Source organism: Muscardinus avellanarius (assembly GCF_963383645.1).
Source record: "Muscardinus avellanarius genome assembly, chromosome: 3".
Lineage (NCBI taxonomy): Eukaryota > Metazoa > Chordata > Mammalia > Rodentia > Gliridae > Muscardinus > Muscardinus avellanarius.
Genome location: NC_137788.1, coordinates 135,808,693 through 135,952,871, shown reverse-complemented (window position 1 = coordinate 135,952,871; position 144,179 = coordinate 135,808,693). Strand labels below are relative to the sequence as shown.

The 144,179-nt window shown below is 39.2% G+C and overlaps 1 protein-coding gene across 2 annotated transcripts; it reads left to right on the top strand.

Moving 5' to 3' along the window:
- Nucleotides 1-27,722: 27,722 nt before the first annotated feature.
- Nucleotides 27,723-126,384, top strand: UACA (uveal autoantigen with coiled-coil domains and ankyrin repeats; the record flags this gene model as incomplete). Of its 2 annotated transcripts, none has more annotated exons than XM_080690419.1 (19): nt 27,723-27,797; nt 78,926-79,059; nt 82,919-83,007; nt 86,499-86,563; nt 87,333-87,390; nt 92,149-92,219; nt 92,333-92,439; nt 94,417-94,598; nt 96,910-96,947; nt 100,105-100,173; nt 101,947-102,054; nt 106,381-106,413; nt 107,777-107,875; nt 113,190-113,226; nt 114,051-114,103; nt 115,894-118,632; nt 120,764-120,916; nt 123,357-123,422; nt 126,313-126,384. In XM_080690419.1, 19 exons carry the CDS (start codon nt 27,723-27,725, stop codon nt 126,382-126,384), a joined length of 4,248 nt encoding a protein of 1,415 aa, XP_080546545.1. The 2 variants fall into 2 exon arrangements, with proteins under 2 accessions (XP_080546545.1, XP_080546544.1); XM_080690418.1 differs by lacking the exon at nt 27,723-27,797 and adding an exon at nt 76,567-76,620.
- Nucleotides 126,385-144,179: the final 17,795 nt, after the last annotated feature.

Below are 144,179 nucleotides of genomic sequence, written 5' to 3'. Positions count from 1 at the left end.
TCAGCGTTCGGTTGGCTGGCCCCTGGGAAATGGCTTGATGTGCTGTTATTTTTGCTTTTATGTGAAGGTCTCCTGGGGCCCCCTTGACCCTTGTGGATGGTTATAGTTGGCTCAAGCCTGGACTCCACTACGTGTGACCAGAGGCGGTAGAGCAGGGTAGGGTGGTGGGAACTGCGGGGGAAGGGGCTCTTTCACATTTTTAAAGATAATATAATAATATGGTTGAGGCTAAGATAGAAACATGTCAGAGGAAACAAGCTTGTGAGACTGATGGAGACACACGGTTCCCACCAACCACTGTGTGTGTGTGTGTGTGTGTGTGTGTGTGTGTGTGTGTGTTCCACTGCCCCCACCTCTAGGCACTACCACCCAAGACCAAGTAACTGTGGACTGGCTTGTGGGCTTGTGCCTGCCCACCCAGAGGAAAGCAAGGGCAAAGGGATTCCCTTACAGTTCAGTGGGTGTGGTGGGGGGCAGCAGGCACAGCAGACTTCATCCCTTCCCAAGGGGAGGAGCCCCTGCTCACCTTCCCCAGGGCCCTCCTGGATGAGGTCCACCCTACTCTACTCATTGTCATTATCGCAGACACACTCAGCACACATCCACATAGGCCAGATCCCACACACAGTGTTAACGGGGGAACCGAGGCACAGATGAACCGGCTTGTCCAAGGTCTCCCCCGCTAATTAGTGGAAGACCTGGAAGACAAATGTGACTTCCACTCCTGGCTCCTCACGCTTCAGCTGGATGCCAGATGTTTGAGACGACAGGGTGATCTTCCAGATGTTTCTTGGGCGTGGTCCAGCTCCCCTGCAACATCAGCCTGTGAGGTCTTATTCCCCCGCAGCTGGGGAGAGTTGCATTTGGAGCAAGCAGAGGACGCCCCAAACTCTCTAGTAAAGGGTCGCCTGCCCAGCTGGCTCCTGGTCTCAGCTGACTTCACTGGTGTTGCTGGGGCTGGGCGTCTGCAGCTGGCAAACGAGGCTTCACCTCCCTTATCGGGGCAAACAACGCAACAACAGCTGGCCAAGATGTTTGGAAATGATGTTTCCACTCAACAGCACGACTCAGATTTAGGTTCCTGAGACTTCCCCCAGCAGCCGCCTCCTTGAATCTTTAATCCTTCCCCCTGTGTCCTTCCTGCCACCTGTAGTCTAAATTTAGTGACAAGCCTTCCGCCAGGGCTGCTTTGGCAGGTCATCGAGCTGCTAATGAGCATGCACGCTCTGTCTCTCGTCTCACCAGGGCCACTGTGGGGCCCAGAGTTGAGGAGGGAGCCCCAGTAATCTTCCTGTAGGTTTTCTTAATTTTGTATTTTATTACATAAATATAAATAATATACAATTATATAAATAATATATAGTAATATTTTTCTGCATATCCCAAACAAAGAAAAATATAAAGATAAATAACACTTATGTTCCACTTACTAGGAGGCTTCATTGCTAATGTTTTTGGTCCTACATTGTTTCATTATATTTTAAAGAGTCTTTTTTTCTGATAACAATAAAAGCTTATTATAAAAATTAGATTAATAAGAACAAGAGACAATCCCAATATCTAAAAACATCACTGTTATTATTTTGATGTGTTTCTTTGCAATATATTTTTCCTATCCACTTTTTTTGTGTTTGTCTGCAGAGTTGAAATCACACCCTACAATCACTCTCCCGTTCCCCACTTCTCATTTTGCAAAACAAGCAATCTCTAAGTTCTTATTTCAAACTCCTTAACACCATTTGTTAACACGCTATTTCATCATTCCAACAGCAGCAGCTTAAACATTGCTCTTTCCTAGACATTTAGGTTGCTTCCAAGTTTTTGCAGTTACATAACCGAATGATGAACATATCTAACTACATTTAGAATTACTTCTTTAGGACTGATTTCTGGAAGCAGGATGGGGTGATAGAAGGTGATGGGTATTTTTAAGCATTGTGATCTTTTATGGTAAAATATTTCCCAAAAGAACTGGGCCATTGTACATGACAGCTCCTCCCAGCAGTGCAGGGAATGAACAGGCAGCGGTTTTGATGTGAGTGAAGCCAAGTTCAAAGACAGAAAGACAGGAATTGGGTTCACTTGCAAAGTATAGCATAAAGGGAAAGGTCAGAAAGAAAGAGAGAGATGCCTCACCTCTTGCAGAGAGAGCAGTTTTAGGGAAGAATCAGAGGAATGACAGCCGAATTCAACGGGGGAAGTTGTCCCTTCCTTTACTCGCCTTCCTGGACAACGCCCTCTGCCCCCCTCTCCTAGGACAGGGGGCTGGAGCAGCGGCACCAGCCAGCCCCCTGGGGGCAGATGGCTCCATCACCACAGTTACCATCGAAAAGGCTATGGCATGCAGGCAGGAAGGGCCCCTCGTGATTCTTTGGCTCAGCTCTTCCACTTGTCATATCATTTTGTCCAGGTTCAGCCTGGAAAATGAAGTGCCTTGCCCAAGAAGTGATTCACAGCTAGTTTACGGAAGATCCGAGAGTAGTATCCATACCTTCTTTCATGCTTGATTGAAAAAAATGGTTGAACTTGATTTGAAGGCACAACCTTTTTTTTGGCACAACCTTTTTTGAGGAAACTCTCCCCAGTACTGGGGATGGAACCCAGGGGCATTCTACCTCCATGCGACACCTCCATCCCTATTTTTTTTTTATTCTTTATTTTGAAACAGGGTCTCACTAAGTTGCAGAGGGCCTCACTAAGTAGCTGAGGCTGTCCACAAACTGTGATCCTCCGGTCTCAGCCTCCCGAATGCTGGGATTACAAGCACAAGCGTGTACCACCGTGCCTTTTCTTCTTCATGTCTTTTCTTCTTTCTTATACAATGAAATGTCAGAAAGAAATTGAACCTTACCGTTCAAAATTTAATCAGCATTAAGCTGGGTGTGGTGGCGCACGCTTTTAATCCCAGCATTTGGGAGGCTGAGACCAGAGGATCGCGGTTTGCGAACAGACTCAGCTACTTAGTGAGGCCCTTTGCAACTCAGTGCGACCCTGTTTCAAAATAAAGAATAAAAAATAGGGCAGGGGGCGTAGCTCAGAGGTCAAATGCCTCTGGGTTCCATCCTCAGACCCTCAAAACAACAACAACAACAAAAAATTGATCAGCATTAAAAGCTGAGTTTAAATCCTGTATCTTGCCGGGCGTGGTGGCACACGCTTGTAATCCCCACACTTGGGAGGCAGGGACAGGAGGATGGCGCAGGTTTGAAGCCAGCCGCGCACGCTGGCTTAGGAGACCCTGTTTCCAAAATAAAAATGTAAAAATGGGTCTGGGAGTGTAGCCCGGAGGTAGAAGGGCTTCCAGGAACCCCAGTACCACCAAAAAATAAAAAAATAAAAAAATAAATCCTGTATCTTTCAGAGAAAAGGCAAATGCAACCAGGCACGGTGTCACGTTTCGGTATTCCTAGTTCTTGTGAGACTGAGACAGGAAGATTGCTGGTTTGAGGTCAGCCTCAGTAACATGGAAAGACTCTCAACAACTTAGACCCTGTTTCAAAATTAAAAATTAAAAATAAAAAGAGCTGGGAGATGTATCTCAGAGGTAAAATGCCCCTGAGTTTAGTACCAGCACCACACACACACACACAGAAGTAAAATAAAAATTAAAAAACCGAAACCCTTTGATCCATCTGGCTAAAGTGTTCACTTTCTTTTCTAAATTCTGGTTGTTTATGCCAGTGGTTTGAACAACCTATGTGAGTAAAGTACTTTTTCAGCTTCAAAATATGTTTGCAGAACCTACATAGTAATTGTTCATTTAGCAGCAGCTGTAAAAAGTTCACAATGAGTAAAGGACTGTGAAATCCTGGTGTTAAAGAGGCTATATATTTTGCCAATCACAATATACACTCGGAAATAAGCATATGCACGTTGTGAGATATATCTGAGTCACCTTACACTGTAAAGACTTGTGATACTTAGTATAATCCATAGATTACAAGAGGTCCAGGGTCCAAAGGTTGGGAACCACTGATTTATTTCATTTATTGACAGTGAATCACTGTCTAGGGATATCACATGTGTTATCCCTTAACTCTCTAGGTTGGACTATCTCCCTCAATCCTTCCTGAGGATAGCAACTTCCGCTACCAGGCCCTTGTACATCCACAATGCCAATGGACCAGTCAATTAAGGGGCATTGATTGAGCACCACCCATACATAGGATTCTGAACTAAACCCCATGGAAATTGCAAAGTGTTAAGTAAGTCTCTACCCCGCAGACTTCACAGTTTGGCACAGAGAAATGGTGAATGCCTTTGAGAAATAAAATTATGAAGTTTAATTAAACTTAATGGCTAATTTAGTGGAAGAGAGATTACAAGATTAATTCCAAAATGAGTAACTGCTGTGAGTTCAGAAATGAAGACGTGGGAATGTGCTGCTGAGCTGGAAACCTTTGTAGAGCAGAGGTTTGAGGAAGCCTGAAAAATTGTCAGGACTTGGCCACCTTTTCAGTCACTGGAAAAGGCTCAGATAATGATTGACTGACTGACTGACTGAATGATTGAATGAATGAGGTAAGTATTCCATAGGCACAGAGTAAAACCCTCACTGTTAAAAGAGTAACATTTTTGGGAGACTGACATAGGACGGCCACAGGTTTGAGGGAAATTTCACCAACTTGGTGAGAAACTCAGTAACTTAGCAAGGTCCTGCTTCAAAATAAAAATAGAAATAGGGCTGGGGGCGTGGCTCAGAGAGAGAATGCCCCTGGGGTCAACCCCAAGAAGAAGAAGGAGAAGAAGAAGTAGGAGAAGGAGAAGGAGAAGGAGAAAAAGGAGGAGGAGGAGGAAGAGAAGGAGAAGGAGGAGGAGGAGGAGGAGGAAGAAGACGACAAAGATGATGATGATGACAACGGTGGCAGCAGAGGAGAAGGAGGAGGAGAATACGCTCACTGTGAAACACATAGTCGTCTTCTGTGTGTGTGTGTGTGTGTGTGTGTGTGTGTGTGTGTGTATTACTGGGGATGGAGCCCAGGGGCATTCTACCTCCGAGCTACAACCCCAGCCCTATTTTTTTTATTTTGAAACAGGGTCTCACTGAGTTGTAGAGGGCCTCACTAAGTAGCTGAGGCTGGCTTCGAACCACGATCCTCCTGTCTCAGCCTCCCAAGTGCTGGGATACAAGCATGTGCCACCATGTCTGGCTCCATAGTCAATTTCTTGAAGGTGGCAGAGGATGAAGAAGATAGGTGAAGAAGAGGAGCCCCCAAGTCCCCACAATCTCTTAGAACATTACTTCTGGGATCTAGAAATTGAGAGGTTCCAATAGTGAAGCAACTTGCCTAGAATAATACAACTAGTCAGCCACAAAACTGAGACTTTACAACCAGTTAGCCACAGTGGGATTTTACCTCTGGGAACTCGAACTTCAAGATTAGGTCTTTCCGCTGTACCTTCCTTTTTTTGTGTGCGTGGGTCTGGGGATGGAACCCAGGGGTATTTGACCTCTGAGCTAAACCCCTTCCCTGCTGGCTTTTTTAAAAATTCTGTATTTTGAAACAAGATCTCACTAAGTTCTGGAGGGCCTCACTAAGTAGCTGAGGCTGTCCACAAACTGTGATCCTCTAGTCTCAGCCTCCCGAATGCTGGGATTGCAAGCTTGCGCCACCATGCCCGGCTCTGCTGTACCTTCTTAAACCTAGAACCTGCTGTCTTTTGCTGAACTTGTCAAAACAACAGAGCTAAATTTGCTGGAGCCGAATCCATCCCACTGGTTTATCCTAAAAAACATACTAGAATGGTCTTTCTTCTCTTTTTATTTGGGCCCCAGCCAAAGCTTCAAAGAGACTGTGTATATGGCAGACATAATGTTAAGACCACCCTTGTCAGAGACTAACTGCTAATTACAAAATCCAAACCGTTGCTTCGTGGGCTTGGGGTACATCGAGAGTGTGGGTGGGAGACGGAGCCAATTCCAAAGGGGGCTTCTCCACTACCACTAGTTTTCGGCCACAGCAGAGAGCTGTCTCCTCTTGGATACATAAGCCAATTAGGTTGGGAATCTTTCCAGGGAAGCTGCCACCATCTGTTGATCATTTGGGCAGCCTTGGTGATCTGAAAAAAAATGAGTGGTAGGCACAGGGATACACAGAGATATGTCTTCTAGCTAAGCATGCTGGGGACCAAAATCCTAGAGGCCAGATGTCTTCAAGAAACCAACGTTAAATCCCCTAGCCATCTGTGGGCCAAAGTCATATTATGGGGCTAGGCTGCTCCACGGCAAAGCACTGGCAAATTGTGTGCTGAGAGACCTTATGTACTTTTCTTATCTCCTCGACAACTTTCTATATGACTATCAAACGCCTTAGGCCTTTGTTAGGAATGTTTCCTCTTTCCCAAACTTCCTCAACAAAGACTTTAAGAGCCTTACTTCATTAATTCGTCCACTTGGCATGAGCCTACGGAACGCCTCGTGTGTTCTAGACATTGTGCCAGCTTAGTATAGTATAATCACTATTTACATTGACCACTAGGTGATGTGGCTCCCACCTGGTTCTCCTGCTCACTGTCTGTGACTTGGACAAAGCATTTGCTTTTCTGGCCCTTCTCCTGGTCCCGGTTCAATCTCCTCACCTATAAAGCAACAAATTATAGAAAATGATCCCCTCTGAGTTTCTCTATGTCATCATTCAGGGTCCAGTTAGTAGAAACAAAGTACTTGAAACAGAGAACGTTTAATAGAATGGATTATTAACGAATAATAGGAAACTAGCTATTAAGATGCAAAGTAAGCTATGAAGAGCACAGGGATACCAGATAGTGGTATGAGTTTAGGTCCCACCATGGGGCTGAAACAGCACCCAAGGAAGGACAGTCCCCACTCCAGGGGTAAGAAAAAGAGCTTATGGGAGAAGGTAGAGCTGTAACTCAGAGAGGGCAGAGGTGTTATGGACTGGGGCCTGCCGCAAGAAGAAATCCTCTGCAGTGCTAGAGAAATCTGTTGAGAAGTCGCACCTGGGATTGCTGCTGGCTCACGGGGAAGCTAGCCAGGCACTTGTGGAGTCCCTAGCTGGAGTGCTTTCCTCTCCTCTACTACAGGAGAGCCACAGGGGTAACAAGAAAAGAAAGCACACGAGGGCCAGGAATAGAGGCCCATTTTCCTGCAGTGTCCCTGTGGAACCTTCCAATGAAAAAACTTAGCATTGTGCTGTCGGCTGAGGAGAAGTGTTCCTAGGGTTCAGCTCCAGCACCACGCACAGGCCAACAGAGGGTAGATTTGGACAGGAGAAGCAACAGATCAGATGCCGCACACTATAATTCTGTGACTGATCATTCTTTGATTAAATTTTAACATTACTATATGAAAGAAGCGACTCAGTTGTGCCTAGCCTGGACACAATCTTAGCCTGTTCTGTATCTTCCTCACTCTAATCTTTAGCAATGAATGAATTACTTCAGAATTAAACCAGTCCTGACTATGATGACCTTTCACCTTAAAGCTTCAAACATGCCGTAATCATGGTTATGTAAGATTATGATATATATCTATATTTTATATTTAATTATACGATTAGCAGTTAGTTATACAATAACCAAACGTATTGAGAGCAGAGCTGAATCTAAGCTTCCAAGGGAGTGAATAAAAGTTATCAAGGCCTTCCAAATACTTCCTGCTGATAGCAAATAACTTGAAGGATGTCTTAGCTTTGTGTTGTTATAACAGAACACCCGATGCTGGGAATTGCATAAAGAAAAGAGGCTTATTGGGTTCATGATGTTTGCAGCTTAACAGCATGGCTTCAGGACCCCCTTGATGTGCTACAACGTGGCAGAGAAGCAGAAAGCTGTGTGAAAGCAAGAGAAATTCTGGGGTGGTGCCAAATTTTCTTATAACAATGCACTCTCTTGGGACTTACTGAAAGGTTAAAAAAGCACTCCTGTGGTAAAAGAATTAATCTCTTTAAGACCCAATCGCCTGCTACCAGGTGTGGTGGCGCACGCTTGTAATCCCTGCGCTTGGGAGGTGGAGACAGGAGGATTGCGCTGGTTAAGAGACCCTATTCCAAAAAAAAAAAAAAAAAAAGGTATAAAGTAGGTCTGGGAGTGTAGCCCAGAGGTAGAAGGGCTTCCAGCAACTCCAGTACCACCAAAAAAAAAAAAAAAAGACCCAATCGCCTGCCACTAGGCCCCACCTCTTAAAGATTCTACCACCTCAGTAATGCCACGTGAGGGACCACGCTTCCAGCACTCAAGCTTTTGGGGGACACACCTCATGCAAACCATAGAAGAAGACAAATAAGATCAAGAGCAAAGTTAACCTCACACCAAGAATTATTAAGAACCAGGTGACTACCGGGTGTGGCAGCAGATGCTTGTAATCCCAGTACTTGGGAGGCTGAGACAGGAGGATCGCGAAGGAGTCAGAGCCAGCCTCAGATACTTAGTGAGGCTCTCAGCAACTTAGTGAGATCCTGTTTACACAAAATAGGTCTAGGAGTACAGCCTGGAGGTAGAAGACCCCTGCGTTCCATCCCCAGTACCATAATAAAGAAAGAAAGATGGAAAGAAAGAAAGAAAGAAAGAAAGAAAGAAAGAAAGAAAGAAAGCAGGCAAGCACCAGGTGAATGAAAGAGAAAATGTGATAAAAGTTTATAAGAAGAAAAAAGACCCACAGGCAGAGAGAGACAAGGAAAGATTGGTGATGGCTGCAAGGTTTGAAAAGAATGTTGAACAATGGGCAGAAGCTGTGCACCAAGTGTGGGTGACAGCCAAGATGTGCTGCAGAATGAGCGGCACAGGCCAACTGGTCCCTGGACCCCAAATTCAGAGGCCTTATATTTGAACCGAGCTGGTCAGCGGACAACTGTTGTATAAGGCACACAGGTCAGATGTAAAATGCACAGCCGTGCTGAGGTCAGGGAGATCAGCATGGGTGCTCTATGAATTCCCAGGTCCCCGGAGGCCTCACTGGAGAGTAGACCACCCTGCAGAGCTCTCCATCATTTAGGTATGCCTGTGCTTCTCCTATCAGGGGGTTGGCCCTTTACTAGGTTAGAGGATTTGTGGCTATAATATTCAACTTCGGCTCTGCACATTGTTTAATTGAAATATGGAAAGACCAAGAAAGAGAGGAAATAGATATCTCCCTCCAAATGGTGATCCTGTCTGCAGACACAGCCTTGCTGTCCGGGGTGACACAGGTTTATCTGCTCTCTCATGAATGAGAGTGGGCAGAGGTGTGGCTCAGAAGGGCCCTCCATGGTGCTGGAGGAGACGGGGTGTGCAAGGGTGAGAGTTTTTTCCAAGGAAAACAGTGGCTGTTGACCTCTGTAACTGTCACTCACGCATGCACACAGTTTTAGATTCCTAGCAAAATTTAAAGGAAGATACAGAAAATTTATCTGGCAAAAAATAAAATGAAATAAAAGGAAGATACAGAACTTTCCTATATAACCCCTGCTCCCTCACACACAGCCTCCCCCATTATCAACACCCGGTGGTCCACTTATCACAAGTGATGAACCTATATCAACAGGCAGAATCACCCCCTCTCCTCTTTTCCCTAGCAACTGCTGGTTTTTTTTTTTTTTAATGTGTGTGTGTGGTACTGGAGATGGAACCCAAGGGCATTTCTACCTCTGAGCGACACCCCCCCAATGCTGTTTTTTATTCTTAGTTATTTATTTTGTTTTGTTTTGTTTGTGGCACTGGGAATAGAACCCAGGACCATTCTACCTTTGAGCTACACCCCCAGCCCTACTTTTATTCTTTATTGTTGAAACAGGGTCTCACTGAGTTGCAAAGGGCCTCACTAAGTAGTTGAGACTGTCCGTGAACCGTGATCCTCTGGTCTCAGCCTCCCGAATGCTGGGATTACAAGAGCGCACCACTGATCTTTTCACTATTTCCATATTTTTGCCTTTTCCGATTGGCTTCTTTCACTTAGTAAGATGTATTCCGGCCTCTTCCATCTTTCCACGGAGGATTCTTCTTGATACAGTTTTTGAATTGGTAAAATATCTCTATGGCTAAACACCATTTCAAAGGCTGTAGTCATCCAGGTTAGGGGTTATGGCTCAGAGAGGAGATAGAAATGAAGAAATGGATTGAAGAGATTTTGAAAGCATAAGCTTCTTGGCTTCAGTGGCTGATTTAGATGCAATGGGAAAAGAGTGGAAGTTAAGGATGATATCCCACTTTTTAACTTGAATATCTGGGATGAGACCCAGGGCCTTGCACATGCTAGGCAAGTGCTCTGACACCAAGCTACACCCCCAAAAATAGTGTTGCTTTTTACTAAGAGGGCACACAGGTAGAGCACCAGGTTTATAGGGTAAGAGAGGTTGTTAAGCTTCAGCTTTATAAAAGCCTACCAAGCCTGATGTGGTAGTGCACACCTACAGTCCCAGCCTCAGGAGGCAATAGCATCTTAGCATGACCCTGTTTCCAAAAAAAGGCTGGGGTGTAGCTAGTAGGTAGAATCCCCCTGGGTTCAATTTTAGTACAGAATGAAAAAGAAGAAGGAGGAGGAGGACAAGGAGGAGGAGAAGAAAGAGAGATCTTACTAGACCTAATTTGAGGAAATTACTCTGGATTGATTTTAGTTTGCTTTTGCCAAGGGTATACATGACTTAAAAAGGTTTTTTTTTTTTTTTTTCGCGGTACTGGGAATAGAACCCAGGGGCATTCTACCTCCAAGATACACCCCCCAGCCTTATTTTTTTATTGTTTATTTTGAAACAGGGTCTCACTGAGTTGCAAAGGGCCTCACTAAGTAGCTGAGGCTGTCCGCGAACCACCATCCTCCTGTCTCAGCCTCCCAAATGCTGGGATTACAAGCGTGCGCCACCGCACCTGGCTTTTAAAAATAGTTTTAACACTAATTTCTTAGCTTTGAGGTATTTACTTCATGATTATCTTTTCTACTCCCCAAAATAATGTGAGGCCAGGCCAAGGTTAAAAACCTTAAGTGGGGCTTGTCCTTTTCCCCCACCCGAAGACCAGGCAGACCCTGACACGCTTCCTAAGGTGTCTTTGCTGATGGGTGGATATTTTCGAGGCCGCCCTGTCACGAAGGACGCAGGTCCAGGATGGTCACAGTCCACCCCCACCCTGTGTGGCTCAAAGTGGTGCCTTGGGTCCTCCCCTCCTGCTAAGACTGCAGGTACCGCACATTTAGCTCTGGGCTTTATTTCCTTGTTTGTTTATGGTTGCTGGGAATGCCCTGACTGTCTCAAGAACCACATTATGCATTAGCAATAGTCATTCTTTTTAACATCTCTGTGTGTTTTGTAGCAGGATGGAGTTCAGGACATTTCATCCTCCGTATTGCCAGAAATGGAAGGCTGTGTCTTTAGAAGAGATAGGGTTATTTTCTTCCATGACAGAAATATTTCCAAAGGCCCATTTTTAAAGCACTCTCTCTCCCTCCCCATACCAAGAGTACCTTCTGGAAAAATGTGCACTTCTTATTAATCGGGAAAATACCACATTTATCTTTCAAGGATAGACTCCGAGTTTCTATGCCTTCCAAAATTATTTGCGAAGTAGTGTACTTACTATTATTTGCGATCATAGAAAAGACTAGCGAAATTGGAAAATTTGCGATTTTTGTAAAAAAATAAAGTGCGACCCCACGGTTTGGCTGAATTTTAGAGTGTTTTCTTGGACACATTCCCTCTGAGTGACTACTACTTAAAAGTTGTGTTCATAAAAGTGGCCGCATTGATGATATCCTGAAGCAAATAACAGTATGTGGCAGTACGCTGAACCAAACAAGAAGCCAGGGCAACTCTACCAACCTCTCTGCACTAAAGAAAATCTTCTATTCCTTCAGGGTCCACTCCTCATAGAGCACGACAGAGGGCCCAGACAAGCAGAACACAAGAGAGGTTACCAGTATTGATCTTCATATTAAATATTAGTGAAGCTCAATTTCTTCCTTATTTTTAGAAGAAAATTAACTAGACAAGGATATCTTAATATTTTCTTCCCTTTGCTCAAAGGATTGTCTTGTATTCTCTGAGAAGAACCTTACCCCATTTTGTAGAACACTGTTTGAGGAGGGTGTTAGGGTTTTAATTGTGTCTCTTAAAGATATGTTCATGTTCTAATCCTCAGGAACCTGTGAATGATCTCTTATTTAGAAATAGGGTAATTGCAGATGTAATTAATTAAGATGAAATCACACTGGAGAAGTCACACGTAACCAACGTGACCGGTTTCTTTCCTAATAAAAGGAGAATATGTGTTCACAATAAAGAACATGTAGCCAGGCGGACACCTGTAATCCCAATTCTTGGGAGACTAAGACAGAAGGATTGCAGGTTCAGGGACAGCCTGAGCAATTTAGTGAGACTCTCAGCAACCTAGCAAGACCCTGTTCCCAAACAAACAAGCAAAAAATATTTTAAAAAGGGCTGGGGGTGTAGCCTAGAAGTAGAACACCTCTGGATTCAATTCCCAATACTAGGAGAAAAAAAAAAAAAAAACAGAGAGAGTGTGGAGGTCTGCCAATACTTCCGTTTTAGATGTCTGGACTTCAGAACAGTGAGACAATACATTTTTACTATTTAAAGTCTGGTTGTTTGTGATACTTTGTTATAGGGGCCCAAGCAGACTGCCACAGAGGGATCCAGAGACTGACAGAAGAAAGTTCCTAGAGGCAGCAGGAGGAGCAGTAGGCGAGCCCGACCCACACACCTTAGCAGGCGAGAGCTTCGGGAGGAGGGTGTGGGCAACGGCTTTGAGAGCTTCCTGGAGGCCCAAGGATGTGATACAGGTGCTGGGATGTGCAGGCTCTGCGGAGGCATGGAGGCTGATACAGGAATTACGCAGCCCAGAGGGATGGAGGTGCACCCGGAGTTAGAGCTAGATGCTCTGGGCAGTTCAGTGGGCACAGTCGGGAAGGACCCAAAATTCCCATTCCTGCCTTCTTGGGCTTCCCTTCGTTGGCATTTGAATTTCTTCCATTGTCTTCTAGATGCTTCTATGTGTTCCTGTGACACAGACAAGCCTTCCAGGTGCCCCATCTATGCGGCTTCCTTCCCTTTGCTCTCCTACACTGAGGCCAGTATGGTCCCCTCTGCTCAGATACAGGACATTCTGCCACACTCCAGTTACCACTTTAGGGGCCCACTTCTAACCCATTAGTAAAGTATTACATACTAACAATGGTTGGAAAAACTGATATTATGAAATTTAAAAAAAAAAAACAGTTGTAGAAAAGCTCTATTTAAAATGTTTCCATTTTTATGATGCCCCCCCCCCCGTCCCGGCCCCCAGTCAAACAAATAAACTAGTAGAAGATGTGGCCTCTGGCCGGAGCCTGGGCTGCTGGAGCAGGAGGGAAAGACAACTTTTCACTTCTGCTATTATACTTAAAACTTTTGTACCAAAGATAAATACATTACATTTTTAAAATTATTTTTAAAATGAAACGTCAGTCTTTGTATTGGGAACGTCTTTGACAACTTAATAAAAGACATGACATGAACTCTGGGCACTGGCACAAAGAGATGTGCTCAACATAGAATCAGATATCAGAGAAAGGTCATGAAGATGAACTGACCTTGTCTCCCAGAGGGGGGCCCTCTCCTTTGAAGAGGGTCAGTATCTTCCTCTGAGCCCAAAAAAGAGAGCTCTGCTATGGCAGCTCCCACGAAAGGATAGGTCTACTCATTTATTCATTCAATTACCCAAAAACTGTTTATGGCGTGCCTACAACGTCATGCCCTGTGCTGTTTTGGGAATAAAGTGAGTGAAGAAGTGAACCAGCTTCTGATTTTGTTTCCACAAAAGTGGAACAGAAAGCCAGGCATGGTGGCACATGGTTGTAATCCCAGCATTTGGGAGGCTGAGACCGGATGATTGCAGTTTGTGTACTGCCTCAGCTACTTAGTGAGGCCCTTCAAAGCTCAGTGAGACCCTTGTGTGTGTGTGTGTGTGTGTGTGTGTGTGTGTGTGTGTGGCACTGGGGGTGGAACCCAAGGACTTTTCTACCTCCGGACTATACTCCCAGACCTATTTTATGTTTTATATGGAAACAGGGTCTCACTAAGTTGCTGAAAGCCTCACTAAGTGGCTGAGGCTGGCTTCGAACCTGTGCGATCCTCCTATCTCCTGTCTCAACCTCCTAAGCACTGGGATTACAAGAGTGCACCACCATGGCCAGTAGTGAGACCTTTTTTCAAAATAAAGAATTAAAAAATAGGGCTGGGGGTGTAGCTTGGAGGTAGAATGCCCCCGGGTTCTGTCCCCAGTACTGAAAAAAAAAAAAAAAAAAGTGAAACAGCTTCTGTTCTCATAGAGATTAGTTTCTAAAGGAATTCAGCCCTTCAGAATACAGGCTGGTAAATGTCATATGGAAAAAGTACAAAGGGGCTATGTCTATTAAATTTATTCTGTTTATATCTTCCATCTTAGAAAAACTTCTCTCTACTTGCCCATTTTCTCATTCCCCTTTGCAGAAAAGTTCCTTGGAGGAACTGCTTCTTATTGTGGTCTCCAATACTTGTTCTCTATTTGCTCTTAAGGCAAAGTTAACCACCCCCTTAGCACCACCTGCCTGTGGCCCAGAAGGCCAGTGACCCCGTGTTGCCAATGCAATGGTGATCTCCAGGCCTCACCCGCACACTGATGGCAGCACCAGCACAGCTGGCCGTGTTCTTTTCCTCCATGTACTTCCTTTACTTGAGTCCCCAGGACACATGCTCTTTTCCTCCTTCTCCCCTGAATGCCACTTCTCCCTCTCCTTTACAGGTTCCTTATCTTCTCCCAACTTGTTAACATTGGCATGCCCCCAGAGCTCAGACCTTGGTCTCTTTGTATTCCCTCCTTTGGTGATCTCATGCAATCTCATACCACCAACATGCTAATGACCCCTCAGTTGATTTCTCCATCTCAGACCTCACTCTTGGCCTCCACATTAATACATCTAACCTGCTACTTGGATATGTAGTTAATATCTCCTGCTACACATGCCTGATACTAAGCTCTCAGTCTTCCTAACTCCCGCCCTACAACCTGTTCCACCCACAGCCTCCCCTCTTAGTTGATGACAATTGTGTCATTTTTGGTGCTCATATTCAGAACTGAGGAACAGCAAGCCGGGCACAGTGGCACATGCTTGTAATCCCAGCACTTGGGAGGCTGAGACTGGAGGATCACAGTTCGCAGACAGCTCAGCTACTTAGTGAGGCCTACTTAGTGACTCTCACATTTCACATGAATCAGTCAGGAATTCCTACTTTCTCAATCTTCAAGTTATATCCAGAACCCAATCACTTCTCCACTGCTATTACCCAAGGTGGGTTCACCCTTGCCTCCTACCTGGATTACTGTAAAGCCCTAATATGATTTCCATGTCCCTCAGAAAAAAGTTCCAAGCACTTATAATATCTAGGTAGGCAATGCATGTTCTCTGTCTCCTGCCGCATCTTATATCTCAGGTCATCTCCTCCCTTTCTTGCCCTTTCTCCTTCTCTTCCAAACACACTGGCACCTATCACTTCCTGATATGCGGAATAATCTATTTATGCAGGATGTCAAAAGAGGATATGTGTGTCAGTGCTATGAAAAAGAAATAGGGGGTTCAGAAGTGGCAGAGATGGAAAAAAGTAGAATCGGCCAAGGCAGGAGTCAACAGAAAGATAACTGAAGGAGACGAGGGCATTAATCATGTGGACACAGGGAGAGAGATCTGGGTTCTTTCTCCTTTGGAGACCATGAGGAGTTGTAGGGATTCTCAAAAGCTTCTGGCACTTACAAGGTACCCAGTAGATAGTTAATGAATGTGGGACTAAATTTTCTCACTCACAAACTCCTCGTGTTGCTTAATTCTCCGTTTTTAGTAATGTTCTTTGCTACTTCACTTGATTTTTGAGGCATATATCTAGAATCTCAGTTTTGAGCACCATTGACTAGATTTTTACTTTAAGTAAGATTTTTACTTTAATCTAATCATTAAAAAAATAAAAAGACTATAGTGTGCTTACAACACCAGAAGCACTGACAGGAAAAAAAAAAAAAAAAAAGGACAAGCCTGAAAGAGAGATTGATTTCAACCCTGTAGGTTTGCTTCAACCCTGGAATCTAAACCATACCTGTTCTGACATGAATCATGAATGAAACTGGAAAGATATAATTCTGAGAGTTCACATGGCAATCACCCATGACTCTATGAATGGTATTACCATTCCTAAACTTGAAACCAGAAGGTTAACGAATTCTTTGTTTAGGATGGCGTTAAGCCATCTCTACACATGAGTTACTTTCATATAGAAAGCTTAGTGACTTGCACGATCCATTAAATCAACATCAGCTTCTCAGGTACTTAGTTGGCAAAGCTATGTGACTACTGTTTAAGAACAGAGGCCTGGAATCACACAAACACGCTGAAAAACAGGAAGCAAACACTCTGGGAATCGCTATTGAATTTGTGATTAATATCATATCTGATTAGGTATCATTCATGTAATCTTTTCAATACTGTGGAAAAAAGAGAATGCTCTATAGAATACAAGGATTGAAATTAGATTGTCTATCACACCTATTCCTAATGCTAACATCAACAGTACATTAGAATGAATATGACCCATGTCTGACATTCCCTTTTTATTTCATTCACTTGGTTCCGAAGAGAGGGGCTATGATTTCAGACCACCCGAGGTTCCACAGTGCAAAGTTATCTTTGCTAGACATACCCCAGAAAACATGAGACCTGGGAGTGCCAGCAGGATTCACCCTAGCTCCTCACAGTGGTGTGCTGGAGCCTATGTTTAAGAACTGAGGGGTAAATTCTCAAGAACTTTGATGAGCTGTTTGACATGACACTGATAGCTTGAACTCCACAGTGGAAGTATTTTCACCATGGAAATTGGCAGTCACTACAAATGAGCCCCTCTCCTCCCTGCCACCAATTGCAAAAAGCCAGATGTTAATAACTGTTTACCAAAGCCAGATGTGGTGGCACATGCTTTCAATCCCACTACTTGGGAGGCTGAGACAGGAGGATGGCAGGTTTGTGGCCAGCCTCAGCAACTTATTTACCAGGATGCCACTGGTCCTATGGTTGTGTCAAGTGGTTTTTTGTTTTTTTTTACAGACCACGCCTACCTCAAGTGGGCTTTCAAACTCACATTTTTCAACTGTCTGGATATTTTAACTTTCTATAGTAGATCATTTATATGTGTAAAATATTTTTTATGTTTTGGATTTATAGTTTATGGATGAACTATTTACAAGCATGACTACTTCATTGGGTGAGGGTTTTGAAAGATTTTTTTTTTTTTTTTGAACCCAGGGGCATTCTACCTCCAAGCAAAGCGATACCCTCAGCTTTATTTTTTATTCTTTGTTTGGAAACAGGGGTTCACTAAGTATCTGAGGCTGTCCACAAACCCGGATCCTTCTGTCTCAGCCTCCCAAATGCTGGGATTACAAGGGTGTGCCACCATGCCCGGCGGGTTAGGGTTTTAAATCTATTTTCACAACTCCGTTCATAACTACATGGACTGGCTGGTAATTGCTAACTCTGTCCCCATCTCATGGATATTTTCATAGCCTCTAATATTAATATAATTTAGTTGTGTAAGCTTCAGCTTCCTCACTTATGAAACTAGGATAATAGTACAAATGGCTCATTTAGTTGCTGAGAATATTATAAGAATAACATGTTAATAATATAGCACAGTGCTTGGCGCATAGCAATATTTCAGTAAGTTTCTGTTGTAATGTGTTGACAGTAATAGTGTGTAAGCTATACAGTCATCAAGTGTGAAATGTGGTACTTTGGTGAACAAATATTTTGACAAATTCCTGTGTAGCTTTGGAACACAACTGAACTGTTTGGTACTTAGTGGCTTGGATATTAGAGGTGGGGGAGTCTCTGTTTGAGTTTATATGTTTGCTGGTAGAAGAATGTCAGTTGAGAAATTACCTTCATACTCTCCAAGTAACATTGGGTATTTCTTAGATCAGGCATACCAAGCCCAATATTTGAGGGCTGTAAGACTGAAACATTGACTCTTTCATATCTTCTCATCTCTCTTCAAACTTCCCAAAGCACCATTTCCTCCCTGCTTCCTGTCCTTTTTTTTAACTGAGGATTATGGCTCATGAGAAAATAGAAGCGATCCAGTTTGGACTTTCTCTTTTGCCTTCCACTAAGTATGCCAACCTATACAACCTGTACCAGTGTTTTTAACCTTTGTCTTGTTACTACAAATGACGTGTCCAAACGCCTCAGAGATCATATCCAGCCTCTGTCCTCACCTTCTCAAGGACTTAACTCTTAGACATGTCTCTCTTCTCTGTTTCATCAGCCGTTCTTTCTCTATTGGACAATTCTTCTCCCAGCTGTAAAAAATGTCTTAGTAGTTCCCACCTTAAAAAACAAAAGGCCGTCTACTGGTGTCTGTCCACTCTCCAACTGCTCTCTCATTTCTCAGTTCCTCTAGTACCATGTTGACCATATCTACCACTTTCCATTCCCTCTCAAAACTACTTTAGTCAGCTCTCTCTCCTCCAAACTGGTGGAAACTGTCTTGCCAAGGCTATTGATAGCATCCATGATGCGAAACCCAATGGTTACCCATCTGTCTGTGCTTCTCCATCTTTCAGTGGTACCTGGCAGCCTTCACCTTTGAAAAGCCATCCTCTCTTGGCTGCTGGTTGCCACATTCTTTGGTTTTCTGCCTATTCTCTAGCCATTCCATTTTGTTCTTTGCTGGCAGCTTCTCTGCTTGATTTCTAATGGTTGCAGTACTTAAGTCTTGGCCCTTTGTCTTCTTCTCCAATATGTCACATCTGGTTCCATGGCTTTAAGTTCCATTTATTTGCTCCTAATTCCCAAACTGGTGTTTCCAGCCCCACTTTTCAGTGAGTTTCAGTTCTGTAATGTAGACTTCCTGCCTACATCCTCAATTGAATGCCCAACGGGAAGCTCTAACTGATATGACCAAACACAACTCCTGACCCTGCTTCAAAACATAGCTCCTCTAGTCACTCCCACTCAGTAAATGGCACCATATGCCTCCTCGCTTAATGCCCACTCCATGTTTCCAATCAGCAAGTTGGCTCTTTGCCTAGACTATACACAATCCTGTTCAGCACCTCCTGCTTTCTTTCTTGATCATTTATAATCATTTCTTCCCCTGGCACCAGAACGACCTTTCTGGTATATAAATAAGACCACATCATCCTCTGCATAATAAGGTTTCTATTGGACTATAATCCCAAGTCCTTACTTTGGCCCTGCTGGCTCTCCTGCGCCAGTCTCAGCCTTCCTCTCCAACCTGGTCTTGTTCGTATTATTATCCTATGTGCCTCAGCTGCCCTGGCCTTCAGTACGATTCAAGCCAAGCTGGACTTCCCCTAGGTCCTTTGCATTCACAGTGTTCTGCTCCACACCTACACATGGCAGGCTCCTTCCTGTCATTCAGATCTTAGTTCAAGTCACTTCTCCAGAAAGGCCTACTTTGACCATCCTATCGACAGCAGCCCTCTCCTCCCTGTTCTCTAACACACACTCTTCTGATTTTCCTCACACACCATTGTCTGAATTTCCCTAGGTCACTCATTTGAAAACTTTGTCTCCTCCTTCCCAGAAAGAACTCTTGCTGAATGAAATTAAGCTCCATGAGAGCAAGCTCTTTGTCCATCCTGGTTTGTGCTGTTTCCCCAGCACTGTCTCACACATCACTGTGACTAACCAATAATTGCTGTAGGGATGAATGAACATTGTAGACACTCAACAAAGACATTCCATGTAGTTGAGGAGACTGTCTATTACAATGCTCACTGTCCTTCATGTGTGGCCACACCCATATGAGATATAGATTTCAGAATGCTGTGTCAGGAGAACTTCTGACTTTTGCTTCCAACATTAAAGCTGTCAGTGATCATTTCCATGTGTTTATTAAGAAACCGAAAGCCAAACTTTCAAACTCAAGGGCAGCAGTCACAGTTTCTCCAACAGCAAATATGTATTCTCCCTTCCTCTCAGGTCTCTTACTTTTGTCAGAACTATGGTAACACGATTTGTTACAAGACACCTCCATTTCTTTTTGGACAGAAGTGTGATTTGGAAGGGAAGGAAAGATGGGGAAAAGTTGATTAATGGCTACTATACTATAGTTAGAAAGGAGAAGGACGCTCTAGATTCTATTTACACGGTGACTATAGATAATGATAATGTATTGCATATTTTTATTTATTTTTTTTTGTGGTGGCACTGGGAGTGGAACCCAGAGGCTTTCTACCTCTGGGCTATACTCCCACACCTATATTATACTTTATTTGGAAACAGGGTCTCACTAAGTTGCTGAGAGCTTCACTAAGTAGCTGAGGCTGGCTTCAAACCTGTGCAATCCTTCTGTCTCAGCCTCCCAAGCATTGGGATTACAAGCGTGTGCCACCACGCCTGGCATATTGTATATCTTTTAAAAAGCTAGAATAAAGGATTTTGAATTTCACCATAATAAAGTGCTAAGTGTTTGAGGAGATAGATATATGCTTACCCTGATTTGAACATACATGATGTGTACATGTATAGAAACATCACCTATCACTCTATAACTGTGTACAATTTCATGTACCTGCTTAAAAGTTTTAAAAATGATGTGAGATTTAAATAAAAACATCCTAGGTGTGAACAATGAGACTTGACAGTTGCCTGCTGGGATGTTGACATGGAGCAGCGTGAGGCTGGACGGAAGCTTCCTGGTTGGAAGATTGTATGTGGAAGTCTGAGTGATCTTTATTGTGTTGCGTTATTCACTGTGATTCATATTTGGGGATTCCCCAAGGTTGCTTTAGTTCAGGATGGACTTAGCTGCTAAGAACACAACCATCTGGGTGTGAGGGGGTTTCGGTTGATTTGCATTTATTGACTTGATGAGTGTCACTTTAGAGTCAGTGGATCCTGAGAGTTAATTATTCTCTCGGTGCTCCATGCCTAAGAAGTGGGAGATGTACACCTTTTAGTTCAGCCTTAAAATGCTATGCCTTGATCTCAAGTAAGTACACAGACTACACCCTTCTGAGGTTCAAAGGAATTATTCTTAATTACTGTTTAGGTCGAGGGGTGTTTTGAAGTTTATAGAGCATAATACATACATGCTTTTCCTCAGCATGACAAAATTAAAATGTAGCTCTTTCCAAGTCCAGAGTGCAGAGTGTGTTGGTATTTTAATATTTTAATTTGTTGAAGATATATATATATATATATATATATATATATACATATATCTTGTTGCAACATCATTCATAAAACAGCAACAGGAAACCCATTCATGACTCATTATTACTGAAAATTTGTTGATAGTTGTACTAGATAAATATACATGATATAAAGAATATCTACATGATAATCTATAAGGGCATAATCTCTTTGAAAGGAGTAGCCCCTATCTTCTAAAAATAATGTCATTGCATTCATTTAAAATTGCATACATTTAAAAATTTCCCCTAGTTAAGCACTGAAATTAATTAAAATTTAACATTTAAAATCATGTTTTAGTTTTAATGAAAATTTAAACATTAGATAGGTTTTGAAAAAGTGACATGAAGAAAAAAATTTGTAAAACTATTCTTTTCCAAAAAACAAAAATCCAAGTCCTCTGGTAATCAAATTAAAAACAACAACCAATCAGTCAATGAATTCTGTATTATTATGTCATGCAAGTAACTAATGTTTAAGATTAACTTGTGTGTAGTGTGTGTGTGTATGTGTGTGTGTGTGTGTGTGAGCATATGTGTGTGTGTGAGAGAGAGAGCATATGTGTGTGTGTGTGTTACAAGGAATTAAACCCAGGGGCATTCTACCTCCAAGATACACTCCAACCCTTTTTTGTTTTTTTATTTATGTACTTTTGAAACACAGTCTCTCTAGGTTGCTCAGTGTCTCACTATGTTGTTAAGGTTGTTATTAAACTTGTGATCCTCCTGTCTAAGCCTCCTAAATACTGGGATCATAGGCGTGTGTAACCACACCCAGCTAAGATTAACTTTTTAAAATACACATTTTATTTGCATTATGTGGGTTTAACTTAATATAAGAATCAGGGTTTATATAAAGATGTATGAATTTGACTGGCTATTTTATGAAAGGATTCAAAATAGTATGTCAGAAGCTGGATGTGGTGGCGATATAACTTTTTTATTGTGGTACTGGGGATTGAACCCAGGGCACTCTACCACTGAGTTATACATCTAAACTACTTTATTTTTAAATTTTGAAATAGAAGCTTTTTAATTTAATGCCATCATGTTTATTGATCTTCCTTTTTACTATGGAACCAGATGAGGTGTCCATCAAAGATGAATGGTTTATAAAACTGTGGTATGTACACACAGTGGAATTTTACTTGGCCAGAAGGAAGAATAAGGTTATGTCATTTGCAGGAATGTAGATGACTATTGTGCTGAAATTAGCCAGTTTTAGAAGTAAGATTTGGACATTCTACGGAGCACCCATCATAAAGGTTAGGGTATTTTCCAAGTGCATTTGAAAGTGAGATTTGGCAGAAGTTATTTTGTCTGCAATGTTCTTTTGTTAGGACAAGTAGCAACTATCGACATTGAGTAATCAGTAACATTGAACCAGCCACATAATTTACTAGTAATTTAATAATTTAGTCAAGAATGTTTACTCAATATCTTGCCAGAACTTTAAAAAGTCTCTTGGAGATCTGGAAGGGCTATATACAGGGCAAGTAAAACCATCATTTAAAATCTATACAGATTTATTTGCTATGTTTTCAACTCAAAAGCAAAAAGCTTTTTTTTTTCAATCTATTTTACAGTGCTGAAGTTTTGAAAGTCTTTTGCCTCATTGTTTGTGCATATCCTGGTTTTCTGGCTAAGATAAGGAAATTCAAAGGTTCAGGAAAGCTTCCTACGGAATCAGATGGTTTTACTGATGCCTAAACCAAATTCCTGGTTTTTATCTAGCCTCCAGGCCTTAAAAGAGGTCATCAAGAGCTTCTGAAAATGCACTAAGAATTTTTTTTTAAAGAGTCTGTCTTGTATCACGAGCATACAGGGCCATCAATCTTCTCATTAAAGAGAAGGCAATAGAGAGCTTTGCATAAGGCTCAGTAACAAAGGTTAACTTTCTTCACCAGGTGAAACCCATTGGTCTTTCTTGATGTTGATCAAGCTCATTAGCATCCTCTGAGTTATCACGGAGTATCTCCCAACAGTGTTCTCTTCCCTGTTCTGGGAGATCCCCTGAGAATCAGGTCTGAGGTCAGCATCCTGGGGAAGTCTTGTTTTGTTCCTGACCATGACCCTCCCTGCTTTTTGCCCTCTCTTTCCATATGGAAACTAAGGGCACACTCCATATGTCATAGATAAGTGACAGCCCGTAAATGCCAAGGAAGTCAGAGAGAGAGAGAGAGAGAGAGAGAGAGAGAGAGAGAGAGAGAGAGAGAGAGAGAGAGAGAGAGAGACTGACTGACTCAGTTCAAGAGATACTGGTAAACTCAAGATTGCTATAAACAAACACAAAACAACCTTCAGCAGGGAAGATTAAAATTGTTTCTGTAAGAGGAAAGTGACATTCCTAGAAGTTTAAATTACCAATAACTAGAACAATTTACATAAGGGTCTGTGGTTATTTGTAACAGAAGCTATCTCTTCTTCCCACTTGTCTTCTTCTTACTCTAGTTTTCCAGGATGGAGTCATTAGACAGATTACTAAAAATGCAGATGGTTTTAAAATGAGTGCCAAAGATGACCTATTTATTTTTTAAATGCTCTTATGCAATGTGTTTTAGTTTTGAATGTGGATAGAGAAGAGGGTGTGAGAACTGCCTGGGGTCTTTTCTTCCTAGGGCTGTGTATGAGCTCCGGGTGGTGAGCCCTTCCTCGTGACCCTGTGGCCACACATGTCTTGGCCAGCTATCTGCCTTGGAATCTGAACAAGGGGAGAATGGATGATGTCCTGAGTCTCTCCATGGAACTATTGACTGGCTTTGTTGGCTAGGCTCCCCAGGAAGTCATTGGACATGGAATTCGTAACCAGAGCTTCCTTGGAAGGAAGGAGTGTCCAAAAGGATTGTTTTCTGTGTAAATTTTAGATTTCATGTGCTCATTCTTATTCTTATCTTCCTGAAAGATCATCTTCATCATTAGCATCATCTAAGTTATCAGTGAACATCTTCCATCTGTGGTTCCTTTCCTGTTCTGGCAGGTCCCCTGGGTATCCTTTGCCTCCCTGGTATTACATCTCACCTGAATGCAGCCCAGGAATGGATACCCAATCTTGGGATTATCCCTTCATGTAAAGTTATCTTTTGACCTTTTGCTTTCTCGAATACCACCCATACCTGCAATACTACTACACAGTCTAGTAAGTAGCTGTCCAATTGAGCTATATAAGCTAGCTTCCCCGCCTTACCCAGAACACAAGTTCCTTGGAAGCAGGGGCCAAAGGCAGAGAGGTGATAGCCTTTTGTGTTATTTGACATTTCTTTATCATGTGTGTGTATAGCCTAATAAAACAAATTTATAAGAAGCACATAATCACTTCTGGTTGCCTATATTGTAAAAAATAAGAAGCAAAACAAAACAAAGTATTTTACATAGATTCAGTATAGTAGCAAAGGAAAGTCCATTTAGGGTTGATAAGTACCCTTTGCTCTACAGAGAAGATAAAAATAGAAAAGTGATAATCATTAATAAAAACAAACCAAATCTGTCCGGCTAAATGCTAATAATAGTGATTTTACTTTCTATAGGGGCCTTCCAGATCAAAAGCTCTGCTGTGTACTCAAATTAGTGCTATTTACTTAGTTGCTCTCAAATGGGAATCAGCAGACATCATCAAGTTTCTAGCCTGGAAAAATCCATAAAGGCCACTGGACACAGACACCATGGGACCATCATTCAGACAGTTCATAAAAATAACTTGCCCAACATTTTTGGAACCTGATGCAAGCTATACTTGTGGCTCTGTCTGTTTCCTTTGCTTTATCCAGTAACAACTGAAAGTCACCAGGGCTATGATAATTTGGATGCTAGGAGACATCAGAACAGCAGAAGGCTGCAGTTAACTCAACAGCCAATTACGTGGGGGAGACAGTGCCATTGAAGGAAAGTCACATTTAAGATTTAGTCAGGGAGCTAGGTAGTGAGGGGGGATTTAAAGAGATATTTAAGCCCAGAATAAAGTTGATTGAGGTACAAGTGTTTGAACAGCAACATAATCCCAAGACCATTTTACCTGTGTTCATAATGGGGTGGAGGTTGTACCAATTTTGTATCACAGGGAAACACAGAACAAACAATCATAATTAATTCACTCTAATAACCAAACAGAATGTATCCATCTATTCAAAAATATTTCTTGAACACCTATAACATGCTAGCATTCTATGGAATTCAAATACACATCAATGATTCCCTGATTTTTATCAGTTTGAAGTCCAGTACTGAGTTCAGATCATACGTGTTAGTACTATATGAGAGGTATAATTTCCTCTGACTTTTCAAAGGATGGAGAGAGATCACTTCCAGTTGGAGTGATTATGTAAGTTTCTGTTATAGAGGAAGGCACTTGGAAAGGAGGTATGCTTTATTTATTTATTTATTTATTTATTTATTTTTTCAGGTCTGGGGATGGAACCCAGGGGCATTCGACCTCTGAGCTACACCCCCTGCCCTATTTTTTATTCTTTATTTTGAAACCAGGTCTCACTGAGTTGCAAACGGCCTCACTTAGTAGATGTGGCTGTCCGCGAACCATGATCCTCTGGTTTCAGTCTCCCAAATGTTGGGATTACAAGTGTGCGCCACCACGCCCAGCCGCTTTATTTTTTAAAAAAATCCATTTTTAAATTAAAGTATAGCACCCACATAAGGGCGTATGCTGCACGAAGCATATAGACTCACTGAATTTTTACAAACTGAATACACTAGTTGTGTAACCAGCACCCATATAGAGTAGCACAGTACTTTGGAAGACCTCTTGGGCCCCTCAAGCCCCATTTCAACCACGCTTGGGAGAGCAGGATTTTATTACATGAATATAGAGAAAGAAAAAAATGATTAACATGTTTAAAGAGGTGGACATGGAAAGCCAGGACCCATGTTTGAGGAATGGGGCTGGCCAGTATTTTGCTTGGATTGCCAGCTGGAAAATTAATTGGGTTGGGTCCATGTTGCATAGTTTAATGCCAAGTAAAGAAGTTAGATTTTATTCACACGCTGCAAAGGTGTTTGAGCAAAGGAGTAGTATTTTGCAAGACTTTTTGATGATGGCTAGTGATTTATTGGTGATGGAAGAGGTGAGCAACTGGAGGTTGGGATACTGGTTGGGAAACTTTTATAATAGTCCAAGCATGAGATAATTTTGGCTCTGCAGTAGCAGTGGGGCTGGAGAGTTACTGGCCATCCGCAGACTCTAAAGAGCCAATATAAACCGGATGACTGTGGATCTTGAGGAAAAGGGGGGGTTGAAGAAAGTTTCCTCCTGTAGGTCTAATAAAAAAAATTCAATAATTTTCTCTGGTACTTGTTATTTACTTTTTGTTAAGTATTGACACAGTCATTGGGTACTGTGTAAGAGAGTTCTGCAAACTTTCTTACACTATTTGGATAAAACCTCGAGTGATTCTAAGGAAATTGTAAAGAAAGGAACTGCCCTTCCAGACAAAAAGAGTCCTTTGTTAAAATCGTGAACTGTTTGTCTTTTCAAATGGGTGAATGCTAGAATAAACATTTTGCAGGGAAAAACTGACTCCAAGGAAGATTTTTCTGAACTATCACATTAGTATAAAATTATTGGGTGCTGCTCACCAGATTGTTCCTTTATCCTTTCCTTAAGCGGTTTTCACTAATATCCAGATTTCTGAGTAGGATAAATTAATTTCATTGTATACTTTCATCTGCAATGTTCCTATAGGAAAAGAGCATAGATTTTTTGACATTTTTTTTTATCACTTAGGCCATGTGAGCAAATTTTATTTATTCGTGGCACGCCCCCGTTCCATTTCTCTCCTTCCAAAGCAATGGGTTCTTCACTCAACACATGCTTTAACCCCTAACATGTGTTTGTGGTTTGCTTTACTGTAATGCCTGTCGAAGAAGTCTGTTCTTAACTGTATGTCCTTTTTAATTACCATCTTATTTCTTAGAAGCTGTTTCTAGCTTTTTTTTTTTTTTTAATGAGTGTAGCTGTGGTACTGGGATTTGTATTTTAAAACATCAGAAGGCGGAAGGGAAACTGATCTTAAAAGCTGGTCTGCGTGCAGGTAATTCAGAGTCTTTTCGGGGTCCCAATGTAAGAAGAGAAGTTTACCAGGGAACAAGCACGTGGATAGGAAGAGGAGCGGAGTGCGGGAAGATGAGCTCTGGCCTTGAAAGGACCCCGCGCTCTCTCTAGACCTCTCGGGTGGGCAGGGCTAGAGCCTCGAAGCCGGGCCCTCGCGCCTCTCCCGGCGGCTGGCAACACACCTTCGATGCTCTCCTAGCCAAAGTCCCTCAACTCTTCCTCCGGCCAGGAGAGGAAGGGTGTTATTAAGTTTAAAAGGGAAGTCCCGCCCCCTTCCCGGATTTCGATTGGTCGGGGCCGGCCCCACCCCCTCCAGGCGGCGGGCTGATTGGCTGCGGGAGCGGACCGCCGCGGGCTGGAGCGGTGGGCCGCCGGGCCCCAGGTGGCAGGTGGGGCGGGCCGGTCCTCCCCGCCCGGCGGGCTCGCGTCCACACGCTGGAAGGTCCGCGCGCGGGCCAGGCGCCGCGTCCTCCCGGAGCCGGGCTGCGGAGAAGTGACCATGAAGAACCTCAGATCCTTCCTGTGGAAGCAGGACGCGCCCGGCCCCGCGTCCTCCGCCGCCGCCGCCAGCGCGGTGAGTCCCTCGGCCGCGCCCCGGGGCCCCCGCCGCGCCCCCAGCTCCCCGCGCGGACCCCGGACCCGCCTCGGGTCGGCGGCCGGAGCGCGGCGCCCCGCCGGCTGCGTGGACGGCGGGACTCTCCGCTGTGCTGTCACTGGGGAGATGGGGCTGTGAGCCGGGCCAGGGCTGGGGCGACGGTGCGAAGAGCCCGCCGAGCTTGGGTTTTGGCCCCGGAGGGAGCGGAGCCGGGAGGGGGCCCTGGACGTCCACCTGCGGGCAGCGCGGGCTGGACACTCCTCGGCTGCTGCGTGCAGCCCCGAGTGGAAGTCAGGGCCTCGCTTTAGTTGGCAGGAGAACAGGAATCTCGGGGAACAGCCTGACCACAGATGTTAGGATTTAGATAATTTGGCAGGTTAGAAGAATGGCAGTATCATCGAAATTCTGTGTTACTAAAATCAGTGTTATTTTGAAAAGTCTTGAGGAACCCGGGCGTGGTGGCGCACGCTTGTAATCCTAATATTTGGGAGGCAGAGATAGGAGGATCGCGGTTCTCAGACAGCCTCAGCTACTTAGTGAGGTCCTTTGCAACTCAGTGAGACCCTGTTTCAAAATAAAGAAGAAAAAAATTGAGCTGGGGGTGTAGCTCGGAGGTAAAATGTCCCTGGGTTCCATCCTCAGTCACACACACACACACACACACACACACACACACACACACACACACACACACACACACACAGTCTTGAGTCAAACAGAGGAAAGATAATGCTTAGACTGCCCAGTTACGTAGTGGTGGTCATTAAAAACGGACCTTTGTGATTTTACATAGATTTTACCAAAAGGCTATATGCTTTTTATGAGATTATGACTTAATCTGCATGTGCTGTTGAAGTAATTGAGATCTGTGCCTTTCCACTCCGCTATTTCTAGGATCATTTTACCTGCAAATAAAGGAAATTGTGGGAAGCTAGACTTTTAGATTCCCATTGCAAAAGATAAAAAGAAGGAATTCAGATGATATGATATTTGATATGTAATAAAACAAGAACGTGCTTTATAAGCTCATGGAAAAGAGATTCCTTTTTTGCTTTTTAAAAACCTGATAATTGGCAGAAATATGTAATAATATTGGAGGTCACCATAGTTGAGTTTAAAATTCAACCTTTTTGTAATAATTAACTGTTTTGTAAAATAGGTTGTGTTTTCAACTTTATAGAAGATACACTTTTCTCGATTTGTTAGCTATATTTCCCCCAGTATTGCTTGGTATTTACTAAAGATTTATATACCACTTGGAGATTGTATACCTTAATTTTATCCTGCTTTCTTTTCTAGAAATGGAGAGTATTTAGTTGTTACTGGTATTTTCATATGCCAGTTTGCATTTTATACATTTGGAACATGCTGTCTCTGAACTTAAACCTTTAGCACTCACTAAAACGAGCATTCTTTTGTTTTTCTCAAGTAATCTATAAAAGCTAAATACATGGTATAAAAAAAAACCTGTTGGCTTCAGAAAAAGCAAACATCCCTCAGTTGGATAAATATTAGAATGAATTATGTAAGATTTTAAAGTAAATGAGTGTGATAACTAATAAAAAAAAGCATTGAGAATAAAATGAATGCGTAAAAGTAGATTCCTTCTGCTTTTCAATCTGTATACACCATAATCTCTAATTTGGTCACATGTGTGTGTATTGTTTATTGTTATGTCTGGGTCTCTTTTTGCCTAAACATTTTTGAATAGATAACATAGCATATGGTATAATATTTGAAAGGAACAAAAATATTTACAGCAGAATATCCTTGTCTCTCATCCCTGGACTTCAGCCACCTTGCCCTATCCTCCTCAGAGGCCACTGGTGTTATTAGTTTCCTGTATGTTCCTTCAGAGAGAGATTAGTATATATAAACAAATACGAATGTAAATATTCATCCTCATAAGTGGGAGCGCACTGTATGTGGTGGTCCATATCCTGATTTTTAAAAGTTAATTGTAAATTAGGTCCATTCAGAGCTTCCCGTTCAAGTCTTCGACCGTAACATACAATGCTGTATATTTTAGGTATATACAATACAATGCTGTATATTTTAGGTGTGACTGTATGCATATGTGTGATCAATTTCTAAGTGGAATTGCTGGGTTAAAGGATAACCCAGCATTTGTAATTTTCAAGGATGTCAAATTCCCTTTCATTCATCATGCATCCAATGTATGAGAAAAATATTTTGAACTTTTGTTAAATGTTTTCAATTTTTTTTTTCTTTTGGGTACCAGGGAGAGAACCCAGGATCATTTTACCAGTGAGCTACACTTCTACCTCGTAATTTTTCTTTTTTGAACAAAGATCTTGCTAAATTGCCCAGGCTGGCCTTGAACTGTCTCAGCCTTCCAAGTAACTGGGATTAAAGTTGTGAGCCCCTGTACCTGACCTTTTCAAATTTTTTGATCTTTGCTAGACAAGATTATATCTCTGAATATTTGAGATTTGTATTTCCCTTATTATGAATTTAATTGAGCATCTTTTCATATACTTTTATTTACTTTCTGGTACTTGGGATTAATCCGAGGGCATTCTACCTCTGAGCCACACCCCCAGCTCTTAAAAAAAAAATTTTTTTAATGTTAAAACAGGGTTTTGCTAAGTTCCTGAGGGTCTTGCTAAGTTGCTGAGGCTGGCCTGGGACAGACCGTCCTCCTGTCTCAACCTTTCAAGTACTAGGATTACAGGAGTGTGCCACTGCACCCAGCAACTTCTCATACTTTTATAATCCTTTGCATCTTTTTTTTCTTGTGAACAGTTTATCCTTTATATTTTCCTATCGCATTACTTATTTTTATTAGTTTATATGTGCATCATATCAGGGAGATTTGCCCTTTTAGTATGAATAACATTAATTATTGGTAATTTGTTATGACTCTTTTAGGGTGACATTTGCTGTGCAAAAAATAAAATATATAGCATTTTATTTTGTGACTTAAATTTGTGTGATGTTTGGCCTTTTTACTCTGCAATATTGAAGGATAATAACAAAAGTTCTTTAATTTCTTGTTTTTGTTCATTTTTTTTACATTTCAATTGATACATAAAAAATTAGTTCTAGTATAAGGCAAGAGGGTATATCTTGCTTTCTTTCTCCTTCTCCCCTCTATGAATCTGTTCATTTGAATTTAAGGCATTCATGTGATTATTATGGGAGTAGACACAATTTGCTTTATACAACTTTGATTTGAGAAAAAATTTTAATGTTTATGCTATAGTTTTCTTTGTGTATGTAAACATTAGCTGAAGGAAACACATGAACAATAGATTGAGGTATGTTAGGCATATAAATATTTTATGATTTATATAGTATGTGAAATATGACATTTTAGCTTAACATGTTGAATTGTGTGCAGAAAATAAGGTCTTCAGATGGTCTGAAGATTATCATTGTTCTAAGCATGCCAGTGAGTTTTAGTTTTCAGTGAGTTCACTAAATGGGGACATGTTTATATACATATAAATAAACAGTTCACAATTATAAATGGAGAGTAAAATGCATTTGAGGTTAGTGCTTTACTAGTCGAATCTGGAGAGAGCTGCATCTATTAATCATAGATTAGAATATTTTTGTTAAATTTATTTTTAATTACTAAGTTGGAGCTTTGGAATTCCTAAAGGAATAATTAAATGACCATAAATATTATATTGGATCTATGTCAATTATATGTATATTCAATTATATATACAATTACACATGCAGTGAGATTAGGCTTGTTTCATTTTCACCTAGTTCTGTGTAGGTAAATTGAGTAATAAAATTAAGGGACTGTAAACTGGGCACCGTGGCATGCATCTGTAATCCCAGTTTTTGGGGAGGCAGAGGGAGGAGGATTGCAGGTTTGAGACCGGCCTCAGCAATTTAGCAAGACCTAAGCAATTTAGTAATAGCCTGTTTAAAAATAAAAGTAAAAAGGAGCTGGGGGTATATCTTGGAGGTAGAAAGTCTCTGGGTTTAATCCCCAGTAACACAATAATTAATTAATTGAGGGACTATATTTGCCCAGGTTCTGCAGACTAAGCAGTCATTTTGGAAGAGAGGATTTCCATTTTATTTTGTAACTGTCTTTAACATTTGTAGCAAAGTAAATTCTTGACTGTAAAAGTTGTTGCCCTTTCTGTACATTCTGTAAATGAATGGAGCAATGGATTTTATAAATCACTATGTAAATATGTTCTAAAGGGTCTTGCTAATGTTTTAGCACCCTGAAGAAATACTGCTATCTCTAAAAGAATTACAGATATAGCAACTGAAAAAAAAAATCTTCTGAAAACTTATTTTGGTTCCCATTAAGGACATTAGTTTGATGTTCAGAAAGCATAAAGGATTTAAACAGTGTTTAGTTGGGATTTTGAAATTGAATGTTTTGTGTTCTCTACTCAGGGACTTGGGTGTGTTTGGAAAGATGTTAACATTATTATCACAATGACTTTGGGGTAATGTGAATAATTAAGATCACAAATTGTTACATTCATTCTAACTCATGATACTTAATTGAGCACTGTTCACTCATTATCATTCAAGATTCCAACCTTTAATTTAAAATGCCTATCTTAATTAAAGCCTTATCTAGACAGCGTCCTATTGTTCTTCCTGAATTCTATTTCTGGTGATTCTTGAAGGAGGATTACAGTAGAGAAGCCCTCTTTGCAATTTCAACCCAACACGGCAAGTTTTCTCATATCATCATGCAGATTTGAATTGCTGGATTTTATTGTGATACCAAAATAGAGTTGCTTTGTTAGGTCTTTTGGTACATAATGAGTCTAAAAACATAAGCGATAAGTAGTTTAGGATTTTAATTACTTCTTTAATAAGGAAGAAGTAATATTGTATGTCTTTATTGCGCCTCATACACATTGTTCCAATTTAAAATTATTAGCTGAGGAATTGGACTTTGCTCAACAGTCACCTTGTTTGGTTTGGAAAACATTTGTGAAGTACATAATTTAGTCTCAAGAATGGATCAATAATTACATCCTCTTTGAAAAAAAACAGGTAATTCCAAGTTGGAAGCAAAAAAAAGTACATGAGCCTGGACTCCCTATCATGCTAGAGTACAAGGAGGCTTTCAAAGATTAGAGCTTGAAGCCAACTTGAAGAGGCCTCCACTTGGCCAAGGATGGAGCCTTTTGGTCATCGATAAGGATAACTGCAGTGGATGGAAATCTTTAATCCATGAGTTCATACTGATGATTAAAACATAAACACAATGAGTTACCTTTGGACGATGCTAGGAAGCTGATGCATTCTTTTAAGCTCTGGAAAATGAAGGGACGTAATGAAGCATTTGTCTTGCTTTCCTATGTGAGTTGTACCTCAGGGGAACAGATAGTTGCTATACAAGTTTCTCTTGTATAAAAGGCATTTGGTCCTAGCTGATAGATAAAGAAAGGATGATGATTCGTATATTACACATCCTATTCCGGTTAATAAATAGGGGGCAATAGAATTTGTATATTATGATTTTACAGCTTCTCGTAAATTAGTGGATTTAAAGTCTAGACAGTGATCGTCAGAGGCTGCTAAAGTCTCAAGAAAGATAGCAGACATCATTTATATCCTGGTAGATATATTTATTAATACTTATTAGTAGGCTTGCCAAAAGAATGATGCCTGAATAGGACAACTCTTTTCATATAACCACCATTTTATATAAAATATAGAGGACAGAGGAATGCAGGAATATAGCCAGCAAAATTTCGATGTGGCAGAGTCTAAGGAAAAGATAACCTGGATTTCTTCAAAAATGTAAGAAAATAAAAAAAATATGGAGGAGAAATTTAGAGATGATAAGAGATTGAAAGATATTAATCAATTGCAATGATAGACTTTATTTAGACCCCATAAAATAGTTGTAAAAAATGAAAGTTTATGCGACAGTTAAAGAAATGGAATACTTGATTATATGGAATTATTTATGTTATATTTATAAAGATTCTTCATCTTTCAGAGAAATATTTAAAGTGCATTTACAGATGAAATAATAGGAATTCTTGGATTTGTTTCAAAATATTCTGATGGTGGGTGGATGGGGATGGTGAAGAGGGTTATAGTTAAAATAGGATTGGTAAGCCAGGCGTGGTGGCGCACGCTTGTAATCACAGCATTCGGGAGGCTGAGACAGGAGGATCTGGGTTTGCAGCCAATCTCAGCTACTTAGTGAGGACCTTTGCAACTCAGTGAGACCCTGTTTCAAAATAAAGAATAAGAACAGGACTGGAGGTGTTGGTGTCCTTTGGAGGTAGAATGCTCCTGGGTTCAGTCCCCAGGACCCCCCCCCCCACACACACACAGGATTGGTCATGAGTTAATTGTAATTGGGTGGCTCATTATACTATTTATTTATATGTTGCTATTTAATTTAGCTTATGTCCTAAAATTGTTGTAATAAGAAAGATGTAGTCACAGCCTTCAAGAATTTCAAGAGAGCTAGACATAAAACAACGATAGAAGCCAAAACAGAGGTCTGTATAAAGTGTTATGGGAGCATAGATGTTTAGGGTACAGACAGGGGAAAGGTTTCAGCCTGGGCCAGAAAGACAACTGTGAAACCACATAGCCCACTAAAGGAGCACAAGATCTGGGAAGTAACTCTGATTCTGTGGTAGGGGATGGTATTGAACGTAAAATGAATTGTCACCTAAGAATCTCCATGGAAGTAAGGAGACTGTAGCTTGGGGATTATAATCAGGGAAGGTTTTCAGTTTATTGATTTTTTTCATTTTGAGTTAAAATTTTGAATTACTTGACAAATTTAAACTATCGTTTAGTGAGATTCTGGAGTCACTAGTTTCATCTTTAGAAGTTACAGTAAAAGCAAATTAGCTTCACCCTTTCTGTTCTCCCTTCTCCCTTCTCCCTAGACTTAGAAAAATTTTGTTATTAGCAGCTATGTTTAACTTACTTTTGGGACCTCAGTGGCAAAATATAGATACAGGAATACTAAATTTCAACATTATAATGCATGTATTCTGTTTCTGTTTCATTTCTGTCATATGGAATTCTTTACTATCCTATTATAGTTATGCAAACATTTGCCCTGCCATCTAAGGGGTGTACCAAATTGTTGAAATTTCTACCTGCGTGAGCTTTTTCTCTTCTTTCCTTTCCTTTTCTTTTCTTTTCTTTTTTAAACAAGAGCAAAGACTGATTCCTATAGGGAATCTGTCTAAAAATGTATGGCTGAAATGCACTTTCTGAAATTATAAACAGAGTAATAGGATAGTATACTCAGATTGCCTTATTTCCCTAAATTAGAAAACAAAAATTTCCTATGGTTTTTACGTATTTAGACGATGTATTCATCTCTTCCAAATTTAAAATTATAGCACAGAAAGCACAAGTAAATTGGATTGTTGGTAATAACAAAACCAGTTTTGTCTGTTGGCCTTGTTTTATTCTCAGAAATCCTAAATATTAACATTGATTAATTTATTTGCAAATGGTAACATCTCCAAATGTGTGCACAAGATGAACGGATGTTTGAGTGATTAAAGGCTCCAGCAAAGGGTGGGCTGTGATGAGTGGTAATTATATAATCAAAGCTGGCCTGGCAAGTGCTCTTAAGAAAGAACAGGAGGATGACTTGACCAGTTAAAATAAAAGGCTGTCTATTGTTTAAAAAAACTTTTTGGGGCTGGGATTGTAGCTCAGTGGTAAAGTGCTTGCCTTGAATATGTAAAACCCTGGTTTCTATCTCCAGCACTGCTAACAAGCAACCTCTGTCCTATATAAATCTTACATGCTCATTGTAGAAAACAATATATTCAAAAACAAAACAAGTCACCCGTAGTGTCATTCACTTTACCATAACCCACTGGTTATGCTTGATTTAAAGATGTCACAGCAGGGTGTGGTGGTGCATGCCTGCAATCCCAGTACTTGGGAGGCTGAGACAGGAGGATCTTAAGTTACTGGTCAGGCTCAGCTACTTAGTGAGACCCTGTTTTTTTTTTTTTTTTTTTTTTTTTTTAAAGGCTTGGAAGTGCAGCACAGAGGTAGAATGTCCCTGGGTTGAACCCCCAGTACTACACAGTAAATAAACAAATGAATAGATGAATAAATATAGATTTTTATACTGCTTCTTTGTTATTCAATTAGCATCTATTTACCTTACACCACAGTAAGGATATATGTTCAAATTTTGAATCATATTTTATTCTTTTTTTTTTAGGTACTGGGGATTGAATCAGGGGCATTCTACCTCTGAGCTAGACCCTCAGCCCTATTTTTTATTTATTGTGAAACAGGGTCCCACTAAGTAGCTGAGGCTGGCGGCAAATCTGTGATCCTCCTGTCTCAGCCTCCCAAGTACTGGGAGTACAAATGTGCACCACCATGCCCGGAAAATCATATTTTATTCTAATAAGCATTCTTAAAAGTTATAGTAATAGGAAATGACTTGAGCAGACACAGATGTCCCACCAGGAGTACTCAGTAAATACTAGTGAACTATTTAAGAAATTGTTCATAAGAAATCTAAGTGCCACTAGCCAATACCCACTGAGCATGTATGTCCCAGGCTTTGCTCCCAGTGATTTATGGTAACTCAGACCTCACAGCCACCCTAGGGAGTGGGTATTACTGCCATCATTTCAGATGCTATTTAAATAATTTACCTGCCCAAGATGCCATAGCTGTTTCTTTAGTGGGAAGCTAGGCAGCTTGGCTCTGGAACCTATGTCCTTACCCTTCTGAACTGATACAGTCTCAAATTTAAAGCTAGGGGATTTGTACCTCAAACCGTAGTAAAAATAGGGTGCGAGGTGTTAAATGGGAAAGATGTCTTTTTATGGGAAGCCTCAAAACCAATTTGTATTCCCAATGTGTATTATGAAATTGCTGCGTTCCACACAGCCTTTCAGTAAGCAATAGAGTTTAAGCATATTTGTCAACTTGAAAGGAAATAAATGCATTACTGTTTTTATCTGTGTTTTTTATTTCTAAGACGTGTGAATATATTTTCATGATTGTTAGCTACTTAGGAATTTTTTGTTCATGTTCTTTGATCATTTTTTCTACTGATGATTCATTTACATTCATCAGTACGAGCCATACATCTTCATTTGTGTTGCTCGGCTGGTCATAACTTTGAGAACGGTATGTACCTTTCCCTATAGAGTGTTTCTGTCATCTTCCGCTATATTTCAGTCACTTTGTGTTCTATGTACTTAATTTTGTGATAATTGTTACATTAAGGTTTTTGGTTATTTTATGTTCATTGTAAAAGTCTCTAGTTTGTCCCATTACAACTTTTGTCTTGAATTTTTCCTTGTTCAATATCAATTCTTTCACATTGTCCCTTCTGCCTTTTATTTGTGTATACCCAGTATACTTGTGCTTACCTAGTATATTATCCTACCATCCTTGGTTTTAGCATTAGCTATCAGAAAGATGTATGAATGAAGTAGATAAAGTCGTCCTGAAGAACCAAAAAAACTAAAAATTGTCTGGATTACTCTTTGGAGGGGTGTGTGTGTGTGTGTGTGTGTGTGTGTGTGTGTGTGTGTCCAGGGTCACAAAAGATATGCATTTTTTAGATGATATTACTAGTCACTTTTATAAGTTGTCAAGATTTGACATTACCTCTGTAGTAAGGCTTTCCCTTTTTAATCTTGGTGACGTTGTTAATTTTCTTCTTACCAGATTGTGACCTATTCACTCCCACCACCCAGAACCACGAGAGTGAGCATATGTAGACACATACATTCATGCGTCATGCCTTTTTTTGGTGAGGGTGGGTATCAAGCCTTCCCATGCTAGACAAACAAGTATTCTACCTCTCATCTCTCTCCCTAGCCTCTACTTTATGCTTTCCAAATTAAAGAAGTAAAAAAGTGTCCTTTCGGCTTGTTTTTGTTATTTCGTCTGCAGGGTACCTACTCTGTGCAGAGGCTGGGGTACTTGGCAGTGGGTCTCCAGCAGGGAAGCCTTGCGGGTGTGGTCCTGAAGGGGGCGTACTCTGATCTTCTACTGTGTACAAGAGGAGCAGCCACAAGCACTTTCTGGTTGACATGTGTGAGGTCTTTTAATTGAGAAATTGTTTTTCTTAGGATTCATTCATCATTTTTAATGGGTAGATTTTATTTAAAGAAATAACATACTTTCAAAAAGCTGTATGAAATAAAAGCTACCTACAACCTTGGCGGTAGATAAGTAGGTAAATGAAGCAAATAAAATGCCTTCTTCTCAGTTTAGAAAAAGCAAACTAAGCCAAAGGATGGGCACCCACAGCTCTTGAAGCCATAATTTGAGCAGTATAAAGGGCGGGGTAGCATGCCCACGCGGTGGGTCAAACTCTGCAGCCAGTGACTTGGGCTTGAGTCTTGCCAGTCCTGGTGACCATTTTGATGACCTCGGGCAAGTGCTTAAATCTGTTTGTTTTTTCATTTGGAAAATGAGATGAGTAGTTGTACTTTGTGGAGTAGTTATAAGCATTATATGATTTAAGACATAATTAGGGCAAGTTATTTGTTAGCATTGTGCCTTTCCTATGTTAACTCAGTAAGGTTTAGTTCTTAATTACTAGCTGAAACAACTCACCGGAGGTCACCATTGCTGACTGCTGTCATCCTGATTTTTTCCTTCCCAATGAATATAAGCTCCTACAGACTTTAATGTAACTTAGATCTTCCAGAGGTAATCTGCTCCAGCCTCTTGCCCTGAGGGAGGTAACTGGTGCCTCTGTTTTTCAATTGTGAAAAATATTTCTTGAGGACTCTTTTAGGCCGAGCACTGCAAGATGAAGACAGTAGGCTCGCAGTCTGATGGTGGGGCGCCACGAGTAGATAACGTAAAGTTGTAAGTGCTGTGATCGAGTAATGTGCAAGGTACCGATCCAGTGCAGAGCTGAGTGGCGAGTCAGCGATAGAGGTACCTCGAAAAGGAAGTCTCACTGACTGCTTCGTCTTTTATGACTTGCGGTGAGATTCATATAACAAAATTAATCATTTTAAAGTGAAAGTCTGGTGGTGTTTAGTATATAGTTACAGTGAAGTATATAGTTACCGTGAAGTATAAATACACCTGTTTCTACTTCCCAAACCTTCCCATCACCACAGAGGGAAACTGTGTACTTATTAAACAGCTGCTTTCCTCCTACCTTTTCCCCTCTCCCCTGGCAACCACAGTCTGCAGAGTAAGCACCCCAAGGTTAATGAGAAGCTGTGGGAATAATCCAGGAAAGAAATCGCTATCAGAGAGAAAAGCAAATGCATAGACAAGAGAAATACAGAGTTGGAGAAAGAGACAGTTGGATTGCCAGCTTAGCTTGAGTAGCTCCTAGAAATAGGCAAGGGTTGAAGAATCTTAAAATATGCCATCTGTCTGTCTGTCTGTCTGTCTCTCTATCTCTATGTGTATGTGTGTGTGTTACTAGGAATTGAACCAGGGGGTTAAACATCTGAGCTACACCCTTGCTGAGTTGCTGAGGCTTTCCTTGAACCTGTGATGCTCCTGTCTCAGCCTTCCAAGTCCCGAGATTACCAGTGTGCGCCATCACACCCAACTAAAATATACCATTTTAAAAGGTTGGATTTTGTCTATGGATACAGAGGTGGGGAAACATGTGATCAGATGTATTTCTGATGGATTACTGTGGGAGCTCTGCCTAGACTTGAAGGGATCAAGCTTGAAACAGGTGGATCTGTTATGACGCTACTACAGTGGAGTATAGGCAAAAATTAGTGGCGGCCTGAGTCACAGAGTGCTGAACTGATGGGGAGAAGGGCACCTGGCACCCAGAGAAGGTGTAACTTGCCAGTCACCCAGTGAACAGACAGATGGTCAGAGCCCTTGCTCAGTGGCCCTTTATGATCCCCACAAAGTACCCAGGTAGTTACGTTTTAAGAGAGAATGCTACGTCTGTCTTCCTCTACATTAGCACCTTGCTTTTAAAATGCACTTATTTATATTCAGTTTGGGTGAACAGCTCAGTGTCCTGATAATATATAAAAAATATTTTGCAGTTTAACACTATGCTAATTATCATTATAGGTATAGGTTTTTAGCAGATATATAATTCAGTTTCTTTAACACCATCCTCAGTAGCGTGCGCACACACACATACACATAGTCAGCATATATTCTTTAAGTATTTATTTTATGCTAGGCACTGTGTAGCCTGTGGAATATAAACAAAATGTACATGAATTTTTTTCTTTTCTGTGGTACTGGTAATCACTGGAGCATTCTACTTCTGAGCTGTATTCTTGACCTTTTAAAATTTTTTTTGTTTTGAAACAAGTTGCTGAGTTTTTATTTTTTGTTTTGAAATAAATCTCTTTACATTGCTGAGGCTACCCTCAAACCTGCAATCCTCCTGTGTCAGCTTCATAAGTACTGGGATTACAGGTGTGTGCTAAATGCCCAGCCTGTGCATCTATCGGTTTCCAAGACTTTTTTTTTTTTTTTTTGGTCTTAACACTTTTAATGCATGCCCCCATTTTCTTCTGTCATTCTTGGGAATTGTTATCCAGCCTCTTGCAGACTGCTCATCTTGGATCTAGTGTCCTTCCTGCTTTCCTTTTATTCTTCCCCTCACCTCCCTCCTTTCTCCCCTCTCCTTTCCCCTCCCCTCCTCTCCTTTCCCCTCCCTTCCCCTCCCTTCCTTCCTTCCTTCCTTCCTTCCTTCCTTCCTTCCTTCCTTCCTTCCTTCCGAATGGAGACTTTTATACCCAAGCCAGCCAGCTGAATCTCCATACTTTAAGACCGACCAGCCTAATCCCAAGGTTGTATCTTAGTCCTAGTTTTCCTTTATGATTGGTAGGTAGAGTAGCCTGGATATGACCTTTGACCCCTTTAATTCCTCTAATTTTGATACCTAGAATTAGATGGATTTGTTCTATAAAATTGTCACTGATTCAAAGATTTGTTTTTGTTTTTTGCTTCTGGCTTTCCCAGGCATTATAATTTAGCACTAAAGTGGCATTCACCTTTATTTCGTGTGTGTGTGTGTGTGTGTGTGTGTGTGTGTGTGTGTGTGTTACTTGGCTTGAACCCAGGGGCATTCCACCTCTGAGCTATTAACCTCCCAGCCCTTTTGATTTTTTGTTTTGAAATAGGGTCTTATTAGGTTGCTGAGTCTCCTTATGTTGCTGAGGCTGTCCTTGAACTTGCGATCCTCCTGTCTCGCCCTCTCAAGTGCTGGGGTTATTAGTGTGTGCTACCATGCCCAGCTATTTCTACTTCCATGCTTCATTCTTCCCCAAATGTTCAACCTTTTGTTATGACTAGAAAAATTGGCAAATAAGTAAGTAAATAAGTCAAGTGATTGCAAAAATCTCTTTTTTTTTTTAACAAGGAAAAGCTTCAGTACCCTTTTTGTTTTAAATGACATTAAAATTTATATAATTTTACTTCCCTTACACTTTTTAAAATAAAATTTTATTTTTACATTTTATTTTTTAATGTGTTTGTATGTTAGATTTTAGAGCTTTAGGATGGGAAAAAACTTAAGTTTTCTAATCCATTGGCTAGATGGCCTTGAAGCTTACAGGATGAGAGATACATTTACTTTTGTGAGCCAGAGTTGTAGTAGGTAGACTTCTAGAAATGACCTGTTGTGATTTTTTTTTTATCTTGATCCCCAGGATTTTGAATATGATGAGAAAATAAGCTCTTGGTTATGCTAATTAGTGGCAACCAAGATTTTGCAAATGAAATGGAGGTTCCTAATCACTTGACTTTGAGTTAGCCAAAAGGGAGATTATCCAGGTATGTCTACTCTGATCACAGTGGTCCTTTAAAAAGCAGAGATTTTTTTTTTTTTTTTTTTGACTGGAAGCAGACCTGCCAGTTGGAGAGATTTGAAGGACTTGTTGGATTGTTGCTGACTGAAATGGATGGGTGGCCTTCTGCAGCTAAGAGAACCCCCTGGCTCACAATCAGCAAGAAAGCAGGGACCTTAGTTTTACAACTGCAGGGATTTGCCTTTTGCTGAGCACCTGAATGACCTGGAAGCAGATTCTCCTCTGTATCAGAGCCCGGCCTGGCTGGCACCTTGACTTTGGCCTTGAGAATCTAGATCCTAAGAGTAAGGCTGTGATGCAGGGAATGAGGCAGGCAGGCCAAGTAAAAAGCGAGAGGCACTTTATTCTGCACTCCCAGGCGAGGTTCCCTGGCTCTGCAATGGCAGTGTAAGTCCCTACTCCTGATTGTCCTCAGCGGCAGTTCCCGGCTTCTCTGCCGCAAACCACAGCTGTGGCAGAGATGGTCTCTGCTGCAAGGCTCCGGACCTAGGCTGGTTGGGGAGATGTCCCCTCCACCCTCAGGTTCTCTGTCCATTCATAGGCCTGACCAAATGACTGGGACGCTGGTCCTTTGCTCTTGCCTATTGGCCCCAAGGATTAGACATGGGAAATCTAAATTCTAAGCCAGATCCATGGGTTTATGAGGGATGCTAGGTAGCAGGGGAGTTGCCTGGGAGTTAATGGGTAGGTGAATTTGCTGTCAATACCCATAACCAAGACCGTGGAGGGAAAAAAAAGGCCCTGAAAAGGAGGGCAGGACAGACTAGGTAGCATCTCTGTTAATCAAGAAGGAAATTGGCTTACCCGCTACCTTGAGCATTACCCTGGGCTCTTGAGGGTGATGGGGGTTGTCGAGTCTTGGCTCCATCAATCTTCAGCTAATCAACAGTGGGCCTGATGGAAGGGTGGTCCCCCCATGCTGAGATGCAGGAGGCCCACCGCTTTTCCAGGGGCGGTCACTCTTCCAGGGTCTACTCCAGCTGCACGCCGGGCAAGGTGCCGTTGGGGCTCGGGGTCCAGGGCACTCTTTCCCAATGCTGTTCTTCAGTGGAGTTAAAGCCGCTACCGGGTGGTGTACATTTGATTGTTGCGACCTCGCCGTGCACAGGCTCTCTGGAGTCTCACTTGGCTGTCACCAGCTGCAGGGCTGAACCAAGGCTCAAGCTTGCAGATTTACCTTCTGACAGAGATGGGCCTCTTCTTCATATTCTGCTTGCTTCTCTCGGTGTTAAAACCTTAAATGCCATATTCACCAGGTCTCAGATTAGGGTCTGAGGGCCATTCTCAGAATTTTAATTTTTTCCGGATGTCTGGGACGGATTGTATAGGACAGGAGCTCTGGCCAGAGACGCAGGATGTGGTGAGGACCTCCATTAAGGAAGACTGTGGGGTTTTCATCTGGGCTCTGAATGATTTCCCTCAATTTGTCAAAGTTAGCAGCTTTTTGGGAGACCGCCTACATGCCTGAGAAAGAGAGTGGAATTCCTTAATGAAATGGCTGGGGTTAGAGGAGAAGGAACCAAGTCGGTTTTCAATCTGAGAGAGGTCTAGCAGAGAAAAAGGAGCATGAACCTGGACCACCCGTTTGTGCCAGCGATCTCAGGAAGGGGGCAGAGAGGGGAGGGGTCCTGAGTTACAAGGAAGGAGAGAGGGGAGGGCACCGAGGCCTTCCCGGAAGACAAGGCGGGGTACTCCTCCCAGGTTTTGGAACCAAATGTAAAGTTGCTAGCAGGGCCAAGTAAAAAGCAAGTGGCACTTTATTCTGCACTCCTGGGCGCCCTTCACTGGCCCCATCTTTGGACTGGTGAACCTCTACCGGTAGTGCAGAATAAAGCACCCTTTGCTTTTTACCTCATTCCCTGCATAGCAACTTTACACTAAGTAGGGAATACAGCCTGTACTTCTGAACTTACTACAAATAGTAAGCCGGGTGTGGTGGCGCACGCTTGTAATCCCAGCATTTGGGAGGCTGAGACCTGGAGGATCGCGGTTTGAGGACAGCCTCAGCTACTTAGTGAGGCCCTCTGCAACTCAGTGAGACCCGGTTTCAAAATAAAGAATAAAAAATAGGGCAGGGGGTGTAGCTCGGAGGTTAAATGCCCCTGGGTTCCATCCCCAGACCCGCAAAAAAACAAAACAAAACAAAACAAAACAAAACAAAAAAAACAAATAGTTGCTTTGCTTTAAACCTCTAAATTTGTAACTATTTGTTATATAGCAACAGAAAACTAATATGCAAGACCATTTTGAAACTATATGAAGAAATTCTATTAAGGAATGGAAATCTTATATGTGAAAGAAATCACAATAAAAAATACAGGTGCAACCTGGTAACAGTCAAACAAAACATTCTGATATAAAAAGACTTGCAGGGAATATACAAAATGATTATAGTAAAAAGGTGTGGTAGAATTACAGAGTTTAGGATTTTCCATTTCTTTGTTATGATATTACTTTTAAACATTTAAATAGATTTGTATTGTATAATATAATAAACATGTTTGTGTAAAAATATGAGCTTAATTTTTTTGAGAATTTATTAATGGGAACATAAGTGAAGTAAAGGTAATAAACTGAAAACACTGCACATCTTAACATTGGAATTCACCGAGGAAATAGCATTTGGGTTTGCTGTCCTTTGTTGATGAGTGAATGTGCAGGCTTGCACATTATTTTTGAAAAGAGAACATGTGGACAGGTAAAAGGTGGCAGTTGGAGAGGTAGATTTCAAGTTGGTGTATGGCCTTTAAAGTAAAGATATGAAAGGACGTGTGAGTGTTATTACTTATAGGCCCTTTAGGTAATTTAGCCTTGAGAGAGCTTGCAATAGTAAGGGGTCCTATAAGTGAAGCTTTATTGATCAGAACCTTTTTTGTATATACATTGAAAAAATAGAACAGCAGGTTTCCTAATTGTTTAGATCTAATTGCATTCCTGCTGTTGAACTGTTTTGATATAATGGGACAGGGTGAGTCAAGAGAGAGGAAGGAACTACATTTAGGACCTATTATAAACACTCTTGGGCGTGGTGGTGTGTTTGTGTGTACGCCTGTGAAAATACAGTGTCTCATTTAATGTGATGAGGCCATGATGTAGCTTTTGTTGTTGTTTCTAACTTGAAAGATCAACTTTGCTGTGACTGATCCTGACTTGTTAGAATTAAAGATACTTTTTATAGAAGACAATTAGGAAAGGAGTACTGTCGCAATGTGAAGATGAAGTCAGTCCTAGTATAGTTCTTTTTCCCATGGGACTGACTTACTAGTTCTCATATTCCTAACTACATAGTATATACTATTGATTTTCAGTGTTCCTGGGTGCTAACACTGATTTAATTAAATAGCAAGGATGGGAAATATGATTGAAATGGCAACATTTCCATTGACAGTCTGAATACATGTGATTACAAATTTATAAACCATTTTGAAACACAAGGCCAATAACTTTATAAAGGACAGAGTTTTGTAAACTCCCTGAAATGCCAGACTTCTACCTTTACAATTCCAAAACCTCAGCAAGTCTCCCGGCCGGACGCTCTAGGTGACCCTTGCTGCCAGACTCCCTGTTCTCTGATACCATGGCTTCAGCGCACAGATGGGCAGGCCCTGTGGTCCTCTGAAGGAATGCAGAGATGATGGTGAGTAAGGTGTAAGTGCTGAGGCTGAGTATACGACAGATCTTGGCTGCAGACGTCGGGTCGCTGTGTTACTTGCCTGCTTGTTAAGTGCAGTTGGGCTGCTTTGGCATGAGATATAAGCTCCAGGCTTTTGCCTCATTGTCTGGTCCTGAGAGTGAGCTCTTCCTTATATTTTCCATCCTGTGCTCCTTACCCCCCTCACCGGAGTCTCAGACTGTTCACTGGTGCATCACTGGTTGGCGAGTCTTTTCTATAAAGTAGAAACTATTTTTTTTCTTGCTGAGAGACATTGGTTCATATGACTTTACTTGGCCAGTGCTGTCATAGATTTGTATATGATCCTTAGAGCATATTTGGTTTACGAAGATGCACAGTATTTCTTACACGTTTTTATTTCTACATAATGTTGCAAGAACATAAGTATTGTGAAAATAGTTTATATTAATAAATCTAAACCTATGCTAGTCTTGGCAGCTTGCTGGCTACTGGTTGTTCCTGCTAACCTCAACTGATAGTCAACCATCAGATTTGGAAAGAGGCCGTCCTAGACCGGCCAGCCAGAAGCCAGCTTACCAGTCGATTGTAGGGCTGTAGACACGTGTGTCAATGCATAGGCCTAGTGGAGATTTGAGTCTGGCCCAGCTCGGCACAACTGCCCAGTAGTCTCATGAGCAATAATAGATGATAGCTCTTTTAATCACTGTTTGGGCTTTACAATATTAGATAATTGATTAATTGTGACATAGTAATGATTTTTAAATGAATGTTTCTGTTCCTTCCTATAGTAATAATATCAAATAGCACAAAAGGCATGTTAAAGGACCTTGAGATGAGGTTTCATTTTTGTCTTCATATTTCAGAGGTCAGTGAGATTGAAATGAGCAAAGGGAGAACATGGAATGACCATATCAGTGATCGCCTGGGGGGCCCAGGTCATGTATGGGTAAGGGCTTTGGTTAATGTTTGGATTCCAACCTAATGAATCCAGGTCAACTTAAAAAGACCATACAATTTGAGTATTTGAGTCTGATTGCTTCCTAATTATTAGATTTAGGCTACACATTTATGGCAAGAATACTAACTACTAGAGGCTTTTAAACAAAGGAGTGACAAGATCTGACTTAGGTTTAAAAGAAATATTCTGAGCCAGGCATGGTGGAGCACACTTGTAATCCCAATACTTGGGGGGATGAGATGGCGGATCACAGGTTTGTGACCAGCCTCAGCAACTTAGGCCCTCTGCAACTTAGTGAGACTCTATTTCAAAAATATAAAATAATAGGGCTGGGGGGAGGTGTAGCTCGGAGGTGGAATACTCCTGAGTTCAATCCCCAGTACCACCAAAAAACAAAAACAAAGAAATATATATATTCTTAATATGTGGAGAATAAAACTTTAGGAGGATGCAAGGGTGGAAACAGAAGCAACTAGGCCAATTAATAGATAAATAATCCACAATGTAAAAATTAGAAAAAAGGTAACAATTTTATTGCCACTAATTAATATAAGTTAATTTTATCCTAGGCTATTTAAGTTTTATTTAAGTTTTCATATACTCTAATATGAGAAATAATGAAAATTTAAAGGAATACACTCATGAGTCTCTTTAAAAACTCATTTTTTCCTCAAAACATTAGTGAGAAGTCTGGGAGAGATGTAGGAAAGAAAGGAATAACAAATTACAAAATTTATAAGGCTGTGCTATCTCTGTATTATTGGAGAAGTCTAAGCAAATTATTATTTGTAAATTGAGCCTCTAAATTGGTTTCTATGTAAGTACCATGGCTGGAACTCTATTTGCTCTGTGCTCTTCTTTTTAAAACAACAACAACAACAACAACAACAAAATATATATAAACATATACAAATATATAAATATATACAAATATGTATAAGATATATATTTGTATATATGCATGTACATATATATAAATATACATATTTGTATATATGTACAAATATAAAATATAAAAAAGTAAATATATATTTTTAAAGTACTTAATTTAAAGTAAAAGGCTGGTTTGGTCAGGTGTGGTGGCGCACGCTTGTAATCTCAGCATTTGGGAGGCTGAGACAGGAGGATTGCAGTTTGAGGACAGCCTCAGCTACTACTTAGTGAGGCCCTTTGCAACTCAGTGAGACCCTGTTTCCAAATAAAGAATAAAAAATAGGATTGGAGGTGTAGCTCCGAGGCAGAATGCCCCTGGGTTTCATCCCCAGTACCACAGAAAATAAATAAATAAATAAATAAATAAATAAATAAATAAATGGCTGTGGTTGAAGTATAAAAACATTAAAATATACAGGTATCTTATATATGACATATGACAATATTGTGTAAATATATCTAAACCAATAGAATACCAAGTGGATTTTTTCTTTTGTGGGGGTTACTGGGGATTGAACTCGAGGATTCTGTCTCTAAGCTACACTCCCACACTTGCAGTCTGATTTTAGTTTTTATTTTGAAACAGAGTCTCACTACCTTGCCAAGAGTCTCACTAGGTTGCTGAAGCCAGTCTCAAACCTGCAATCCTCCTGGCTTAGCCTCGGAAATACTGGGATAACAAGCATGTGCCACTATGCCCAGTGCAAATGTTCTGAAATATAAACTAGTGTGCAAGTATAAAATGAAATGAGTTATTAGAAAGTATTAACATAAAAGTTAAGATTTTGACGTCAAGAAAAGTACCTCTTCCCCCTCTAATGTATGCGGTGATGGAATATCCCATTCCTTTTAATGTATTCATAATATAGGAATGATTCCCAAATAGAGTATTGCTTCACTCAAAAGGGACTGGAAATCTTCCAAGACATTCAGCCCCAAAGAGTCTGAACCCTAGGGAAATGGATGGACCCGGAGAACATCATGTTACGTGAGATTAGCCAGTCAGGGAAAGAGAAGGGTCATATGTCTATCATAGGCAGAAGCCATGGAGTAAGTGGGATACAAGAGGGACTTTAGATAGTGGAGGAGAAGCCCAGTGGAGGGATGGAATTTAGGGAAGGGTGCATGGGGGAGGGAGAATTAATGAAGTAAACACGTTCACTCATGTTATACATGTGTGAAATTACCAACGCCGGTCTCAATATCACGTATGGGGAAGGGGAGAAGGTGGGGAGGAGTTAAGGGACAGGTAGCTCACCAAGTGCTGTATGCACGTATGTCCCTGTGAACTACAGCATCATGTGAAACTATGAAGCTCCAATAAAAGTCTATATGTGTGTATGTAATTATTACCCTCTCAAAGTTTGTGCATGTGTGTGATTATGACCAGCTTAGAACAATAATGATTTAAAAGTACCCAACTCTTCTGGATCTCGGAGATGCTTATTATTAAACATTGTCCATATCCTTGAAATTAAAAAATGATATGACGAATATAAGTCATTCCCATACCTCTTACAGTAAGTACCAGAATGTCACAAGTTAACACTTGAGAACCAGTGAGCTGGAATGCCTGTTCCAGACAATACCTCCTAGTCCTGCACAAGCAAAGATCATGAGCCTTGCCACGAGCAACCAAGAGTTTATCAGTATGAGTGTTTGAGACAGGAGGTTCAGGGTTCAAGGACAGCCTCAGCTACTTAGTGAGGCCCTTTGCAACTCAGGGAGACCCTGTTTCAAAATAAAGAATAAAAAATGGGCTTGGGGTGTAGCTTGGAGGTAGAATGCCCCAGAGTTCCATCCCCAGTACCACCACCACCAAAAAAAATAAAAGTATGAGTGTTTATTTACTATAACTAGGAGAATCAAGTCAATATAAGTAGCTATAACCTTATATTAACATGAAAAAGATGTTAAGAATATTTGAAAGCATGTAGAATTCTTTAGCATACTCTTCTGTTCTACTCAGCACAAAATATTTTATCCTAATTGCAAATGTACAGTACAGTTTAGGGTAGTTTGATATGAAACATTAAAAATTGCTTTTAAATTGGGTGTGGTGGCGCACACTTGTAATCCCAGTGTTTGGGAGGCTGAGGCAGGAGGATCACACAGGTTCGAAGCAGCCTCAGCTACTTAGTGAGGCTCTCAGCAACTTAGCGAGACCCTGTTTCCAAATAAAATATAAAATAGGTCTGGAAGTATAGCCCGGAGGTAGAAAGCCCCTGGGTTCCACCTCCAGCACCACCAAAAATAAATAAAAATAAATAAATAAAATAAAATTGCTTTTTAGAGTAGTAGATATTTCTAAAACAGGAAAATCAAACTGAGACCCTGTTTCAAAATAAAGAATAAAAAATAGGGCTAGGAGTATAGCTCAATAGTTCGGAGATAGAAAGACCCTGGATTCCATCCCCAGTATAGAAAAAAAAAAAAAGGTAAAACATAATGTTTCCCTTTTAAGAATTTTTGTATTCTATAATTATAGAAAATTATAAATCTTTAGAAATTATCATTTGGAATGCAGCGTGTCTAAGATAAAATTATGTGAAAAAAAGCAAGTTGGAGGATGGTCTATTAGTTTAATCCCATTTTGGTAAGTAGAGCTTTTTTTTTTAATTGGGAAAACATACAACAAATTCTTCAACAAATTCCTAAACATAGTTTAAGCAAACCCCTATGTTTAAGGGGTTCGGGAATGTGAGGCTCTCAAACCTAATCCTAGACCACCCTTTAAAAGTTGGGCTTGGACCCAACTTTACAAACTCTTTCTTTTCTCAATATGTTGCCTAGGCTGGGCTCAAACTCCTGGGCTCAAGCTCTGTTTCTGTCTTATTTGCACACTGCCCTGCCCATCTTAGAAATGGGTTTGGAAGATTTAGGGTGGTGTCTATGAGTCTGCCTTTTCCAAAAATACCTGTACCAGGATTTTGATGCAAATGATTTGCCTACTGCCCTGTCAAGCTGCTCTATGAAATCTTAGGTGGTACCAGGCTGAAGAAGGCAGTGAGCCCAGAAGCAGCCTTGCCTTTAAACAGAGTAGTTCCTCTTTTTTTTTGTTCATTTCAGGGCTATTTGAAGACAATTTGGGAAATTAGACAGCTTTGAAGAGCACCATTTGAAATGACTGACCCTATCAGAAGTTCTAGTAGAGATTGAGGGTATTCAATAATTCGTATCTCAAATATCACTAATATGCTTATTTGGTGATTTTTATTTTTGAGAACACTTTCACAATTTTTTCACTTTAGCCACTTAAATCTGAGTAGATGGATTAAAAACGTAAGAAGAATTATTTCTGCAGTGATGAAGTATTTCATATATATAATTTATAAACAATTTATTATAAATTGATCTCCTCTGTGGGAAGTAGAGGCCAGGAAATTATCTATTTAAAATAAAATAAGTTTTAAAGTGCTTCATACTATTTCTATGTAATAATTATATCCAGTAATTTTAAAGTGACCCATTGGGTGTATTCAGTCAAGTCACCCCTCCATGCCAGTCTGGTATAGAGTTGTACCTATCCTCTGTATTTCTATCTTTGTAATAAACTTCTTTAAATCTTCAAAAAAAAAAAAGTGACCTATTTTTCCTTTTGATTATATTTTCTAATCATTTTACAACAGTTGTTTATGTAATAAAATGAGGAAAATATTTATAGGCTCTTTATTTATTTTTAATTTATTTTTTTTATTGGTGCACTGTATTTATACATCATATTAGGATAAAAAAAAAACATTTGTAGACATACATGCACACATCGCCCAATTAGCCCCTACCCGATCCCCACCCCGTTCCCGCCCCATCCCTCCTTACCATGCTTGGTTTAGTGGTTGACATCTAGTATAATAGCAATTTATCCAAAATTAACAATGATAATCTCACAGAACAGTTTCATTTGTCTGATACCAAGCTTTTGATGACTTAAAGATAACATTTCAATATTTCTTTTTGCTTTATTTCTTACCAGAGAATATTTCTTTCTTTCTTTCTTTTTTTTTTGGTGAAACTATCATACATTTATTTATTTATTTTTCAGAAAAAATCTATCCTAATGTGGAATGTGGACTCTAGATACCCAAAACGATCTCGAAAAAGAACAAAGCTACAAGATGTATATTTTCTGATTTCAAACCTTATAAAGCTACAATAATTGAAACAGTGTAGTACTGTTATAGAGGCAGATATATAAACCATTGGAGTTAAATAAAAGACTAGAGATAAATTCTTCCATATATTGTCAAGTTATTTTTGACAAGGTTTCCACGAACATTTGGTGGAGGAAATAATAATCTTTTAACTAAATATTGTTGAAAAATAATAATTACATGAAAAAGAATAAAATTGGACCCTTACCTAACACCATATACAAATATTAACTCAAAATAGATAAAAGACCTAAATATAAATCTTAAGACTATAAACTTTTAGAAGAAAATCTGGGTCATTAAACCTCACAACATTGAAATTGGCAGTGATTTCTTGGATATGATTTCAATGGCACAGGCAACAGAAGGGTAAATAAACTCCCTAAAAATTAAAAAAATATTGTATATCCAAAGACAATGTAAACAGAGTTAAAAGTTACTGATAGAATAGGATGAAATATTTCCAAATGCTATATCTGAAGGTATATTAATATTCTAACTAGAAATCCTAAAAATTAGCAAAAATAAAAGCAAACAATACCATTTAGAGATAGGTAAAAGACTAACATAAATAATGAATCTCCACAGATAACCAATCTTAGTTGTCTGTTGGATGGAAAATCTTGTTTCTCTGGCTCTGGTGTGTGTTACCTAATTCTTCTTTGTAGTTAATCTCTTTGAGTATTTTCTCTAGCGCTGGTTTTGAAGACATAAATTCCTTCAGTTTCTGTTTGTCATGGAAGCTTCTTATTTCCCCATCTAATTTGATAGAAAGTTTTGCCGGGTAGGAAATTTTTGGCTGGAAGTTGTTTTCTTTCAGAGTTTGGAATATGTTACTCCAAGCCCTTCTGGCTCTCATGACTTGGTTTGGGAAGTCTGGAGTGATTCTAATTGGTTTGCCTCTGAATGTCACTTGGCCCTTTGTTTTTGTTGCCTTTAAGATTCTCTGCTTGGTTTCCACATTGGTCATTTTGACAATTATGTGGCGTGGGGATCCTCTTCTCCGATCCTGTCTAAAGGGAGTTCTATAAGTTTCCTGGACCTGTGTATCAACCTCTTGCTCTATGTTTGGAAAATTTTCTGCTATTACTTCCTTGAAGAGATTGTTGGTCCCTTTGGTTTCACCTTCTTTTCCCTCCTGTATTCCAATTATTCTTAGGTTAGCTCTCTTAAAATGGGCCCATATTTCTTCAATGTCAGATTCCTGCTGTCAGATTTTTTTTTTCTAATTTAGAAATTATGCATTCATTTTTGGAGTGATCATCTTCTAAGAGCGAGATTCTATTCTCCATGTGGTCTAATCAGTTGTTTGTACTTTGAATTGAGGCCTTTACTTCATTAATTGCATCCTTTATCTCTTTTTGGCTTTCTGAATTCTTTTTGAAACACCTCTATTATTTCTACAGTTATATTCCTGATTTGATCTTCTAGAGATCTCTGAATTTCTGTGTTATCAGGTTCTGATGTTGTGGGGTTGTGGGCATTCATTGCTCCATTGTTATTCCTCTTTCCCATGATTTCAGAAGTTTGTGTCTTCTCTGGGTTCTTCCCTTGGGTCACTACGACTTCACTTAAGGTGCTCTGGATATCGAGTCTGTGGTATCTCAGCCGCCACTACTCCTTTACTGGTTTGTATCTCAGAGTCTCAGACCCAGGGAGTCAATCGAGGCTGCTTTAGACCATGGGGGATGCCAGGTTGGGCGTTCTCTTCTGGTGTGATATCTCTACCACCGCCACTCACTGGGTCAAGTCCCTGGGAGTGCTGTACTGGGATTTCTTCTCTAGGGGTTGCAATTTGACTCACTGTTGTTGAGTGCGCTTATGGAGCTGTAGTGGACTCAGTGAATTCGCTGCTGCCGCCGCTGGTGGCAATATGGCGCCACTGCCACGCCCTCGGTCGTGAGGCTGGCATATTTCTTCTCTGGTTTTGTGCTCCACTCTTGAGTCCTTGCAGGGTGTGCTGAGCCCAGCCACTGGGATCTTTAGATGCTCCCTGCGCCGAAAAATCTGCCGAATCCCGCCCGGCTGTTCCGCAGCTGCCCACCTCGGCTCGCTGTCCGCTGCTCCTCTCTGGAGCCTGGTGGGCTGTTGAGTGCATTGGGCTAGAGATGTCCGGTGAATTCGCCGCTGCTGCTGGCAGTAAGGCGCTGCTGCCACGTCCTCAGCCATGAGGCCGGCGTATCTCCTCTGTGGCTCTGAGCTCTGTTCTGAGTTCCCCTCCTCTCTGGGGCCTGGTGCTGCAAGGGAAGATGGCACCCGCCGCTTCGCGTCTCAGTTCCGGCCGCAGCACTGCGATCTGGTTTCTTTCTGTGTCTCGTTTTTCCAGCCCTCTTTTTCTCTGTCCCTTGTAATTACATTTTTTGTTTCTCTGCTGATGGTGTTTTCTGACTATGAAAGGCGCTGATTTTGTAGTAATAGAGACTGGTTGTTAGCGGGGCTCGTAAGCCCCGCTTTTCTCCATCACCATCTTCCCAGAAGACCTTATAGGCTCTTTATTAAATAATATTTTATGATTTATTATTATTTTTTTTTTTTTGCGGTACTGGGGATAGAACCCAGGGGCATTCTACCTCCGAGCTATACCTCCAGCCCTATTTTTTTTTTTATTCTTTAATTTTGAAACAGGGTCTCACTAAGTCGCTGAGGCTGTCTGTGAACCGCAATCCTCCGGTCTCAGCTTCCTGAATACTGGGATTATAAGTGTGCGCTACCATGCCCGGCAATATTTTATGATATTTTCAAACAAATATATATTTTTCTTCTGTAGATTATTTCCCTCTTTCTCTGAAAAAAATGATAAAGTGAAGACTTTTCCTTTTATATTCACTTCTGTACACTGCTGCATCTTTTGAAAGTCATGTATAAATATTACTCCATTTATAATAACAATTTTAACTTATAAGAAAAAGCTACATATACGTGTGTGTGTGTATGTGTGTGTGTGTGTGTGTGTGTGTGTGTGTGTTACTAGGGATGGAACCCAGGTGCATTCTACCTCCGAGCAACACCTTCAGCCCTAGTTTTTATTCTTTATTTGGAAACAGGGTCTCACTGAGTTGCGAAGGGCCTCACTAAGTAGCTGAGGCTGGCTTCCGACCTGCACAATCCTCCTGTCTCAGCCTCCCAAATGCTGGGATTACAAGCATGCGCCATCATACCCGGCTCATATTTAATATTTTAATCACAGCCTTATACATAGTCACAAAATATCAAAGTCAATCCCTAAGCCAAACATGAGAAGGAGGGAGGGGGAGGGAATGGGGTGGGAATTGGGGAAAGGCTAAATGAGTGATGTGTGCATGTATGCCTCCACCATCTTTTACCCCATGAAGATGTATGCTTACAATGCACCAATTAAAAATAAATAAAATAAATAAAATGAAAGAAGTTTAGGATTTGAGATGGAAGTAAAGGGCTAATATTCACAGCTGATGGTGAGAGCAGAGAAGTACACGTGGAGCAGAGGTGAGCATTGCGCAGAGGAGCTGAGTCTCCTGAGGCTCCCAGGCCACTGTCAAGCTCCAGACTCAGGGCTCCCGTCATTTGCTTTCTGAGAGATTTCTCTTGTGACTTTTATATCTTTATGATAATAACTTTTATATCTTTATGATAAACCCTGTTTTTTCTAAGGCAACTGGATGGTTATTTTTTTCTTGAAAACAAAGAAGACTACACAGATCAATATCCACTGGAGAAAATATAGAAAATAGCAGCCGGCTGTGGTGGTTGCACACTTGTAATCTCAGTACTTGGGAGGCTGCAACAGGAGGATCACAGGTTTGAGACCAGCCTCAGACACTTAGGGAGGCTTTCAGCAATTTAGAGACTCAATATTTCAAAATAAAAAATAAAATAGGTCTGGGTATGTAGCTCTGAGGTAGAATGCCCTTGGGTCCAATCCCCTGGGCAGGAATAAAATTCGAATTCCACATTGCACAGCTGTTAACTCAACGTTTTTCCATTATTTTTCAGAATTTATATCTTAAAATTGTGATCTTACAACCTTTTTGGTGTGCTGAGCTCTGAAGTCTTATTTCTAGTCCAGAGGACAATAAAAGCAAAGCCAAGTAAAATGAAAATAATTGGAGAAAGCTACTTAGTGAATATGTATTTTTGAGATTGGAATTTGAGGGAGATTTAGTTTTATTATAAAAAGAACAGTGAAGAATATGCTTCTAAGGCAGTAAGAAAATCAGTGTCGTTTATAGTTTTTACAATTTCCTCTGTGCAGCTCAGATACATGTTTGTAAAAGTTTGGGTTAAATGCTAGGGAAGATCCCATCCCCTGCTGCCAGGGGAAGCCTTTTGTCACCTTTGGCTTGTTTAAGCAGAAACTTGATTTGGTTTAGGGGTGCCGAGTTACACTGCAAGCTGATGCACTTAATGTCATACTAGTGTATAATGACAGTGCCTGGCTGTAGAGGTCCAGCACTTCCACCCAGTGTCTCCCAGAAGGGAAGAAGGCTTATCCAAAGCTCGGCGTGAAGGTTATCCAAAGCTCGGCGTGAAGGTAGGCTGGGAACAGTGAGGACGAACGGGAAGATTCCATGTATGAAGTGACCGTAACTTGAAGACTTGGTGAATCCTTCATCTTGGCGTCGTCTTTCCTAAAAACCAGCCTTCTCCATGTGCCTCTGCGCTCGGTCACCTCCTTCATGGACACTTCAGTTGTGCTCTCACATTTTGTTTCTATTTCTTGGTTGAAATGAAAACGTAGGATGTTTCTTGAGTCAATTCTTTTTTTTTTTGGTGGTGCTGAGGCTTGAACCCAGGGGCATTCTATCTCTGAACTAACTGAACTACATACCCAGCCCTATTTCATGTTTTAATTTTGCAACAGAGCCTCACTAAGTAGCGGAGGCTGGCCAGAAACCTTCAGTCCTCCTGTCTCAGCCTCCCAAGTACTGGGATTACAAACCTGCTCCACCATGCCCAGCTTGAATCAATTCTTAATCCATTGCCTCTGTGGAAACTAGAGAATTAAGAGATCTATTATGTGAGTTCCTCTTCAGGTTGAAAGGATGTTGTGAAAGTTGGAATTAGGTTTCCTTTTCAAACAAGGTGGTTTCCCTGAAGTTGTTGGCTACCTCCTTTCACAGCCATTGGTCACAGGTGCTCTCTCCACCAATTAAAATGAACAGGCTTTTCTTCTGTTCCTAACTACTGTCCAGTCCTCAGGAACCAGGGAGGGTCAGAGGAAAGAGTGCTGGGACTGACTCATCCATGTTCTCCACGGAGAGGCCACATATATTACCAAATACGGTTGGACAAGATGATCCCTAAGGTTGGCCCTGATTCTGCTATAAATATCAACTATATTTTAAAGTCGAATTTTCTTTATAATAAACTAAAATTACTTTAAAATTTACATCTGACATGTTAAAGGACTGTTATTACACGTGAAGGTTTATGTAATCCTTTGCTGCCATTTAGAAAACTGTTGTACGCCGGGCGTGGTGGCGCACGCCTGTAATCCCCGCGCTTGGGAGGCGGAGACAGGAGGATCGCGCAGGTTCGAAGTCAGCCGCGCTGGCTTAAGAGACCCTGTTTCCAAATAAAAATATAAAAAATAGGTCTGGGAGTGTAGCCCAGAGGTAGAAGGGCTTCCAGGAACCCCAGTACCACCAAAAAAAAAAAAAAAAGAAAACTGTTGTAGAAAAACTGATGTTTAAAATTGAGATAGAGGGGCCTGTTGTTTTTTAGTTGTTGCTGGGGCTTTTTCTTTTCTTTTCTTTTTTTTTTTTTAACCTCATTTGAATTTAAGATGTCTATTACCCTGAAATGTAAAAAAAAAAAAAAGTGGCTCTCAATGTTTTCCCTCATAGAATGTGATTGTTGAAGAGCATGCGCCTGAAAGTTGCTTTCAAAAGTACAAAGCTTTGTTGAATCTTAATAAATTAAAATTTTTTTCCTTGGGTGTTCAAAAAAAAAAAAAAGAAAAGGAAAGGCACTACTTTTTTTTGTGAGTGATGTGTTAAGCACCTCTCTGTTTGAATATTATTTTCTATCAGCCTTAATGAACACTGGCTAGCCTGAGAAGAAATGCAAAGCATAATATTTAGAATATTATTTACATTTATATGATCATGTCTGATCTGAAGCAGCTTTAGAAAGAATTCTTTAAGTTCAGTATTTCAGTTTATTCATTGATTCAATAGATATTTAAGTTCCTACTATATGCAAATAATTGGCTCTGTTCTAGGGATAGAGAGGTAAACAGAACGTGTACTCCTTGTTCTTGAGGAATATATAGACAGGTAAGCAGAGAAGAGGATTACAATGTGAACATATTTAGATATAAAGCTACAGTTGTATGAAATAAGGTGTACAGAGGGGATATATACCTGAATATATCATAGGGCCTGACTTAGTCTGGGAAATCAGAGTCAGTTTCTCTGAATTTGAGCTGAGATCTGAAAAAGTTAGAATTAAGTAGCATGGAGGGAGAGGACACTTCTCAGGTGTCCTGCGAGGAAAGCGGTACCTTTGAAAACTTCACTATAAAGAGAGATTGGAGGGCTAGAGGGAGAGTGTCCAACTTTAAGATTATTATTTAGAGGCCAGTAGGCCCAGACCATAAAAAGCTTTGAGGTCATGTCAAGGATTTTGGTCTTGGGAGCCATAAGAAGTTATTAAAAGAGTCTGAGTACAGTAAACATTCATGTAAGAAAGTAACATCTATTTAACTTGAGAACTGTATAGTAATTCTTTATGTTATCTAATTATAAGTCTGAGTCTCGGTGGTAGTGGTAATACTTAACAGCCATTTATTTTGTATTTTTCTATGTCAGTACTTTGGAGCATAGTTAAAGTACAAATATATTAACTCTAATTCTTATAACTAATGAGGTAGTTGATAGGAGCTTTATTCTAGAGATGCTGAAACTGATGGAATTAAGTCAGGAACTCAGGTCAGGTGTTTGTGATACCAGATTTCTGTATCATGTTTCTGTATCATATCCAATCATTTCTGTTGCATAATAGGAACCCACTAAACATTGTCCACTGTACACTCTTGGCTCAGTCGTGCGTTCAGGTGGTTCTTAAAGATGTTTTCAATAATGACAAACTAGTGCTTCTCTCAGATGGGTCATTTGATTTTCAAGCTGAATTGAAGAAAAAAAAGTAGCTTCTCTTAAGTTGCCACCAGAGGGAGACAGAAGGGTTGATTTTGAAGAAGCTTTGAAATTCTCGGTTAGGAATATTCATCTGTAGACAATTCTGATAAGTTCACTTTAAGACTAATCCTTTAAGTGAAATATGTATATGATATATTTTCATTTTGACTTAAAAGTTTAGTGTGTAGAAAGGCAGTCTAGAAAGATAGGTAGCCAAATACAAAATGAATGCTACCTTTTAGTAGTGACTTTCTTGTTTTTTTCCTCCCTCCTTTTGGCCTTCCTCCTGTTTTTTAATACATATTAGAGTTTTATTATTTTTCTACTATAAATATATTTTATATGATAAAATAAGACTTATATGTAATTTACAAGGGGAGCTTAAAGGCTATTAAGTTGTTTATAAAATATTTAAAATGTCTGAAATGCGTCACCTGCAATTTTCATTCTTTATTAATTTGGGAAATATTTTTCATTTCAAAAAGTTAAATTTAGGCCATGACTTCTCTGAATCTTAAGAATTCCGAACTACTGAAGTCTAAATTTAAGATTTATTGAGTAGAGATAAAAGATGTATTATTTTAAATTCTTGGTTGTCACATGAATAAAACTTTAGGGTACAAAAGAAATTCATTATGAATAATATTTTTGTTGAATTGAGTGTACGGTATTATTGTTTTCTTATTAGAACTGATAAATATATAAAATCAAATAGCCACTTGAAATGATTAGTAAGTAATCTGGGCCCTCTCCCCTGATTTGTAGTACTGAGGATTGAACTTCTACATCCTCAGCTCTTTTATCTTTTTGTTTTGAGATGGTCTAAATTGTCCCTGCTGACCTGGAACTTAATCTTCCTGCATCAGTCTCCCAAGATGCTATGTGCTTTGTTTTTTAATAGCATGATATAAAAAGAAGTAAGAATTTAGATTTAGCCTTTGGGTTTGAATTTTTAACTGTTAATAGCTAGTACTTGTTGACAAGTCACCACATTTCTCTTAGTTTCTTTGTCTTTATATCCCAAATGAGAATGGTAACACGATGTCTGTCTTAATTATCGTTGAGTGCTTTGTGAAGTACATGCTCAATAAATGTTAGTTTATCAGGTGTGAAAACTTAGTTTTATTTTTCACCACAGCCTCAGTTCCAACAACCAAAATGGAATTATCATTTAAAGCGTAGGTTCCCAACGCGGATGATACCGCCCCCACCGGTTCTGGAATGCAACACAGATATATAAGCCGATGCATATTTGTCATTGTATCTTTCTGTTTATCTGCCTAAAGAAGGTAGATTTGCAGGGTGGGGGGGGTTGAGTTTTTTTGCTTTTGTTTTCTGAAAAGGGGACGGTAAGCCAAGTAAGCGTGGCGACCTCTGCTTGGAATATTAACCCATATGCATAGTGTAGAAGCATCCTTCACTAACTGCTGAGACCCACAACTCCAGGCGTCTCCCTCTGTGGTCCCCTGCTGGAGCAGCGCATTTGATGTATCCCATCGTTGTTCCTCTTTTTAGTTTTTGTTTCATTTGATTTCTGTATCAATCAACTTTGCTCTAGGAACACTGTCCAGATCCTGGTGGCTTATAACAGCATTACAGTCCATGTAGGCCCTGGGCTGCCTCAACAGCGGCGCTCAACAAGTTTTGATTCCAAGACCCCAGGCTAAAGGAACGTCCCTCTCCCCACCGTCATGTGCACAGTAGTGAGTTGAGCTCAGAGCTGGCTAAAACTCGTGATACCACCTAGAGCTTCTTTGGGGTGTGGAGTGCTTCCTGCGAGCCAGTGCCCGCCAGTTCAAAGCCAGTTCAAAGTCAATCCGACAGAAGGGTGAGTATCTGCCCACAGGAGATATTAGGCAGGTTATAAATCCGTGGACCATGTATCTAAGCCCTTCCCAAGGATGTGTGTGGTAACTTGTGAGTAGTAACATAATCTGGAATCTGTGTGTGTGTGTGTGTGTGTGTGTGTGTGTGTGTGTGTGTGTGTGTAGTACTGGGGATTGAACCCAGGGTCTCGTACATATTGGGCAAGTGCTCTCACATAGCATCTTCAGCCCTTTTTAATTTTTTTCTGATTTTGAGGCACATTTTCACTAAGTTGCCAAGGTTGACCTCAAATTTGTGATCCTCCTGCCTCAGTCTCCCAAGTAACTGGGATTATAGGTGTACATCACTGCACATGACCAATCTATATCCTCTAGGTCACACATATCAATTTCCTTCCCTCTGTCTTCAAGATAGATTTATTTTTGCCTCTTGGAAATGAAATACATCAAGAATTTCATTTAATCACAATAGTCTTGAGATCTAAACCTCATTAATATTTTTACACCTTTATGTATAGAGATTTTCTTGGCCAGAGATCATTGAACTAACAGACCGTCTTCCATGATATGCTGGCACAATGATAGGACACCACAGTAAACGGGGCTACCCTCTTTTGGCAGCCCTTCTGCTTGTCTGGGGAATTATCCTGTCTCTCTATTCCTTATTTTTTCCTTGGCTTGAAATGAACTTTACCAAAGAAGGAAGGGAGGGGAAGAAAGGAAGCACATGGGTCCCTAGCAATTCTGAAAATGTTGTTTGGGTAAATGTAATGGGGACTTTTCTAGAGATGTTCCTTGATTAGTTACCCACGAGGTGCTTCCTTTAATAGGTCATACTTGTCCACATTTCAACAGAGTAAAAGGGGATATCTTTCTTTCTTTCTTTCTTTCTTTCTTTCTTTCTTTCTTTCTTTCTTTTTTTTTTTTTTTTTGGGTACTGGGGTTAGAACCCAGGGGCATTCTACCTCTGAGCTATATCCTGAGCCCTATTTTTTTTTTTTTTTTGGTGGTATTGATGTTCCTGGAAACCCTTCTATCTCCAGGCTACACTCCCAGACCTATTTTATATTTTTATTTGGAAACAGGGCTTCGAACCAGGGTGATCCTCCTGTCTCTGCCTCCCAAGCATGGGGATTACAAGCGTGCGCCACCACGCTTGGCTTTTTTTTTTTTTTTTTTATCCTTTATTTTGAAACAGGGTCTAGCTGAGTTGCAAAGGGCCTCACTAAGTAGCTGAGGCTGTCCATGAACCGTGATCCTCCTGTCTCAGCCTCCCAAATGCTGGGTTTACAAGCGCGCGCCACCACACCTGGCTTGGATATACCTTTCTTAAATGGGAAGGAATTGAGGATGGAGCAGCCTTCTCAGCCTACCTGGAAAGTCAGAGGCCCAAAGCTGATCTAGAAGATGAGTCGTTCCTTCATTAACTCAGGCTGGGGATTATTTGGTGTTTGCCTGCTGTCTTTTTATCTGTTTGGTGTCAGTCAGATCTGTGTGTCAGTAGCTATGTCCTCAAATCCTTGAGATGTGCATCTCCCTGCAGCTTCACTGCAGGTGTCTGGAGCATATAGGGCTTTTGTGGGACCACATTCTTAGTCTCTTTCCCTGTGTGTGAGCCATTTTGTGTTGTGGAACTGGGTTCCTGGGGGCTACAGCGATTCGGAGAACTTAAAGCCACACTTCTGATTTGGCCTTGGCCCTGAGTCTCTTGACTTACTTGGCTTTTAAAAAAAGCACCTCTCTGCTTGATGAGAGGGGACATCACTGCACGTTTCTACCCTGCATCTCCAGGATTTTCAGTGTTCTCTTTTTTCCCTTTTTGTCCTTGCTTGCAAGTGGCCCTGTTTTCTAATAGAACATTATCAAAATCAGGTAATGGCAGTGGAAGTACAGTGTTTTTTTTTTTTTTTTATAGTCTTCCAGGTTACCCAAGATTTTATACATTGCAGTTTTATTTGCCCTCACACTCTGTGGTTCCTCATTTCCCCAGTCTCTGCTAACAGTTTTCTTGCTACTTGCCACCTGACTCCAAAGCCTGTGCCATATATTTTTATCATTTTTGCTGGTAGTTTTTGTTAAGGTAGCAGGCCACTTCTGATAACAATTTCTGCAGTGTTCAGCTCTTTTTTGGTAATTACCTCCAAATTGCAGTGGTTTTTAAAAATGAAGAGCACATATTTCTGAGTGACTTTACACACACAGGTTGAGCCAGCTCTGGTTCTGCCCCAGGCTGACTGTGGTTGTGCTCTAGACCCTTTCTCACTTGGAGCCATGGCTGCAGGAACAGGCCTTACAGGAGATAGTACTGTCAAGAGATGCTTAGAGGTGGTGTGCATTATATCTATCCACATTTGACTAATAAGCCAAATATGTTGCTTGGATCATCCCCCAACCAATAACCTAGGGACATCTCTTCCTTCCAGATGACAAAACATCGGATTATATAACTCTTTTTAAATTTTAAGGGTGAATTACCGTAATAAGCTGTATGTCTACTAGAGTTCTCCAGAGAAAGAAAACTAATAGGATCATATATAGATGTGCAAAAAGATGTATTTTAAGGAATTGGGTTATATGATTGTGAGAGATTGGGTTATATGATTGTGTGTGTGGTACTGGGAATGGAACCCAGGGGCCTTCTACCTCTGGGCTATAATCCCAGACCTACTTTATATTTTATTTGGAAATAGGGTCTCTTAAACCAGTTGAGGCTGGCTTTGAACCTGCACGATCCTCCTGTCTCAGCCTCTCAAGCACGGGGATTCGTGCGCCACCACGCCCAGCCTCAGATCTGGAATTTGTAGAGCAAACTGGGGACTAGAGGAGGATTTCCATGTTATAGTCATGAGGCAGAGTTGCTTCTTCTCTGGGAATCCTGGGTTTGCTCTTAAGGCCTTCGAGTGATTGAATGAGGCCTACCTACATTATAGAGAGTAAGCTCCATTACTTCAGGACAACTGCTTTTACATGCCAGTCATCTTTAAAATATCTCCCCGGCATCCATAGGCTTTTGTTCAGCCTAACAACTGGGCACCATAGCCGAGCCATGCTGTCACAAAATTAAACCATCACAGGCACATAGAGCTACTTAGCAGATAGAACATGAAAATAGAGAGTACTTTCTAATAGTTCTCGCGACGCGTCAGCACACAGATTGGCTCGATCAGAGCTAGTAAAGTAGGTGTATTTGGGGGAAGAGAATGCATTGGGTATCTACAACGGATTGGCAACCTACGGCCTACAACCTGTTTTACATAGAAAGTGTTACTGGAGCTTAGCCATGCTTATTCATTACACGTTGTTTGTGGCTGTTTTCACTCCTCAGTGGCAGAGTTGAGCAGTTACAACAGAGGCCATATGGTTTGCAGAGCCTGAAGCACCTAGTCCCCGCCTTTCACAGATAGCTTTTCAGCCTCTGAAGGACACACATAGAAAAGGTTCTTATGGTTCTTGCTCTGTTTGGGTTCACTCCTAGCTCAGTGTCTCCACTCACATTAGACTTTAGAGTAATAATGTTTCATTGTTTGAAGCCACACATTTTATTAGACTAAATAATTAACAATTCCTTAATTCTTATTGCATGGCCATTCGGATGTCTTTTAGATCACATACTGAATTTAGTTTTCACAGATAAAATACAGATGAATTCTCTTTAGATTTTATTTTTGTTTATATTTTTCTTCTCTGGCTTCAGCATATGAGAGAAAACATATGACCTTTGACTCTCTGAGTTTGGCTTATTTCACATATGTAGTGCTTTCTAGTTCTAGCTGGTTTTCTGCAAATGGCATAATTTTGTTCTTTACGTATAAATAAAATTGCATTCTGTGTGTGTGTGTGTGTGTGTGTGTGTGTGTGTGTAATTTTTTTTTGGCAGGGAGTGGGTACTGGGAACTGAACCCGGGGGCATTGTAACTCAGAGCTATACCCCCTTAGGCCTGTAATCCCAGTACTGGGGAGGCTGAGACAAGAGGGTTGCAGCATTAAGGACAGCCTCAGCAAGTGGTAAGATTCTCATCAACTCAGGAAGACCTTGTTTCAAAATAGAAGTAAGCTAGGGATGGGGGTGTTGCTTGGAGGTAGCATGCCCCTGGGTTCAATCCTCAGTACACAAAACAAACAAATAAAAACAAAACAAAACAAAAAAAATGCGGTCTTACTAAGTTGCTGAGGCTTGCCTTGAATCTGCAAGACTCTTGTCTTAGCCTCCCCAAAACTGGGATTGCAGGTTTGTATCACCATTTCTGGCTCTTTTAAGTTTTAAAAGACTACTTGAGTATATCTGGGAAAAAAAGGAAAAGTATTTTTTCTATAAAGATTTATTAGCTTAATATAATTATAGATTTCAATGTACTTTCTTATATGACATGCAATATAGTTTGTTTTATTTAAGATCTATGCACATATTTATATTGTATTTGGAATTTAATTCATCTTCTTTTGAGGAAGGGTAAAAATAGGTAATATTGAAAACAAGTGAAGTTGGCCATGGTGGCACATGCCTGTGACCCCAGTACTTGGGAGGCTGAGACAGGAGGCTCTTAAGTTTGAGGCCAACATTGGCAACCAAAACCCTGTTTCAAAATAAAAAATAAAATAGGGCTGGCGTTGTGGCTCAGAGGTAAAACACCTGTAGGTTCAATCCACAGTACTACCAACCAAACAAACAAAAACCCAACCAACCAACCAAACAAACAAAACCCCCAAAAAACAAATGAGACAGGTGTGGTGGTACACATATCTCTCTATAATCCCAGTATTGGGAGACTGACACAGGAGGATCGCAGTTTGGAGAATAGTCTCAGTAGTGTAGCGAAACTATAGAAACAGTGAGACTCTGTTTCAAATTAAAAAAATAAAATTGGACTGGGAGTGTAGCTTGGAGATAGAATGGCCCTGGGTTCAATCCCCAGCTCTACGAGAGAGAGAGAGAGAGAGAGAGAGAGAGAGAGAGAGAGAGAGAGAGAGGCAGGCTGACTGACTGACTAAAGTTAGAGAAGCAACTTCCAGTCTATATTTTTAATAAACTATTTTGAGTGCCTAGACAGCCCTTTATTAAAGGGACAAATACCTGAACTAGGGAGGGGTAGACAGTCTGGTATTTAACAACAGACTGGAATAGCATCACACTGGGTGGTTAGGACATCTTGGCAGAGCATAATCCGCTCAGTTTTTCTGATTCTGGATATTTTTTCTTCTCTCAGACCTCATAGCCACCTGAGATACTGAAGGGGTTAGATCTATTATTTAGGTCATCGTTATCATCATCTTTTTAGTCTTTGATTTTTATGTGGAGAAATTCAGTAAAGCAGGATTAAGCATGCTACTGCCTTGATCAGAGAAATCATTGATAGAATATAATTTTCCTCTGAATCCTAGTATGGATTTTCTGCATACTTTCACATCATAACAGTAGAATAAGGCATTATTAAATGAGGATAAAAAAATCATAAGGAGAAGAGGAATCAGGGAGAAAGAAATTGGTTGTACAGCTTTTGTTTTCCTGGTTTAACATTCTTCTTTTCCTTTTCTATTACGTAAGCTCTAATTTGCTGTTATATAAGAGGGGGAAATAAATAACCTTTGGGCTAAATAGAAGGGGGGAAGTATTTCTAACCAGTCCAGTGAACTGTAGAACAGTTCTTAATTGTGCAGCCTAATCTTTAAGGAATGTTCATGCTCTGTGAGCTTTGCTCTCTACTGTTGGCTCAGTTTTGAATTGTGTTAGAGATTGTCTTTGGTTTAGTAACGGGGAATGTTGGTAATGGTAATTATAGGGTACTGTAGGAGAATACTTCATTTCAATTAAACATTTTAGAGGAATTTGCCTAAACATATATCTATTTTTTAGTTTTTATTTAGGATTTACATATATTTTTCTCATTAGAGATTTTATTTAGTTGTCTCTATTTTTTCAAAGACTCTTATCTTTATGATTGTTTTTTCAGGTGCTGTTTTTATAGTGGATTTTTTTTTTTTTTTTTAGTGTAGTCTGAAAGTTTATTCAGGTTTCTAGGTCTGAGGTGGGTAAGGTAGGTTACGATATTTGGCATGTTTTAAATTAATTGTTTAGTCTTATAAATATTTAAAGGCAAATTAAGATTTCACTGGTTATTGCTTAAGATAAATTCTTGGAAGTGAAAAAAACAGTAGGTCAGGATCAATTTTTGTTTTATACTTGATTCTAAAGTGGCTAAAAGAACCTCAGGAAAAGGTAGTTCCCCTAATCCCTTAAGTTCCTTTTAAAAAGTGTTTACAATAAGACCAAGTGCCCCACATTTTACATCTGGTGGTGCCTGCCTTCTTGCTGGTCTTATCTCCTCTGGGAGTCTCTCACTGATGATGGATCAGCTACCCTGGCCTCCTCTCTCATAGGTTATGTTCTCTGGAATGTGACACCTCATAGGCTGGTTCTTCCTTATCATTCTGAGCTCACCATCATGATCAGCCTCACAGCAGCCTTTCCTGACTAGCCAGCCTAACACTGTTCCCCAGTATGTCCAGCACATCTTCCCCGGGCCTACCTGATCACTTGTTTTCCTTCCATGTCTATTCTTTTTTTTTTTTTTTTTTTTGGTGGTACTGGGGTTCCTGGAAGCCCTTCTTCCTTCGGGCTACACTCCCAGACCTATTTTATATTTTTGAAACAGGGTCTCTTACGCCAGCGCGGCTGGCTTCGAACCTGAGTGATCCTCCTGTCTCCGCCTCCCAAGCGCAGGGATTACAAGCGTGTGCCACCACGCCCGGCTACTTTCTGTCTTTTCTCTTTAGAGCATCATGTTCCATTAGGAGAAAGACTTTGGGTGCCTTACTGCTGTATCTCCTGTGCCATGCCACATATGCAGAAGGTGCTTCATAAAAGTTTACATGTGTAAATGTAGGTGTTTTCATTGTTGATTTTTTGGTATAAAGGACATTTGAGTTTATTGTATCTGAAATTTTGTGTGTGTGTGTGTGTGTGTGGGTCTGGAGATGGAACCCAGAGGCATTTGACCTCCGAGCTATACCTCCTGCCCTACTTTTTATTCTTTGTTTTGAAACAGGGTCTCACTAAGTTGCGAAGGGCCTCACTAAGTAGCTGAGGCTGTCCGCGAACTGTGATCCTCTGGTCTCAGCCTCCTGATTGTGTCTAAAATTTTAAGAGGAGTTTGCAAAGCTGAGTGTGGTGGTCCACACCTATAATCACAGTACTTGAGAGGCTGAACTGGAGGATTGCAGGTTCACAGCCAGCCTCAGCAACTTAGTGAGGCTCTCTACAATTTATTGAGACCCTGTTTCAAAAAAAAAAAAATTAAGCCAGTTGTGGTGGTACACACTTGTAAGCTTGGTATTTGAGAGACTGAGACAGGAGGATTGCAGGTTTGTGGCTAGCCTCAGCTACTTAGTGAGGCTCCCTGCAACTTAGTGAGACCCTGTTTTTAAATTAAGAATAAAAAATAGGACTAGGGTTGTAGCTCTGCGGCAGAATGCCCTGGGTTTAATCCCCAGTACTGCAATAAATAAATAAATAAATAAATAAATAAATAAATAAATAAATAAATCTATCTGGGTGTAGAGGTACCTCAGAGGTAGAACACCCCTAGGTTAAATCTCCAGGACTGCAATAAGTAAATAAAAATAAAATAGGGCTGGGGGTATAGCTCGGAGGTAGGATGCCCCTGGATTGAATCCTCAGGAGGGGGGGGGGTGGATTCGCATGGAAATAGATTAATTAGAAGGAAGAGCAAAACAATAGGATTCTTCATTTATTCTCATTCATTCTGCAACTACTTAGAGTTGCACTGTAGCAGACAAAATCCTCTATAGAACATCTGGAGGGGAGAGGGGCTGAAGGATGAGCTGGTCACCAGGGCACAGCGATATAATCAGTCATACCTGCATAGTGAAGTCTACATAAAACCCCCACAGGACAGGGTTCCAAGAGCTTCCTGGTTGCTAAACACGGGGAGGAACCTGGAGGGCAGCACTCCAGGAGGTGGTAAGGAAGCTCTGTGCCCCTTCTCACAGTCTTTACTCTGCACATCTCTTCTATCCGGCTATTCATTTGTATCTTTGGTAATTACACTTTATAATAAATGAAATAAATGTAAGTAAGGTGTTCCCCGGAGTCCTGTGGGCCATTCCGGCAAGTTAATCCAACCAAAGAAGGAGTTTTGGAAGCCGTAGTTTGTGTCCACTCAGCCACAAGTACTGCCAGGTGGGCTTGCACTTGGCTTCTGTTGCAGCCTGTTTTCTGTTGCTGTAGCGATGCCTGGGATGTGGCCCAGGGTCCTGGGGGATGGAGGTTCAAGAGCATGGTGAGGGTGTCTGCTCCACCTCGGTGACGGCGCATTAACTTGGTGAGAGGTGAAAGAGCAAGTGAGCATGTGCAAAGGAGACAAAGCACAAGGGCGGCCTCACCAGTCCAGGCTTGCAAAAGGCTCCCCACCTCTGAACACTGTTAAATTGAGGACCAAATTTTAGTATGAGTTTTGGAGGGGACAAACCTGTTCAGACTATGGCAGCATCTGAGGTGGGGAGGGCAGTAGCCTTCTAGAGCTGAGCCCTTAACTTGGCTATCTCCAGGTAAGGAGTGTCCGAGTTTATTCAGTTGTAGGACTTTTAGTTTGCATTTCCAGGAGAATGACTTGGTGTGTGGGTAAAACTCGTACGCATCTGGTCATAAACATATTAAGAATTAAACTCTTAGGAATTTGATTCAAAAAATTTTTTTTAAAATTCTAACATGGGGAGGCCGCCAGCCTACTATCTCTACTGGCTGACCCCGGCTCCTGGGTCAATATCTCTACTGGTTGACCCTTACTCCTGGGTCAGTATTCTCTATTGGGCCGACCTACTGGCCGATGCCTACTTCTGGGTCAATATCATCTCTCTGTATTCATTTTTTAGAAGTAACTGCAATTTGACTTTTACCATAGATATTTTGGCACACTGCATTTTGAGGGGACTGATTGTTTCCCTCTCAAACTAATGTAGTAACTAACTATAGATATGTTTGCTATAAAAATATTAAACATTAATATTCCTGAAAAACCTTACTACTTATTTTCAGTTTTATTTAATATTTCACTTAATATTATCGGGCTTGACTTGTAGGTATATGACTGTGTACTCATCAAGACATGTTGAGAAGTTAATTGTTCCTTTCTTAAAGTGGAGAAGTGCGTTTCGTTAAAGGATTAAAGTGGGAAGGATGTGCTGCCTTTCTTGCCATGTTAATAATTCACTGAAGGACCTTTGTAATAGTGTGTAATGTTGTTAAAAATTTATACATCACCCAGATTTATTGGACTGTTTATATGCATGAAATATACAGAGATTGAAGATAGTTTACTACAGTGAACCAGAGATTCCCAATCTTATTTGGCTTACTGCTTCCTTTTCAGAAAAGTATTCAGGATCCTTGGAAATCTCCCTTTTTTAAGTAAACAAACAAAAAGATGCAAAGACAAATTTGAGTTCTAGTTCTATATATCTATATTTCATTCCAGCATCCCCAGGGTGGTATTGCCCATTTTGGGAACCTATGACTGGTCCCTCAGTCTTCTGATTTAAAAAAATATTATATTAGTATTATATATTATATTAAAAATATAATATTATAATATTAATCATGTTAGTGGTATTGTGAGAGACTGTATTTTTCCCCTTTTTTGTGGTATTGGGAATTGAACCCAGAGGCATTTTACCTCTGAAATATGCCCCCAACCCTATTTTATTTTTTGTTTTGAAACAGGGTCTCAGTAAGTTGAAGAGGTCCTCAGTAAGTTGCTGAGACTGGCCATAAACCTATGATCCCTCTCTTTCAGCCTCCCAAGTACAGGCATGCACCGCCATGCCTTGCTTGTATTTCTTCTTTTATTTTTGAGTGTGCAGTTCAGAGTATTATATCTATATTTTCATGCAACCTATCTATAGAATTTCACCTGGCAAAACTGAAATTAAAACCCTATACCTGTGGAAAAATAACTCATAACCTCTCCTTCAGCCCAATATACCACCATTCTATTTTCTGTTTCCATGAATTCAACTCCTTTAGAGACCTTATATAAGTGGAATCCCACAGTAGTGTGTGTGTGCTTTTGTGTGTGTGTTTTATTTCACTTAGCGTGATGTTTTCAAGGTCCATCCAGTTTGTAACAGGAAACAGGATTTCCTTGATTTTTAAGACTATAATATTCCATTGTATATTCATATATAATATTCCATATATATATATATATATTTCATTTATCCATTCATCCATCAGTGAATATTTGGATTGTTTCCACCTTTTGGCTATTGTGAATAATGCGGCCTTGAACATGGGTGTGTGAATATCTCTTTGAACTTTGTTCTCAGTTCTTTTGGATATATGCCCAGAAGTGGGATCGTTGGGTCACATGGTAATTCTGTTTTTAATTTTTTGAGGAACCATCATAAGTGTTTCATAGTGGTTGCACTATTTGATATTCGCAACAGGTATAGCATTCTCCACATACTCTCGTAATACCTTTTCTTTAAAAATTTTTTTCTTTTTTTTTTTGGTTTTTGATAGTTATTTCAAAGAATGTCAGTGTGTTTCTAATTAGGGTTTTGATTTACATTTCTTTATTTGATTAGAGACATTTAGCATCTTTTCGTATGCTTGTTTGGACATTGTATCTGTTATCTTTGGAGAAATGTGTATTCATGTCCTCTGTCCATTTCTTTAAAAATTGTTTTCTTGATAGATTATAAGATTTTAAACTGCATTTTCTATATACTTGCCCCTTATCAGATACACGATTTGCAAATATTTTCTCAGATTCTGTAGGTTGACTTTTACTCTGTTGATGGTTTCCTTTGTTGTATAGAAGTTTTTAAGTTTGATGTTCTCTCATTGGTCTATTTTTGCTTTTGTAACCGTGGTTTTTGGTGTCATATCTAAGAACTCATTGCCAAATCTAATGTCATAAAGCTTTTCTTCTGTGTTTCCTTCTAAAATTTTTGCATTTATGGGCCTTACATTTAGATAATTAATCCATTCTGAGTCAGTTTTTGTATCTGATAAAGTATAGGTCCAGCTTCATTCCTTTGCAGGTGGTTATCCTATTTCCTTCCCCAGTCGTATTTGTTGAAGAGGCTGTCCTTTCTCCCAGAGTGGTGATCTTGCAACCTAGTAAAAAATCATTGACCATATACATAAGAGTTTATCTGTTTATTTTTGTCTATTCTAGTTTAGGCTCTCTCTCTATACATACATACATATATATATATATATATATATATATATATATATATATATATATATATACACACACACACACACACACACACATACATACATATACATATATGCATATATATACATATATATGTGCGTGCTGTTTTTATGCCAGAACCACATCATTGTGATTACTGTAGCTTTGTAGTACATTTTGCAGCCAGAAGTGTATGATCTCCAACTTTGGTCTTTTTTCAAGATTTTCTCAAGTTCAGAGACCTTGAGATTCCATTTGAGCTTTAGGATGGATTTTTCAATTTCTACAAAAAAATGCCTTTGATATTTTGATGGAGATCGTGTTAATCTATAGATCACCTTGGGTGGTGATGTCTTAACAATATGTAGTTTTCAAAACTATGAACACATGCTGTCTTTGCACTTATTTGTGGTTTTAAATTCTTTCAGTAATGTTTTGTAGTTTTCAATGTATTAGTCTTTCAGCTTCTTGTTTGATTTTATTACTAAGCATTTTATTCTTTTGATGCTATTATAAATGGAATTGTTTTCTTAAGTTTATTTTTAGCTTATTCATTGTTAATGGATAGGAACAAATTGTATAGTGATATTGTATCCCAAAACTTTGATGAATTTACCAATTTTAACAGGTTTATTTAATGTGGAATCTTTGGGGTTTCTACGTGTAATATTATGTCATCAGCGAAAAAAGAGAATTTAACTTCTTCCTTTCTAATTTGGATATATTTAATTTCTTTTTCTGCCTAATTGCTCTAACCAGGTCTTTCTATACTATGTTACATAGAAGTGCTAGAATGGGCATACTTGTCTTGTATCTGACCTTAGGACAAAAGGCTTCAGTCTCTTACAGTTGCGTATGCTCTAACAGTGGGCTTTTCATATCTTTTCTTTACTTTGTCAAGGTAGTTCCCTTCTATTCCTAGTTTGTCAAGTATCTGAACTATAGAAGGATGTCAAATCTTACCCAATGCTCTTTTGCATCAACTGAAATGACGCCCTTCATCCTGTTAATCAGCATATTACACTGTTTACTTTTCATACCTTGTACCACTTTTGCATTCCTTGGTTAGGGTGTATAACCCTTCAAAAGGGCTATTCAATAATTCCTGGTTATTTTAAGGAAAATACCAGACATTTATCTAAAACTGTTCTTTAAAACAGGGATTAATAACTTATACCATTATTATACTAAAATCCTCAATTTATTGTAATTCTTTGAAATCATCAAATATCCAGCCAGTAGTCACATTTTCTAAAATAGCTTATTTACTTGGGGTACTATGTTTTATGCCGTGTGATTGGTTGATATGTTTCCAAGGTAAATTTTAACCTATTGGTCCTTTTCTCTTGCCATAGTATTTTAAGAAACTACAATTTCTTCTATACTGAATCTTTCTGATTGTATCCCTATGATGTTCCTCTGTCCTCTGAATTTCTATTAGATGAATTTTTACTTTAATTTTTTTTTTTTTTTTTGTGTGTGTGTATGTGTGTGTGTGGGTCTGAGGATGGAACCCAGGGACATTCGACCTCCAAGCTACACCCCCGGCTCTATTTTTTTATTCTTTATTTTGAAACAGGGTCTCACTAAGTTACAGAGGGCCTCACTAAGTACCTGAGGCTGTCTGCGAACCTTGGTCCTCTGGTCTCAGCCTCCTGAATGCTGGGATTACAAGTGTGTGCCACCACGCCCAGCTTTACATTTTAAGTTTTTGCATAAGCTATTAGGTCTAGTTATTTTTGTGATGTTGACAGCTGTTGAGGCCATTGCCTAGATTCATTGACTAAGGACGGATTATGAAATGGTGAAATTCAAATTCTTTTCTATTGACCATGATACCCTTATAAACATAAACTTCAAATATTAGACAGAATAAGTGATTGACAATTTTTTACTGCTTTTTTAATATTTGAAAAAAAAACTCTTCTGTTTAGTATCTCTGGCCAGGCACACTTGTAACTATCACTGGTGCCTTTCATTTTTGAGCATTAATATCTGCCAATCACAGTGCTGAGATCTTTCAAATGTATTGACTGTTAATTTTATACAGATAGATTTTCTGTTATCCATGCCTAGCAGTTGAGGGAACTGGGGCTTAGAAAGTATAAATAAACTATCCTTTAAGTCATAGCAGGTAGGTAGCTAAACTGGAATCTGAGTCCAGATTTGTCTGATTCCAGAACATTTTCTTTTCTTTTCTCCTCCCTCTCGTCTCTCCTTTCCTTCCTTCCTATACTGGAGGTTGAACCCAGAGGCTCTCTACATTTGAGCTACACCCAGCCCTATTTTTTTTTTTTTAATTTTTAAATAGGGTCTCACTGAGTTGCTGAGGGTTTTGCTAAGTTGCTGAGGCTGGCCTCAAACCCATGATATGCTTTTCTCAGCCTCCAAAGTACTGGAATTGAAGGTATGGGCAACCACACCTGGTACAAAACATCTTCTTTAACCACTATTTACAATGCTTCCTGAGGAGGGGGCTGCGAGATTCGTAGAGCAGTGAAGAAAGGTCGGAGGTATAGGTGCATAGGAGGTAAGGTTCAGGAAGTCTCTTATTGACTGGAAGGAGCAGACTCTGTTTACCCAGTTGCAATCATTAGAACTACCCATGGGCTTCTTACTAAGTCTCTGGTTAAAATAAACAGTTTTCTTAATGTGGTCCGTTTACTAGTAAACAGCATTGCTAGTAAATGTATATTCCAGTTCTGACCTAATTAATAATGTAGTCCAAGAGAAGGATTCATGAATTTTATTTGGATTCTGCTTCTTAACACAGATCAGCATCTCCTGACTGACAAATTACTTCAAATCAGTTTATAGTTTCAAAACAAACATAGAGCCGGGTGTGGCGGCGCACGCTTATAATCCCTGCGCTTGGGAGGCGGAGACAGGAGGATCGCACAGGTTTGAAGCCAGCCGCGCTGGCTTAAGAGACCATGTTTCCAAATAAAAAGTATAAAAAGAAAATAAGTCTGGGAGTGTAGCCCGGAGGTAGAAGGGCTTCCAGGAACCCCAGTACCACCAAAACAAACAAACAAACAAACAACACACCAAACAAACAAACATAGAAAAGACCTGGGCATCTAGTCAAATAGAGAGATACTGGAGAGACAGGGAGTAATTAATAAACAGGTAAAGGATGATACAGTGGCAGATGCTATTAAGCATTTTGAAGTGGCACAGGAAAAAGAGGGAATGGAGACAGCTTAGACATAGAGGTGTGAGGAGCCTTCTTTGAGGAAGTGGCATTTGAGAAGAACCCAGTAGCATAAGGGACAGCGAAGGCAGGAATCTGCTCCGGGCTCTTGGGGAACAGATGTGAAGGAGGGCGTGAGAGTAGGAGCAGGAGATGAAGCCAGTCTGGGGAGGCAGCAGCTCAGGACATCCTCTGTGCCCTAGGACACTCATATCCCATCTTCTGAGCACGGACAGCTCCTTATATGGCTTTTGTTACTTGCCACAGGTTTTTCCTTCTTTTTATTGCCCTTGCTGTCCTATTTCTAGAAAGAATGTGCTTGCTTTGTTAACCAAAGGACAGGGCCAGAGTTCCATCCCAGATTTCTTCTGAAGAAGACTGAATAGACTGGGCAGAGTCTCTGGGTCTAGCCAAAAGAATCTCATGTAGTTTGGCCAAAAAAAAAAAAAAAAAAAAAAAAGAAATGTTATGGTGTATGGCTGTATATAGTTTATAATTAGAATAAAGACCTAATGTTTTGAATTTAAATAGTAGAGAATGGATTTCCTACTGCAATTTGAAACAGTTTTTAACTGGAAGCATGACCTGTGGGATAGCAGTTACCTCCTTTCTGTTGCATTCCTGTGAAATATTTTTCTTGAATGTGCCTTTTCAGAGGAGGTATAAATTATTTTCACACTATTGTGGTTAAGTAGAACATGGTTAACAACAACAACATTCTGAGCCTATAGATGTATCAGCCTTGATAATGTGAGGAATGTGGGTACCAGTATGGATATCTTAGTGGATATGGAGAAGTTCTCTGCTTTGTGCCCAAATAGAATTTTATTTATAGTCTAACTCAATATTTAATGTGTATTTGCCTTCTTTAGTGTTTAATCAGTTTATTTGTTTTTTATTCACTGAATCCAGATAATTTGACTTTCCACTGATAAAATATTTACTTGTTATACCAGGCAGGGCGCTAAACTTGGAAATTAAGAGTACTGAGTTAAATTTAAAATTTGTTGAAAAGTATTCATCATGATGCAGTCTATTTAATGTCTTGGCAGTGCCTCCGTCTCTTCTCATTTAACATGTGAGGAGACAGACTGGCAGCAGTTGTAAGCTGAAACTTGGTTGTATGCAGAGCGAAACTGGTTAGGGTACTAAAATGGAGAAAATTTGAAAGTGTTACTGTGTGTGTGCATTTCCTTAAATTAAAGTGTGACACATTTGCTTTAAATAGAATTTTATATTCTGTTTTTCAAGGCTATTATAACTTCACGATAGATGATCCTAAGGCTGAAACTGGTTTTGAATGTTGTTTTGTAGAATAACCAAATTTGTCTCTTAACAGTGTTGGCATTATGTCACACAAGTTGTTTTGATATAATAAGCATGTTTTACAACATGTTTGAGTCATTTTTCCCTAGTAGACCTGAAATTTATTACTCAGAGGAAAAGCATGCATTTACAATATATTCTTAGCTGCTCCTTTCTACCAGTCAGCTGTCAAGTCCTATGGAATCTAAAATAGAACCCCACCAACCGGAGACAGCTCCAGGCTGCTCACTGGACCGTGGGGACGTGGACGGTTTTATTGTGCGCCGCAGCATCTGTGTGGTGGTGTTGAGGCAGCAGGATGTGCAGGGCAGCTCAGGATTTCCAGCGGGGTCCCTGAGAGGGACTACTTTGAAAGACAGTGTCTAAAGAATAAGAAATAGGAGGAGTTACAGTACCTGATTGGGGCTGCTCTTAATCAAGTGCTGCGCAGCAAGGAAGATAATTTTCAAGCGTTATGAAGGCGGAGAAGGATCCCGAAGACGAAGAAAATTTCGTTAGAGATCCAAGCTAAGTGTAGCACAGGATGTGAGGGACGGAGTCACTCGTTAGGAGTTTGTCTGAGGGCTTGCTTTGTGAGCTGCAGAGATTTGTAACTTAATGCCGAGTAGTTTGCCTTTAGCAACAAGAAACTAAATCCTGTCTATGATGAACTGTTGGCTGTCTTGTGCGCCTAAGAACAGAGTAGGTATCCCAGCAGTCCAGTGTAACAAAAGATTGTCGGTTAGGCTTCCTGAACTGTGTTCTTTTAAAATGCGCTGTTTTATTAATTTTGGTTTCTTTGTATTACTGTTTTATTTCTGACTTGTGGTTGGGGTTACTGATCGAAAACAAAAGTTCTTGTTTTTTTCTGGATTTAGAAAGCACAGGACAGAATCTTAATAACTGAGCAGTGTTACTGTTAACTGACACTGGATCAGAACTGAAGATGGTGTTTGATGAAGTCAACTGAAAATTTCAGGCTAGTGGGAGTATTCTCATCTCATTTTATTATCTTTAAAGGAAAGAAAAGGCCTTTCTTAGGGATCTTTACAACTTTCTAGTGAGTTAAATACCCTCTTTCTCCACCAGCAAATTGGGTTGGACTTAGAGACCATTTTAGTTGTACAGATAAACTTATCATTTACAGCAACTATTTGTGTGCTAAACATGACTTAATCCCGCAGGCATCTGAAAGCAGCGCGTCTCAGGTCTGCATCCACTGGCTCCCCTCAGTCCAAACTCAGCACACTGTTTCTTTAGCACAAAGCTGAAGAAAGTTGACGCATTAAATGTAGTTTAGATTTTGAGCCAATAAGTCCTGTTTTCCTCTACTCATAACTGGCCGTTTGAAATTTTGAAGTCTGTAGGAAGAAGACGAATCCACAAATTCTACTCATTTTAGGACGATTCTGAAGTCTGTATAGATTTTTGAGCCAGGTTCCTCTTATTTTGTGAATTTCGAGAGTGAGTTAAAATTTTAATGTATTCATCTTTCTCGTTTTTAGTTTTTATATTTTTTATCTCAAATATTTAATGAGTATACCAATATTTAGCTAGAAAATCAGTATTTTCTCTCTTTTGGTTCAGAGAGGATCGTAGATGGAAATAATCGTATTGAAGTGATTTCACTTTTGCCCCCAGAGGCTTGTTATAATATTTATGGGCACAGAATTTGCTTTGTAAGTTACATGAAAAAATATGTAGTTTTTTGTTTTAGAAATAATAGTATATTTAGCACAGAATTTAACAGGAAATTGGTATAATATTTAAAAGGCTAAAATCTTAAGTGTTTAAATACTGTGTATTTTATTTCTGTGTTCTGACATTTCTGCTTACTGATAATATCTTAGATATATTTTCTCCAATCAAAGCTAAAGGTAACCTTGATACAATTAAAATATGTATTGTGTGACACAGCCTTCTATTTAAAAAAAAACAAAACTACCCTTTAGCTGGGCATGGTGGCACACACTTGTAATCCCGGCCCTTGGGAGGCTGTCTCAGGAGGATCACAAGAGTTGAATCCAGCCTCAGCTACTGAGTGAGGCTCTAAGCAATTTAGTGAAACCCTGTTTCCAAATAAAATATAAAATAGGTTTGGGAGTATAGCCCAGAGGTAGAAAAGCCCCTGGGTTCCATTCCCAGTACTACACAATACACAAACAAACTACCTTTGATCTTCCCTTTAAATATATATGTACTGAATTTTTGTTAAATTACAATTTTTTATAAAAGCAGAATGTAAAGAGGAAGAAAGAAAACGAAAGTCATCTGTAATCTTATTTTAGGATTTTAAGTAGTTAATACTTCAGAGACTCTTTTTATTTTTTTCTTCATAGAAGTTTTTTTATCCTCACATATATGCATAATGAGTTGCTTTCTGTATTGAATATGTCTGTGTGTATGTATAATTTGCCTCTATAAATATATTTCTAATAGTATCTCTTAAATAAGTAGAGATAGGGAGGTGGTTCTTAAATGTATATAGAATTCAAGGGTCCTGGGAGATACCATAAGCAGAGCCAAGTCTGAAAGTATGAACAGGAAAGCACACGGGCTTAAGAGCCATAGAAGTCAAGGTTGGGCTTGGCCTCTTAAATCATCTACTACTCCCAAAGCCTTGACTTTTTCCATCTGTTAAGTAAAGATGATAATTTTAGTTTACTGGAGTTGTTTGAGTTACTTATGCCTGGCAGAGAGTGGGTGTTCAGCAATTATTAATTTATTTTCTTTGCTCTAAGGGTAAAAAAAAAAAACAGGACAAAGAATCTGAGAAATATTTTTTTCTCAAAAGTACAGGAAGTGCTTCTTGTATGTTATATATTCTGGGAAGGTGTTATAATCGGCTATTATAGTAAAGCTAAGCATAGCAAGGAGAAGGAAATTTGGGATGCAGTTGGAAAAGGAATGATGTATTATTCAGTACTGGTTCTCTTTCTCTTTTCCCTCCTTCTTTAGAAAATCTCACTGATATAGTATGCCACGTTTCTTGTTTTTCTTTTTGTAGCATGTAGCAGATTGGAATAAATATGATGACCGGCTGATGAAAGCTGCCGAAAGGGGGGATGTAGAAAAAGTATCCTCAATCCTTGCTAAAAAGGGCGTCAATCCAGGCAAACTAGACGTGGAAGGCAGATCTGCGTAAGTACGACCCATGACAAAGTGCGTCTGAAGGAAATGCAGGTAGAATCTCGGAATAGAAATGAAATTTGTGGATTGTGCCAATTAACTTTTTAAATAAGAAGCCTTTACCCCAACTCACACTATTAAGCCTTCTGAGCAAATCAGTAGTTGCTTTTAATTTAAAAGATTCTAAGTTAGAGGTAGTACATGAGAATACCGTTCATGGTCTGTTTTTTAGGACCGATTGTAAACCACAACCTGTGGTTATTTGATGCGTTTCCATTTATAAACGTCTTCATATTATCACGTTTGGTCTTCGAAGCAGCCCTATAAAAGAAGTAGGGAAAAGTTTGCAGAAGTTAAATAACTTGTTCTCATCTCATGGAAACTCGGAGTGCTGAGATATGTTCATCCAAGTTTCTGTCATTGAAGAGTTCTGAAAATTATACTGTTTCCCCTTACTCTGCAGTCTTATTTTTTTTAACTTGGATGATTAGTTTAAATGGGAATGTTCAGAGTAGAAAGGAGTCAGGATGCTCGTGTGGCTTAGGGAGACACAGGTAGTAATCCCACTCTTTTGTTTTTGTTACTGAGGGTGGCTCCTGACTTGTTTATATGCTTAAGAACCATGTCTTTTCCCTCACCCATCCCAGATCTGCATCGCTTCCCTTCCTGTCGAGGGTGGGAACAGTTGGGTTAAAGGGTAGATCTAGACACTGTCAAGACCCTCTATAATTATAGCCGTTAAAGCCATATCTGGGAATCTGTCCAAAGTCAGAGGTGAAAAGTCCCATTTCCTCAAATTCCTCAGTCTGATCCTTACAGGAGTTCATTCAGAATATTGTAAGTGGAAAACAGAGGCTAAGTATAGAAATGAATATTAGGAAGTAAATAATTAATGTTTCATATAGGTCACTATCTTGGAATGCTCAGATATTTAAATATAGCAAAGATAGCAAAGCATGTCTATAAATTATGTAGTTTTTAAGAGCAATAAAAGTTGGAAGGTTTTAAATTTATAGCTTCAGGGGTTTTTTTTGGTATTTTTTTTTTTGGGGGGGTTGGTGGTACTGGGGTTCCTGGAAGCCCTTCTACCTCTGGGCTATACTCCGAGACCTATTTGTTTTTATATATTTTTATTTTGAAACAGGGTCTCTTAAGCCAGCACAGCTGGCTTCGAACCTGCGCGATCCTCCTGTTTCTGCCTCCCAAGCATGGGAATTACAAGCGTGCGCCACCACGCCCGGCTATAGCTTCAGTTTTATCAAGTTAGGAATTTGATAACTTAGAGACATTGGTTATTTTGATTCCTGCTCTTATTTTTGCTAAGTTTTTAAGGTTATCTATAGAGCTCACAGTAAAAAAAAAAAAAAAAAAAAAAAATAGTGAAAATTTAACTGGGTAAGTGATTTTGCTTTTTCTGATGTTTTTTTACCCAGTTGTTAAGGTGTTAAAAGATGAGAAGAATCTTTTTTTAGATGAAACTTTCAGTGAAACCTTATTTCTTCAATTTAGCCCATCCTACTTTCAATGTTTGGAATGAATGTTTGCTTGAGTTTTTGTTTGAATTTTTTTAATCTAAGTTCAGTTTCGAGTGATGAGATTATTTGGTATCATTTGATGAACTTTGAAATCCAATCTGAATTGAGTAGAATTAGTTTTTGAGATTTTCACTATAGGATATAGAATTCTCCCTGGGATTCATAGGATAAAAATATTTCTCTTTTTTATTCACACACAGAAATAATATTCTTTAACTAAAGCATTTTTGTATAAGGCACATTAAATAGGTATCTTCTGTGTTATCTATAATTATAATTAAAACAATTTTTTAACTTTGAAACTTAAGGCAAAAATAATCAGTGTGTCTCGACCTCAATGTGGTTTAAAAATGAAGTATTTCAAGGCTATCTTTCATCACTGCAAGGATCTGTTTTCTTTTACCTGTCTCCTGGGGCATGGCCCTAGGAGCTCCCAACCCAAAGATAGGTCAGGTTCATCAAGGATCCCTGCTGCCCATTGCAGAGCTGCGGCTTCCAGTCCCTTCGTGGCCAGCAGAGTGGTATTCAGCCTCCTGTCTGCTTTCTCTGAAATCAGCAAATGCTTGTAGGGAAAAAGTGGCCTCAGATACTAAGCTCACCTGTCCGAGCCTCTGAACTGTCCTTTCATCCTAACTTAATAATCTTTTTACTGTCTTGTTAGCTCACTGATACCCTCAAGAAGGTCTTTATATTTTGTACAACTCTTCTAGTCCTATTCAGAGGTGGCATTTCAGTTAGATTTCCCATCACTGTGACCAAAAGCCTGACAGGCACAACCTACAGGAAGAAGGTTTGTTTGGGGCTCCTGGTTTCAGGAGTCAGTCCATGACTGGCTGGTTCCAAGTCAGAAATAGCTCAGAGGCAAAATAATAAAGGAAGGGATGGGGGAAACCAGAGGTAGTAAGGTTTCAGGGTCTGGAGGGACATAACATTTTCATCGATACGGCCCAGGAACCTCCTCTCTCCTGGGTTCAGAGTATGATTAAAGTATATCTGTATCCATGTGTCCTGCTGAGCACTTTTCTATCCTTTATGTTGAGAGTGGTTAATGTGCTTGTTTAGTGCCTAAGTTTGGTTTCAACCTGAATTAAATGCCCTTTGCCAATAGTTTCTACCATATTTACCAATTTGGATTTGGAAAAGGACTAGTCAGGGTCAGGTCTTATCACACACAAAAAGTTTCTGTTAATGTTTGTTGATTAATAAAATATTAAATGATCAAAAAAATAACATAATATTTTGTTGACTGGAATCTTGAATACTTGATCAGGCTTAAGTTTGGTTTCTTAAGCAGATTTGATTTGCCTTGTTCAGTTATGCCTGTTTATTTGAATCTTCAACCAGTCATGCAGATCTTGAAGCATTGTTTTGTGTCTTTTAAAGGTAGTTTTGCTTATTTTGAAGGTTTTTCTATGTCAAGTTTAGTTTGATAATTCTAAAAAGACAGGATAAATGGGTTTTGTTTGTTTGTTTGCAGGTCTGGGGATGGAACCCAGAGGCATTTGACCTCTGAGCTATACCCCTTGCCCTATTTTTTATTCTTTATTTTGAAACAGGGTCTCACTAGGGTGTGGAGGGCCTCACTAAGTCGCTGAGGCTGTCCACGAACCGCGATCCTCCAGTCTCAGCCTCCAGAATGCTGAGATTATAAGCGTGCGCCACCACGCCTGGTTGGGATAAATGTTTTGATCTATCTTTTGTGTGTCTGTATGGTACTGAGAATTGAACCCAGGGGCATTGTACCTCTGATCTACACCCCCAGCCCTATTTTGTTTTTATTTTTAAACAGGGTCTTGCTAGGTTGATGAGAGTCTCACTACTTTCTGAGGCTGTCCTACAACCTGCAATCCTCTTGTTTCAGCCTCCAAAGTACTGGGACTATAGGCGTGTGCCACCACGCTCAAATTGATCTATTTTTTTTTATCTCAGGATTCTGTTGTAACTTTTACTAGTTTTAGTATATTTGAAATAAAAAAAATAATTTGGAAAATTTTCAGTATGCATTTATTAAGCTTTAAGTGTCAATGCTTTTGCTATTAAAACAGTAAATTATGGACTTAATGGCATTATAGTATATATTTTCTCTTCTTAAGGCTATTGAATATTAGAGTACTATTGTTTTTAAGGAGGTATTTCTACAACATATTGGACTGTTGCATAAATATAATTTGGGGATTCTAAATTATAGATGCTCAATCTGTATTGATGTTCTAAGGTAGCCTTTAAAGTTGTGTGTGTGTGTGTGTGTGTTGTGTTAAAAATGGATGACTTTAATGTAACATTTAATTTACCTTTGGTAGTTTGTTTGACATAACAAATATTCTCTTTTTGTTTAGATTCCATGTTGTGGCCTCAAAGGGGAATCTTGAGTGTTTGAATGCCATCCTTATACATGGCATTGATATTACAACCAGTGACTCTGCAGGTACGTTTAACTCCATAGTTAGTGACAAAACTTCATAGCTAATGGGTTTTATTTTTATTTTTTGATGGTGTTGGGGATTCGCCCAAGGCCTTGTATGTGCAATGGTCTACCACTGAGCTACTTCCCCAGCCACTGGCAACATTGAAAATATACAGACATGAATGAGATTTAAAAAGAGAAGCCCTGCCGGGCGTGGTTGCAGACGCTTGTAATTCTAGTACTTAGGAAGCCGAGACTGGAGGATCAGGGTTCTACAGCCAGCCTCAGCTACTTAGAGAAGCCCTCCACAACTTAGTGAGACCCTGTTTCAAAATAAAGAATAAAATCAGTCTGGGGATATAGCTCAGAGGTAATATATCCCTGGGTTCAATCCTCAATACTGCTAAATAAAGAAATAAACAAACAAATAAATAAATAAATAAGAAGTCCTTATTTTTCTGTCTTTTAATAATTGAGAAAAGGTATATGTCCAATATAACACTGTGTGTGTGTGGTAGGGAGCTCAAGCAAAGGGAAATTAGAAGACAGGATTACTGGACTGATGACCTGTAGTCTAGTGCTGGTCTTAGAAGTGTTACAGGATCTTAAGATTGCAGAGTTTGAAGACAATTTTGGTCCAGTTAGTTAATATTCATGTGCTGTTTTATATGAATTTTCTCTCTTATGAGGTCATTGGGCATTCAGTTAGACATTTTTTAGTAATGGAGAACTAATCACTCTAAACAACAACGACCTCAACAATAATGATAGTAAGAGGGATGACTGACATTTATTTAACAGTTACACAGCTGCTCTGCTAAGCTGCTAAGCACTTTACACACTTTACGTGTATTAACTTATTTCATCCTCATGTTAACCCAATGAGGTGTAAGGTACTGAGCTGTTAAATAACTTGCCCAAGGCCCTTTAGTATGTGAGTAGCAGTAGGAGTTTGTTTTAAACCACTGTGCTTCATAAGGAGCTCCGTCTGTTTGCTTGCTTATATTTAAGAAAACACAATTTTATAGACAGTTGAAATCTGTTTTTTTTTTTAAATCTCGGTTTTCTGTTTATACTTAGTAATACCCATATCTGCCCTTTAAAAATGTATAGCATAAGTTTGCACGTCAAAGGTACAATTGCAAATACAGCTGTTGTTTTTCTTCAATGAGAGCGTTAGTTTTCTTTTTGTCAGGGTAACCATTCTCAGTTCTCTGGCATGTGTGTAAGTGTGTGTGTGTGTGTGTGTGTGTGTGTGTGTGTGTGGTGTGTGTGTGTACGTGTGTGTGTGTGTTACTAAGGATCGAACCCAGAGGCTTTGACCTCTGACCCAGTCCTATTTTTGTTTTTATTAACAGGGTTTCACTAAGTTACTGAGGCTGGCCTCAAACCCATGGTTTTACTGTCTAGCCTCCCAAGTACTGGAATTACAGGTGTATGCCACTACACCCAGTTCTGTCATTCTTAACAGCCTAGTTCTCTGTAGTTCTACTTTGTTATTCAGTTAAATACAGGAATTGACCCATAACAGAATTTCTTAACATCCTTAAAATTTTATCCTATGACTCTCCATGTATGGGAAAATAATATTACTGTTAACCAGCATTATATTTAGAAATAGAAAAAAAAGAGAAAAGGAGACAGAGATATCACAATTGGCAAGTGAGGAAAATCTACCTAAACATACCTCAAATTCTAAATTAAAGACCAAGCTCAGCTTGCCACATTTAAACAAAAAGAAATGTGTTTATTGCTTAAATATTCCTCTAGATATATGGGAAACATATATCTTTTTAGAAATTTTAAACTTAATATATTTCTTCAGAAGCTTGAGACTATTTACTTATTGTGCTGATTCCAATTCAAACACATATTTTTTTTTTCTTTGTCTGTGTTCTTTCTTTTCTGCACATTTCCACCTTGTGGTTGATTTAGTGACTTTTGCCTTCCCTCCTCCAGGGCAGGTCAAGCTCAAGCACTCAGCAGACATTGCTTCATAAATTGCATCCCATCTAACTCCTCCTGTCTTTTGTTTATGCTGCCCTTCAGCTGCATTTGGATTTGTTTTCTTATGTTTGTGGCTGGAGTTGTCCTCTCTTGAGGAAGGACAAGGGCTTTCTCAATTGCTGTAGTATCTATTATAATCCAGATATTTGATTAAAAATATTCATGTACCCTTTGGGGCCTTTCCCTAAAATCACACATTTTAGAGCTGATGTTTCCTTGATTTTTTTTTTCCTATCATAGCTCAAGTCACTAGATTGGTATTCCATTAGCCCTGACCAGGTTTCTGTAGGTTCTTGCGGAACACCAGAGATCATCACTACTGTGCATAACCACCATCCTCAGTCATGCTATCTGCCAGTTATTTTAGTTGCTTTTCACAATGGAAAAAGTCCTTTGGAAATTTGTCTATTAACAGTGGCAACCTGAAATTTGAAACGATCACATCTGATCTGACAGCTTTGGAGCTAGAGAGTGTTTGTATATATTTGAATATGTTGTATCTGAGCCTGTTTTAAAGACCTGGTCTACCTGGTCTCCCCATGTCTTATTCTGAAACCTGGCCAGATAGACAAAAGTGATTAGATCCAGGAAAACTTACTCACCCACCTAAGATCATATAAAGCTGAATGGGAGTTAAAAACCAATTTATTTATCTATCCAGGATGACCAAAATATAAATTACCCATATTCTAGCAAAAGAGTGTATTGTGAAGTCAAATTATATTTTAAGAAACTCATGAGGTTAAAGGGAAATTAAAAGCATTATAGATTGGAAGCTAGAAAAGGCTCATGAAATCCATGGATTTTCACCATTCAAGAGGGATGAATGTGTAAAGAAGTAAATTAGGAGAGAGTGTTTGGAGGTGAGATTTTCTCAGCACCTGTACTTTTCCCAGACGCCAGAGTCAGTGTTTCAGACTTTCTCATAACATTCCCCCACCCCAGAACTTTTAGCATTTCCTTTAAAGTTTGGAATTTTAACACATATTATATTTGAACAAGACTGATTTTCAAAGACACAGTCTCTTAATGAACTTTACATTTTAGCTGAAGCATAAAGATTAGGGAAAATTCTTTGTGACGTATACTTTTGAATTATCCAACTTCAGTGCCCACACTGCCCACTTGGAATGTATGTTATGTGAATTCTAAGTGTTTCTTTGTCGCTCTTCTCTCCCCATTCTCTTTTGACCTCCTTTCCCTCCCTCTGCTCTGTGCTAGTATTTAACTACCTACTCAGACACCGCCCTGCGTACTGGGATGCGGTGGTGATGAAGACAAGGTTCCTACTCTTTATGGATTTTTATGATTCATTTTTCCACTTTGATTGTTTTTGGGTGTAATTTATCTCTTAGTAGAGTACCACACCAAGTGAAACATCATAGAAACTGAAAGTCTGCTAACAAATTAAATGGCCTGTCAACTCATTTTGGGAAAAAGTTATATTTCTATAAAAAATTAATGTATGAAGAAAATTATCCTCATTATTTTCTGTTTTTTAATAGGGAGAAATGCTCTTCACCTGGCTGCGAAGTATGGACATGCATTGTGCCTACAAAAACTTCTCCAGGTAGTGGAAGAATTTTGGGTTATGATTTTCACTGCAAATAATAAATGTGTTTTTAACGTGTTTTAGAACTTAAGAAAACGGCCGGCTAACATCAACTGCTAACTTGTACGATGGGGTTTCTTCCATCATTTGTGAAGGAATGTGAACAATAAAGAACAAAGAGCCTAGGGAAGTGAATTGCATAACTCAGTGTATTAAAAATAAATAACAAAGGCTTGACCTTCCTGTTGACATTAGCTGGAGACTGGAATTTTCTGTTGTCTAGAATGTGGCATAAGATAAAGCGATAAAACATATGATTTATATATTTCTATATAAGCATGAGGAACTTAGACTACATAATATGAACTTTATTAGTTAGACTTTTAATTGGGCAACCACAAAATTCTACGAACTAGTCAGTCAAAGGGTTATACTCAGACATTTGCCACTAAGTTTCACAGCAGAACTGATTAGTTTTTTCATTCAGTAGTTTGTTTTAACTCTTGCTGGATGGAAAAAAAAATCCAAACAGTAACATATTTCCAATATTCCATGCTATTGTAATGTACCGTATGTTTCCTGTTTGGTGAAATGCTATAAATTTACAGTCATATCACATTATTATATTTGTTTCATGTCAAAATATTTGCTAGATTGTCTAAAAGTCTTTAGTTTCTTTGATAAGTGGAATATTTTAAGATTAAATAACAGCTGTTCATTTGAGGCTGGATACTGAATTTTAAAATTAAGCTACTAGATCACCAGCTTTCTATGTTTTTTTTAACAGTACAATTGTCCCACTGAACACGCAGACATGCAGGGAAGAACTGCACTTCATGATGCAGGTAAGCAAGGGATTCACGTGGACACACATGCTAGTTAAAAGGTCTGGTCACTTAGAGTAATGCCAGGCGTTAACGTGTATATATTTGTATAATTCATGGGAAAACAAAGAATATTAAAAGTTTTGTATACTTGAATTTGAAATTTTTCAAATTGTGTAGCTTAAAAAGATTTATTCAGCCAATATTTATAGGCATTTCAGTTTACTAAATGCTAAAGGCACAAAGGTGAGCATATTCCTACTGTCAAGGAGCTTTAGGAAAGAGAGAAAGAGAAGGGTGGAGGGAGGGAAGGAGAGAGAGAGAGAGAGAGAGAGAGAGAGAGAGAGAGAGAGAGAGAAGGTAACTGGTAGGAGAAATAGGAAGGAGGAAAGACTTTTTCTAAAACTGTCTGCCTAATTAACATGTTTGAACCTCATTTTTCTCATTTACAAAATGAAGCTAATAATATCACGGCCATAAGTGGCTATAATTAAATGATAAATAATAATAGTGCCTGGCATATGTTAATTTCTTAATGAGGGCGGTTGTTTTGATTTAGAGGTGTCAATGTGGAATTTCATATCACTATAAGGTGCTATATTTTAAACCTAATTTTTACTGGTAATCTCACAGACTTTATTAATCATACTTATTTGCATTATTCTTATCTGTATTTTTCTTTAGGTATCTTAAAAAAGTACATTGAAAAAATCGAAAGTACATTGAAAAAGAAAGTACATTGAAAAATTTAGATGCTTTTATATTTTAATTTCTCACTCAATGCATTTTTTCTCTTTGATTTTTTATATAGAATGATTAATTTGTAAAACATTTTTACATACATTATTAATTTGTAAAACATTTTTGCATACATTATTACATACATTTTACATACATTATTACAATAAACTATTACCATATTTTTACATACATTATTACATTTTTACATACATTATTATTTGTAAAACATTTTTACATACATTCTTATTTGAGACTCACAATTACCTCTTTGAGTTAGTATTAATTTCATTATACCTGTGTTTAAAACTAGTATGGTTTGACCAAATGAAATCTTGATAATTTAGTACATTTATGCATACAATAAGGGCCTTTTCATTGCTGGATCAGAAGAATCCCAGTATCAGCTTCTTTTTGTGTATGTGTGGTACTGGGATTGAACCAAGGGACATTCTATCTTCAAGCTACACCCCCATCCCGACTTTTTATTCTTTATTTTGTAACAGGGTCTCACTAAGTTGTGGAGGGCCTAAGTAGCTGAGGCTGGGTGCAAACCTATGATCCTCCTGTCTCAGCCTCCCAAGTACTGGGATTACAAGTGTGGGCCATCACACCCAGCTCAGTAAAAAAAACAAAACAAAACAAAAAAATCTTGAATTGGTTAGAAGATTATTCATGGTCATTCATCTCCTAAATTATTTCCATCTTGCTGTTCTCTTTTCTCTCGGTATCTTCCTCTGCTCTGTGGTTGAAGCAGATTTGTAGTCACGTCCATGATTCATCTAGCAGGGAGGGGCAGGGGAACATGGAGACCACATGCCCAAAGTCTAAGGCCTTTAATAGATAGCCCTCTGTTCATATTCTCCTGATTAAAGCAAAGTCAGTTGTCTATTTTTAATCTATAAGAGAGGCTGAGAGATGGAGTTTCTTGGTGACTAAGTCATGTTATTGCACAGTAGGAGAACAGATTTTGGTAAAAATTACATTATCTTCTGCAATCCAATCCTCTGGCCCACAGTTGTTTTTCTGCAGCCCTACTTCCCACATATGGAACCCTTCATTTCCTTCCCAAAGGAGAGGATATATAAACCACTTCAATGTCCGCATCTACCTGAAAGTCCAGGTTTCTGAATGTTGTACACTGTCTTCTTTTTTAGCTCTGAGCAGTCTGTAAATGCAAAGAGAAGACATCTGCTTCTCACGGTGTGTAGTAAGGGGAAGGAACAGGACAAGTAATGTAAAGACTCTTTCAGAAATGGAGAACAGGGCTACAGAGCAGTCACTAATACAGGTTTCAGGCCCTGCGAGCAAAACTGGTAAAAGACTTTCTACTAAGGTGCTGAAGGAAATCTCTTGCTTACTTCTGGCTGCTGCCACCTTCCTCTTCTGTTTTCTGGTAGAAAAACCTTATCCACTATTCTCTCTGCCTTCTGGGAGAGTCTTATTTATCCACTATACTTAAGATTTTGGAGAAAGATGCCCCATGTGGAGGTCAGCTAAGTCTGGAACAATGATGAGTTTCAGCCATCTAACCAGAACAATTCCCTCAAAACCTTGATAAGTTTCTGGTCTATTTATTGCTAACCACTTCTGTACCAAAAACTGTTTCCAAAGTTATTTTCAGGACATATAGCTCTTAACCCTTTTTGTTTCTTGTCTTTATTTCTAGACTCATAGTTTCCTATCTTATTTTCATGGCTGCTTACTTTAAAACTTTCTAAAGCTGGAGTGGTGGAACATGCCTGTAGTAATCACAGGAGGGGATTACTAGGGAGGCTGAGACAGGAGGATCAGGCTCAAGGCCAGCCTCAGCAACTTAGAAGTTGTTTCAAAATAAAAAATAAAATAGGGCTGGGGATGTAGCCCAAAGGTATAACTCCCTTGGGTTCAATCTCCAAACTACTAAATAAATAAATAAATAAATGATTTAAAATAATAGTCTTGCATGTGAATATAGCATTCTCAATCTAATCTTTATTCTAGGATTTGATTTTTTGTTGTTGTTGTTCATTTCCTTTTTTCTTATTTTACCTAGAGGGAACAAAGGATGCTGACTTTGTACTTTTTGTGCTAATCATTTTTATCAACTCATAGACTTTGAAAAAAATGTATAGGGAATACAAATAATAGTGTTCTATGAATTTTTTTAAGAAATATATTTCTGTTGGTCAAAATGAAGCAGTTTGTGATTTCATAATGTAGTTTTAAGCAGAATGACCCACTTTGTATCTATCAGTAAAGGACCTTTGAGAAACAACACTTTGATAGTTCACTATTTAGTTTAGAGAAGAGTTGCTTCAGCAACCTGTGAGGTCTCCAGTGTCTGGGCACTGTCTGCTCTCTGCCCTCTCATTTCACAAGTGCCTAATTCTTACCTGAACTCATCTCTTTCCCATGATAACTTGCTAAAAACTAAACTGTCACTAATGTGCAGTAATGTGCATCACCTCAAAAGACTCTTTAATCACATTGTACACCTTCTAAATTGTTACAGGTCATAGCTCTACAAAATATTTGAACCCGTATAAGAAGTTGATCAGACTTCTTGCCTGAAATATGTTTACTCCCCTACCTGTGTCATATATTTTAGGATCTGTTAGAGTAGGACCTCCCTTGATAGCAATTTTTGCCTTAGGGCTAGCCCTAAGCTACATAAACCATAAAGTAACTTTTTTAAAAGTACAGAATTCATTTCTTTCATGGCCCTTGCCATCCTGGTTTTCAGATTGGCTGATGTCTCTGCTTCTCTATGGGGCCGTTCAGAGACCCAGTATTTTTTTATTTTTTTATTTTGCTGTTCTGCCATTTTCTAGAGTTGTTCTCAAGTTTAAGGCTGAAAGCAGGTTCCTCTGTTCTAGCTCGCAGGAGGAGAAAGGACTGTAAAGGCAAGCATGACCAGTCTTTTAAGGTCCAGGCTTAGAAGCAGCACATGTCAGTCATGTCACATTTCCTTGGCAAGATCTGATCACACGGCCGCACTTGGCTGTGGGGAGATTGGTAAATGTAATCTTTAAGTAAGTCCCAATGTGTCCAGCACAATTGTGTTATCATGGAAGAAAGGGCAGTCTGAGTTTTGTGAACGGCTAACGCTCTCCACCACAGGACCTTTAATCTTAATTTACATGTTTGCTATATTATAACTCTGGAACTTATCATGCTTTTCATTTTTTTTATTCTCATTTACAGATGGGCCTGGAAAGTTGTACATTTTACATTTTAAATCAATGTGTAATAATCGTTAATAATCTATCATCTTTTTACTAAGGTTAATTGTGCACTTTAAATAAAGGATTTGCTGGATCAGAGACATAAGAAATAAGAATTTACCTTTTTTTTTTTAATGTATGTTCACTTTCATTCTATTGGACTTTACCGAGGGGGAGCAAAGGACTCTACTTTTTTTTTGCTAATCATTTGTATCAAGTCATAGGCTTTGAAGAAAATTATAGGGAATGTAAAATAATCCTGTTTTCTAAATTTATTAATAATTTTTTCCTCATATAAACTATAGTGTTGCTCAAAAGGAAGCATTGTGTGATTACATAATGTAGTTTTAAACAAAATTATTCACTTTGTAGCTATCAGTAAAGGGCAATATTACAATCTATGCTTTTTAAAGAAAATGTGAATTGTATATCTATCCTTTATTCACTATATCTGTGCTATAAAATGAATATGATTATAAAAAGCTGAGCTAACTTCAAGGATCAAGGCAGTGATAGCCATTTAAAAATACACTATATATAGAAATTTTAAGTTTTATTTTTACCATCTCTGTTTACTCTTAGATTAGTAGTATATTCTTATCGTTTACAAGGATGGCAGTATTCTTTGACTCTAATATGTTTTTAAATTATAAAAATCTAATCCAACTCCTTTTAAGATAGGAAATTACTCATAATGCCTAGCTGAAGGTGAAGGATATGAGTCTTTGTAGTGCAGAAATCAAAGAACTCACATTGCTGTAGATGGACCTGGAAAGCTGCCATGTGTGTGACCAGCAGATGTTCACCGTTGATCATTTTCTTTTGTTTCTCAAAGCGATGGCAGACTGTCCTTCTAGCATACAGCTGCTTTGTGACCACGGGGCTTCTGTGAATGCCAAAGATACAGTAAGTCCGTTTATGCCTGTTCTCATCTCACCTCCAGTACTCTATTTTTGCCTTTTGGAGCTCTGTTATCTTAATGTTGGTTGTTTTTTTTTTTTTTTTTTCCTATTGCTTAGGATGGGCGGACACCACTTGTTCTTGCTACGCAGATGTGCAGGCCAACAATATGTCAACTGCTGATAGACAGAGGAGCAGATATTAATTCCAGAGACAAACAAAACAGGTAATTCTTTTATCTTGGCTCCTAGGTAGCAGCTAGATGCATAGCAGTTCTGAAACGTTGCTGTTGTAGCTGGGCTTTCCGTCTCCTTCTCCTCTCTACTTCCTTGGTTTGTTCATCCTTGGAATTAATGCCTACTTCTCATTTTTTCTTCCAAGTCTGCTGAAGAAGGAAGAAGGAAATAGGGGAAGATGAAAGGATAAATGTTGAATAAAAACAATGATTAGGGCCTACACTTAGGTCAGAGAACTGAAGGAAAGAGGAATTAAATCCCACTTTCTTAGACTTAAAAATGAGAGCCTTTAGTGAAATGGCACAAATGAGAAAAACAAGGGAAATTCAGCTACAGCTCATTTCTTCGCTTGTGAATTTTTTGAGATTGAAGTGGTTCTTGGGTGTCAGTTTAGATTTTGAGGTGTTTCTCCTTAGTAGCCTGCCAGGATGCAGTGTTGTCCTCTTTTGAATCGGAGTCCATTTCTGTCCACTAAGCTTCCCTTAGTTTGCTTTTCCTCCTCTATCTGAACATTAAATATTTTAGTTGGCTTGCTCTAATAATTTCTGTCCATAGTTCTCCCTTTCTTCTCTAGGTCTGGTGTATCCTGGTGCTTGATATATTATAATTCTGGTGTTTATAGTTGCAAAGTTTCTGATGACAACTAAAATATATCCCCCCCAGTGAGTTGAATTTTAACAATTTGTAACCAAATTTTGTGGGTTTTTATAGTTACTAATAAAAATTATTCTTTTTTACTTAATTTTGTCCTTCTAAACATGCATCCTATTGTTTGTAGTTTATTGGACTTGTAGTATTATTGGACAAATGTAATAAAGTAACAGCCTTTAGATCTCAGATTTATAGTTCTGTTGTTTTTTATTATTCAGACATCTCAAAGGAGAAAAATTCTCAAGAAATTAAATCATTAATGTGATTAAGAAAGTGGAATTTTTGAATCACTTTGTTTTTATAAATATGGTTCTCCAAGCATGACTAAGAGAATTTGATTCTAAAATTGAAGTTTAAGTTCACTAAAGGATGATCTGGTTGATTCATATATAATGCCTTGTATTTTTTATAGTTCATTATATTATATTTTTCAAAGCACCCTTCCTCTCCTTGGAAGCTCACAAAAAGACAGTGAGGTGCAGCAGTACAAGCTGCATATACTAGGTAGCAGATGGTCTTAAAAATAGTTCTGTCACTCTATATTCAAGTTTTTATCTGTTTTATCTTTAACAATTTTTTTACCTAATAACAAAATTTTTCTAATGCTTATTTTGTATAGTTTTATACCGGCAACTATATATAAGAAAGAGAACATACATAGAAGAGTAAAGGCAAGAATAAAGTTTCTTACGAAATCCAGTATTTACAATTGGAGATAGAATTAGAGATAAGTGAAGTCACTTTATTTTATTAGGTGTTCGCTGCTTCAGCAGTAAAAATAGAGGATTTGACAAAATAATTTCTAGAGTCCTTCTAGGTTTCCACTAAAATGTAATTGTTTTATAATTGAATTAAAATTTAATATAATATTATGTCATACTGTTTGCAAGAACAAAATTCGATTCTTTTCTGGGAAGGGAAGAGATTTATAGTTTGTATGTTATGGTTCAGTTCATGAAAGGATTTTGAAGAGTTGGGTTTTGAGCAGATGGTCTGACAGTATTATTTGTGGAAGATTTTTGAGGTGATTATTTATTTATAGCACACTGAAGAACTGGAACCAACAAGGTTAGCTTGGTAGGAGTAGTTAAAATATATATTAAAAATATTTTAGTTCTGGAAACGAAAGACACAAAGCAAATGTTTTTTATAAGTGTGATGAAATCAAAATACAAGATAAAAATATGAAGTAAAATCTGTATTTGTAACAAATGATAACCTCTGAAAGTAGTACCTGTGTTCTAAGAAGGAGAGCTCTGGCAGAATCCTTCCGGATGATTTCCTCAAGTTCTTGTGTTCTTCCATTCTCCCTTTAGAACTGCTCTCATGCTGGGTTGTGAGTATGGTTGCAATGACGCAGTAGAAATCTTGATTAGAAATGGTGCCGACGTAAGCTTGCTGGATGCTCTTGGCCATGATAGCTCTTATTATGCAAGAATTGGTGACAATCTGGACATTCTAACCTTACTGAAGACTGCATCAGAAAATACCAACAAAGGTACCGGCAGTTTCCTATGACTAGAAAAGTCCAGGTTTTTATAAACACCAGTTGTTCAAAGACAACTGTAAAGACATAGTAAGCAGCAATAAACAGCGTTGATTCCTCTCCCTCTCTGCCCTGGATTCTCTTGCTCACACCGTAGACTTTTGTTCTGAGGCGGTGTACATTGGCTCCGTTATCTAATTTATCAAGTCACTTCTCATGTGTAGGATCAACTCACGTGCCTTGCTAATATTTTTAATTGAAAGAAAAATTATACATACTAATATTTGTGATAAGGAGTGAAGCTTTTAAATTTTATGCTTTTTTTTTTTTGGTGGTACTGGGGTTCCTGGAAGCCCTTCTACCTCCGGGCTACACTCCCAGACCTATTTTTACATTTTCATTTTTGGAAACAGGGTCTCCTAAGCCAGCGCACGCGGCTGGCTTCGAACCTGCGCGATCCTCCTGTCTCCGCCTCCCAAGCGCAGGGATTACAAGCGTGTGCCACCACGCCTGGCTAAATTTTATGCTTTTATACTCCTTTTTAGAGAGTTTTAAAGAGAGAATCATTGTTTAGCTGTGTATATAAAATATTCAACTGACATGTATTCAATGCCTGTGCCAAGTATTTTTTGTTACTGTTTATGAAAGAAAAACTTGAAAATACAGAAAAGCACAATGAATAAAGTTAGTCACATATCCTACCAATCAAGGACCCTTTATTAATATTTTGAACCATATCTGTCCAGTTTTTTCCTTATTTGTAAAACTGGGATGACCTTTAATACTGAGTTGTCACTTTTTTATACATATACATACATATATAATACATATGTTATATATGTGTGTGTTTGTGTGTGTATGTGGTGTGTGTGAGAATCCACAGACCAACCAGCCAATTTGCCCAGCAAACTTATATTTTGAAGGCTTTTACTTATAAGTATTTTTTCTATAGTATAATTTTTGTTAATCCGTGAAATTCTATTTATTTTTACTTTTTTTACTTTCTATGGAACTGAAGATAGAACCCAGGGACTTTACTTCTGAGCTATACCCTCAGCCCTATTTTATTTATTATCGTTGTTGTTGTTGTTGTTGTTGTTGTTGTTATTATTATTATTATTATTGTACTGGGGTTCCTGGAAATCCTTCTACCTTTGGGCTATGCTCCCAGACCTATTTTTTTATATTTTTATTTGGAAACAGGGTCTCTTAAGCCAGTGAGACTGGCTTTGAACCTGCGCACTCCTACTGTCTCCACTTCCCAAGCGCGGGGATTACAAGTGTGTGCCACCATGCACGGCTTATTTTTAATTTTGAAACACGGCCTCACTAAGTTGCTGAGGGCCTAAGTTACTGAGGCTAGTCATAAACCCATGATCCTCCTGTCACAGTCTCCCAAATCACCAGTGTGCACCACCATGCTTGGCTGTAAGATTTTATTTAAATTTCACTTAATAAAGTGTGTGTGTGTGTGTGTGTGTGTGTGTGTGTGTGTGTGTGTGTGTGTTACTGAAGATTGAACCCAGGAGCATTCTGTCTCTGAGCTATACCCTCCCAGCCCTGTTTTATTTTGCATTTTAAAACAGTATCTCTCCGGGCGTGGTGGTGCATGCTTGTAATCCCTGCGCTTGGGAGGCAGAGACAGGAGGATCATGCTGGTTCGGAGCCAGCCATGCTGGCTTAAAAGACCCTGTTTCCACATAAAAAAGTTAAAAAATAGGTCTGGGAGTGTAGCCCGTGGGAGTGTATCCCAGAGGTAGAAGGGCTTCCAGGAACCCCAGTACCACCAAAAAAACAAAAAACAAAAAAAACCAAACCAAAACAAAACAAAAAAACAGTATCTCACTAAGTTGCTGAAGCTAGCCATAAACCTGTCTCTGCCTCCTAAGTACTGCAATTACAGGAATGTGCCACCCTGCCTGGCTAGTAAAGCAATTTTCTACAGGTAGTATTTAAGTTATATACAGTTTTTTACTATATGTCCTTACACGTGATGATTTTGGTATATTCTCTTAGGATCAGTTCCTAGAAATTGAATCTCTTTGGTTGTAGGACATATACATTTTAAGCTTAGGTATATTTTAACAAGTTGCATTTTACTTTACCTGAATATTCTCATACTTTAAAAAAATATGCTAATCTGGTTGTCAAACATGTTATTTCACTATTGTTTCAAGCATGAGTTTTGGAAATAAAACTAAGAAGTAGTAAGCTTTAGAGGAAATTTATTTTTTTTTTAATATTGAATCAATAATGTAGTTAGGGAATGCCTGTCTACCCAAAATACATTGTTGTTCCACTGTTTTTCTCTTTAAATCTTTAGGGAGAGAACTTTGGAAAAAAGGACCACCTTTGCAACAGGTAGATCTTAATTTTAGTTTCTAAAAACTATATTTTGTGCGGTTTAAGGAAAGTGCTTAGTAAAGCTGGTTAATGATTGTACATAACTGTTCTTAATTTATGTGCATGCCGTCTCTCTACTCAGTTAATCATGCCCATGAAGAATCTAGTATTAAAGTCATGAAGTTCTACTAAGATACTATCACTCAGCTTGAGACAGTGGATTTTAATCACAATGGATGTGCCAGTGAGAAATCAGTAGCCTCTGACTGGCACCTTGAATACCCAGCCTTTTTACTATGAAGTAATCAGACCTTACTGAGATTATTAAATGATACATTTCAGCCTGGCAGATCAGAAATAGTTTTTCCCGCCGGGCGTGGTGGCACACGCTTGTCATCCCCGCGCTTGGGAGGCAGAGACAGGAGGATTGCGCAGGTTCGAAGCCAGCCGCGCGCGCTGGCTTAGGAGACCCTGTTTCCAAATAAAAATGTAAAAATAGGTCTGGGAGTGTAGCCCGGAGGTAGAAGGGCTTCCAGGAACCCCAGTACCACCAAAAAAAAAAAAAATTAGAAATAGTTTTTCCCTATTCTCCCTTAACAACAGAGCCCAAATGGGACAATTCTTCCAGTGCAATAAGAAATGAAGAACACAGAGTTTGAACTGATTATTCATTGTGATTTCAATACCACTGTTAACATTTTTATTTCTAAACAAGTCTTTTTCTGTGTGTATTTAATTAAAGGCTTTAAAACAATGCAATATATGAAACGTTTTATATGAAAAGTTATATGAATTATATGAAAATAGCAATATATGCTATTTTATTAACAAATCACAGTTTAACTCTCATTTTGTATCCTGGTCTGAGTAAATGTTTTATGTTTTCCTCTCATCTCTGCATTAAAGTGGGGTTGGTTTACAGCTCTCTTGCTCAAAAGCTAGCGTAGGCAGCTCTCCTCTTCTGCTGGCTGTTCCCTTCCAGGCTTTCCACTTTTCTCTAGTGCGAGGAACCTGGGCACTTCCAAACCCTGAAGAGAAAGTAATCAGGTACTTTCTGAGCAATTTTAATCATCATTCTGCACCATACCTCTGCTCTCACCTGGATCTCGAAGCTACATTAAACTTTATTTTCCATTTCTATCATCAGAATTAAGTCACATGTTCATGCATGGATCATGTCTGTTGATACTTTCTTTTCCATCTGGGGCAACTTTTTTCAACCTTCCTGCTTCTCAGATAACCTAAATACGAAATAAAATGTACACTGCTGTGTCTTTACCAGCCATCTCACATAGAATCAGAAAAATTAGTTCTGGGATGTACACATTCTAAAAATGAAAAATTATTGAACATTTGTATGGGAATGGTACTCTGCTTGGCACTCCAGGAATTATCAAATGAATACAAGGAATAATATTCTAGGAACAGCAATAGTAATGGCTCCTAATTGTGTTTCCATCAGTTATTGAATATAGTTATAGGATATCTACTGAAATAGTGTCTGTTCCTGTACTAAGGGGTATATAAGCCCTATTATTATGAAGCCTATAATATGGTTGTAAAAGGTAGAAGATTTAATGAATAAATAGCATCATAGCAGATGCTTTGAAGAAAAACATTTAGAATGGAGAGAGTGGGGACCCTAGGAGAAGGACAAGCCCAAGCTCCTGAGAGCGTGCTTAGCCATGACTGGGGCCACAGGAGGCTGGCGTGGCGGGAGTGCTGTGTACATGGTGAAGGAACCAGGAGAAGAGACTAGTAAGATAACCAGGTGCTAGATTGACTGGCTTCCTATGGTATGGACTTTGGATACATATCTTCCAGTGATTGGCGGCTAGCGGAAGGCAGGATGTGGGCAAGGAAGGTTCTCTTAGAGTGCTGAGAAGCTTAAACAGGAATCTGGGTCCTCACTGATGGAGTTGACCCAGTTGGCTGGAGCTGGGGTGGGAGAGAGTGGCAGCAGTGGGTGGAGATTCTGAAGGGAGGCTGGGGATGAGACCCTGACTCAAAACCAGTGTCTGAGCCGGGCGTGGTGGCTCACGCTTATAATCCCGGCATTCAGGAGGCTGAGACCAGAGGATCACGATTCGCAGACACCTCTGCTACTTAGGGAGACCCTTCGCAACTCAGTGAGACCCTGTTTCAAAAATAAAAAAAAGACTAAAAAATAGGGCTGGGGTTATTGCTCTGAAGTATATTGCGCCTGGCCTCCATCTCCAGTACTGCAACAAAACAAAACAAAAAACTAGCATCTGAGAGTGGAATGCTGAAGCGAGCAGAGGTGAGGCGCTCCTCGAACAGTCCTTTGGTAGGGTAAAGCCAGAAATGCACTTGGGAATCGTGGCTACAGAACGTCTTTTACATGGGACTTGCCCCTTGAATTCTAGATTCAGACTCATTGGGATAGTAGTTTAAAAACTTGGTTAAACAAAACTCAACAAGTAATACAAAACCTAAGAAAAATTATCTTGCTAAATTAAAGCAGTAGCTTAAAAAAAAACTCCAGAAGAGAGAAATAGCTTTCTAAATTAGTTATTGTGCAGATTTAAAGACCAACTTGGATTTAAGAAAAAAGAGGTTATTTGTTCTCTTGTTTAATTATTGTATTGTGTTTCTGTTTAAGCAAATCTCTGAGCTGGAATAAAGTTAAAAGCCGTAAGTGTATAAAAAGGAACATTTAGCCCAACCATGTTATTTAGATATATTTTACACATCCTGGGTCAGAGGATTGTGTCTCTTCCTTAACACACCTCTTGATATTTTGTTTTAGCAGTGCTCAGAGAAGGAAATAGTCCCATTGTCTTTAAAATGTAGTGTAATTTCTTTTTAAAAAATTCAATTCTTCCTTTGGAGTGGTAGGTATGCTTTATAGTGCAGCTTTCATTTTGTGTCTAGTAACATTTTTATTTTGTGACTTTTGTTAGTTTAGTTAAATCATAAGTTTAAAAATTCTCAGTATTTTAAAATAAATTATGATTTATTTAAAGTATGTCCTTCAAGACGCTTTCCTTTCGGGGCTTTTAAGTGGAAATACTGCCACCTTGTGTTACAGACAGACAAATTTAATGTCGGGTGAGCTGAAAATCATTAATTGGATGTTTTGCCAATTGCAGAAAATACACTTTTCTATCTTCTCAAACGTGTTACTCTGTCTTTTCTTAATGTTTTGTCAAAGCGAAATTTGACACACATTCAAGACGAAGTAAACATGAAGTCTAACCAGAGGGAACATCAAAACATTCAGGTAAAAAGAAAATAACATTTTGGTGTCTTCTTTCCAAAAGAATTCTAGTAAGAGTCTCAGCAACCTAGTGAGACCTTGTTTCAAAATAAAAATAAAATAGGGCTGGGGTGTAGCTTGGAGGTAGATTGCCTCTGGATTAAATCTCAAGCACTACCAAATAAGTAAAATAAGAATAAAAAGAATTTCAGTGTTGTCTGTAGTGGAGTGGGGGGAAAGTGGGAACAGAAGAGTAGGCAAAATGAGTGGGGGAAGGAGGAGAGCTTGGTATGGGTTGTGACTTATTTTCTTGTCTAGTCCCTTCTATAAGATTGACTTGTTATTGGTGTTTGGCTCAGTATTATGTAACTAAATTATATAACATCAGAAGATGGCATAAGAAAGTATTGTTTTAATGTATATAAAAAGTAAACAGGTTAGCAATTTTATATAACTTTTAGTTGACTTAAAGTATGACTACAATGTACCAATAAAAGTTAAAATCATGTGGGCCAGTTTATAATCCCCATGCTTGGGAGGCGGAGACAGGAGGATCTTGAAGCCAGCCTCACTGGCTTAAAAGAACCTGTTTCCAAATAAAATATAAAATAGGTTTGGGAGTGTAACTCAGAAGTAGAAGGGTTTCATCCCCAGTACCACCACCAAAAAAAAAAAAAAAATGTTAAAAAACTTACAATTAATTAAAACACCAATAAATAAGTTAGATATGGCTCTCATATTTCATGTTTTTAAAATTTTTACAAGTATTATAATTCTATGGCTGGAATTATTTAATTCTTTAATTTATAAATAAATTAAATAAATTTGAAATTCAGAAAAATGTATTGTGATATAAACTATATGTTTATATTCATGTAAGAAATTAATTATTGTGATAAAAGTGATGGTCATTAATGTAAATGGAAATAAAAATGTTTATTTTTGATTAAGAAAATAATTTTATTAAACTAACCACACAGTGCTTTTTTTTTTTTCTTTTTTTTTTAGTACTGGGGGGTGGAACCCAGGGGCTTTTCTACCTCCAGGTTACACTCCCAGACATATTTTATACTATATTTGGAAATAGCGTCTCACTAAGTTGCCGAGAGCCTCACTAAGTAGCTGAGGCTGGCTTTGAACCTGTGCGATCCTCCTGTCTCAGCCTCCCAAGTGTAGGGATTACAAGTGTGTACCACCACGCCCGGCTCACACAGTGCTTTTTTACCTTTTAAGCTGTTTAAAGTTTTTCAAAAGTAATTATTATGTAAACTGTGCTGGAAGAGGAACTCATAATTAATCCATTTCAGCACTGAAGCACCATTAAATTATGAATTGAAAAGCTGCTTTTAACATAATAAAAACATGTTATTTAGGTCTCTTAGCTTTCTATGTGGTGTTAGAAAGTGAATTATATAGCTTTAAGTAGGAACTTTTTGAGTCTTATCAAAACCCTGAAATGATTAATTTAACAGAAGTTTTAGAATAGTCTCATAAACTTTGAAGATCTTAATCAAAAGTTAAAATGTCATATTCTCCTCTGTTTTGTTTCCAGGTCTTGCTTTTATTTCTTTATTGTTGGAATCACAACTTTTTTCTCTATTTCATATTTGTATTTGTTAGATATCATAGAACAGTAATTTTAATTACTGATGTTTAGATTTTCAGTTATTTGAATGTCATTGGAACTACTGTAATATTTGTACTTAAAGCTCATATATATATATATGATAGCGAACTGCTTTTTAAAAATTTTTTTATAATAATTGCTCTTTTAAGATTGTTTCTTTATTATTTAAGGATCTGGAGATAGAAAATGAAGATTTGAAAGAGAGATTGAGAAAAATTCAGCAAGAACAAAGGATACTATTGGATAAAGTCAATGGTTTACAGTTACAGCTGAATGAGGTAAATAATATGCATAATTTCAAAAACATTCAAGAGCCGTTTTACCACCTATATTCATCGTCAGTAAGAAATTGTTACCAATTGCCGATCATTTCAAGTCATGATGCTGAAGGAGATAAAATCGGGTCATTGCCTTGGGGAGAGTCGTATCTTACTGGGGCCAGACCCTTTATTTGACACTTGTAATGTTAAATATAGAGTTGCCTAAGACTGCTCAAAAAATAGGTAAGACCTCAAATTCAGTGGTTTCATTGGGTTTTCAGGAGGTCAACAAACTGGCTTCCTAGTCCATTGATTCCCTCATGCAAAAACTGTTTGCTGATCCCCTATGGCATGTCCTGAAGTGTCAAGAGATGGAGAAGTGTAGTGATAAGAGCGGGTGAGGAGATGGCCCATCAGGGAGGAGAGGTCACTGTGGGCTCTTGCTCCTGAGGATATCTTCTGGCAGGAGACAGAACTTTACTAAATTTTGGAGGAAGCAAGAGGTAACCAGGGGAGCTGGTGTGGTGGCACATGCTTGTAATCCCAGCATTCAGGAGGCTGAGACAGGAGGATCACAGTTCGCTGACAGCCTCAGCTACTACTTATGAGGCCCTCTGCAACTCAGTGAGACCCTGTTTCAAGATAAAGAATAAAAAATAGGGCTGGGGGTACATCTCGGAGGTAGAGTACCCCTGGGTTCCATCCCCAGTACTGGGAAAAAAAAAAGGTAGCCAGGGGACATTCCAGACAGCAATAGTTATAAGCAAAATTACAATAGCAGTAACCTGATAATATTCTCTGTTAGTAAAAACTGGAAATGCAAGAAATATACATAAATCATTCTTTTTAGAAGAAAAGGAGGAAACAATGCAAAATCCAAAATAATCAGTTCACTTTTTAAATGCATATTATATCATATGTGTGACTTATCACGGGTGACATCTTATATGATATTTATATTTCAAGAGTAATAAGTAAACCCATGATTGAGATACATATGTCCTTTTGGTTCTAATTTTCTCTATCACTTTACTATCTTGCTATTTATTTTAGATTGTCCTAAAACTGAAAATATCTAAAAGCAAATGTATTATTTTAACTACAAATCAGTTATCTTTTTGTTCTAAGAGCTTCAACAACTGTCTTTGGTATCTGCATTAATCTTAGAAATTATGATTTCTAGATGTATAAGGTTTACTTCAGAAGTGACACACAAAGAAAAATGCATAAAAGCTGAAAAGTCCAATTAAGAAAAAATACAGCTAGTCACTGATAATTTTGAAAAACTGAAAAAGATGATTGTGTATTCTGTGTACCAAGCTGGATAAATAAATATATCGGCACAGCTAAATATTACATTGTAGAACTGCTACACACCATTAGATTTAAAGAGAAGATCTTAGAAGTGGTTAGAAAGGCAAGACAGTTTGGCAAGAAAATTTATATTGGCAAAAAGAGGGAATAGTAATATCTTTTAAATGCTAGTAAAACTGAACCTCGACCTAGACTTGTTTCTAAGTGTTCACTCAAGACCGAGGACAAAATGAAGACATTTTCAGGCTTCCAAAGATTAAAAATGTGTTACCCATAGATCTTGAGAAAAAGAACCGCTAAAGGCTATACTTCAACATGAAGAAAAGTAAACTAACAGGAAAGATATGGGATGTAAGAAATACTGATGAGCACAGAAGATAAATTATGTTGGTAAAATTAGGTATTCACTATAAAAATTGAGCACTCACTTTGAAAGTGTGACTTCTCGGTTAAGACAACAATTTGTACACATGGACACCCTTCATTCATATCCCCACTAAAAGCAAAGAGACATTTCAAAAACATCCTTCAGGAGAAATAGAAAAAAAAAAGATATTACAGTAGTTACCTATTGAATGTTAAGTACTATTAGGCTCAAGACTTGAGAAATTGGAATCGAAGGCTAACAGTGGGGACTGTGAAATGATTTATAATACAGAGTCTTTAAAAGGCTCAGGAGTGGGTGGTACCAACTATCTCTGAATGTGAAAATAAAAGCCAGATGATTGGTTAAAAGCCTGTTTAACCTAAATCCCTCACACACTGCATTCAACCACAACTGTACCTTTTTTCCTTATACCCTCAATAGAAGAGGAACTCTGAACTGAGGACCCCAAGTGTCGTGGAAGGTTGGTGTACCGTAAGAAACACCCTGGATTAAGTGAAGGTGGCATTCTGAGTGCTGAGACCCGACCGGTCTCTATCTCGCCTCACTTAGCCACCAGAATACTCCTCACCAGCCAGACAGCAGAGTAGCCTTCTCAAAGGAACCTTTCCAGCCCAAGAGGGAAATACCTAAAAACAGTGGATCATGAGAGGCTCCTTAGCTAGTTGGCCCAACCATTCTTCTTGTAACAAAGCACTTAGTCACACTGAGATGTCGACCTTTCAGTCAGCTCTTTAGTTTCTCTCTCCATTTTTTAATATAAGAAATTAAAGTGCTGGACATCTGAGGAGAGCCTCAGTGGTGGAAGGTAGAAACTTAAGCAATCCCAGGAGACACTCAGAAGAAATGGATTGTGCAGGGGAAAGAAATTAAAAATTAAAAACGCTGAATGCCTATTATTAACATCTTCAAGGAGACAAGAGGATGTTGTATCAAAAAGGGAATATTCTGATATCAAAAATAAAGCTTGGAAAATGCCCTGCAAGTATAGGAGAAAGATAGACTCAGCAAATAGGAAACGTTAGGAGGATTGAAGAGCAGAAGAGGAGGTCCAACATCTGAGTAATAGGTGTTTCAGAAAGAGACGAGAGAGGGGAGAGAGTCATCAATAAAGTATCTAAAGAAAACTTCCCAGAACTAAAAGACAAGGTTTCTCCATGTTGAGAGGACCCCCAGTTGATGAGGCTAACAATCGTTGTGAGAGTTTAGATAAGTAAAGACGAAACAGATTCTACAAATGTTTTTATTCTCTCCACAAAAAGTCAAGTCATACCTGGGCCTAGTGGCACACACTTGTGATCCCAGCATTCGGGAGGCTGAGACCAGAGGATCACGGTTCAAGGACAGCCTCAGCTACTTAGTGAGGCCCTCTGCAACTCAGTGAGACCCTGTTTCAAAATGAGGACTAAAAAATAGGGCAGGGGGTATAGCTCGGAGGTCAAATGGCCCTGGGTTCCATTCCCAGACCCGCAAAAAAAAAAAAAAAAGTCAAGTCATATGTTCAAGAATCAAAACTCAAAATGTCTTGAATCTTTCAACACTAACCTTGGAAATGAGAAGGTAGTGGAGTAACACCTTCAGAATTTTGAATAAAAGCATTTCGTGCTAGAATTCTTTTTTTTTTTTTTTTTGCATTAATAGGGATGGAATTCAGGGACATTCTATCTTGAAGATACACCTCCATCCCTATTTTCTATTCTTTATTTTGAAACAGAGTCTTACTGAGTTTCAAAGGGCCTCGCTAAGTAGCTGAGGCTGTCCATGAACCATGATCCTCCTGCCTCAGGCTCCCGAATGCTGGGATTACAAGCGTGAACCACCACACCTGCTTCATGCTAGAATTCTATAGCTAGCCAATTAATTAGAGGATAGAATAAGGTATTTTTGGACATGCAGAGTATAATACTCTTGTATAATGAGCTGCCCTCAAATTAAAACAGCAGGTGTTTATACACTTCCTGGAAATGGCTTCATATTGTGGTTCTAGGCCCGCATGCGCTTGCAGTCAAGTAATGTCTGGAGGGCAGAAGGATTTGCTTCCAACCTGACCTGTGAATTGCTGTCAAGAGGCTCTTATTTCTGCCACGAGGATAGCTCATGACAGTACAGTTTAGCAATAAAAATATAAGGACTTTGATTTAATGCATTAATCTTACTTTAGAACGAATACATATATTCCTTTTAAGTAAGTATACAGAATAGCTGTATAGATGTTCATTTTTATCATGATCCAAATACTTAAAAATACTGAAATGGAATTATAAATATATCCATATCTATATGACATTTCACAATAAGAAAGCTAATACCAAAAGAGAAGGCAGTTCTTTATAATTCTCAATAATTTAGGTGTGTGGCAGTACCAAGGGCTGAGTTATAGTCGAGGCCGTGGGATTGGAGATGAAGCACTGCTGCTTCATCTGTGAGGGGAGAGCAGGTAGGACTTGGGGAGTTTGCAAGTGCCTCTGAAGTTAGTGAAAGAACAAACAGTCACCGCAGACTGGGCGCACATAGACATTTCTTCTCATATCCCCGTTCCCAACCCTAAAGGCATATACCAGCCTTTGAAAAATGTATTTGCAAAGTTTATGCCTTTGAAGATAAGCTTTCAAGAATTAAAATACATTCCTTTTTCTTAAATTTAGGAGGTAATGGTTGCTGATGATCTGGAAAGTGAGGTGGGTGGAAATATTTTATTTTAAACCGGTAAAAGTGTTTTGTAAATTGAGAACAATATTATACTAAGGGCTTAAGTCCTGAATTGAGATGGAGACCAAGACTCTTAATTCTTTTTTTATACTTTATCGGTGCGTTGTGATGATACATCACAGGGAGATTCAAAGGTACATTCAGAGGCGCCCACGTCACTTGGTGTAGTACCCTCTGCACCCACTCTGCTCCCCCTGCCTCCGTCCTTGCACGTGTTGGTGAGATTGGTGTGACACCTTCCTTCTGACGCCTTCCTTCGTGTAGGGACCTAACATCATTCAAACTGTTCCCTTTCTCGAGCCTTGTTTTTCTTCTCCCACCTCCCTCCCATACCCCCTTCCTATATTCTAGTGGTTTCTCTCTCCTCACTTAACAGAAGTCCCTTTTGTTTTCCTATTTTCTCTCTAGTTTCCTCATATAAGAGAAAACATCCCCCCTTGGCTTTCTGAGACTGGCTGCTCTCAGCATAATCTTCTCTAGTTCCATCCATTTTGCTACAAGTGACATCATTTTGTTCTTCTTTATGGCTGAGTAAAATTTCATCTTATGCATATAACACGTTTCCTTTGTCCATTCATCTATCAATGACACCTAGGTTGGTTCCACAGTTTGGCTTTTGTGAATTGTGCTGCTTATAAACACGGGCGTGCATGTATCATTATAGTATTCTGACTTTTGGAAGGATGCTGAGAAGTATCGCTGCCATATAGTGCTTCCATTTCTAGTCTCTTTGAGGAATCTCTATCCTGCTCGCCATCATGGTTATACTATCTTACGATCCCACCAAGAGTGCGTAAGAGTTCCCATTTCCCTATATCCTTGCCAACACTTATTATTGTTTGTATTCTTGACCATTGTCAGTATAACTGGAGTTAGATGGAATCTCAGTGCAATTTTGATTTGTATTTGCCCAATTACTAATGAGGTTGAATATTTTTAAATATATTTGGCCATTTGTATTTCTTTTGTGAAGTCTGGTTATTTCTTAAAGGAAAAACAATACCTGTTCATGACTGTAAAATTGTTTGAAATATCGTTTTCTATGAAATGTCATGAAATGATGAAAAATTCTAAACATTATAGGGAATGTCTGAAACTATTAAGATTTAAAACAGCAGAAACTTGAGTTTTTAAAATATTATTTGCAGTTATATATTTTATTAGTGTTTTTATATCACCTGTCAACTCTACTAGTAGTTGAAATCAACCCATTAGAGAAAATATTAACTTCAGTTCTCAAATTAATTCTAATTCACATTTTGTAAAACACATTTTTAATCCAATTTCAAGCACAGGGTTGATTTACTCTTTATTTATTCCTTTCTGTTTCAGAGAGAAAAGCTGAAGTCCCTATTGGCAGCTAAAGAAAAGCAATACGAAGAAAGCTTAAGAACTATTGAAGCCCTGAAAAATAGACTTAAGTACTTTGAGGTATAGAAAACTTAAGTTATTTCCCATCATTTACAGTGAGCTGTAAGGGTCTGGGCATCAGACCCGGTTTTGAATGGTAACTCTGTTTGCTATGGCGCGGCCTTGGGCAGTTTATGTCAAGTCTCTGAGTTTGTTGCCTCTCTGACAAAACTGGAGCCGTTCCTTCCCCTTCCTCCACGGAGTTGTAGAGGTTAGATGAGATCATTTCAGTGGACCAGCACATAACTGACACTGAGTTCTAGTCCAGTTTGTCTTCCCTAACCATCTTTGGTGTCCATTCATGCCTTTTCAAACTTCATATTTTCACCTGCAAATTTACAGTGATTATGATGGCAAAGTTAATAAATCATCATATAATGTTTAGTGGTCTGACCAGGGTTATCTCAGGAAGGACTGTGTGTATATGTGGATTAATTACAACACTTTGCTGAGAATGATACATTAATAAGGCTCAGGTCAGATATTCATCTTTGTTTGAATCTGTTAGTTTATAAGTTTTTCCAAGGCCAGAGTCTAAACTTTTTTTTTGTTTTGTTTTTTTTGCGGTACTAAGGATGGATACCCAGGGGCAATCTACCTCCAAGCTACACCCCCAGCCCTATTTTTTATTCTTTATTTTGAAACAACGTCTCACTGAGTTACGAAGGGCCTTTGGCTTCGAACCTGTGGTCTTCCCGTCTCAGCCTCCCAAATGCTGGGATTACTAGCGTGCGCCACTACGCCGGGCCAGATTCTAAACTTTTTATTGAACTATAATATATTAAAAAGTACACATGCTTAAAGTACTCAAGTTAATGGATGCTCACAATTTGAATACACCCTGACCAAGAAACAGAGCATTACCTGTTCCCGTAAGCTTTCCTCACACTGGCTTCCCACCGCTGCTCACCTGTCCCACAAGGGCAACCGCTGGCCTTTAACTGCATAGATTCACTTTGCAGTGCCACAGTATGTAATGTATACAATGCCATTCATCTCTAGGGGGCACTGAAGAAAGAGGCTGACTTAAAATGAATCTTTTCATTACTGAGGAATGTAGATTTAAAAAGTGTCTTAGCCGGGCGTGGTGGCTCACACTTGTAATCCCAGCACTTGGGAGGCTGAGACAGGACGACTGCACAGATTCCAAGCCAGCCTTAGCTACTGAGGGAGGCTCTCAGCAACTTAGTGAGACTCTGTTTCCAAATAAAGTATAAAATAGGTTTGGGAGTATAGCCCAGGTAGAGAAGCCCCTGGGTTCCGCCCCCAGTAACACACACACACACACACACACACACACACACACACACACATAATAATAATAATAATAATAATAATAATAATAATAATAAAGTATCTTAGTTGACCTGCGCTGCTATTACAAAGTACCCAAGGCTGGGTAATTTATAAAAAAACAGAAACTTATTTCTCATAGTTATGGAGGCTGGGAAGTCCCAGATCAAGGTGCCCTCACTTGCTGGTTGGGGAGGGATTTCTGGTGCGTTCTTATGTAATGGAAGCAGTGAACACTGTGTCTTCTTTTGGCAGGTGAAAGGGCTAGAATGACTAAGCTGATTCCCTGTAGCTCTTTATAAGGAGAGCCCTCATGACTTAATAAGTCTCTAAAAGCCCTAGTCCTTAATACCACCACAGTTAAGTTTGGGCACATTTGGGGGACATGGTAGTCATAGCAATGAGCAATCTTTTTATAAATAAAAACTATATATGCAGGTATGAAAAGTAATATAAAACATGAATATGCCTCACAGATGTAATGTTGCATGAAAGAAAATCAGACACAAAGAGTGGCTATTGCACCACTCTATTTTTGTGAAGTCCCAAAGCAGACAAGCTAATTTGTGTTGATAGAATAGAGGCCACCTTTTGCTAAGGGGTTACTGGCTAGAGAGAGGCACGAAGAAGCTTTGGGGCTGCTGTAAACACTCCATATTTTGACATGGGTTGTGATTACAGAGGTATGTGTGTGCAGAAGATCATCAGACTGTACGCTTAATACCAGTATACTTTATTACAAGTGAATTTATACCTTCATAATTTTTGAAAATAAAATAAAAAAATGTATTAGACTACATTCGAAGGATTATTCAAAAACACAGTTTTGAATAAGCTAATTGACCCAACTGTAAGGGCTTCTGTCTTTTTTATACATTTGAGGACTTCCTTTTAAGGGTGACTGTGAAGACTGGTCATAGCCAACGTTAAAGTGCTGTGTGAGAAATGGCTTTGTGTAGCATTTGTGCTATCAACCCCATGTGATAGGTTTCATTATCATCTGTACTTTATAAGTGAGGAGGCTGAAAAACAGTGAGGGGGCTTCACAGATAGGAAGTGGCAGAGCCAGAACTTGAACCCAGGCATCTGGCCACTCTGTGTTCTTAACTGCCATGCTGGGTTTACACTTAGAACAGCTTGAATGAGAAGTGTACAGAGCCTTCCAAGTTTACATCAAAATCTGACACCTGTAATTTGGGTACTCTATATATTACTTTAGAAGATACACTCTGCATGTCTTGGGAACTAAACATTTTTTTCTATAGCTTTAGACAGACTCCAGTTGAGTAGTTTGTAAATATTTTAATTTTTAATAAGGTCTTTAATAAACTACAAGAAGGTAACTTATTTTTCTTGCCACAAATCCAATATATATGTATTTATTTTTATTTTAATATATACTGCAGTACTGGGGATTGAACCCAGGGTATTCTACCTCTGAGCTACACCCCCAGCCTTATTTGAAGGGCCTCGCTAAGTAGCCAAGGCTGACCATGAATTGCGATCTTCTGCTCTCAGCCTCCTGAACCCTGGGATAACAAGCGTGTGGCACCATACCCAGCTGTATTTATTTATTTTTTTAATTAGAAAATAAGCCAGGTGTGGTGGCACATGCCTGTAATCCTAGTACTCAGGAGCCTGAGATAGTAGGATTGCAGGTTCATGGCCAACCTCAACAACTTAGCAAGGCTCTCTGAAACTTAGTGAGACCCTATTTCAAAATAAAGAATAAAATAAGGCTGAAGATATAGCTTAGAGGTAAAATGTCCCTGGGTTAATCTCCAGTACCACACACATACAAACACAAATTAGGAAATATATTAGGTTAAAACTAAAAAGGGAAAATAAAGACACCTATAATCTAGTGCTTTTCGCGCCTGACCAATATCCTTTCAGTTCTTCATATATAACTTGTGTATTATATACTCATATTATATACTCATTCAGTAGGTGGAATCATCCTGTACATTCTCTTTGATCATTTTTCCCTTTAATTATAATGGGGGTATTTTCCTCGGTCAATACATGTTATTTATTGTGAATAAATTTTTATACCAGGAATGATTTTTTAATTTCAAAAAAAATTATCTGGTTTACTTTACATGTGACCCAGTTATTTATGAACGCATCCACTGAAAAGTAACAATTCATCATTTATATAGTCAGCCCTCCATATCTATGGGTTTCATATCCGTGGATTTAAACAAACTGCACATTGAAAGAATTAGAAAAAACTTTCATCTGTACTGAACACGTACAGACTTTTTGTTCTTTTCCTAAACAGTATAACAATTATTTACAAAGCATTTCATTGTGTCATGGATTATAAGTAATCTAGAGATGACTTAAAAGTACAAAAGATGAAATATACATACTCTGTGCCATTTTACAAGGGACTTGGCATCTGTCAATGTTGATGCCCATGGGATTCCTGCAACCAGTGCATCATGGTTGTCAAGGCACAACTTGAATATGCACAACTGGGTCATTTCACATGCTTAAAAACTTCATAACCAACCCCGCGTGGTGGTGCACGCTTGTAATAATCTGAGCATTTGGAATGCTGAGACAGGAAGATCGCGGTTCGCGAACAGCCTCAGCTACTTAGTGAGGACCTTTGCAACTCAGACCCTGTTTCCAAATAAAGAATACAAAATAGGGCTGGGGGTGTAGCTCAGAAGTTCCATCCCCAGTACTGGGGGGGAAAAAAAACTTCATAAACTGCCAACAGTGTTAGCATGAGTTACGTGTAGAGCTTAATATGCATGTGTTTCCCTTATGTTATAGAAAAGATATGGGAAAATACTGATAATTTCAGGATGAGACTAATTTTATGCTATAATCATGCATTTGATTTTATTTGAAAAATAAAAGAAAGAGCCGGGCTTGATGACGTACACTTGTAATCCCAGCATTCGGGAGGCTGAGACAGGAGGATCTCAGTTCATGGACAGCCTCAGCTACTTAGTGAGGCCCTCCGTAACTTGCTGAGACCCTCTTTCAAAATAAAGAATAAAAAATAGGGCAGGGGGTGTAGCTCGGAGGTCAAAATGCCCCTGGGTTTTATCCCTAGCCCTGCAAAAAATCAATCAATCAATAAATAAATAAATAAAAGAAATATACTGAAACCAAATTGAGTTTTTAACTCCTTGTGTGCATAGCCCCATACACATATAACACACTTAGTAAGTTATTATAAGTTGTAATATTAAATATTGTATAGAGTAAAGAAATTAACTGAGCTTACAAATACTGTTTTCATATACTTGGGACACTAAGGTTTAATGAGGTTGGCAGTAATTGTTTTTATTTGGGTCAACTACCTCAGAGTTTTTGATATGTAGCTTTACATATCGAATACTAATGCACACCCACATCTGCATATCCTTACTCTTGGAGTATAATAATTTAACTTATGGATTAGAGTCTTTGAATTTCCCTTACTTGGGAAAAGGAGCAACCCAAGTATATCCTAATTCAACGTATTTGAAGGATTCCTATTCTCCTTTTGTTAACTAGCTTGTTGATAGATTGCTTACTTACTTTGTATAAGTCTTTGACTCAATTTCACTTTCTCTTGTCTGTTTACCCTCAAAAATAACCAGTATTACTTTACCATTTCATAGCTACTTAGGCAGGATTCCTGCTCCCAACAGTAATAAAATAAAAGGAGTCTGATGTCAACGGGCACTTTCTTCCTGTTGCGATAAAACAGCAGTAAATGCTACGTGGTGCATACTGAAAGTTGTTTCCATTTGTTTAGGACTTCCTTTTTTTCTACAGAACATTAAAAGTTTTTTTCTTGAAACCCTTGGCAGCTTTTTCAGAATGTATAGTGAAGTAGTTTATTCCCAGCTGGTCTTTCTAATTGCTGTCCATGTGTGTCTTTTTGTGGAATCAAGTAGAATAATATCAGGAAAAACAAGGAATGTCAAAAATATGGTTTTAATGACTGGATCATTTAGAGCTAAAATAGATAGAGCATTTGAGAAAATGAAACAGCATTTTGTTAACCTGTTTTCATTTATGCTTCCGATTTCAGAGCGATCATTTGGGATCAGGAAGTCATTTCAGTAACAGTAAGTATGAAAGTGGGGCTTACCATTATAGTTCACCCAGTTCAAGCAAAAAAAGAATATTCATACCTATTCATCTAATACTCCAGCTGCAGATTTTATCTGCACAGTTGTGCATTCATCTCAACAAATGGGGGGAGGGATTTCACAAGTGAATACTGTGGCCGCCAGCATAAAATCTGGTAGTCACTGAGGCCTGCTTTTCCTCAACCACTGATGCTTTTAAACTACACTGTACAAATTGCCTTTTGATTAGTAGACATTTATCTTGTGATATTTGGGACTTTTTCCTTTATGGAAAGAAGCATAGTTTTCCGATTTGGAGAAATCAATCTCAGTGCAGGTAAGCATTGAGTTACAAATTCCATAAATAGTTATTTATTAATTATTTTTAGGACCACACATAATCAGTCTTCACTTTTATTTACTGTTCAGTTTTATAGTTTCTCTAGAAAATCTATTTTCTTGCTTCCTAGTGAATATATTAAAGTCTTCTCTAAGTATAACAATATTTATCTTATGAATTGTAGACTATCATTTTTGTTATGATTGTACATTTTATATTAATTATGTAGTCTATTTAGTCAGATAGTCATATGTCTCTGAAAACCAGCTAAGTATTTATTGTTCAGTAGGCTGTAATAATTCCTTTCTGTTTATAAAAAGAATAAGGAAAACAAGGACATATTAAAACAAGAATAATTTTATATTGTACTCTCTGCTTCTCTTTCACTAGAATAATAAAGGAAAGTAATACCAAACGAATACTTAGCTTACTTTTGTGTGAGTCTTTAAAATTAAGATGTCGTTTATTTGGATTTATTCAGGAAAAGAAGATATGCATCTCAAGCAAGGCCAAATGTATATGACAGATCCACAGGTAATAACTTTCTGAATTTCCAAAGCACTTAAAGGAAGTATTTGTACATTTATAAAGAGGAAATCGTATATATACTTACTAGGTATGGGTATGTTGAGTAATGTTTTTATTATCAAAGTTGGTTTTTCTTTCTTGAGTTTAATGAAAGCAGAGATTGCTGTTTCTGTGTCTTCTGGAGTATTTACAATGATAGTGGGTTACACTAAGGCTTGAAATACGGTTTCATTGTCTTTAGTAGTAAGCCTCCGTTCATCACAGCAATCAGTTGGCTCTTCAGCTTTGCACGTATAAATGGAAAGACAGGTAGGATTAATTCAGAAGAAATTTGTTTCTTTGGCTCTGAAATATATATTTCCTTGCAACTAAATATGTAAATTTTATGCTTTGGAAATTCACCCTTACATGAAGAAAGCTTCCAAGAGATAGGATATTGACAGATTTTCTTAACTATTTATCTATACCTTACCTTTATTTTCCAGTAGACACATTTATATTTCTAGCACCTTCTGTAGCTTGTAGAATTGATGTTTCTATTTGGGTTTTAAAGATTTTTTTTTATATACTTTCTTCTGTAGGCAGAGTAAGTAGGCCTAGGTAATATCTAAGATTTCTGTAAGGTAGAAAATTCTAAGCGTCTTAAGTGGAGAGAATGTTTATGAACTCGTCAGTACTTAAGAAGAGTAGATAAGTATTTAATTGTAATGAAATAAGCATAAAAGTTGTGGAGTTGTGTGTGTAATATCTTGGTGAGGTACATTAGTCTTAGTCTAAAGGTAAATGATAAATTGAAGGATAGTTTCGAAGCAGACCAAGGCTAGGAGATTATTTATGTTATTCGTTTTCTTTCTATTGATTCAGAGGAGGGCAGTTTGTATTTAACTGAATAATGTTAAGCCCATTAAATGTTTGGTCCATTAAAACAATAGGCTATACTTGTGGCACATGGATTTTATCAGTGAATTTGTACTTAAAAAGAGCCCTTATATACATAATGGGCTGTCTGGAGAAAATAAAAATAGATAAATTTAGCCTTTCATGATTACATGTTCTGCTATTTGGATTGTTTTACTCAGAGGTTTAGTTATACTTTCTTTTTTTGTCAGCACTTAAATAGAGGGAATAGAGCATCCATCACATCTTGTACTAAGATTGTGTGCTAAATTCTAATTTATCTTACTGAAAGAAAACTTTTTTTAAAGTGACTGATATTATCTTAACATTTCTCATACTAACTGGGCTTATTTTGGTGGTATTTTTAAAATGTAAGGACCATTATATTGGAGTTAACAGTGAGGATCCTCAGAAGTCATGTGTTATTTGAGGTTAAATAAAATAGTAATTCTATGAAGTTATTTGCATATTTAAAATTATAGTACTTATTTTTAAGGATTCTGGTGGCTTACTTTAGAATTTGAAATTCTAAATATATTCCATAAAACAAAGAAATAGCAAACATTTTTGATAAAATTGATATTCTTGTTATAAGTAGATATTATGAATGGGGAGGAAAAATAGAGCCCAGAAACTATACCTATTTTCATTCTTTATTCTATCAGAAATACACTTAAGTGAACAGAACTCTCAAAATGTTTTGAACATATTAAAGAAATCATACTTAGAACTGTTTTCTGCACCACGAAAATCAGTACTGTGATCTCTTTTCCTTTTCTGTCTTACTAGTCTGAAGACCCTTTGGGTCCTGATAACGTGGAAACTTCCTGCAAATTTAGCAGATACATGTAGCCAGCCCTCCTCTAGGCTTTGGTGACTGATGCCTCTTTCCTTTTCAGGGTTCCTCCACAGGTGTGCCAGCTCACATGCAAAGCAGATCAATGTTAAGACCACTTGAGCTATCTTTACCCAGCCAAAGCTCATACTCTGAAAGTGAAGTTTTGAAGAAAGAGTTAGAGGCAATGCGAACTCTCTGTGATTCAGCAAAACAAGATCGACTCAAGCTCCAAAAGGAACTGGCTCTCAAGGTGGCAGAGTGTAAAGCCTTAGCATTAGAATGTGAGCAGGTTAAGGAGGACTCAGATGAACAGATAACACAATTGGAAGATGCCTTAAAAGATGTGCAGAAGAGGATGTACGAGTCAGAGGGTAAAGTCAAGCAAATGCAGACCCATTTCCTCGCCCTTAAGGAGCACCTCACCAGTGAAGCAGCCTCTGGAAGTCACAGGGGCGCAGAGGAGCTGAAGGATCAGCTGAAAGACATGAAAGCAAAGTACGAAGGCGCCTCGGCAGAAGTGGGGAAGCTTAGGAACCAAATCCAGCAGAACGAGGTGTTGGTAGAAGGCCTCAAGAGGGACGAAGGCCGGCTGCTGGGAGAAAATACGCGGCTGCAGAAGGAGCTCAGCATGTGCGAAATGGAACGAGAGAAGAAGGGGAGGAAGGTCACGGAGATGGAAGGGCAGTTAAAGGAATTGGCAGCAAAGGTGGCTCTTTCCATCCCAGTAGAGAAATTTGAAACCATGAAGAGCTTATTATCGAATGAAGCAAATGAGAAAGCAAAAAAGCTGGTAGAGGTGGAAAGAGAATATGAAAAGTCACTTAGTGAGATGAGACAGTTAAAGAGAGAACTGGAGAATGTCAGGGCCAAGCTGGCGCAGCGTGTGAGACCAGAGGAGCACGAGCAGCTGAGGAGCAGGCTGGAGCAGAAGTCAGGAGAGCTCGGGAGGAAGGTGGTCGAGCTGACAGCGAAAAACCAGGCGCTGCAGAAGGAAGTTGAGAAAGTCTCTCTGGATAACAGGCAGCTCAGCCAGCAAGTGCAGAACCTGACCACTGAAATGAAAACCCATTACATCCCCTTAAAAGTAAGTGAAGAAATGAAGAAGTCACGTGATGTAAATATTGACGATTTAAACAGAAAGCTTTCAGATGTAACACAAAAATACACAGAGAAGAAGCTGGAGATGGAGAAATTGCTAATGGAAAATGACAGATTGAGTAAGAATGTCAGCCGCCTGGAAACTGTGCTTGTACCTCCTGAGAAACACGAAAAAGAGACGACAGCTCTGAAATCCAATATTGTTGAACTTAAAAAGCAGCTATCTGAACTTAATAAAAAATATAGTGAAGACCAAGAGAAATTTCACGCACTCATGTCTGAAAACAATAACTTGAAAAAGACTCTGAGTGACCAGTACGTGCCCGCTAAAACCCACGACGAGGTTAAAACAGCACTGAATAACTCGTTAGATAAAACGAACAGAGAATTATTTGATGTGAAGAAAAGATGTGAAGACGTAAGTCAGGAATTTGTAAAACTAAAAGATGAGAACGAAATATTAAAGAGAAACCTAGAAAACACTCGGAATCAAATGAAAGCTGAGTACGTGAGCCTGCAGGAGCACGAGGGCCAGGTGCAGGCTCTGCGTCGGAGCCTAAAGGAGGAGCGCGACGCGAGCACCACCGTCCTGGCCAACTACACCCGAGGCCAGGAGGAGATCGCGAGGCTGCATGCCGAAATTAAAGCCCAGAAGAAGGAGCTCGACACCATACAAGAATGCATCAAGCTGAAATATGCTCCGATTATCAGCCTTGAAGAGTGTGAGCGAAAGTTCAAAGCCACAGAGAAAGATCTGAAAGAACAGTTATCAGCGCAGACACACAAGTGTAGTATCAAAGAAGACGAGGCCAAGAAAAGCAAGCAAGAGAATGACAAGCTAAGGAAGGAGGTGTCCACCCTTCAGAAAGAGCTGAAGGACAAGCATGTGCTGGTGGAGAATTCTCGGGAAGTGGAAAGAGCATTAAGCAGAAAAACAGAAGAGCTAAACAAACAGGTCAAAGACCTGTCGGAGAAATACACCCAAGTCAAGAATGAGAAAGAGAAGCTGGTGGAAGAAAATGCCAGGCAGACTTCTGAGATCCTTGCGGCCCAAAATCTTCTGCAAAAACAACATGTGCCAGTGGAACAGGTCGAGGCCCTGAAAAAATCTCTCAACGGCACAATTGAGAATTTAAAGGAAGAACTAAAGAATAAGCAAAAGTGTTATGAGAAAGAGCAGCAGACAGTGACCAAACTGCATCAGCTGTTGGAGAATCAAAAAAACTCTTCTATATCCCTGGCGGAGCATTTGCAAATTAAGGAGGCATTTGAGAAGGAAGTTGGAATCATGAAAGCGAGCTTGAGGAGAAAGGAAGAAGAAAGCCAAAACAAAAATGATGAAGTATCCAAACTCCAGACTGAGGTTCAGAATACCAGACAAGCATTAAAGAAATTAGAAACCAGAGAGGTAGTTGATTTGTCTAAATATAAAGCAACGAAAAGTGATTTGGAGACCCAGATTTCCAACCTAAATGAAAAACTGGCCCATCTGAATAGAAAATACGATGAAGTATGTGAGGAGGTTTTGCATGCCAAAAAGAAGAAATTATCTGCAAAGGATGAGAAAGAATTACTGCATTTCAGCATTGAGCAGGAAATCAAGGATCAGAAAGAACGGTGCGATAAGTCCTTAACAACAATCACAGAATTACAGAGAAGGATACAAGAATCCGCTAAACAAATTGAAGCAAAAGATAACAAGGTAGGCATAAAGTAGTCTGCATGGCTGTGTGTTGGAAACCCCAAAGCAGGACTGCCAGAGTAGAATAGCATTCTTTATCGTACTATCCCACAGATAGGTTTACAAAAGTGCTAACAAAATACTATCTTTTCAGTTTGGCTACTGGTATGCAAAAAAAAAAAAAAAAAATTATGAATAACTGAAAGTACACAAAAATCTAAAGCATTATTTCTTTTGTTCCTTTTCCTGGTACAGCCAAGAGTTGATGAAAGATGGGAGAGAATCAAGATTGACTTGCCTCGTAGATTAATAGTGAAAACTCAGCAGTGGGTTAATGACATCTAAAGAATGGGGGTGGAGAGGAGGAATAAAAACGACATTTCTAGGTGCAGGAACCCAAGGACACTGGGGAGCACCCAGACCTGATCTTGGCACTCACCCCTACCAGTGACCCAGCCCTCCATGCTGTCCCGCATCGACCTCACATCTTTCTGTGACCATTCCCAGAATGCCCTGCCTTTCGTTTCTGTGGGTTCTTTGACACTTTATCCTCTTCCTTAGAGCCATCACTGTCCAATTTAGCCTTTAATAAAAATGGCTCCTCTTCCAAAGTGCTCTTTTGGTTTGTCTTTCCCATATTCTTAAAAGAATTATATTACTGTGTTAGAATTGTGTGGTTCATCTTCCCAGCCGGCTTTTAAAAGCAGGGTTTATAACTTAATCTTTTTTCTTATCTTTCATCCTCCTAGTATTTATAGAATAGGTATTCAATACTTTTGAAACTGGTAGAAGATCAACTGCAGTTTTAGTCATGCAATAAGTCATGATCAAATGCCTCTACATGCCAGGTTCTGAGGATATAGCCATGAGCAAAAGCAGATGCACGCCCAGCTCCCTCCATGGAGAGGTTAAGTACTAAGCTTGGGTGTGTCTTCTTATGGTCCAGAATTAACTCTCTCAATTGTGGAGAGGTGAGAAGTTGTGAAAATAATCATTATAATAGCTAATTACTAATGTCTACTTACACATGGTGCCATTTGTTGAGCAGGCACTCTGTACCAGGTATACATTTATGACTGCATCTGATGACTTTTTTAACCATGAAGGGTTTCTACCTTTTACCAATAAGGAAACTAAGACTCAGAAAAGCAAAGGAAATAAACCAAGCCTATAAAAATCAGATCTAGCTGACCTCAAAACTGGTGCCCTCTTTACGACCCGAAATAACCTATTTTCCCCCCTTTACAAAAAAGCAATCTTCAACGATATGATTCCTGAAAGGAGCAAGGCACATAAGTTGATTCTAGGCTGGGCATAGTGGTGCATGCTTGTAATTCCAGCATTGGGGAGGCTGAGACAGGAGGATCTCAGTTAGTAGCCAGCTTCAGCTACTTAGTGAGGCCCTTTGCAAGTCAGTAAAACCCTGTTTCAAAATAAAGAATAAAGCCGGGTGTGGTGGCACACGCTTGTAATCCCAGCATTCAGGAGGCTGAGACAGGAGGATCGTGGTTTGCGGACAGCCTCAGCTACTTAGTGTGGCCCTCTGCAACTCAGTGAGACCCTGTTTCAAAATAAAGAATAAAAAATAGGGCTGGAGGTGTAGCTCAGAGGTAGAATACCCTGGGTTGCATCCCCAGTATTAAAAACAAACAAAAACAAACAAATAAGGCTAGGGGTGTAGCTCGGAGGTAGAATGACTCTGAGTTCCATCCTCAGTACCCCCCCCCACACACACACGTTGATTCTAGCTACACATAAACTGTTTTTTTTTTACTTTTTACACTTTGTTGGATGGAACCCCCTCCCTTCCTATGTTCCAAACATTAACTGGAAGATACCTTCACAGATCCTTATATTAAAGTAAAAAAGATTTAGGTTTATGCTCAAATCATAAGATGTATGTGATATTTATTCTTAATTTGCTATTGCTTTTGTGAGAAATTTACTGAGAGGCATTTAATTTTTAAAAAGTATACAAATTATAGGTTGTATGTACTGTTGGTATAACAACCTTGGCAATATATTTGCACCTCATTTTTTGTGGTATATAAAGTGTCTCAAATAAGGATTGATTTCTGTGCAAAGATGATCATTATAAATGAATAAGTGAATAATTTTGTTTCTCCTATGACTTTTTCCTCTTTTCCAAAAGATAACAGAACTGCTTAACGATGTAGAAAGACTGAAACAGGCTCTCAATGGGCTTTCCCAACTCACATACACGAGTGGCGGCCCCACCAAGAGACAGAGCCAGCTGGTGGACACTCTGCAGCACCAGGTGAAGGCCCTGCAGCAGCAGCTGGCCGTGAGTACCCAGACCTCCTGCTACAGGGCCACCCTGACTTCCTGAGCTATGTGCAAAGCTTGTTGGAAACCTAGTTGATTTGTAGCTGTGTATACATCCAAGAATGTAATTGTTTTGCCCAAAACTACCCCTACTGGTTGTATAATAGTAGCATGTATTTGGTGTCCACATTATGCCAGAAACAACAGTAAATATTTATTTAATCTCTAAACTTACCCTGTAAAACAAATTTTATTCCCTCTATTTAATTCTTAAGAAAACAAAGATTAAAATACTTGATACCTGGGGTCATACCGCTGGGATTTGAACCTGGGTCGGTAGATCACCAACCCAGCATCTTTCTCATGCAACATAAAATATTGGTACACTAAACTAAGGGAGGATTTTGTAGTCTTATCCTATGAATAAAGCTGGGAATCTTTATGCTTTTATACCTTACATATTAAAAAAAAGTATCTGGGTTTAGAAGTTTAAAATGGGCTTTTAACTGACTGGTTTCAGTTCTACCATTTAAAAGTGAGTGCCATGGAACATTTCCTTTAGTCCTAGGCTTCTGTATCCATAAAATAATAAGGACTGATTACTTGCTTGTTTACATTTTTAATTGAATGAGCTAGTGTACACTGGGAGGCAAAGTAAAACATGACTCAGTCAAATGTAAACTCTTGCTAATGTTTTCCTCTTCTGTAGGCACTGGTTATGAGTAGAGGAACGTTTTTGCTATAATTTCTGTCTGTAGGCCTGTGTATTAAAGACTTAGCCCCTAGCTCAGTGCTCTCTGGAGACAGTGGAGACTTCTAGCGGTGGGGTCTAATGAGAGGTCTTTCAGTCTTTGGGAGGGTACCCTTGAGGGAGATTCTGGGGCCCTGGTCCCTTCTCTTCCTCTCCTACCATAAGGTGAATGGTTTGCTCTACCATACATTCCCCATCGTGATGTGTTTCCTCACCACAGGCCCCAAAGCAAAAAAGCAACAGAGCCTTACTAATCATGGTCTGAAACTGCGAGCTAAAATATCCTCCTTTTAAGTTACTACCTCAGATATTTTGTTATACTAGCAAAAAACTGACTAACAAAATTATTTTTAAAAAGTACTCATTCCTTAACATTGTTTGCCTGCAGACTAATGATAGCAAACAGCCTATTTGAATCTTATTAGAAGGACATGATATTCCCTTCAATAACTGGAAGCTTTTATTAAATTTTATTATGTTCATGGCACTGCTAAGCTGAGTCAGAGAGTATACCATTTCTGTCCCCAAGGAGTTCTGAGTAATTAAAGAGGCTTATGTAGATCCATGTAAAGTTAAGTAGAAAGATGAGAAGTGTTAAATATAGAATTGAGAATGCAGCACCATGGTCTAAATGATAAGAGTTTGTCTTAGTCCACTTATGTCGCTATGACAGAATACCACAGACCGGCTAATTTATAATGGAGAGCAATGTGAATGGTCCTGGTCCTGATGCTGCGTAGTCCAAGGCCAAGAGGCTGCATCTGACCAGGGCTTCTTGTTGTGTCTTAATGGAGCAGAAGGCAACACATGAATAAGCAAGGATGAAGGCAAGCTAAGCTCATCTTCTTTTAATTAAGAACCTGTTGTTGTGATAATGACATTATTCCTTGCAGGAGGGCAGAACCTTCCTGACCTGAGCACCTTTCTACCCTGGTGCATTGGGGTTAAGTTTCAACACAAAAACTTTGGGGAAAACATTGAAACCATAGCAGTTAACAAGGAAGGAAGGATGAGTGGAGTGGGCATTAGCTTCAAAGAAGGAAGTACTTGGCCTGAACTTGCAAAAGAGAGTGTTTTGTTAGGTAAAAGGAAAACAGAAGACCTTCCAGCAAGAAAAGTAGTGTGAACAGAGCCATGGAGGAATACCTGGGGCTGGGCCAGGGGGCCAATAAAGGGCTGCCTACCTCTGGGACCTAATATTTGAGGCCGGATTGTGGAGGACATTGAGAACTGCACAGAGAAGTGTAAACTCCCTTTTAGAGAAGGGAAGAAGTGTCATCCAGTGAGTTTGGGTCAGAAGTGAGGGGTGAAGAGCTAACTCCCCTAGGAGCACGGTAGAGGTGCACAGGGTAGCCCTGGGAAACAAGATGGGGAGCTTTGCTGTGTCCAGGGCATGAGCTGGTGTCTGAGCAAGTTCACGGCATCAGGTATAAACCAAGGCAGTGATTTCATGTTACGTAGAACGAGCGGTATTGCTTTTACTACAGACGTCCCTGCATCTTCATCAGGAAAGTGTGTACTCTTTCATGCCATGGAATTCTGCGTCCGGTAGGTACCAGTTGGTTTGTTCTGAGAAAAGTGGCAGACGCCCTTTAATAATAATGCCACTGTTAGGTCGCCTCAGACCCGAGGACCGCATGGCCACAAACCTCTCTGTGTTTGGAACTGTGACTGATATTCCTGTCTGTCCACCTTTCTGTATTTCTAGGATGCTGACAGACAGCACCAAGAAGTCATTGCAATTTATCGGACACACCTTCTCAGTGCGGCACAGGTAAAAGGGCGGTCACTTCTTTGTGAAGGCTGTTTTAGAGAAAACAAGCTTTTATGTTCAAATAAATGTATGCAGAAGTAATTGATATTTAAAGTAGCTGTATCCCATATGCTTATTTAAAAATAATTGTGTTTCTTTTAATCATGGCTTGCATATCTCCCAGGAAAATTTACAAAGCTATATGGCAACACAGCATCTTACATTTAGTGTTGACTCCATCTGCCTGTCAGTCATTTTTTTAGACAGTTTGGCAACACACAACGGCACTGCACATTAATGGTGTTGCTAGCTGGAATTAATGCCTGACATCCACACGTGGCTGTTGGCAAAAGGGGGGTGGAAAGAACTTCATATGTTCTCTGGGAGCTTGGGAGTAGTTCTTTGAAATGCAGAGAAAACTAGAAAAGTATGAAAATGACAAGCAGGGTGTGCATAGAATTATAATAATTAAAGGAAAAATGGCCTGTAAAAGAGATAATTGATAATATTTATTGAGATTTCAACTTAGCAAAGCGTGAGATTATGAATTCCCCTCTTTTAGGAGAATGCTGGAAATGCTGGTTTTTCTTTTTAAATAAAACATACATACTAAGAAAGTGTTTAGCATATAAAGACATATTCCTAACGCTCTGTAGAAACCGTATGAGCAGCAACTCTGAGATTCTCAGAATAGATCTTTCAGGAAGATGTACTAAAAGAGACAAATGTTAGAATGACAAGTGAGATACATGAGGAATTATTTGGATTTGAAGTGTGTTAGGCCACACTGTTAAAAAAAAAAAAGGAAGGAAGGAAGGAAGGAAGGAAGGAAGGAAGGAAGGAAGGAAGGGTGTTGAGAGGAAGCTTTAAAAGACCATTTTTTTAACTAGATAAAATAATAAAAAGAAAGGCACCTTATGATATCAGATTCTTAATATTGATAGTCCTGCTTTTCATATAGGTGATTAAGGGGGAGCCTCTGAAAAAAGAGTGGTGTAAAGAAAGAAGGCATTTGTACTACAGACTTTTGTGTAGATAAGACAGTAAGCTGGGATTTGAAAGTTCATTTCAATTATAATAGAAAACTATAGATGGACACCGAAATAGGATGTTCAGGGGGGAAAACAGTAGAAAAGCATAGAAAACCTGTATTAGGATGAGAAGTGCACAGATACTGGCCAAGATGGGAAGAGCTTGCTCTCTCAGAAAAATGCAACAAGCCAGGCGTGGTGGTACACACTCGTAACCCCAGCATTCGAGAGGCTGAGACCGGAGGATCACGGTTCGCGGACAGCCTCAGCTACTTAGCCCCTCTACAACTCAGTGAGACCTTTTTTCAAAATAAAGAATAAAAAAGTAGGGCTGGGGGTGTAACTCGGAGGTAGAATGCCCCTGGGTTCTATTTCTAGTACCGAAAAAAAAAAAAAAGAAAGGAAGGGAGGGAGGGAGGGAGGAAGGGAGGGAGGAAGGAAGGAAGGAAGGAAGGAAGGAAGGAAGGAAGGAAGGAAGGAAGGAAGGAAGGAAGGAAGGAAGGGAGAAAGACGCAATAAATTAACCAGCCTTTCTGCTGTATATAATATACACTTCAGAAATTTTAAATTATTTTCTACTGAGTCCTAATGAAACCTAACGAAATCACTTGGCATCTGAAATAGTCTTGCCTTCTGGCATCATAAAGTTAACTAAGAATTTAGTTTAGTCAGCTATGCCTAATGTTTGAAATTTAAGCATCCTGCTGTTATAAAAACAGATTTTGGAAGCAAAACTTTTGTATTAATAGAAGTGTTGCTCTGAAACCTAGTCAAGTGTTCCAACAAGGCAAAAAACAGAGGGAGTAGGGGGAAAAAAAGTAGAGGGGAGGGTTGTTGTAAGCTCACCATATTGACTTGCATTTAATCAATCCCTTGTTACTTTTTAAAATGCAAAGTACGCCTTTTAAATACAAATGGCACTGAGCTTGGTTGTTCTTTCCTGGTTGTCCCTGCTGATAATCCCAACATGAGGCTGAGGCCAATCAGGGCAATTTAGTGAGACCTTGTCTCAAAATAAAACATGGAAAGCGCTGAGGATATGGCTCAGTGGTAGAATGCCCCTGGGTTCAGTCCTCAGGACCACACACAAAAAGATGTGCAGCCGGGTCAGTAACCATGGAAGTGCCAATGAACAAGGTACCATTTTTTACCTGTGGGATTGGTACTTGGTAAACCAGACAGGTCCATGGCATTCAGCGTGTGTGGGGAATAGGCATCTATATCCTGTTGGATCAGGGTGTACAGTGTTAAGTCATCTCCATAGAGAGAAATGTATTACTTTCCTAAATTGAAAAGCTGAGCCTGCTTTTTGACCCAGCAATTTCTTCTCTAGGTATTTGTTCATAAAAATTGGAAGTACGTCTCATGTTCATCATTAGGGTAATGGTAAAGAAACAGTCCACCGATACTATGGGCTATTAAATAAAGCTAAATTAGTTAACTAGGGAAAGATTTCTGTGACACTAAGTAAAAAACGGGTTGCCAACTGGTATATGTTAATGATCTATTTCATGAATAAACTATAAATGTGGTGATTTCCCCCTTAATTTTCTAATTAAAAAAACTCAACAGCAACAGTGACAAATTTCCTTATAGTTTATTCACTTAAAACATATGCTGCCCTAGTCATCAAAAGCTACTATCAAAAAAAGAGAGAAACTTGTCCATTTTTTCTGATAATAGATATTAAAACCAACTGTTGCGCACCACTTACTATTTGATTTTGTTTTCACGACAGAGCTTTGCTCCCTCGTCTAGTAATTCCTCCACCAAATGGCGTGTGGTGAACCATAGCCAGCCGTGCCCTGTGAGAAGGCCTTTGTTTTGGGATTCTTGTGTAACTGGTGACATGAAGTATTTCTCCCCTTCTTTCTCCCAAGGGTCACATGGATGAAGATGTCCAGGCGGCCTTGCTGCAGATCATACAGATGCGGCAGGGGCTCGTGTGCTAGCGTGACGCCCGCTGGCCCGGCTGCTCTGTCCTGCTGGTGCTGAGCACTCTGCGTGCAGCTTCGGCTCTTCTGGGCCTGACTCTGCTAGTATAACGAAAATAAAGTATATTTTATCTCATTTTGTAGATGTTTTTTAATGAGTATGCTCCTGAGTTTTTCAATATTAGCTCAACTCTTACATGCTAGATATGTTAATTTAAAATTAGGCAAACAGCATAACACTTTGTCTTTGATTGACTACATATATTTTTTAAAACTTTTCAATTCCTCATAAAACATGAGTCATCTGAGTGGGTCCATATGAAGAGGGGCCACACTGAAACAATTGCTTAAAAATTTATTTCAGAGGAATTAATTTGTTTATAGCTGCTTTTAAGTGGACCTTTCATGTCCTCAGTTGATCCTTGAGCCTAATGTAATACAAGACATGAGTTGCAATATGGCTGGCCAGGTTGTATCTTTATTGAGATAACTTGATGAATGACTTTGAATTCTTTTGGAGATACCGTAATTTTTCTTCTTAACACTAATAATATATATGCCTTTTAAAGTAAATTTTCATAATGGTTGGCAGTGCTAAGTTACACTTAGATTAAGAACAGTCAGGAGCCAGTTGTGGTGGTGCATGCCTGTAACCCTAGTACTTGGGAGGCTGAGGCAGGATAATAGGTTCCAGGGCAGTCTCAGCAACTTAGACCCTGTTTAAAAAAAAAAATTTTTTTTTTTTTTTAAAGGGCCTGTGTGTAGCTCAGTTCAGAGGTAGAATGCCCCTGGGTTCAATCCTCAGTACTATCAACAAAAACAAAAGCAAAACAAAATAATCAGGGGTGGAATATTTCAGGAATTTAAAATGATTACAGGTCAGAATTGCAGAGGGCCTCGCTAAGTTGCCAGGGGTAGCCATATACCTGCAATCCTCCTGTCTCTGCCTCCCAAGTAGTAGGATTACAGGGTTAGGGTTAGGGTTACCTCCAACTATCCCCAACTACAACAGTATCTTATTTTATCTGTGATAACCTTTCTTGCCACAGTATTTAGAAAATAATTATAAATTATATGCTAGATCTTTCAAAGTGTCAAAAACTTTAGACCCTTTTTAGCAATTACTTTGACATTTGTTGCTCTAGCATATTAAGCACTTATTATATATGCATGTTCCAACTGTTTCATATATTTACAGGAAAGTTATATTAATGAGATTAGTAATATGAAATATATTTTTTCTGCAAAATTAGCATTAGATAATGATTTTTAAAAGCTGATCTTATGCAGGTGTGTTGGAACATGCTTGTAATTCCAGTACTTGGGAGGCTGAAACAGGAAGATGACAGGTTTATGGCCAGCCTCAGCTACTTAGTGAGGCCCTCTGCAACTTAATGAGACCCTATTTAAAACAAAGAATAAAGACCCTATTTAAAACAAAGAATAAAGCCGGGCAATAAAGTGGTGCACCCTTGTAATCCCCGCACTTGGGGGGCTGAAACAGGAGGATCGCACAGGTTTGAAGCCAGCCTCAGCTACTCAGTGAGGCTCTCAGCAACTTAGTGAGACCCTGTTTCCAAATAAAACATAAAATAGGTCTGGGAGTATAGCCCAGAGGTAGAAAAACCCCTGGGTTCCACCCCTAGTACCATCAAAAAAATTAAAATTAAAATTAAATAAAAAATAAAAAATAGGGCTCGGGGTGTAGCTTGGAGATATTGGAGGTAGAATGCCCCTGGATTCAATTCCCAGTACCACACAAAAAAGCAGATCTTTTAAGATTTTAGACAAAAATATAATACAATAAACTATAGATAGCAAGAAAATAATAATATTGGACATGTTTATGGTAAATAATATAACTTTACTGCTTTTATTAACTACATCCCATTAATGAAATTTTACGTCTTGCTATTTTACTGATATTTTGTTTATCATTCAGACTGAAAATTATTAATTTGACTACTAGCAAATAACTGAAGAACTAGATCATCTCAACTAGTTTTTCTTAAATTGCAAAAGTGCCTTAGCAATATTTTGAGCATCTTGGACCAGACATTCTTTATCTCATCTTTGTATAATAGGAGAAAAGGACCATGCTGTTAAAATAGCTTCTCACACCAAAGAATAAGCTATCACATTTTTTCAAATTATTACCCAGGTGTTTTGCCATAGTGACAGAAAGCTGAATAGCACAGCTTTTCTTAGGGCTTGCTCTTATTTAAAACTTGTGTCTTTATCCTAACCAAGTTTTACACAGCTTAAAATTTCCTATTATACCGGCTCATCGCTGCTTTAAATCTTTTAAATCTTTAAAATCTTTTAAATCTTTAAAAATCTTGCCGCTTCAGAACAAGAGTATTCTTCCCCAGTGTCTCCAGCTTTCCTCTAATGAGGACCTTACCTGCATGAATGGCTCATGTTCTCCAGCGAACATATTTCAAAGTAGGAAAGGGAAGAGTGTCAAATTAATTTTTGGTGTTCACAATGAGGCATCAGTGCTTACACGGATGCCAACACGTAGGTCAGTTGCTGCCAGCTTCTGTTGACACCTGCTTCACTTGGTGGAAGAAAACTGCTTGACGCCTCTTTATTTTACTCATCACTGGATTCTGCAAACTTGTCTCTTTTCTTAATGCAATTTCTACATACTAAGTCACAGCAGTACCTCTTACACCAAAATCTGGATTAGAAGAGAATTGCCTATGGCAAACACATAAAATGCAACTACACATGCTTGGCAGAGGAAAAAGAATCCGGATTTTTACTCGTGATCCCTAAATATCACCCCAAGGGCGGGGTGGGAGGAGAGGGGAGAAAGCAACACACAGGGGGATGCAGAGTTTGGGTGTGCACAGGCACACACTCATACAGTACATACTCATACATACTCATACAGTACATACACACTCATAAATAGAAAATGGAAAAATATACACTATTTTGTGTAGGCAGTTCAGCTCTCGTTTCATTCAGTGATGTCTTCAGATAAACTAGATCTGAGACTTTGTGGTCAGAAGTTCAACTCTTCCTCCTGATTTGGGCTGGCTATTTGAAATAGCACTGTTTAGACCCACTTCTCCAGATACAGATCAACCTGCTTCTTAGCATGGTCTCTCTCTCTCTCTCTCTCTCTCTCTCTCTCTCTCTCTCTTTTTTTTTTTTTTTTTTTTTTTTTTTTTTAGTGGTACTGGGGTTCCTGGAAACCCTTCTACCTCTGGGTTACACTCCCAGACCTATTTTTATATTTTTATTTGGAAACAGGGTCTCTTAAGCCAGCAAGGCTGGCTTTGAACCTGCATGGTCATCCTTATCTCGGCCTCCCAAGCACGGGGATTACAAGCGTGTGCCACCACGCCCGGCAGCATGGTTTCTTATTGTTACTGCATACATTAACCTTTGGCTCAAGTGAGTCATGAATGTACAGATTAAAAAAAAAAAATCAAGCAAGGCTCCCTGGGTAGCGGGAGTGCTTGTGTTTAGCATAATGGGCCTGTGGCATCACTTTTGCATTAGTATTTCCATTATTTATGCCTGCGTAAACAAATATCGATGATTAATTCAGCCAAAGAGAAAGGCAACAAAAATGTCATATGTATGTAAGTGAAAAAAAGTGCCAAGATTTGAGGGTTGGTGTCATGTAATGTTTTTTTGTGTGTATATATATAGAAACACACACACACACACACCATTCAGTGAAATAATGGGACATATCAATAAAAACAATGCCTTTCGTAATTGTTATTTGCCATCAAATTGTACTTAATAGACCTGATTTTTATTTTATATTTTAAGCAGGTTTGCAATTTGTTTTTTATGATAGCAGTCCTGGGAATATTCTGAATTCTGGAAAGAGTTTAGAGAGGTTATTGCCTTCTTAATAATTTAAAGCCTCTATTGCTCTGCCAAGTCAGAAGATTAACATTTAATAGAAAAAAATTATATATCTATAATTCAGTCACAGCTATTAGATCAGATGGATTTTACATTAAGTGAAAAAGATGTTGAGCATTTAAGGACCATTAAACTACAGGACTCTTTTATTAGGTTTTAAGGCCTCCGAGCCAGAGTCCTGCTGTGAAGAGTATTTATTTTACATATACAGAACACATTAAGGATAGGAAAAGGGCACGCGTTTTAAAAGAAAATAGGCCATGAAAAAGTGTGATTTTCCACACTGTGAACAGCTACCGTACAGATTCAGTCTTATTTTATAATAATTAGTTTTATGCATCATTAAGTAGCTTTCTTAGAGGCTAAAAGAATAGGGTGAAGACCGCTTGCAGGTGGTACCTGCAAGAAATCTAAGTAGCTGTGTCTCCTGTGTTGGTTTTGCACTTTGTGAAACCACATTTCAAATCATTTCCAGAATGCTTAAGGTCGCTGTATATTGCCAAAAAAAATCTAAGTGTGAAAATATCTTCCTTAAGGACTCTAAAAACAAAGACCCAGAGAGGAGAAATTGGAGGAAGTGTTTGCTTTTTCTGGGGATGCATCAATCTCCAAGGGAGGGGTTATAATCTGACCTTGAAGAGAATCACTTTGCCTATGGGAGAAAGTCTGTGGCATCTCATGTATTATGTGTTTGGAACACACTTCACATGGCTGAAGCCACAACATGATAGGCGAAGTCTTAATATAAATATTCTCAGTATCTACACCGCACCTTCTGCCCTGTTACCACCCCCAAAACTAGGGGAGAGTTTTATGTTGGAGAATAGCAGCAAGTAGACTCGGTCTGGTGTGGGAACAGAGTTAATATAATCTGTAACTTTTCCCTACAATGTCCAAACAAATTTTGTGATTTTTCTTTCTTGCTATTCCAGGCTCTTTTTAATTGCCTCTGACTGAAGTGGCACCTTATGGGCTGCTTAGAAATTTTCTTCAGGATTTAAAAATGAAGCCGATTCATATTCAGAGTCTTCTTGCTAAAAATCTGTTAAACTGAAATAAAAAAAAAAAGACTGCTACTTAAATCTTCCCTCTCTCTGCTGTTGCTGCAAACATTGTCTCAAGACACTGAGTTGCAGGGTCTCATTTGTACACAATTAAAAGTCATTCTTTGGACAAATGGAGAAAGAGGAACTGTGTCAAGACTACCAGTACAAGACCTAGGATTAAAGTATATCTGCCACGATCAAATAAATGTGAGCCGCTCTCTTGAGCTCAGAGGCCTTTTTTTCTAAAGTGATTTGTTCCAGTTGGCCTTAATCCCTAAGCAGTATAGCTCCTTTAAAACCATCTTTATTCATTCACACCAATTGACACTTAAAAAAAAAAAAATCCCCCAGCTACTGTTCATCTATGTCTAAATATATCTGTTAGAGTCAAATGTGTTTAAGAGGATTTGCAATCTGATTATCCAAAATACTATTTATTGTCAATATTTTTGGTGTACCATAGCCAATCTTGTTATTATAATGTACGTAGCCATTTAACGGCAGCGGGGCCCAAAATACATCACAGCAATTGGATAACCTGAAGGAGGGCTTTTCTCCAACTCCGCGCTGGCACAGCTTGTGTGGTTATAAGCATCAGAAAGAATTCCTTAATAAGCTCTTGCTCTCCTTCCAGACCCTTTTGGGCAATCTCGCCCTTCGTCTTCTCTAAGTAGAGAGCAGTTACCAGGACAACAGAGAATTTGAGGAAGATTTAATTGTGACTTGATGTCTAACCAGAGTAAAGAGCTAGTGGCTCAGAAAATTTCAACGCACAAAAAAATTTTTTATTTTTGATCTCCCACATCAGAAAATAATTTTGACATGGTTTGTAATTTTTCTTCTTAATAAGGAAAAAGAAAGGGGGGATGGTAAATACTAAACGAGTAGGAAAAACAAAGCAGCAGCTTTGAATCCAAAAAACATGTCCTGGGGCACCACCCTGCCTTGCTTCCTTTTCTGGAGCTGACCTCAGCTGACTCCAAAATTCCTAGTAATAAATACGGTGACGCAAGAAAGCTGGGAGACCACTGGGGACAGCACAGCTGTTCTGGTTTTTGAAACCGGCAAGTTGTTCCCCAGTGGGCCCTGCACATTGTTGGGGGGGTGGGGGGGCTTCTCAAACTGAAGTGTGCCCTCCCTCAGGATATGCTGCGGGATCGACATGGGACATCTTCCTCAAGGGTTTCCACGGACACCATTGTAAGAATGCTTTTTGAGCTGAAGATCGCAGGTTCGAGGACAGCCTCAGCAAGTAGTGAGACTCATCAACCTAGTGAGACCCAGTTTCCAAATAAGAAATAAAGTCAGGCTGGGGGTGTAGCTCTAGGGTAGGACTGCCTCTGGGTTCAGTCTCCAGTCCCACAAAAGAAAAATGATTTTTTTTAACTTGGATAACTTATAACCTATGAGATGATTGGATTTAGAGAATAGTGGCCTACATTTTGTGTCTGTAATGCAAATGCATTTAGAATGTCTCCTAGCTGGATGTGGTAGCGCAAGCCTGTAATCCCAGCGCTTGGGAAGCTGAGACAGGAGGATCGTACAGTTTAGAAGCCAGCCTCGGCTACTTAGTGAGGCTCTCAGCAACTTAGTGAGACCCTGTTTCCAAATAAAATATAAAATAGGTCTGGGAGTATAGCCCGGAGGTAGAAAGCCTCTGGGTTCCACCCCCAGTACCAAAAAAAAAAAAAAAAGAATGTCCCCTAGTACTCACAAAAGCAAGGTAGCAATGTTGGAAGCAGGGCTTGGGTGCTCAGGGGGCCCTTGGGATCATATATCCTGCCTCCCCTGCTCACTGTCTCCGTTTCCAGCCTCCATGACGTGAGCTCCACTCTCCCTCTCTCCACTTCTCACCGCCATACTGAGCTCAACAAACCCCGGCCTCACATGGACTGGAGCCCAAAATCTCCAGGGAAACTGAGCAAACACATCTCCCTTCCTCTAAATTGTGTAATCGCCCTTTTTTGGATCATAAAAGTGAGAATGTTGACCAAGACAGTGTCCCCTGAGTCCACAAGGGGAAAAAAATCATTTTTTTTTCTTGCCTTATTCTTGGTCCACAGATGTTTCAGAGTCTGACTCTGGTGTTCCTTCCTTCCTTTCTGCCCTTTTCCCTTTAGACTTCCTATGTGCTTGCAAAGACCCTTTGCTTGGCCAAAGTTGACCTGACAGACCATAGAAACGTGTCCTAGGCACCTCTTTGTACCTCCGTCTACAGTCCAGTTCTAGCAAAGAACCCTGCTAAGCCACTCTGGCAAGACCCCTCCCTCGATAACTCATCACGCTGACTCGTCCTTAGCAGTAACCCGCTTCACCCCTGGTATTCCCACTTGGTAATTTCCATCCGTGGACCCCCACCTGCCCCTTGGCTGTAAATTCCCACTTGCCCATGCTCTACACAGAATTGAAGCCCATCTCTCCCCCATGGTAAGACCCTATTGCAGTGGTCCTTACACATCCCTTGATGGTTGTTAACAAAATCATTCTTACCATGCTTTAACAAGTATCACTGAGTAACTTTTTCTTTAATATGCTCACCATACCTTTAACTCTCCATTTTTTTGTGCCCTCCTGCCCAGGTCGTAAGTGCTAGGTGCTTCTGGTTTTTTTGGTCATTTGTTTTGTTTTATATTCCTCTCTCACATCCACTCAGAGATAGAAAGTTGGTATCGTTTTCTAAGGCAGAATTGAAACACTGTGTGACCAAATTATACCAGTTGTAAATTGTTAATAATTACACATGTAAACAAGGTTTTATTTTAAAATCATGGGTTTTGCTTTTGTTTTTCTATTGTTGTTGTTTGTTTGTTTGTTTGTTTTGGTATTAGAAATTGAATCCAAGGACATTAGGGTCTCACTGAGTTGCTGAGGGTTTTACTGAATTTCTGAGGCTGACCCCAAATCAGCATTCCTCCTGTCTCAGCCTCCCAAATAGTGGGGTTACAAGCGTGCGCCACCACGCCCGGCTCCACACAAGCTTTTTAATATGAGGTGGAAGCTTGTTTCTCTTGCTCTGGTCCAAGTTTCGTTTTTCACCTTCTCTGCAGTTCAGTGAGATACTCAGTACATTATAAATAAATTGGCTACCCACTTAAAATAGCCAGAATCCATTTCTGTTGCTTACTATTAAGAACTGGAACGGATACATTTTTATTTTCAAGGCAAAATACAGACGGGACATACAGAAATACAGACAGGACAAAGGTGAAAATACTTTACCCTAAACTTTAAGATAACCACTAGTAATGGTTTGGTGTTATATTTTTACAGTGCATTATGTAGCCATTTCAAGGAATTCCATCCCGTGTAAGAAGAATGGAGCAGGAGTTTGGGGCAACTTCCTTCTTTTTCCAGGGAATCCAATAAATAGGCTTCCAATACTTGTTTTAAGAGACTGGGTTTAAGAGTGCTGAATAGAGTTGGACAATGTGTACAAAAAGAATGATACTGCATTTTCCGTTGGGGCTCATTTAAGAATCAAAGACAAAAGGCTGTGAACTCTTTGTCCTATTGGCCGCAGTTTCCCCCCTGGTTTTGTCACTTCTCCTTTAATACTGTCTTCTCTCTCATTCAGAATTTTAAAATATGTATATAATCAAATTTGTCATTCTCTTGGTTTCTGACAGTGACGCCATGCCTTAAACATTTTTCCCCCCAATGGATGTGTCCACATTTTATCTAGCACTTGTATGATATTATTGTTAGTATCTAAACAAATAATTCATTTGGAATTTATTTTGTGGTCTGATGTGACATTAGATTCAGCTTAATTATTGCCCAAGTTGCTATCTGGTTTTTCTGGTTAATTTAAGTATTATATATTCTTGATTCATTAACTTTGGTTTTCTCTACTGATTTATAAAGCCACCTTGAACGTAGAGTAAATTACAATATACAAATGAGGCTGGTTTTGACTCTTCATTCTTTTCCAGTAGTGTGTCTTTTGTTTGAACTTCAAAATCTATCATCTTCTCTCATTTCAAATATATTTGTAATTGCTCTTGAAGAAGTAAAGGGCATCCTTGAAATATAGGCATGGATTTGGGTATTGCCAATATAGAAAACTCTACTTTTTCAATGTGAACAAGGAATAGGTTGTTCTGGTTAACATAGGATTCTGAGTATATGAGCAACTATATTAAAGAAACTTCCTCTGTATTTGAGAACTTTTAAGATCTGTGAAGCTCTTCTAGTATCCCAGGACCATCAGGAACATCACAGCATTGATGGTCAGTAAGCTCTGATAGGCTCATCCGCAGAGTCTGAGCAGGATCCTGGGCAATGCAATAGAGCCCGCCATGTTTGCTCCTTGAATGCAGGGAGGGTGAGTGGTAGACCCCTGCAGGCAGGTGACAAGCCCACCAGTTTGCTCTGAGGCTCACCACCCCCACATTAAGCTATGTGAGTTAGAACTGTTACAGAAAGGTAGCTAAGACAACGACAAACCGTGAATCAGTAATTCACCGAAGAGCAATGTGGCCTTTCCTTCCCACTGGGCTCTGAATAGCTTTCTGGCAGGGAAGCCAAATGGTCTCATCAAGGTAGGGTTTCTACAGCACACCGGAAGCACGTTGGCTTATGTTCAGGTCTTAGAAGAATAATCTGTAAACGTGCCCCACGTTGATAGGATCAGTTGCATTGGGGCACAGCCTGTGAAGCGGGAGGATAGGCCCGTGGATTAGGGAGCCATGGCCTTTGTACTGTCGTGCTTCCCCCACCTTCCCCAGTAAGCCAAACCCGGCTGACGTTCCAGCATCGTCGCCCCGCAGTCCAGGCGCTCCTGCCTCTGTGCTCTGCCCATCTTGGTCCCGCTCCTTGAAATGCTCTCTCCCTCCATTTCTTCCTATTACAATTCGCCTGATCCTTCAAGAACAACTTGAATCCTGCTTCCATTAAGACTTCCAGAAACTCTCTTCTGAAAGAATTCTCCCTTTTATTCTGAACTCAGTGAAGTTCATAAAATATTTTCAAAATCTTTTATGGGTGCATTATAATCACGCATAATAGTGGGATTGTGACATATTTGTATATATGAACATAACAGTTTGGTTAATTTCATTTCGTAGCACCTTCCAGTTTCCTCCCCTCTTTCTTCTTCCCTCCCCCAAATGAAATATAATTTTATTCTTCATTATGAAATGAAATATAATTTTGTTCATTATGACTGAGAAAAACTCCATTGTGTATATATACTACCATTTTTTAAATCTCTTCATCTGTTGATGGGCACTCAGGATGGCTCTATAACTAGGCTATTATGAATTGTGCTGCTATGACCATGGGCATGCATGCACTGCTGTAGTATGTTGACTGTAGTCTTTGGGATAAATACTCAGGAGTGGTATAGCTGGTGATATGGTGGCTCCATTTCCAATCCTTTGAGGAAAGACTGACTTCCATAGTGGTTGTACTAATTTACAATCCTACCAACAGTGTACGCGTATTCCTTTTTCCCTAAATCTTTGCTAGAATTTGTTATTTGTATTCTTGATTACTGAGGCTGGCCTCAAACCCAAGATCCTTCTGTCTCAGCTTCCCAAATACTGAGATTACAGGTGTATGCCATTTTGTGTGGCTTTTTGAGTTCTTTATATACTCTGGATATTCATTCTATGTTAGGAGGTGGCAAGAATTTTCTCCCATTCTGTAGGCTCTCTCTTCATACACTTGTTTCCTTCCTTCCTTCCTTCCTTCCTTCCTTCCTTCCTTCCTTTCTTCCTTCCTTCCTTCCTTCCTTGAAACTGGGGATTGAACCCAAGGGCATTCTACCTCCGAGCTACACCCCCAGCCCTATTATTTTAGTCTTTGTTTTGAAATAAGGTCTCACTAAGTTGCGGAGGGCCTCACATAAGTAGCTGAAGCTGGCTGCAAACCCATGATCCATCTGTCTCAGCCTCCCAAGTCCTGGGATTACAAGTGTATGCCACCATGCCTGGCTCTCTTTTGTTTCTTTACTGTGAAGACGCTTTTCAATCTAATACCATCCATTTATTAGTTCTTGGTATTATTTCTTGAGCGTTTTTAGGAGTGCTATTGAGGAAGTTGTTTCTCCCACCTGTATGTTGGAGTGTTGCCCCTATGTTTTCTTCCATTGACTGCAACATTTCTGGTTTAATTCTGAGGTCTTTGATACATTTGAGTTGACTTTTCTGCAGAGGGAGGGAGGGAGGGAGAGAGAGAGAGAGAGAGAGAGAGAGAGAGAGAGAGAGAGAGCTAGTTTCATTCTTCTACATATAGATATCCAGTTTTCCCAACCGTTGCCTTTATCAAGGATCATATGACTGTTTCTGCATGGGTTTGTCTGTGTCCTATTCCATTGGTCTACAGATCTGTTTTTATGCCAGTACCATGCTGTTTTTGTTACTATAACCCTGTAATGTATGTGGGAATTGTATATTGTGATGCCTCTAGCTTTGCTCTTTTTGCTCAAAGTTGTTTGGGCCAGTCTCAGTTTTTTCTTCTTCTATATGAATTTTAGGATCTTTTTTCTGTTCTGTGAAGAATGTCATTGTTGTTTTGATGGAGATTGCATTGAATCTGTAGATTGCTTCGGAAAATATTGTCATTTTTAACAAATTAATTCTGCCTATTCATGAACATGGGAGATCTTTTCATCTTCTAGTGTGATCTTCAACTTTTTCTTCTGTGTTTTATGATTTTCTTTGTAGAGGTCTTTCACCCCTTGGTTAGATTTATTTTGGTAGTTTTTATGCATTTATTTTTGATGCTATTGTGGATAAAAAGGTTTTTTTATTTTTTTCAGCAGATTCATTATTGGTGTATAGAAAAGGTATTGATTTTTACATGCTGATTTTGTGTCCTGCTACTTTGATGATGTTAATAGCTCTGTAAGCCTTCTGGTATATTTCTTAGGTCATCTAAGTATAGAATTATAATATTGAATTATAATATAATATGGATTATAATATAATTATAATATAATATGGATATTACATATAGAATTATAATATAATATGGATATTGCATATAGAATTATAATATAATATGGATATTATAATATAGGATTGTGTCATCCATTATTATCACTGTTTAGTGATAATTTGACTTCCTTTTCTATTTGTACTCTTTTTATTTCCTTCTCTTGCCTACTTGTTCTGGCTAAAATTTTAATCATTATATGGAATGGGGGTGGTGAGAGTAGAAATCCTTGTCTTGTTCCTTATTTTAGAGGAAATGCTTTTAGTTTAGTGCTGATTCTGGGTTTGTCATATATAGCTTTTGTGATGTAGAGGTAAGTTTCATCTATCCCTAGTTTCTCCAGTTTTTTTTTTTTAATTATGGATGGGTGCTAAATTTTTCAAAGGCTTTTTTATGGATCTATTGAGATTTTTCTGTGATTTTTTTTGTCTTTAGTTCTACTTATGTGGTGAATTACACTTATTGGTTTGTATATATTGAACCATCTTTGCCTCTCTGGAATGAAATCAACTTGATCATGATGTACAGTCTTTTTATGTGTTTTCTGATTATTACTTGTTAATATTTTATTAAGAATTTTTGTATCTATATTCACCAAAGGTCCTGGGCTATACTTTTCTTTGCTTGGTGTGTCCTTATCTAGTTTTTGTATGAGGATGATATTGGTTTCATAGAATGAATTTAGAAGTACTCCCATCCCTTTCTATTTAATGGCATAAATTGAAGAGCATTGGCATTAGTTCTTTTTTAAAGGTCTAGTAGAATTCAACTGAGAATATGTGTTGTCCTGTTCTTTTTTTTGTTTTTTTTTGAAAGTGTTTTATTACTGCTTACATCTCATTACTTGTTATTGTTCAGTTTTAGTTTATTATATCTTCTTTTTTTTTTGTGGTACTGGGAATGGAACCCAGGGGCATTTTACCTCCAAGCTACACCCCTAGACCTGTTTTTTATGCTTTATTTTGAAACATGGTCTCATGGAGTTGCAAAGGACCTCACTAAGTAGCTGTCCACAAATCACGATCCTCTTGTCTCAGCCTCCCGAATGCTGGGATTACAAGCGTGCACCAACATGCCCGGCTTTTTTTTTTTTTTTTAATATCTTCTTGGTTCAATTTTAGTAGGTTATTTGTATCTAGAAATTATCTCTTCCTTCTAGATTTTCCAATTTATTGGATGGAAAAATGAAAAGCAAGTAGGAGTAACTGCTCTCATATCTGACATAGGAGACTTCAAGCCAAAATTAATCAGAAGAGGAAAAAGTTACTTTGTATTGGCAAAGAAAATAATCCATAAAGAAGATATAATAGGATATAGTTATATCAGTATATCTAATTACATGGAGCAAACACTACTGGACATAAAGACTCAGATCCCAATATAATAACACTTAGCACTGAGTGATTTCAGTACATCTCTCTCACCAATAGAAAGGTTGTCCAGATATGTTATCAATAATGTTAAATAGCTTCAGTCTATTCTATAGTATTTCTCATTCATTTTCCTCTTTAATTAATAGAGTTGTGGAGATTATTAGTAATATTTTTTTAGCATATGTTGATGTGTGGTTTTCTCTTAAGTTTGCAATGCTACTGGTGGTTACTCTCTGCTCTCAAAGTCTTAGTAGTGGTTGAATTTAACACAATAATTATGCTGATTGGGTGTGTTGAAGCTAAGCTATACCCACAGCTCAGGGCTTGTAAAGAAATAACAACTTACTCAAGGGCCTTTACATAAAACAGGAAGAGGAATCCAGCCTGGCGTGGTGGCGCACGCTTGTAATCCCCACGCTTGGGAGGCTGAGACAGGAGGATCGCAGGGGTTCAAAGCCAGCCTCAGCTACTTAGTGAGGCTCTCAGCAACTTTGTGAGACACTGTTTCCAAATAAAATATAAAAAATGTCTGGGAGTATAGCCCGGAGGTAGAAAGCTTCTGGGTTCCACCCCCAGTACCACCACCAAAAAAAAAAAAAAAAAAAAAGAGGAAGAGGAATCCATCTCAACAGATACACAAAAATAGGACCTCAGGCAACATGATGTGTCCAGGAGATTGTCTGTTTCTTTTTCTGCAGCTTCAGTCATTGGGGAGTTATAAACTTTTGGAGGTGTCTTGTCATATTTTCTGAGGAACTACATTTGTGTATCTGTTGAGATGGATTATTTTTCCTCTTTTTTGTGAGGATGCTTAGGTATTATGGGCCTCAACATTGAGACTTGCCTTTCTGTAGGGAGTTTCTTCTTCTTACTAAACACGTGTGTGTGTGTGTGTGTGTGTGTGTGTGTGTGTGTGTGTGTGTATGTGTGTGTGTGTGTATGTGTGTGTGTGTGATTAGATAATATCTGTGGACCTTCCTAGGGCACATTTAATGATGAGAATTTGTGCAATGTATAAAAATAATATTTGTTTCTTATTTCTGACTCCTAAATAGGCTCCTGGTTATTGGTGTGACCTTGTTTAATTAACTTAACCCCCATATCTGGACCTGAATAAAAGAAGAGAGACTTTTAAAATTGCATAAGTACTTCTTTTCTTTTTGAAACTGGAGATGGAACCCGGGGGCATTCTACCTCCAAGCTACACCCCCCAGCCCTATTTTTTATTCTCTATTTTTAAACAGGGTCTTACTAAGTTGCAGAGGGCCTCACTAAATAGCTGAGGCTGTCCTCAAACCTGTGATCCTCCTGACTCAGCCTCCCAAGTACTGGGATTAAAAGCGTGCGCCACCACGCATCAGTACTTGTTAGTACACCAGTTTTATGAGGCTCTACTCTTGGCATGATTACTAGTTTGTCTTGGCATTTAGACCAATAAGGTTATTATGTTTTTTTTCTGAATTATGCAGTTTGAATGATGAAGTTTGGAGTTGCTTTTCTGACCCTGAGCTTGGTTGAGTTCTATGTGTACTCATGTGCGTGTCTTCAATTCCTTGCCATTACAGTTACAGAGTGTGTTATATGCTTTTGTGCATTAACAGAGAGCAAAAATACAGAGGATGATCAAGCAGCTGAGGGGATAAGAGCTCCTCTGCTGCCTCCACAATCGTGATTAGGAGAGCAATGTGAAAGGGGAGATTCAAAGCAGAGAATTCAAATAGCTCACCAAGGAAGCAGCAAATTGGTGCCAGCAGCATTCGCTCAAAAAGGACTCCATCATTCCAAGTGGCTCATCATTTCACTTCAACCTACCGTGTGCCCAGCACCCTAAGTGGGAGGCCCTGGGACTCCACTGCTAACTTTCCTTTACTATCTATTTATAGGGTATGGAATAAGGATTTTAATTACAGAAATATTTGTCTGACTTAAACCAAAATATATTTGATGGAAAAAATTAGGTGGCTCATGGAATCACTGGAAAAATGGAAAGGTTTTGAGGACTTTGCAGCCAAGCCATCAGGACTGGCTCAGTGGAGTGGCCACTGTTATCACTGAAGGCCAGGACCAGGGCAGGCTTGCCACCCTGGCTGCTCCAGGGCATGTTGCTCACGCACTTGTTACAAAGGGGCCAGAGCAGTGAGTGCTGAGCCTTACCAGCACACACCGAGACCCATAAGGTGGGAACTCAGTTACAGAAAACAGCTCAGGTTCTGGGGAACCAAAATGAATGAAACAAGACGCAAATAGTTAGCTGTGAAAGTCTTTCCCTTTAGTGTCTGATATAAAACCCTCCCGTAATGCCATAATTCAGTTCCAAAAAATTAAAATATCAAACCTGTAAAGTGTGAGGTTGTGCCATTGGGAAGTTAAGTAACTGGGGAGCCCGCATGGCTCTCTGGGCGGGAGTTCTGAACATCCCACTGCAGGGTTCAGCTGTGTCTACATCCACCCGCCATATGGCACCGTTTGGAGCAGCTGTCAACTCCAGCTTAAATGGCAAGAGGGTGATTCTGGATTCTACAGTGGGAAGGGATTCCAGAACAATGCAGTGATTCTAAAACTCTCCCATTGGGTTGGTTCCCATTTCCTTGTCCTGGAGAGAGAGAGAATACCAGGAGTGTAGGGGCCTACCCTCCATCTCTCGTCTTTCCCATACCATTTTTTCTGCCATTCACTTACTCAACTTTATCCTCCCTTTATATTTCTTACTCCTGAATTTAAGAAATTAGGTCTTCCTGCACTTGAGAACAGGGTTGTGTAGAGGATCCAGGCAATTACTGATTGTGTTATATCCAAATTGTCAATATGAGATGGGGCTTATCGAGAGATTTTACTGCACAACAGTATTTATTTGTCCACATTCATAGTTCAAAAACAAATATGCAGTTGGGCATAATGGCACATGCCTGTAATTCCAGTACTTGGGAGGCTGAGACAGGAGAATCACAGATTCAGGGCCAGTCTCAGCAACTTAGCAAGACTTCCAGCCACTTAGGGAGACCCTGTCTCAAAATAAAAAATAAAATAGGAGCTGGAAGATTAGCTCAGAGGTTGAATGCCGCTGGGTTCAATCCCCAGTACAAAAAAGAGGATAAGAAATGCAAAACAAAAAGCCCTTCCTTGCTGGGCATGGTAGCTCAAATCTGTAATTTCAGTACTTGGGAAGCTGAGACAGAAAGGATCAGAAGTTTGAGGCCAGCCTCAGCAACTCTGTGAGACTCTTTTTCAAAATAAAAAATAATAATAATAAAAAAGGCTGGAGATATGGCTCAGAAGTAGAATGCCCCTGGATTCAAATCCCCAAAGGGGAAAAAAAAAGTGTCACTCTTAATCCTTGCATAATAAAAATGACTTCATCCATTTTCCAAAGGAAGAATCTGAATTCCAAGCCCAGGGTCTGGGGCCATCCAGCCTCTCTTGAGTCCTGTCACATCTATTCTCAAGATTCTATGGCCTAATCTAGAGACCAAATTATGAAGTTAACTATCCCAATAGTTAACTATCTCCTATATCATTATTTCCTATAATGATAGGAAAGACAAGAAAATTTGGTTAAAACTCATAAACACATACATGTCATGGAAGAAAATATGTATAGATACTGCAGTCTTATTTTTTACAACTAAGGCCAGACTTGATATTTGTGATTTTTCCCCCTCCACAATATTTAAGCTTCACTTTGCTTTTAGCTGAAACTTTAACTGGATTCTTTAACCAGGAAAGGTAACCCCAACCTGGGCCTTTAATGACCATTTCTGTATAGAATTGCCTTATCATTGGTGTTTTAGATCTGCTTTGTATTGGTTCGTGAGAATGGATTAGGAAATCTTCAACAATATTGTGGGCCATTTGTTAAGAACAGCTGGTTTTAAAAATTACAATCTATAAACTTATAATCAAATAAGTTATATTAAGGACAAATGTAACATACCCCCCAAACTCATCTATCTTTAGCTATTATTACACTCACAACCCGGTTGTGGGAGGGCAGTGAGGTTGAGACCAAAGACAGCACCTGGAGGCTGGGTATGAGGCAGAAGGCCTTACTGAAAAATGCTTATGGGAAAGGGCCGGTGGTGACAGACTGAATAGATAGTGCCTCCCTCCCTCTCTGTGTTTTGCTGAGAAGAGCCTCCTCACAGCCTCTTTTCAGTAGCAGCCAGCTTGACACATGTCCCTTCCCACAGGACTCTCAGTCCCATCCCAATCACCCCCAAGAGAAGGGTCTTAAGTATTAGGCTGCAGAAGCAGTGACATTATCAGCAGGAACTCGCTTAGTTTGTATGATATGACCAGTATCCCAAGGAGCCACTGGCCGCACATATGTGCAGAAGGGAACTTCCTACAGACAACACTAGCTTGCCCTCATCCCCGCATACGTGAGAGAGAGTTAGAGTCCTTCCAGCTTATCTGGGCATTCCTGGCCCAAGGCTGCCTTGACTTGGCCAGGTTTATGTAACCAAAGGGGCATTCCAGGGACATGGTGTCATAGTGCCCTCCTTTTCTTTAAACGGATACAGCTCTCCTTTTGAGATTACTCATGTCTTTTGTTTATGTATGA